Below are 106436 nucleotides of genomic sequence, written 5' to 3'. Positions count from 1 at the left end.
AAATTAAGAGCTTAGTCTAAAGTGCAGGTTTTTTGTGATCTCCTTTTCTTCTTTCATTGATCCCCATTATAGCTGAAATTAAGGCTCAATTTCTGTCCCTGTAGGTTGAATTTGCCAAAATGTCCTCATGAATGTTCTATGAAGAAATCAGGCTAGGAACAACTGTAAAATTCTAATTACAAAGAGTAATGAAATCATTCACCCTTTATATAGTTGTCTTATATGTGGTACAAGTAAATAATCAACAAATGTGCAGTAACATATTATTATCTATTTCCTCCTGATGCATCTTTTGGGAGTTCTGCCATCAATCATTTAATACCGTCTTCTGCTAATCGCTATGCAGTTTTTCTGTTCTTCTCCCTTGATTGACTTGACTGACCTTGATGAAAAGGGTGGACCTGAAGAAGATGACAAAGACAATAAAAATGTACTCATTCAGAAAGAGAGAGTAAGATTGCTAAAACTGAAATGTGAATCAGCTGAGATCTTTCAGATCAGTAATCCATTCTTAGAGTAATCGGACAAGGTCACCGGAGTATTGCAAAATTTGATCTCATGATATAAAATGATATACTGAGCAAAATCTCAGGCCATTATGCAGCCATCTTTTGAATTTTATTTTAAAATTCATCAGCATCTTCAACTACTGCAAAACCAGGTGCTGAAAGGCTGAGATGTAGCATCTCGTCCACCTCTTCTGTCTCTATCAGACACTGAAGTGGCAGTTGACAGTCCTGATGATCCTGCTTCCTCATATGTATTCTCCCTGTCATCCCTGTCATCTTTGAATTCTGGCATGCCAGACTACTATTGATGTTTCACTTAAAAACACAGAAAAAAAAAAAAAACATCATAGAAATTGTTTCCTGCTAAATTTTTTTTTTTATTATATTTTAGGCCTTGATATCAGGATATGAATGAGCAAGATCATATGTTGCAACATACTGTCCTTGGGTAAATTTAGACTGTGTAATTCCTAAGCACACATCCCACTCACTACCCTTAAATTAATTCTTATAGGAAAAGCTGTCTTGCAATCTGTCAAATCACTAACTGTCACACTTTTCAGGAATGCCTACCCAGTGGGTAGTAGGATATGTTTATATCAGGAAATCCCCCTTGGCATATCTAATGCAACAGAAAAATGCATCTTAGTATAATTCTGTTATTTATAGCTATGTAAATGAAAGCCAATGAGGTTTAGATAATTTATAAGCTGCTAATCAAGGAAAAAGACTCTATGCACAAAACCCATGAGCTAAAAAGTTTGTTCAAGTTATTGGAAGACTTTGTATAGCTCATAAGGCCTCTGTTTAAAATATCCATGAAGATACTTACACAATACTGATTGCAGTGGTATTTTAAGCTCTGACTTAGAAAAGACTTAAGCATGTGCTTAACTTTGTTTAAATCAGTAGTTCTACTGAATTCAGTACGGCTAAATGACGTAATTTTAAGTCTTAGAACCCTAAAGGCCTTAGCGGGTAACCATAACTGAAATTCAGGGAAGTGACAATGCCAGAAGTCACATGAAATCTCTCTGCCTGAGTCTTGGGCTCCCTGAACTTCCCACACCTCTGGAGTCGTGGAGCACTGCTGTCATCACAGTAGTTGCTACCCCAAGGAGCAAACAGGCTCTCCTTTGCAACATGTTGCCTGCTTAATACAGAGAATAAAAAGAAAGAGATTCCATCAGACCAGATTTCCCACAATGAATTAACAACAGACTGGCACTGGACTATTCACTGCTTTGTAGACATTGAAAGAGTGACAGGAGTTTCTAAATAAGACAGCCTTCAGCATTCATTGTTAATAGGCATATCAGGGTTTTCAGTAAATATTTATGTAGCGGCCTCCAGGATTAGAAATCAACACTGACGCTTCCCTTTAAAGACTGAAAATCTCAATTGAAGCAAAGTGAAAGATTTTACTATACCATTGTCTCTCCTCTGGACTGTTAGCATTTAGTGGTGTGCATGCTGACAGAGAGGGTATTGATTTTTTTTACTTCAAACATTTCTTCATAGAAGAGAAGCAACAAAAAGGAGTAGAAAAGAAATAATAGTGATTCTTGTTTTCTTCAGCAGCACTTCGATCTTACAAGTATAAGCTGTAAAAGAAAGGAATAGTCTGTTCCATTCCAGTCTGTCCTGCTAGAGAATCCACATTTCTACATCCTTGTTACTACCTCTCTGTCCTGAAACCACAATCAGAATACATGCCTACTGACAGCATAGCTATAAGTTCTGATATCTATTCATGGGTCCCTGAGATCTTTCCAAATTCCTGTTGCACTACAACACACAATATCATGCAAGGAGAGAAAAGTCTACGTGGAAAAGTCTGTTTGAAGTAGCCTAAAACACTTCAGGAAGGACCACAGAAAAGCCAGTCTTGGATCCAGTAGAGAATTTTAGTTTTTCCTAAAAGGGTATTTACAATTGCATGTTTTTTTCCCCTATATGTTATTGTCTAACGATAATTCCATTGTTTGCATTCAGTCAGTGTCTTCTCTGTGAAGAATGTCTTGGCCATTGACATTTGTTTTAGATTTCTCTTCATTTATTTTTAAACCAAAACAGCTTGATCCAAAGCCACTGAAGTGAATGGAAAGTCTACCACTGAGTTCCGTGGCCTTCAGAACAGGCCCATAAGGATCCTTAATCATCAGCTGATACAAATTTGGCTAAAATGGATGGCCACATCTATGCTGCGTTGAAAGAGAAGCCTCTCGAATGCCTGTGAGCCTGGTTTGTTTCCTTTCCTGCCTGCCTGTGTCGATTTACCCCTTGGCCAGCCTGGGAATACAAGGTCCTGTAGATGCTGGCAGTGGTGCTCTGGTTGTACCTCAAGCCATGTCTGGTCGCTCACCCTGTAGCGGATAAATCATTCATCCCCTGGAGCAGTCGTGGGGCCATCCTTTGCAGGCAGTATAGGTATAGTTAATATGAGCGCACCACTTCAGATAACTTGGTCACCTAGATCCATGTGACTACAGGCTAGACTGTAAATTAAATATAATAATTCTGTGTTACATGTGCTAATGAACCAGGAATTTCCCAAACACTGACAAAGCAAGCATTAAGAATTAATCTCCCGTGTGGGCTGTTTATGTTCTTACAATCCCAAACTGGTTTTCCATGCTTTCAGCCGTAGCCACTGTCAAAGACGGGAGCACAACTGAGTATATCCAGCTACTTGATTTCTGATGGAAATTCTTCTCTTGCTGATGTTCTGGAGTTTTGTTTCACAAACATCTTTTTAAAATGTTTTGGTTTGTTAAAATTTGTGAATTGTGCGTTTTTCCTGAGTCACCTAGCAAGCACTGGCTTTTAGACAATATCTTGTAACAGCAGCATCTCAAGGCCCTATCAATACCAGCACTTTGAAATGGATAGGTAGTTTTCATGTGCAGCTTTTACCTCAACCTAATCTGGTGAATTTACGTGAGGACTGCATGCCATACAAGAAAGTAAAATGCAAAGTCCAGAAACTCCTATTTCAGGGGATGTATTCCACTGGTTTGGTTTGCCATTCAAAATATTGGCCTCTTCTGCAGAGTACAGGTGCCAGAAGGCTGGCAGGTAAGTACCACATGAGGGTCTGGCCTTCAGTGCACTGGATTTTTCAGTGCTTCTCTGCCATTTTATCAGGGCACAGCCTTTCTGGCCAGCACAGATGAGCTATGTTAAATGTTTTATGATTTTCTCAACCAAAACAAGCCACGGGGGTTACAGTGAAAACAAATAAAAGGGAACAACAAGATACAGATAAGAGAGTTCTGCATATTCCTGGATATGAATGGAGTATCTTTAGCATTATATCATCCCTTTCCTCCATGTGATCCTAAGGTGGAACCAGAGCTTTTTTTTTTTTACAGCCCCTTCCTTTAAAGTATGGCGTGTCAACTGCAAGAAGAGGCGAAAAAAGCTTAATCAATAGCACTCCAAAACAAGTTGGTGAGACTTTATTTTTTTTCCTCTGTACATAGGCACAGAGTAAACAGGTTAATCAGTTTAAGATTCTTGTGTAAGGTCACAGTGCTTGGTATGATTTACTGGAGATGAAATTTGGCAGGCAATATGTTCATAATATGATCTAATCATGTTTGGTAGTGTGGGGAAAGAAATAAAGAAATTGGCTGAGAGGACTGCTTAAAAATTGGCAACCTTGCAAATACTGTGACTTCTCTATGGAAATCTCATCAGAATGATGAGCCAGCCAGCTTTTCAGAGCCTGTCCAGAATTTTTCCTTTCAAAATATTTGTGCATGAGTGATAATGGATACCTCCTATTACTGGATGGCTCTTGCAGTGCACTTCAGGACTGACCTGAAGTATCCCCTGCCATTTCAGTGTTGGACTCCAAACTGCTCTGCCAAAAAGCCACGCTCCTCAATCTCCCTTTTTCTCTCAGGTCTAGGGTTCATAAATCTGTTGGAATATTGTCACATAAATGCAGTCAGGCCACATGAGATTGTGTAGTGTCCTGCCCCCAGAAATGACCAGGACCATAAATTTCAACAGATACAGACAATAAAATCATTTGGATAATCTGCTCTAGCCCACAGTCCCATCCTGTTCTCCACTGATAAAGACTAATTCAAGTCCTAAAGTGTTTATGGTTTACCAATTGCAATCCTCACCTCTGGCTACCTACCGGTGTGTCTAGTAACCCTTTTACGCTTGCTAAGATCTTGCTGCCAGGGGTATGCTGTGGAAAAGATCCATTATGTCCATCAGAAAAAAAAAAAAAAAAAAAAAAAAACTTTGTTCCTTCTCTTTCTTCCTTTCTCTCAGACAGTTTTGACCTGTACACTTTGTTTCTCAGACATAATAGCTTTAATTTCTTTCTCTCCTTCCATAAGGCACCTCAGAAAGGGCTGCAGGGAAGTCTAGGCCACCAGCTCGTCTCTACCCACTGCTTTGTGCTCATGGAAATTCCCTTGATTTCTGCCCTGCAGTGGTCATTGCTGTTCCAAGCCCAGAGCTCCTCACAGCTCACGCACGGCCACCACTGGCCCCATCTGCCGCAGCCTCAGATGTTCCTGCTGAACTTCTGTCTCCACCTGTGCAATTCCCCATTATTTCCAAGGTGGACCCCACTGTCAAGAAGCCCTGTTTTTGTGTGCAATGGTGCCACAAGCCATTGCCAAATTTTACCATAGGGCTCATGATTTCTTTTCTCCCTTCGTGCACTTTTTTCCCATATGCTCAAAGACTCGGGGATGAGGTCCCATTGCACAATCACTAGAAGATGTCTGAAATTTTTGCACCAAAAAAATTGGTCACGTTAAAAATGAAAAATAGTAGCACCACAGTCACTAAAGAATGATTCATCATTCTGTAAAGTTTTGGCAACGTGACAAGGGGCAAATGTTCAGGAAAAGAGAATATTTTCCCAGTGCTAGTAAAACGTTCAACAAAATAAATACAAACTCCCTGGAGATCACTGGCAATAAACATTTAATTTCAGCCTCCACAGAAATGCATCGTTGTTTCTATTATTTTTGTAGTTCCCCGGGATAAGAAATCTATCTGTGAAAGATTAATCTCTAGATAGTGGGTTTCCCATGAAAGGCATTTACCTTTTCTGTAGTCTCTTTGGACTCTTTGAAAACCACCACAGGGCCATTCTGAGCATTAATTGCCATTAATTGCTTGGTGCGGGGTGCAGCCTTGGGCATGCACTGCTAGAGAGATTCTTTTACCCTTGCAAATTGCCATCGATTTAGCCATCTTACCTGCTGTGTAAAATAACTTTTGATTTATGAAAAGAGAACTAAATAGGTACTGGGACAGTGTAACAGCGAGCTCCGTAACACATTCTGCGAGGACCTTTACTTGAGGTGGAAACCCCAGGTTGGAGCAGCTGTCTCTGTCTCAGGCAGGAGCCCTGGTTCCCAGAACTGCTCCACCGTGGAAAGTGGGCCTGGTGGTGGTTCAGCAAGCGCCGCCCAGAAACATGAGGTGTTGGTCATTAAACCTGACCGATAGCCTGGCTGAGGGAAACACTTTGGGAGGACGGGCTGGCTACAAGTGTTCGTCAGCTCCTCCAGCTCCTTCGCGAGCAGGAGAGGGGAAGTGGAAGATCTCTAACATCAAAGCAAAAGGTTGTGGTCTATAAAACTGAGGAATTCACAAAGGACAGGAAATCCTAGCAGGTGAGAGGATCAAAGAAACATGTTTTCACAGCAGAAGGGATTTTCTTAGTGTGGGGGAATAGCCAAAGTCAAAACAAACTGTTCTGTAGCAGGAAAGAAAAGAGTGAGTGAAAGGAACACTGTGCCTGAAGAACAAAATCCTTTTCACCAGTTTTTCAAGTCAAATATCCTCTCAGAAAAAACTAAGATACGGACATTCTTACAAGCGTGTTCTCTACTTTGTCCACTACTTACTTGTACTTTTGCTTTTATTTAAGTCATTGTATTCTGCAAGACTTTACACCCTGAGTGTTTACCTTCCCTGCCATGGGAATGGCAGTCCCAAGCACCCTCCGGGCAGCAATACCAGGAAGAGATGCTGCTGCCCCTGTGTCCCACGGGATGGCAGCTGCCAGGATGCCGGGGTGACACAGCCACAAGGACCCTTTGGGCACGGTGGTGGCTTGCAAAAGAGGGTGACCCAGTGACAGTGCCCTCTGACACGCAGGAGGAGAGGGCACCTTACGGGGAGCTCCGCAGTCAAAAGAGCTCTTCAAGGGGTGCTTGCCTTCATGTGGCACGATGTTTCCATCTGAGTGGGTCCTTAAATGCCTTCTTGAACATGGATGGACTGAAATAAGTTCATCAGTCATGGCTGCAGTACCCCCAGGGGGAGAATTGTCATACCAAGACCAAGTTTAAATTGATCTATCAAACGTGAGGCTTGCCAAAGCTCCAGAAGTGTAATTACCTTATATTCCTGATAGAAGGGATTAGCAGCTGTTTTGCCTTAACCTTTGCTTTTTCTGTCCCAACTAACTCAGCCTCTTTAAACAATTTATTCTTGTGTAACATAGGGAAAAGTCATGATTAAAATCACATGGCTAATAATACAGCACAGTTCACAGGAGGAGGAAAATTATTGATTAGGCCAAGTGATATAGCTGGAAAAAACAGCCAAGCTTTCAAGCACTCAAGCATGAGCGAGCCCAGAAGGCTGTCAGTTTTTCCCAGCCATACCATTTGGTATAACAAGAGCTATTTCCTCTCTCTGGGAGCTGGCCCGGATGGATCCTCTTGGGGCACAGTCTGGAGAATGCACTGGGAGAAAGGGAGCCCACCAAATGTCCCTAGCACCCCACTTAATAAATTGGCACAGACTTGGAGGAAAAGTGCCTTGTTATTATCCAATTACCTCGAAATCGCTCTTAATTCAAGCCAGTATAGGATCAGCTAGAAATAAAATATTTATTCATCAGGTCCAAAACAGACAATGCTACCAAAACATTTATAAAAGGTAAAGTTAAAGCAATGGAAGAAAAAATATGCTTGAGATTCAGAAGGGAAGCTCTCCCTCTTTTGCTGCCCCTCCCTTTCTCTCTGCCCTTCTCCTGGCGGTTCAGGGCAGCCTTTCCCCATGCTCACCGAGCAGGGACGGTCTCATTAAGCTTCCTTCCGTGTCCTCCCCTGCCATACATGCCTAACTCGGTGCTCGTGACCTTACACTGAACCCCATCCTTCACAGCAATCTGTACCTTAAGATGCATGCTTGATACCAGCATCTCTGTGGGATAACTGTGTACAGCTCCTCACCGGATTTTTGCCTGAAAGCAGACATGAGGGTAATTAAAATCTTTATGAAAGTAGCTAATTTAGGGTTGTTGGCTGCTAGGATCTTTCTTCTAAACATACTAGGAGAAGTTTCTTGCCCTCGTGCCATTTAAGAATTAATGAATGCTTTCTCATAGCTCTGAGCGAGGACTTGATCAGCCTGCATCATTTTTTACTTGAGGGGCTGAAACAGATGGGCTGACAGAGGGATTAAGCTAAGGAGTGTGTTTGTATTCGTGGCCCAAAATGAGATACCCAGGCTGTGGGGGCTTTTGTTTCTGTTTTAAATCCCATTCTTTCTTATAATACTATCAGAGCAAACTCCCATTGGCTTCCACTACCGCTGGCAGTGCCCACCTTCCTACGGTCAAATCTTGGGGTGGCAAGTGGGGAACCTAGATAAGTCAAATGCAAATAGCTGAAGGCTTGGTTGAAGGAGCCCAGGCGAGGTGTTTGGGTGTTCAGTGCCTCTCTGTTAACAGAGTTGTGGATAAAATCTGCAGGATTCTGCTTCCTTAAGGAGGAGACACCCACCTTTTCTTGAATTCCCCAATTTAATTCTCGACATCACTACTAATTTCTGCAGGATGTACAGCAGAGGTCTGACTACTCCCCACCGAGGTAAAACGCTGTAAGGCAGCATGTGGCAAAAGCTTTCCCTTTGTGTCATTGTGTACGAGATAGGCAAAGCAGACCGCAGAAATGGTTGTTGCGACGACGCGCCTTTCCTCGGGACTGTCAGTGCTCCCAGAAGGCCCCGCTGCCCGAGCAATCGCTCTGTTTTGGTTTTATTTTGTTCCTTTAAACATTCTGGGATGCTTCAAGCCCGCGGTCGGTCATACGGCCGGCTTCGCAGGGCTGAGGGGGAGACGCAGCTGGGCCGCTTGCCACTTGGTGACTCTCCAGCCAGAAACTCCTGCCTTGGCCGCGGCTCTTCTGTGACATTTCCTGAGCTGCAAGGAGAGGCAGAAAGGTGAAATGGCAAAAGGAAGTGCAAGAGGAGTCTGTGCTACTCTTGTTCTTTTCTGTGATGGATATAAAAGGCCCGAAAAGTGTTACTTAGTCTTCTGCTCAAAAAGGCTCCATTCTCTCCTTATGTTTTAGCCTTTGAAGCATCAGAAAAGTCAAGACTCATCTTCGCTGCTTTTTCATGTGAAACTGTATGGATATCTCTGATATTGGCTGCACAGAGCAGGCTGAGCTGAATCTTTAGAAAACTGGTATTTTTGTCTACAGCTGTCTATAGGGAGGTTGCATTAAAAACGTACTAACAAAACCCAGCATTTTAAACAGCCTAGATAAAATTTACTCCTTCTCTCAGTTAATCGTGCTGTACCTTTATCATAGATATCATAATCCTTATCGCTCTCAAGCTGTGCATGCAGTCTATCAGGAAAAACAGTAGAGACAAGATCTGAAATTTTTGTGTCCAAAATATCCGCTGAAAAATTCGCTCAGAATATCTCTAAAATGAAAATTCATGCAGGACTGCTTCGTAGCTAGGAAAGGAAAAAATAAAAAGACATGGGCCCATTTGTTCCTCTCCTGAGATCACCTCCAGAAGCCAGGAAAAGAGCTGTTTTTTCCTCGAGTAAGCTCAACTCAGCTCTTACCGTGGTGCCATGGCCCAGGCTGTCCTGAGAGCTGATGGCCTCTGGCTTTGAGCCCCCGCGCCGATGGCAGCCCCTTCACTGCAGCGCAAGAGCTTGCGGATTTCCCTGCTCCGGGCCTGTAGGCTGCTTTCCAGATCTAGGAGGCGCACAGCTGACATACAGTGAAAAACAAAAGTCTTTCAGTTTTCAAAAGACGTTCCTCTGAAGGATAAAGACTCTGATCCCACTGACTGCTATTTCAACGTGCTGTGTTCCTCCTCCGTGCCAAATGTTGTCTTGGGGTTGTATCAGGAGATAGCATCAGAGATTTCCACCTGGAGCAGCGCCCTGACACCGCCTGATGCAGACTGTCGAGCTGTGTGTGTGTGTGTGTGATACAGACAGGCGAGTGAAGCACTGGCACCGTGTTGTCCTGATGGGCTGGCATCAGCCGAGAGCCCTCGTCCCGAGCAGGGCTGTGAGAAATGCTCTCAGCTGACACACAAAATCGCACGGAATGAATGTTACACGCTTGCAACCAGGCAGCTTGGTCAAAAAGGATCCCTTCGGCTGGAATGTACCTGGCCACAGTTCTGAGGAAACTTGGATCAAGTTGTGAAAACCATAAACTGCTTTTTTTTTTTTTCATTTACTTGGAAATTGCTGAAACTCGGGGAACACAAATCCACTGAGACAGAAGCAAAAGAAAAAGGTTGTCATTCTTCTCATTGACCATTGTGCCCACTTCTTCCCGACGCCTTGCCAGGACACACATCAAGAAGCTTAGCAAGTCCCTGAATGAAGGAACACAACTCTCTTTCTGCACAGTGAAAGCCGATATATTTCTGTGTGACACCAGACAGTTATTCATCAAGGATGTTCTTTGTACAAATGAGAGACTTTGTCCAAGAGGACGATGGCTGTGATGCTGATAAAGCTAATAATCTGTAGCTTCTATATGATGTTTTTCCTCCTCGCCTGCCAAAGGACTTTACAAAGGATGACATTCTTATCCTGTCATTATAGAAAAAGGGAACTAATGCAACAGAGAATGAAGAAACTAGTCCAAGATAAGTCAAGGTAAATCAAGGGGAGAGAAATAACCACTGTTCTGGTCCTGTCCCCCACTATCAGCCCACCCACGACGATGCTGAAGGTGAGAGTTGCCTCCTCAGCCTGATCTTCAGAGGGAAGAATTCACAGCCATGAAATTTCATCTTCTCCCTCCCTGCTGCCACTTATCTTTGTCCCTTCTTGCCACCCTGGCACGTGCTTTCTCCAGACCCTGAGCAGCCTGGACACAGAAGCGGTATCAGCAAGAGGGACAGGTTTGATGCGACTTCCTTTGCTTTCTTGCGCCATGGTCAATGCTTTCAGGTGTGCCACAGCCATCGTGTGCCATACACAGGCAGAGACAGTTCGCGGGCAGTACACCTCCTCTTTACGACTCCCCTGCCTGGGACAGGCTCACAGCAAGGGCCTCAGAGTAAGGGCAAGGACAGAGGGGAAAGGCAAATTTTCAGGAGGGGAAAATTGGCCAGTCAGGGGAAGGGATGCTCAGAGCAGCTGAATGAGAAAAAGAAATGGAGTCACTTGCCCGAGATTCAGATGTCATTCCCATCGGGTGCTGAGGAGCAGGGTCTCATGATGTCATTTTCTTAAATTAAAAAACCAGTTCTACACAAGTCGAGAATTGCTCTGTTTTTACAAGGAAATCTGTCTGTTTCACGACGACTTCCAAACCGTTATCCATAGATCATTAGGAAGCAGCAGTTCCAGGGCCCGGAAGCCCAGGCGCTGAGCTTCGCGAGGGAACATCCTGTCAGTACATTACTCAACAGGCTGACCCCGGGGCTTCGTGGCAGTACCTTTGCCAGGTCTCAGCTCGCGTTGAAGCCTCATCACGACAGATAATGTAAGAGAGAGCCCGTGCCCAAATGGGTTACGGTGTCTCTAGCGCAGACACTTCAGAGCTCAGAGGCATGGGGAAAGGGGATGACTCGTGAAAGATCTGAAAGGAAGTTTATGACAGAGGTACACACACATTAAATTCAGATCTGCTGAGCTGAAGCCAGTGTCCTGCCTTCAGCAGCCCCTGCCTTCAGCTGAGTGCTTTCAGACCACGTTACCTCTCTCTCCTCTCCAGACCTTTGCTGGAAACTACTGTGCCATGGTGGCTAGAGGTTGAGATCCACAGAGGAATTAAAAGCCACAAGAAAAGCCTCCTTTGGGCTGCTCTGGATGGACGTCAGAAGGTTTACATATGGAAATTATCTGTTTGCCAGGGACTCAGGGGTTGAAGGGAGACCTGTGAAGCGTTGGCGCCAGGGCCAGCGTAAACTGGGACAAAACCCAGCGTATCCTGAACACATACATCATTTTCAACAGGGAGCTGTCAAATAGCACAGAGCCAGTCAGATGTCACCAGAAAAAAATCTCTGCTCTTCAGGGACGGGAGGAATCTCTCCGTTACTCAAGAGCGGACAGCTTGGCAGCAGCAGCTCGGCCAACTCCTGTCAGTGGATTAACAAATTACACAGATATGCTCTCCGCTTTGTATTTACAGCACATGACTGGAAAGAAGAAGGCGCAGTCGGAAGGGATAATGCGAGAAGAGCTCAGTTTCCACATGTAGTGTCAGCTGGATGGCCAGAAGGGAGTCTGATGAAAGCCAGCAGCCTGAAGCAGGATGCTGCCTGTCTGTCTACCTCGAGTGCCTATACCCTGGTGTTTAAGGGCATATGATCCCGTCTCCTCATCCCAGATAAGACACAGCGTTATAAGCTACTGATATTTCCCTCTAATTCCCAACGCTTAAGTTAATGCTGAGCCTGTGTCTTTAAGCCCTGTTTGTTGCTCCTCTCGTTGCCATAGCATTTAGTGTTTCCATGTTGGAGATTTCCTTTTTTTTTTTTTTTTTTTTTCCAGACATTACCCCATCAGCACAGCTCTAGACCTGGGATTCCAGCCACTTTTTGGCTAAGAGGAAACTAATTCTTGTTGCTATAAAAGTATCAAGCCATGTAAATGCCTGTGGCTCGGATCTGGGTCCTTGTGTCTAGGAATAGCAGCACAGCTCTGAGGGAGCGGGAGAGGAGAGGAGGGAGCAAACAGACCTCTGCGCATCTCATCTCGTTCCTCCGAGTCAACCTGTCCTCCCCAGGCCAGGAAGAGGAATGGGCCTTCGCAATCTTCCAGCACAGTAGCAAACCCTGTTTTTTTTCAGCGTGAAGGACGCTCGCCTCTGGGTTTCACCTGCCGGGGAGGGCCGAGGCCACCAGCCCCACCGGCAGTGCTGGCCCACCGTGAGGCCCTCGGCTGAGCCGCAGCTGACAGAAGATGTCCTCCGCTCGGGAACGCAATGACTCCGAGACAAAAGAAATTGTTTGGGCCAGATCCAAAGTCCAAGGCAGCAGGAGCTCATCCAGCCCTTTCAGAGGTGCCGCTCCCCGGTTAGATGCAGCCTGTCCATACGGACTTGGGGCATGCGGTGGGCACGGGACAAAGCATGGCACCAGAGCCCCCTCCCTTGCGACATCCCACCTTTGCAGCCGCATAAAACTGAGTCAAGTCTGCTCTTTGCACTCAGACATTAACGCGGCCCTGAAATCACCACGCTGGCCAGAGCTTCTGCTTGCCTATCCAGAACACAGAAGTAATGAATGGATATTTAATTGCCATAGTAAAGTGTCTGCTGATACAGGGATGGAAAAATATGAGCTAAGCACAAAGTACCACTAATATTAAGCTATTTCTTACAGCATTGTTAACACCGCTTCGTGCAAATCATCGCTATTGACTCACCCTGGCACACATATTATTTATGCTGCGCAAAGTGTCAATCTGTCACATTGCAGCACAGATTGGAAGAATAAGATAAAATGCTCTGGGGAATACGGCATGAAGCTTTAACTGGCTCTGAGTAACAGCGACCGCTAATTATTAACATTATGCGTTCTATTAAATTACATTAAAATAATAAAGCATTTCAGCTACTGTATTATGTCATTGTAGTACATCAGATGCAGCAGTGCATAGTAGTAACGGATCAGCAAATTACATAAGAAATGCAAATAATTTAAAAAGTGGGGAAAATCAAGTTCGAAGCAATACTGTGACGTAAAACAGAACACTTTCTACAGTGCTTTTTTATAACATCCTATTTCATGTGAAATTCTGAACACTTTTTTCTTTCCAATTCTCTTTGTGAGCCTCATGGACCTCAAGGAGAAACAAATCCAAGATCTTTTCATGAGATTCAAATGGGAAGCGTGGTGCCAAATTCGAACGGTTTTCCTGGTTCCTACCCACTTGTGTTTTCTTGCGGTTTTGGATGAATACTTCCTGTCTTATACTCGTGGGCTATGCTGCTGTACAGGCAAAACCCTTGAAAGAAAGGAATTTCAATAAAGAGCTTGTCGGCCCTACGACCGTGATTTATTTTTATTACTACTAGCACTAGAATCTTTTTTTTTCTTCTTTTTCTTTTCACTTTGCACATGAAAGGAAAAAATGTTTCTGGCAAAGGGGAAACTGATAAAATCCTCAGGGTGAAGGTCTCATATCTGAACTTTCTTGAAAGCCCAGGAGAAAAGAGGGCTGATGGCAGCAAGATTGAGGGAGCTGAATAAATCACGGCCAGGGGGGCAGAAAAGGTTGATGAGCCGTACCGTTCCCAGCGAGCCGGCATCCCCAGGCCCCGCTGCCAGGGCACTGTGTGACCGTGCAGAAACGCGCTGCAGCAGCAGCAAAGAGCAACAGCTCTGAAAAAGCCCAGCCAAGTGCCCTGGCTTCCCCATGGAAACTCTTCAACAGAGGCTGATAAGTCCTGACACAGCCCAAAGCAGGTCTGCAGCAGAGGAAAGGTTACAGGTGCATGTGTAGGGCAGCCATACAAAAGGACAACACAGTCCCTGACCTTCCCAACAGATTCCCAGCCAGGATTTTTATTACCTGAATGGCCCACAGCATTGCATCTCTCCATTTTTGCCAGGATCTGTAATGAAGTCTGCTCAGCTGGCCAACAAGAAGCGCGTCAAGTAACTAGAAAAGAGTGAGTGCTAAGCAAGGCGATCTGGATCTCATCCTGATCCGGGCTCCCCGGCAGCTAGTGAACCTGCCCATTTCCAGGCAAGTCAAATTAGAGCCCGTAGTAAATACCACGGGGATATAAAAGCATTTGGAAAATCAAGATGCGTGTTCAAGCAGTGCCATCTGACTCTGCGCAGCAGAATTGTGGTTGTGAAAATCAAATCACAACTTGGGAAAAACTTAAGCCGCATGTAAAATCCTAGGGTGGATTTTAAAGGATCCTAAAGAGCGTCCTAAATAAGGATCCGTGATGCCTAGAGTTTCACAAAGATTTGAGACATACAACCGTGTGTGGAAGATGCACGTGGGAGATCCCTGGCTCACATTTCCTGTTGGTGCAGGGCTCTGCTGTTACCCCTCAGGTGATGTGGGGTGGGGGCAATGCGGGGTGCCCCTTCTCTTCCCTGAGCTCCCTTCTGTCAACCCCGGGGTGCAGAGGGTTTCTGTTCCTGCCCCCTCACCTGCCCACCTAACTGCCCAGCTAATTGCCCCCTCACCTGCCATGCTAATGGCCAAGCCAAATTCAGTGTTCTGGTTTTCACCGATAGAAACATCTTGGACATTTAATAGCAAAACTCTCCTCCTGCCACGGCTGCCTGAAGGGAAGTGCTGCACGCAGCCAGCTCTCCTGGAGCAAAGATTGATTTCATCTGCTGTTGTTTTATTTTAAAGTCGCAGGCCCCGGGTGATGTCATGCTTTTGCCAATTACACCCCTGTCAGCACGGTCGGCCCCGTCCAAGAAGAGGGGGTGTCAAGGGCTCTGAGCTCCAGGAAACGTCCCAGCTGGCTCCTGGCTCCCCGTGGGTTCTGGACGCGGCGCACGCGTGCACGGGAGGCAGTCGCTGTCCCGTGTCAGAGCTGACATCCCGACCTGCAGAGCTCCCACCACGAGGTCCGGCTTTGATTGCGAGGTTTGGACTTCCCCACACGCCGCAGGGGCCCCGCTTGCATGACCCCCCTGGCCCCTGTTCTGCCTGGATGCGAAGGAACCTCACCTCCCTTGTTTCTGGGGCTCCTTTTAGCTCAACGCCACGTGCATGAAACGCTTCATCTGTCTTTGCGCCCTTGACCTGATTTCATCCAGAGGGGAGAAGAGGGCTGATATGGGCCAGTCGTGAGAGAGCTGAGCTCTTTGCTTCTATGCTGGCATTGTGACCACCGAGCTCTACTAAAAACAATAAATCTTGGAATAGCTTGGATTTTACTAGTGATTCCTAGCTGTACATTGATGACATTTTAACCACTTCCATCCGCTCCAGAGCATTTGACCAGGAGTAGAAACTCTTAGATTCAACCTTGACATTTGAACATAATAAAGCAATTAGGATGGGTGTTGCACATTAAATATTATTTTGCTTCCTGAGCAGAATTCACAAGATGAGCCCACCTGAGCCTGTCTCCGCACAGCCTGAATATCACCCTCCCACCTATCGCGTCTTCCTTGGCTTTGGCAGCAGGAGACGGGAAGCTCCCAAAGACCTCGTGGGAGCTCATGAGGACCTGGAGTGCTGCGGCTCCTGGAGAGAGAACGGTGCTACCGGGGGCTTGATCTGCTGGATGCTCTCTGCTCAGCCCTGGAACAGCCTGAGTCCGGGGAAGGGCCTGCTCACATCCACTGCAAAGCTTAAAAAAGTAAACAGGTGTTATTTTCTCCATGATGCTTTTGCTCGTTGGTGCTGTCTCCTGTTATCTCCTTGCTCTGTTTTTTTGGTTTGTGTGACTCAGTGGAAAGTCAGCTCCTGTGATGACAAAGAGCAGGAGGAAGAGAGAGCTGACTTCAGTAACTCATGACCGTGTTTGTTTTTCTCTTCTTTGGGGGATTTGTTTCATGACTCTCGCTAAAGTGTTTACAGAAAGTTTGACAGCTAGGCAGAAAGTCATTTGCAAGGAAACTGGGATAAATCAAAACAAAAGCGTTGGCCAGTTTCCCAGAGGAAGAAGAGCTCTCTGTAATGTCTGTGCTGCCCTTCCTCTCCACCCACAGGTTGGGGGAGCTCAAATGCAGCAGGAGGGAGCAGAGCTTGGATGAGGGCTGAATGAACCAAGGCTGGGTGGAGGATGGAGGAACTGGGGAAACTCATGTATTCCCCAAACCGGTCTGCTTTTTTCCTCTCTTTAATTTGATGTCAATGAGAAGACTACACGAATCAGGAGTTAATTGCGATGTCAGCGAATAGCGACAACAGAAATAACACAGTTCTGCTGTGCTGATTTCCTCAAGTGCCCCCCAGCTGCTCCCAGCTGTCCAGAAGAACCTGGAGGCTGCGTTAGATGTCACCAGATAACTTATGGTTACAGCATCCCATCCTGCAAGGGCAGAAACCGCGGCACGGGCACGCTGCGTGGCTCTCCTGGTGTGGCAGGGAAACGCAGCAGGGCCAGCTATAGAAACCAGCCCGACACTACCTGTCTGGCAAACTGTGGCGTGCAAGAAAGGCTGAGTAAGAGACTCACTCCTGTGCTTTTCCGTTTCATTGCTCCTGACAAAAGCCACGCGTTGTGCCGCACGTGGTAGGTGCTTCGCCCACTGCTCGCGCCTCAGCCTGCGCCGGCCTGAGGCTTCTGGAGGAGCTGAAATGCATTTTGATGTAAAAAAGTGTTATGGTATTTTTAATAAAGCCTATTGAATAAAAAATGGCGCTTAGATTTTGGGTAGAGTCGGCTCCTGCCTGCAGTCCTTAACCTCTGAAGGGTACTTGCCCACTGCCATTTAAATCCCATGCAGTAGCTCTCTCTTCCTTCTGACTCTTTATTCAGTCCTTAAGAGAATGCTAGTTAAATACCAGATAAGTAAATACGTAATCAATGAGACATTTATTGAATGTTAATGCCGTGTTTAATAAGGCTTAGAAATTTAAATGGGTCACATTAAGATGTAGAGTGCACAGCAGGGAAACTTCTCAATGTCACCAGCCCCGGTCACAGAAGAATCATGAGCTGGGGCCTTCGAAACGCGGACAGCTTTGTGACTCAGCTGCAGGGGGCTTCTTTTGTTTCCTGCCTCTCGCCCCCAGCAGGAGGACATCCATACAGAGATGTCCCCACGGCAGGACCGACCATGCAGGGATCTCTGTGGCTGTGAGACCCAAGCTGATAAGCGCAGTGAGTCTCAGTTTAGGGTGGCCATGCAGCATGGCAGTATCCCAGTGCTAACAACCCAAACGGGGGCTTCTGAGCCCAGGCAGCCGGGTGTTGCAGCCAGACCGCATCCAGGCTCTGCTGGCCCACCTCCAGGTTGGCTGTCCCCCCGTACATCACGGCAGACCCTGCTTATTTTCTGCAGCGAAGACTGAGAGCGTCGGTCAACAACTTAACAGCTGGAATGCGTAGAAAAACTATTACAATAGGAATCGCAGCCGCAGGCAAGGCTGCCAGCGGAGACGTCTGCAAGGTGGAAATCCCATCACCTGAGTCACTCGAAACTGGACAAAAAACGCTGGAGAATGCGGAGCAGGAAGGGCCCCCACAGGGAGGAGAAAGCCCCAGCGTGGCCTGATGTGGTGGAGCGCACAGGCACGGGAGATGGGCCCATACCTTGGGAGACAGGACAGGGACCGGGACGCTGCTCCCTGCTGCCCACCTCCCGGCCTCGCATGGGGGCAGAGGGTCCCTGCACAGACGGGAAAGGCCAGGGGAATTAAAGCAAAGGTCCAGGGAATCCATACATCACTTTCTTCTGTGCCTTCCCCTGTGCTCCTGGCAGCCAGGGGGGCTCCTCTGTCCCTGGAGGGGCTCCTGCTGCCCCGGCAGGCAGCGCAGCAAGAGAGGTTATTAGGGGCCTGGAAAATGGCTCGCTATTTAAGCCGGCCCTGTTCCCTGCACCGCTTGGAGGGAGCTGCACCGCTGGCTTTACGCTGGCGCAGCTGGGGTCGTTACCCTATGGCTAATTAGAGCGCTTTCACCGGCCCTGCGAAAGCTGTGCCTTTTTAGGACTTGCTGAAAAGTTTAAGATGTGTCTTGGGTGTAGTTTTGCTTCAGACGCTACATTTTATGAGCATTTTTTAACTTCCTCTAGCAATAGCAACTCTACCTTTAGGCTGGCCTCATTTCTCCAGGCAAGTCTGGTCCACCCCAGTCTTCAGCTGAGCCCGTCCCGGGGCTATCTAGTGCCTGCAGGGGGCATTAAGGGGAGGAGGACACTGTTAACAGTCAGGGTACTTAACCCCTCAGCCAGCTTGCCAGAAGACGACAGAAAGTCTCTCCTTAAAGGCAATATCCATCTAACGATGCATACTTCTTCGTGGGTCTGCAGGACGGCTCAGGAGGTCTGGGGGCTCTGGTCAGGGCGGTTGGCTCTTCTCTTCCAGAAAGACACTGGTTTGGGGTTTCCCCTCTCTCTTGTTACGCTACATCAGGGCAGGTGCCTGAACCAGCTGTGCCAACAGAGCAGTGTTCTCCGCTCACGTGTTTCGGCAGCCAGAAGGAGAGGAGATTTGCTATCAGTGCATATGGCATGAAAATTGCAGGCAACGGGATCTGACCCTTCAGGATGCCCCATCAGAAAGCAGGGGCATGCACCCGATGCATTATTTATCCTCTCAGGTGGCGATTACCTTTCATCTCCCTGAATTGCCTCAGCAATTTCACTTGAAAGCATTCCTTGAGCCTCTCTACTTCCTGGCCTGGAAAAAAATGCGCTTTGTGCAATGGATGCAGGCGCCCATCCCCAGAAGGGACTGCAGGCTGGGGTCAGCCGCTCCCTGCGGCACGGCTCGGCCAGCTCAAACCAGCCGAGGGCATTCCCCACACCACCAGCGGCGAGGCCACAGCCTGGCGTTGGATGCTCATGTGGAAAATCCTCCCAGCTGAGCCACCTGCCTCTGTCGGGGCTGGGCTGGTGCAAGGGGTGCTGCTGGTAGGGTGTTTTGGTCCAATTCTGTCAGGAGAGCCCGCTCCTGGGCACACTGGGCACCCTGAGAACATGGGGCCGAGCGCAGCACCCATCACTTCCCACCTTGGCAGCTCACCTTTAGCAGGGCTGAGAACAAATCCCCTGCCTGGCTGAGCATCGGCAGGCACCTGACAAGTTTTATGAACGCTTACAAGAGCCAGGCTCAAGAACTCAAGCACTTACTCATTTATTGCCTTGATGTTAAAGGCAGAGTCACAGATATTAAGAACAGGGAGACTCAGGGTCCCGGGGAGATAGGATCTGTGCTGTATACGGAAATTGCTCGGCTTCGTGTTCTACATGGTGCTTCAGATTGCAGAAAAAGACCTCAGGAGCCCCATCTGTCAGGGAGCTTTTCTGAGAAACCAGAAGCGGAGCCCAAGCAATAGAAAAGCTTCCCAAGTCTCCCTGCTCCGGGCTGAGACATGTTTGTAAAATGCTTCCAGAAACTGCCCCCACACCTGAAGGGCAAGGTCTCTAACGCTCATCTCCCTGCTATGAAATGCCTTCTCCAGCCGTGCCTCCCGAAGTAAGAAGGGAACCCTGCCCTTCAGGTGCTGGGGTGCCTCACCACAAGGGATGCTTTTAGGCTGAGACGCACAAATCCACCTTGACCGAGCCACGGCCAGGCACACACGCGGACTGCACCGCTGTTGTGTTTGTGCAGAGTGCTCCTAGGAAGGACGTAACGTATAGTGACACGAAGCACATAACATCTCTGCACACCAAGCGTTTGCCAGCAGAGTTTATTCCAAGAGTCCCACCCTTCCCCAGGAGAACCAAGCCACACTGCCAGCAGCGCTGCTCTGCTGGTAGCCCTGCATCCGTACTCGAAGCTTTTGCAGGCGCAGCTCTTCCCCCTGCCCGGGGCAGCTCCCTTGCCAAGGGCAGAAGCGAGACATGCCAGCAGCATGACCGAGGGCTGTTCCAGGTGGGCAGTGATCCAGTGACACAAACACAAAGGGTGGAAGCACGGGGGGATGGAAACCTGCAGCACTGAGGAAGCAGGAGCATCACTTCCCCACCTGCAGCCCCTTTCACATCACCAGGACTGAGCCCAGCCCCACGGGTGCAGACACGCAGCACAGCCACCTGCACCTCTCCTGAGGGCAGCCTGGGCTGGTGCCTTTAAAGATAAATACAAACGGAGGTACTGCTTCGGGAGCTCATTGGCACCTGCTGACTGCCAGGAGCCAGAGCTACTAAATAGGAGTGAGAAGGAGCTGCCCAGGGAGAGGTGCTGGGGAAGGTGATGGGTAGGGAAGAAGAAGAGGGCAGGCTGATCTGGAGAAGCAATCCCAGTGGGAAGGAGCTGCGCAAAGGGCTGTAGGAGGCTGCAATCTAGAGTCCTGGTGCTGCACTAGGGCAAGATGCCCTAATACCACCTCGGCCAGGATCTGGCACCAGAATTGGAGGCAGAGAAAGGACTTGGTGCGTTGTGCTGCTGGGAGATGCTCACCGTGCTGCCATGTCCAGGGGAGGAGCTCATGGCCCCTCAGAGCCTGGTACAGCACTCTTTGCACTCATGGGCTTGGCATTGAGGTGAGTTAAATGCAGGATCAGGTATCCCCCAAACCAGAGGTGCTAGTTACTCAGAGCCTGGCTTCACATAGCAGCTAAAATGATTTAATTTAAGAAGCAACAGAGGGAAGCCAGAAACTGTTGCCTTTCCACGTACTAGGACGCTGGGTCTGGGCAGGGGCCACCTCCCCCTTCCTCGGCGCAGGCCTGGGGAGCTTGCGGTGCCCACACACCTGGCAGCGGGGCGGCTCGGGGCCCCGGCCCTGCCCCGGGGGCTTGTGGAGGCGGTGCGGCCGCAGCCGGCCGGGGCTCGGCCTGTCGACCGCCTGCCGGGCCCGCGGCTGACACGGGCGGGCGGCGGGGCGCAGGGCCCCGCGGCTTCCCCGGCCGGCGGCGGCTGCAGCTCGGGCCCGGGCCCTGCGGGGGGCGCTGGCGCCTCACGGGGGCGGGCGGGGGGCTCGGCCCGGCCCCACCGCCGCGTCGCCGCTTTTAGGGGCGGTGCCGGGGGCGGCGCGGGGCCCCCCGCTGCCGGGGCTGGGCGCACAGGGCGCGGGGCTGCCGCCGGGCCGGGCCGGGCTCGCAGCGGCTCCGCTCCCCGCCGCCATGGGGCAGCGCCGCGCCGGGGCCGGGGCCGGGGCCGGGGCCGCGCCGCGTCCCGCAGCGTGAGGCGGCGGCGGGCGGCATGGAGCGGGGCGGCCGCGCCGCGCTGGGGCTGCTGGCGCTGGGCGCGCTGCTGGGGCTCTGCGCGCTGCCCCCGCCGGCGCCCGGGCCGGAGCGGGGCGAGCCCCGGCGCGGCGGGCAGAAAACTTTCCGGGCGCTGCTGGCCGTGGGCCGGGAGCAGCAGCAGCAGCAGCAGCAGCAGCAGGAGGAGGAGGAGGCGGCCGGGCGGGCGGCGCCGGTGCGGCGGGGCATCTTCTGGAGCCGGGAGCTGGAGGCGCGGGTGCCGCCGGGCTTCGCGGCCGAGGAGGCGGCGTCGTGGCCGGCGGCCGCCCGCGCCGCCCGGGTGTCGTCGCTGGAGCGCGGCGGCTGCGGGCGCAGCTCGAACCGGCTGGCGCGGCTGTCGGACGGGAGCCGGGCCTGCGTGCGCTACGGGGTGAGCCCGGAGCAGATCCAGGGCGAGGCGCTGTCCTACCACCTGGCCGGCGTGCTGGGCATGCAGCAGCGCCTGCCGCCCATGGCGCTGGCGCTGGTGGAGCCCCGCGGGCGGCAGTGGGAGCCGGTGCGGGAGGAGCTGCGCGGCTCGCTGTGGGCCGAGGGCGCCGTGGTGAGCCTGACGCGCTGGGTGGACAACCTGACGGCCGTGGTGGCCCCCGCGCCCTGGGGCGCCGAGGCGGGCGGCGGGCGGCGGCCGCGGGCGCTGTCGGCGGCGGAGCTGGGCGGGCTGCCCGCGGCGCAGCTGGTGGAGCTGGTGCAGTGGAGCGACCTGATCCTCTTCGACTACCTGACGGCCAACTTCGACCGGCTGGCCAGCAACCTCTTCAGCCTGCAGTGGGACCCGCGCGTCATGCGGCGCGCCACCAGCAACCTGCTGCGCGGCCCCGACGGCGGGCTGGTCTTCATGGACAACGAGGCCGGGCTGGTGCACGGCTACCGCCTGCTCGCCGTCTGGGACCCCTACCACGAGCCGCTGCTGCGCTCCGTCTGCGTCTTCCGCGAGGGCACGGCCAGGCGGGTGGCCGAGCTGCACCGCCGCCGCAGCGCCGCCGCCGAGCTGCGCCGCCGCTACCGGGCCCGGGAGCCCCTCTGGGCCCACCTCGGGTTCCTCTCGGAGCGCCAGGCCGAGCTGCTGCAGGCCCGCGTCGACTTCGTGCACCGCCACATCGCCCACTGCCGCGCGCAGGCCGCCGCGCTCTGACCCCCGCCGCGGGGTGCCCGAAGCCGGGTGCCGGTGGTGGTCCCACGCACCCAGGGACCCCCCTCGGGCGGTTGCTGGATGTCGCCGCTGAGAAGGAAGCGTGTAGAAAGCCCCCGTCCCGGTAGCTGTTAGTCTGTGTCGTGGGCGCTCCTGGTTCGACTGCTCGGATCCCCGGTGTGTGTTCGTGATCGTCGCCATCCTTTGATTTGACCCGTAACGTAACCGGCGCGTGGGGGACGGAAGAGGATCTCCCAGGCTCCAGACGCATCGCTGCGTGCCAAGACTTTGGTGTGATAGTTAAAGCGGAGAACGAAACTGTCCCATGCACTTTACTTTGACTTTTTAATTTTTTATAAAAAAAAGGACCTTTTTATTTTACAAAGTCTGCCTTTTATGTACATTATAAATGTTCATAAGCCTTTCTGTGACATACTAAAGAAACTGATGGTTCAGTAAAGCGTGCCCGATGTTTTGTCTCTTTTGTCCCGACTATGTGCCCAAGCCTGGAAAAAGAAGCGCACACCTCCGCCGGCCCCGGTGAGTGACACGGCCCTGCTGCCTCCCAGCTGCTTCCTGAACCGAGCTCCAGCTAAACAGACTTGCCTGGTGGTTTTTGTTCGTGGGGTCCTGTTGCTGGTTGTTTTTTTTCCAAGCCTGAAATGATCTGCTTGTCCTAACACCAGTTGGTTTCAGTAAACTGATTTAGGTGGTGTGGGCTTAGGGGCTGGCAGCCCCTTTGGGTGCCCAGGCTGTGTCCTGGTGTCGTGATGTGGCTTGCTTCAAGTGTCACCAGACCAACAGCAGGTACCCAAAGCTTCCCCAGAGGTGCCAGGTGCTTTTGGGAGGTGTTTGCACCGATTCTCTGCCCTCTGTTTCCATTTTGTCTATCTTTGCAACTGGAGCTGTGGCCAAACTGAAGAATAGGAGAGCTGTTCAGTCTTGCTAAAAGAGGTGTGGTTTTTTTTTCTCTACAAAAGTTTTGTTCGAGGTACAGCAAAGCAGCACCAGCGGGTGGACAAAACAAAGCATCTGCATCTCTTCTTGCGTTTTTTTTATCATGTGCCAGTATCCACAGAAGAGGCAATTGTGCGGCTCAAAACACAGCCGGAATAGGGACAAAGGACAAGCTAATCCTCTTTGCGCCCCAGATGCCGGTGCCCATCCCGCTGTAACGGAGCAGCAGCGTAACCTCTGGTGCCGAGGCAGCAGCGCGCAGGGGGGATGCAAGGCGGTGGCTGCTGCCTTCCCGCGGTGAGCACCAGCCTCCCTGGACCTCAGCGAGAGCAGCGCCTTCATCCGTGCTGGTGGGGGTACTCGGGCTGTTAATATTCATTTATTTAGATTAAACTTCACACCGAGATGAGTTTCTTTGGCCGTTACCGTGTTTTCCTTTTGTGTGTGTGTTGTGGGTTGGTTGGTTGGCTTGTTCAAACAGGACAAGGGTTTTATAAACAGCTTTAACTTACCCGTTAGTTAGCTGTATTAGATGTTGCAACCTGTGCATATGTGTATTTATCTTAAAATGCTACAGCAGTCTCCAAGACTCGCTTCATTCAAGTGCTTAACTGACAGGGCTCTCTATTGAACTCGTATTTATAGTTCAGTGCATTTATCTCTCTGAACAATGCACAGAACCCCATGTGACGTTCCCTTGCCATTTACATGATAATACACAATTTAGCTGTGTAATTCTTAATTCCTCTTTAGCGCTGTTTGTCAGCCTTACTTTGTAACTCAAAAGCAGCAGCAGCTCTGTTGCATTCACCTAATGAAAATACGTCTAAGTAATAGACTGCTGGCATAAATTGTAAGCCACGGTGAAGAGCAAACTGCTGTGCTGCAAACTTCCCTGGTTCTGTTTCTGTTTGAGTATTTCTACAAGTATCGGCATGACCCCGCTTTTGATGGCTAATGGGAAATAAATCTCCTTTGCAGCGCCTTTAGAGCCAGACCCCAGATAATTACACCCTTCAAGAAGAAACGTGAGGCTCTATTTGTCGATCGGTAACCACCTCGAGCTGTACGTGGGGTGTGCGCTGAAAAGCGGTGTAGTTACGGGTCGGTGAGGGTGGAGGTACCGTGCTGGAGAAGCCGTGTCCCATGGGGAAGAGAGACCAGGGATCGTGATGCTGCACCACAGAGCTCCTGTGTTTTGTTCTGCTGCAGATCGTCTGCTGCTGCGCTGGAGAAAGCTTTCACTCACTGTCACGTTAGGGAAACTACCTTTCTGCCGTGTGACTTCTTTGAGGCAAGCAGAGCTTTGTCAGTTCTTGCCCTGGCGCATTCTTTGCGTGCCTCCAGCTCGATGCGCCGCCTGAGCCCGGGCTGTCTTTGAGCAGAACAAAGGGCTGGGGTCCTGTTGGGCTTCTCCTGTGCTGAAATCACTGGTGCCGCTCTAACGCCACGCTCCTTCTGCGGCTCCCTTCGCAACCAGCAGCAGGGCAGGCGAGGAGGACCTCTCTAGAGAGTGGGAAGACCTGCAGCCCTGGAAGTTGTAAGCTCCGAGTGGTGCTGCGGGCAGGAGCTGGCCACGCATTGCTGGCAGCCCCGCTGCAGCTCGCTGGAGGAACCGTGCTGCTGGGCTTCCTGCAGCATCCAGAGGTTTGCTGCTGGACACCAGGGACGGGTGCGGGCTGGGGGTGGCTGTTGCTCAGGAGCTTGCCCACAAGGCTGGCACTCACAGGGCACGTTCCTCACGCTTTTGTTTGCGGGCGTCTGAAGGAGTTCTGAAGCTCGATGTGCTTCAGGGGTGCTTTTCTCCAGGTGAGGCTCCCCCCACTCACACAGACATTCGCTTGCTGCTGCCACGCTTTGGTGCCCGGCTGGGGCCATGCCAGCCCCCTCACGGGTTCTGGAAATAACTGGAAGAAAGTGAAAAGGGAGCTGGTTACGCTTTGACTTACTGGGCATGCAGCGTGCTCTTACCGTCACCAGCACTGTGGTTGAGGCTTGATTGCCCTTTGAAGTTCAGTGCATTTTTTTAATGGTAATAATTCTGAGAGTTTTCTCACCGGCACACTAGGTGGTCCAGGACTAGCTTGGGTATGAGATCATGTCAGGGCTTAACCCCATATCGCACGTTATTCCTACTTTGCTACCACAACGTAAACCACGAGTGCTCCTCAGAGCCATTCTGCTCAGGCTTGGCCACAACCCAGAAACCTTCTCCCTCGCCCCTCGGGCGCTGGCGTGGCTCTCACCACTGAAGAGAACAGGCGCTGCTGACCTGAGCAATGTGGTGACTCCTGGCTGCAAAGTCTTTTGCCCTGATTCAATTAGCATTTAACAAATATCACCACACCCTTGGCAATGGTTTAATCTAACTCGTTGTGCCTCGCTAATGGATTTCACCCCCTGTGTTGTGTGTGCTCGATAGGCTTTACTGCCCTCAGCGTTTGACACAAACCATTTCATAATTTTGGGTAAATAACGTTGGACATTGGAAATGCTCTTCTTTCCCTAGTCTGGAGCTGTGAGCAGTTCATTAAAAAACTCACTTTCAGTGTCATAAAACACGCATATAAAATTTCATATCTGAGCACGTACCAGCCCAGGGTTTCCCAAGCTGTTGGGAGGAGCGGATGCCATCAGCCTCAGGGCACTCATGACGCTGCACCTGTGGCTGTGTGATGCTGGGGAGTTCGTGGCCGTGCTGTACTGGGTTGGGTTGGGCAGGGGGCTGAGGAGCAGGCTGGGCACCAGGGCACGGTGACTCTGCGAGAGTTCACTTGTTGTTCCTGCTGTGCCCCGAAAGCATCACCGTCTGTGGGGACTGTGGTGATTTCCTCTTGCAGCTGCAATCCAGCGAAAAAGCTTTGTTCCCAAAGACATCTCACAGAAAGCAAAACAGCTGCTAAAGTGCCCCCACACACACCCCGCCACCCCTCCCTGAGTCCCCCTGCTGCCAAAAGCCCCGCGCCGCATGGCTGCATCCCCGGGGACCCACCTGAAGCAGTGGAAACCCCCCTGCAGCACGGGATGCGCTAACCAGCAGCAGGGCTTGTGCCAGGGCCCCATCGCAGCCCAGACAAAGCGGTCTTCTTTCTGCATATCTGTAAATTTCAGATGGAGGAATCATCATTTTTTAATGCGCCTGTCTTGCTAGCTTCCTTTTTGTGTCCTGCCGGGGGGGAAAGTGCATTAATAAACTATGGGTTAAAGCTGCTGGTGTGAATTCTTTTTTCTTGTTCCTGATTTCTTGGAGATGAGCTAGGGACCTGCTCACCTATTTATTTGTTTAAGTGACGGCGGCCAGGCAATTTGCTTTAGTTTAGCTGGGTCACCTTCCTAATCCCCAAAGTTTTCTGTGCCCCTTCATATGTTCAAGCTAAGGAAATGTAACCATTTCCTTTGTTTTGTTAAAAATACACAGGATTTTCTCATATGGCAAAGAGTTATTTTTTTCAGTTTTTAGCAGTGCAGTGCAAACCCAGGTGCCATACATTATGGATGAACCTGGATGCAAAGATCTGGAGGATGTTAATGGTATTACTTCCTTTCACACCAGCTACGCAGCGAGGCGACTGCTCAGCAGAGATATCCCCCATTTTACAGCCACCAGAGATCAAAACCAGGCCCTCTGCTTGCGCTTTGTGAAGAGATCGGCTGCAGAGCCCCTGAGCCCTCCAACTTGCCGAAGGTGGGCGGCTGGAGCCGGTACAGTTAGGTTAAGCGGATGCTCCTGGGTTGCCTCACGTTTTTCCATACGAAAAAAAAAAAATCCTTTCTTTATGTTTCTAATGTTGCTTCTGATGATTAAAACTAAATTAGAAATGTAACTTAGTTGTCAGTGAGCTGTCTAGATGGTTATTTTGCTTGTGTTTTATTCATCTGAGTCAAGGCACGTTCTGTCGATGCTGCAGCTCGGAGCAGTTTCATTTCCCAGACCTCTCCCATGTGAGCGGGACACGGCAAGAGCTGTGCGGTCGGCCCTACACTCAGTGCTTCTTGAAAGGAAGCCATTCCTGTGAAAACACAAACCATTAACATGCTCTCTCTCTATATTTTACAAAAGGGTATTTAGGATATTTTTCCCTGTGCATCCTAACAGCCCCAGCTACCTGCTCTTTCTCTTTCCTTTATGCCGCAGGGAAAGCAGAGCACGGGCTCCCATGCTGGCACCTTGGAGATGCCACGGTCCCAACACAAGGCAGACCCCCAGGAACCTCAGCCAGGCTGATTAGGGACATGCAATGTGATGTCTTGTGATAAAATGCGAACAAACACTTGCTTTCTTGTCATTTTTCAATCTGCCATCAGCGCGATGATCTCTGTCCAATGCTTTCCATCGCGGCTGTGATCAGTGTGCGCATGATCCTCATGATCATCAAGAGAATTACTTTCCAGAAAGCAAAGTGTACTCACTGAACAGCTTTAAAAATTGCCCTGCCTGATAGGAATTACTCACAAAGCTCGTTAACATTTCAGTTCTCAGTTTGCGTAAAGGCTGAAAAATATAGGTGTGCCAGACGGAGTCTTTTGTGCATTAGAAATGACAGAATTCTGACTTGTAACGCTTCAGATGCACGTTTATCTTCCTGAAATTGTTGGGAAAGGGCAAAAGTAAGGAAAGCAGCTTCAGCATCTCCATACCTGGAGCTGGGATACAGCATGGGCAGATAACAAATAATGCTTAATGGCAACGACACGTGCCATCTAGAGGCAGAAGCACAAGCAGTGCTGGGGTAGTGCTGAGGATGTGCCGCCAAAGCCCTGGACTTGTGCAGAGCCTCTCCTGTGGGTTCAGAGCACTTCACAAGGACAAGTCAGGCATCACGGTGCTCTTTCAGCAAGTCTGTTGTTGCCCTCGTGTTACAGACAAGAAAGCAGGAATGGAGAAGCCAAGAGCACGTTGCGTGTCATTAGCAGGGCCACTGCACCTAAATTAGCAGACAAGCGGTCCCCCAGCACTTGGTTCCTCTGTGCACAGGGCAGGGTCTCCACCGCTGCCTTCCCAGGGGCTGCACAGCTCCATCCCTGAGCTATCCGTGCTTCCCCTCATGCCCCAAGGACAGCAGGAGGGCATCAGAGTGAAGAGAAGCTCGCGCAGTCCTAGGGTTACAGCTATGAGCCTCAGATGTACCCGCAGGTGCAGCGGAGCCGTGCACAGTGACAGTCTGCATTTCGTGTGACACTTTGTCATTCCCACGTAAAATTACACCAGACAAGAAATGTAGGGTTTTATGCATTTTACTTGTTCTGTGCTTGGGCAGATAAAACCCATGGGATACAGCAGAAGAAAATCAGGCCACTTTATGCTGTTAACTACCTAATTTAATTAATGTTCAACCCAACTTCAGAATAATTGGGTTTGGGAAAAAAAGAAAGTAAATACACCTTTATTAAGACGTCAGAGTAACAAACTATAAGCCTTAGAAGCAGGTGAGGCTTCTGTAGATCACCAGATATGAAACCCAAAGCTGTCACAGACATCACCCAGTGTTAGTAACCCTTCCAGCATCCAGGGGCACAGCAAGGATTTTCTGCTGATTTGAACCACTGCAGCTTGAAAACTGATTTTCTAGATTTCTGCCCGTAGAAGTCAGATCAGAATTGTGTTTCAAATGTTATTAGTGCAAAGCATAAACGTTTGACCTTTCTCAGTGTTTTTTTGTCTTCTTTTTTTTTTTTTTGAGGAGGAAAGATGATTTTTTTTCTATTATTACTTTTTGAGAATGACTTGTTTGCATATTTGCTGAGGGTTGTTGGTGGCTCTGTTAGTTTGTACTAAGCTGCTAATCGTGGCAGCTGAAACAAGCCTGGCATTCCTATGCTCCTCACAGAGCCTCCAGTTTTGCTCTATCAACACTTTCCTTAAGTGCACTGCATTAAGGATGCTGTACGCCCGGTCTGCATTAAGGATGCCGTACGGCAGGCTTCCACCTGGAGGCAAAGCCTGCTCCTGCCTCCCCCTCCTTACTTGAAACCTGAAGTCTTCTCACATCGAGTATTTAATTTCCCTTTGTTCAGGATAAAATGATATGTAAAGTGTGTGTTGCCATGGATGCAAGGCTGCGTGCCGAGCGATCCTCCCCTTACCCAGGTAGATTTCAACCAGGGTGTTCACCATCAGCCAGCACCGCACAGTGGATGGGCTGGGGTGGGGAGAAACAACTTGCAAACTGAAGTTCCCGTAGCAGGAAAGCCTCTTGTTGAAACAAAGTGAGCCTCGTGCCCCCCCGGGTGCTGCAGGCCTTGGGCTGGGTGCACTCAGCAGCACCTGTTTCTCTCCCTTCCCTCCTCAGCGTGCCTGAAGCAAGCGGCCCAGCCTGCAACCTGCCCCACTCGGCCCTCGGCCCACAGGAGCCAGGGGCACGGCCTGGTAATTAAACTTGGGGGGGGACGGGACACAAAAGGGTTGGACAACGAGGGGGTTTACAGCCTTCCCTAACTTAGTTTCAACCCTATTTTTTGTACCCATTGTACTCGGCACAGCTCCATATCCCTTCCTTGCCTCAGCAGCATACTTGTGTAACAGTGTCAATTTGTCGTTGTAATTACACTGGGCTGTGGCCTCTACAGGCCTGCTCTAAAATCATCTCATTTAATTTTATCTAAAGAGCATAGCCTCGCCTCCCTAAGCTCACACCCAAATCTTCTCCTTTTACTACACGTTCTCTTTTCCCCCGGGAGTGCATGGCTACAGCCTGCCCGTGCTCCTTGCAGCCCAGAGCACAAACTTCAGTCCCGCCCGGACCACGAGCTAAACACCTTTTTGATTTAGTTTTTCTTTTGGTGGGGGGACCTCCTGCACTCCGCTCCCCATCCGAGCGCCTCCACATGTCCCTTGCCGAGGGGGCAGCGTGGTGGTGGCCGTGGCCGCCGCTCCCCCTGCTTCGTGCAGCGGCGCTCTTCTGGGCCCTCCGTCCTTTGTCACTCCTGAGAGCCACCACAGCAGGAAGACGCCTTTTTTTTTTTTTTTTCCCTCACTGGAATGGGCTTTAATAAAGCTATTGTATTTGATCAGCGGCTTAGGAAACAATAATTTAGCATAATAGGGAAAGATCATTAATGTTCAATGAACCTAACACTCCGCTCCAGTTTTTGCTGCCCTAGAGAGACGGAGTAAACTCTTTTTCCTTAATTGAAGACTAAATAGAGTACATTTCATTTTTCATTCCCAGCACTTTTTCCAATAGGCTTGTGATGCTCACTAATGCGTGCAGAAAGGGGTGGGCTGCCTGGCGGCAGGGGAAAAATTGGGTGGGAGGGTTTAGAGCACATAAAAACGCGCTCGCTCTTCGTCAGATGGCTCTCCTGGGCCGTCGGCTTCTTCCGCGACAAGCCTCAATTTGGAGGCCCCCACGGACGGAGCCGAGGAGACGCGATGGTCCCGATGGCCCCTCGCGCTGAGAGGAGGGCGATGCCCAGTCCCCAGGGGCACAAGGGGATATGGGCAGGGGCAGGGGCTAGCACTGGTGTCCGGGTGGCACGGTGACCGCCGCCGTGCCCACCAAGGCCGGCCGGGCACAGCACCACGGGCAGGCCGCGGGCAGGCCGCGGGCAGCGAAGGGCAGCGGGGCTGCGGCCGGAGCTCGCCCCCGCCGGCAGGGGGGCTCCGGGCCGCAGCCAGGGGCGGCCCCCAGCTGTCGCGGCGGGGAAATGTCACGCGTGGGGAGGGCACGGCCCCCCCCGCCTTCCCTGCCGGCTCTGCCGGCCGCGATATCGCCGCTTTAAGCGGCGGGAGGCTCCCGGCGGAGGTGGGGCCGTGCCATGGCTCTGCCCCGCCAGCAGCCTCCCGGCCCCGCCTCGGCCCGGCCACGCTGCGGGAGCGGTCGCGGAGGAGCCGGGGCAGGGCCGAGAACGAAGTCAAGTGGAGCCCGCGCATAAATCTCCCTGATTTTGCCTGCAGTGTCTGCGGCCTCTCCTGGGAGGAAAAAATGGTCTTGTTTTCTGCCTCCATCAGTCACTTCAGGGGTGTGTTAATGGACCGCTGGGATGCTTCCTGGCTCGTTCGAGTCATCCTGCCGTCTGTCTTGAGTATAACTAGTCCCTCGGGACGCTTGCCACTGATGCCGCTTAGGAAAAAAAAAAAAAGTATTTGGGAACAATCCTGCCAGCATACCATATGTTAGAGTTTAGGGTTTCCTTGTTTGGTGACTTGGGGCACCTGTGTGAAAACATTGCTGCTTTTAAATTTTCTCTCGTGCTGCTGTTTATGCTTGTTATGTCACAAGCTGATTGCTCGAGAGATAATTGTGCTGTCCAGAGTGCAGGATGCAGTACCTGGGAAGTCTGGTGATTGGCACTCCACAAGCACCGCCAAACTTAGAGCAAGAAAGGAGGGAAGAAGCAGAGGAAATTCATCAGTGTGCCTGTGCTTATGTAGCTCTCTGAGGCAGGAGGAAAGATAACGCTAGGACCACGAACCAGAAACCAAATATATATGAAATGGGATTTGGCATTGTTTTGAGACTGGCTGGTGAATGGAGCTAGAGGGGCTTTTCTGCAGAGAGACGATTGCTGTGAAGTCAGACAGTCTGGAGGTCGCAGTGTTTGGTGTATGTGAAGTATTTGGTATGGTGAAGGAGCGATCACCTGCATCACAAGATGTGCTGTTAGGGTTGATCGAGATGCATCCAAAAAACCACACGTTGGTGCTGTTGCTGGAAGCCCTCAGTGCCCTTGGGAGCTGATCTCCTTCCCCACCTCCCCTTGTCTCCAGTGATGCACCAAGTGTAGCCTGGTCTTTGCCCCATGCTCACTTCAAAAGGCCTCTATACTAGTCCTGAGCACCCCCATGGGCCCACAGCTAACCTTCACTTGCCAACAAGCAAAAAACGTGGTGTCAGAACAAAGCAAAAATGACCACAGCTCGATGATCAAACCCAGTCATCTCGCTGGGAGGTGGGCTGGCGGCTGGGATGCGCGCAGAGGACCTCCCGTGTTCTTCCTGCTCCTCAGCATGTGAGTAGGAAGGGGTTTGTCACGAGTGGTGTCTGTGAGGGGCAAGGTTTGAGAAAGTTGCCTAGTGTAAGCATTGCTTCTCCCAGCCTCTGAGCCATCGGGCAACTCTAAAGCCAAATATTCCTCTGATGAGGGGCCTGGGTTTCCCCTGTTGTGACTGATAACTATTTGTGCAGAGTGGAGGAGCTTCAGTAGGAGAGAGGCCCCAGGAGGCCCAGCACACCAAGAGCTGGAGCTCTCCCTTCTCTTGAAGGGATCAGGCTTCGGGTGCCCCAAGCGGACAGCCTCGCTGGGCCTGGTGTTGCAGGAGGTGCCGGCTGTGCACGATGAGGGGAGCACTCCTTCGTTCCGGCTTAAACATGGCCTGCCTGTGGCCAGGGCTGAGGAAGGGGGTGGGTTGGATGGGAAACAGCCTGCAAAGCCACTGCCGGACTGCATGGTCACTGAGACTAGGTGGTCTCTGTACCCTCCGTGCCAGAGGGGGGGGCGAGAAAAGGATGTCTAAGGTATTTTGTTGGCAGGTGCTTAAATGCTTTTAGGATTAGGTGAGGGGTTGAGGATTTACTTTTTGGATGCAGGCATTTGAATCGGAGGTTAGTTATCTAAGCCTCCCTCTAGCAAGGTCTCAGCACATTTTTCAGATTCTCTTCTGTTAAATGCTGTAGATAAAATCAGAAAATGCTCTTGGAAAAAGCCTCCCTTAGACTCAGCCCCAGCTCTTTTATTTGTCAGCAAGCTGCTGCCTCTCAAATAAGAGTAACTTTTTTTTTCTTTTTTTTTTCAGGGAGTAGATGAAGCAAAGGAAGCAAATATTTCAGGTATTCCTTAAGTACCTCACACTTCACTTTTTCTCTCCTGAAGCATGCATCTTTGATTGCTTCCTTAATTAGTACTTCTTAAACCTCTCTCTGCTCACATTTATAAATAAATCAAAATATAAATGCAGAGTATTAATTTATCAGGCACTCAATCTGTGTTCCAGAGAGCAAATTTAACACCTGTACATGAAAGGACCGAGTGCCTCCTACAAGCTTCTGAGCCATCGACTTTGGTGGTGTCTGTGGAGCATCCATGAGCATCTCTCAGAGCCCTGCTTCAGTAACAATTATGCAAGGAAGCCTTGAGAAAAATGAATTGCTTGTGCAGTTGCATTTAATTTTCATTCTAGCAGGTCTCCCAGTTCACTTGGCAGCCTTTCTTCCTTTCTTTCTTCTTTTCTTCCTTTCTTTCTTTCTTAATTCATGCTTGCTTGCTTTTTTCATTCTTTCTTGGTCGTTTTGACTGAACAAAAGCAGTCCCACAAGGGCAGGCTAATGTATTCATAGTTTTGCTGCAACTTGGCTGATAGAATAAGCTGAAAAATTGCTGCCTCCCATTGTTTACTGAGAATCTTTGTTGTGCTTTGTACAGTTGAAATAAGTTCTGTCTAGTGACCTCTGCTTTCCTTCCGTACAGAACAGAGCATGTTACACTGAACCTGGTCACTGAACCTGGAGATGGTGGAAAGGCCAAAGTTCAAGTTCACAGACCCCAAAGTAAGTTACTGAAGTGATTGCTTGTTTGAACGTTTGCTTGCTTGCTCTTGCCTTTCATTCTCCTTGATCTAACCGTAGTATATTGTTAATGCCTATTCGAACATTGCATTAAGCTCTAATTAAGCCTGCCAATCAGAAATAAAGAGAAAGCAGGCTTCTAATATGCCTGGTGGTAAGTCACATTTTCCCCCTCAATTTTCTGACTATGAACATGCTACTGGTAATTGTGGGTTTGTTTTTTTTCTCTGAACAGCAGACAAGCGCTTAATGAACTTTTACCATAGTGTTTACCTCAAGGGTCAGCTTCAATTATAAAATTGTTTTGAACAAACATCACGTGGAAGGCCCAGACTTTGCCAGGCTGTAGCTAAGGTCATACTGGAGCAACATAGAGAAGTCAAAGAAGTTGTTTTCAGCTTTTCATATAATGTCAGAAACTGTCTTAGAAATGTCTCGGAAGGAAGTAACGTGATCAGGAGTCAATATGACAAAGATGCCTGGAAGGTCTTTTTGGAAATAGGAGAGAAGGTGCAACATCCAGAGTACCACATCCTGTTTCTCATATTGGAGCAAAACCTACGGATGGTTGCAGCTAGAGTAAATTCTAATTTGTTAACCAGAAACCAATAACGGCAATATCAAATGATGTGGCTGTTGAGCTTCCACTGAGGTCTTGGGATTGAGTGCTATTACTATTTATAAGCAACCGTAATAAAGGGAGGTGGCTTGTACTCCACAGCAGATTTGTGAAATGAAGCGTATTGATAGAATTGAGATTACAGTGTTTTGTACGAGAAGCTTTTCATGATTGTGAGGTGATGGGATCAAACATTACAGAAAATTCCCAAATATCAGTCAGTAATACTCTCCATTTTAGGAGGACACCAGACGTTAGGTGCCTTATTTTGATGCAAAAACCAGGATAGAATAATAGTATAAACCAGGACCAGAGCTTCCAGCTAAGATAACCCAATAGATCTTTCCCTGGTTGTTTATTAACCACGATGATGGTTTCCGCACTTCTCAGCTGCTGCGTGCTGTACTTTAGTGATTGTAAAATTTGCATTGTGTAGAAATCATGTAGCAGGGGTAAGCCGATGCTAGACACCTGAAAGGAAGGGGAACAAAGTTGTGACTGTGATGATATGCCGTCCTGCTTTGTGGACTTTAACAAGAGATCTCGGGCTAATTAAGCTTTAATGCTGTGGGTAGGGAAGGCTGACAGCTCTGCTCTAGCCTGACCCTGTGTCTCAATGTGCTTTTGTGCCTGCCTGCTTTTTTTTTTCTTCCTTCCCCTGCTGTAATCCTTATGGAACATCTGCCTGAGCCAGAAACAAATGGCAGCTTGTTCTTGGGATGCGGCGTCCTTGCCTGTACGCTCGGGTCCTGAAATCCTTCAGCGCTTTGTTCCTGTAGTGCTTTTTCCCCCTCTAGCACCACGAGACTTGATTAATCCAAATGCTGAAATCCCGCAGGCACTGTAGTTATTTTTAGCATTAACATTAGCACTCTGCGAAGGGTGGATGAAGATTTATGATTTTTTCTAATATAAATCTCACAGCCTTTCCTTTCGTTGCTAAAGCTTGGATGGATTCCAACAAACACCCACCCTCCCACCCCCCAATGCCCAAAGTTGCCTTTTATTTCTCTAATGAAAAAGTTACAGCAATTCAGCCTGGTGACCGGGGGTCAGAGTAGGTACCACGCTTTGCAGTTGTGCACATTTAGAATTTGCACTCTCACTTTTGGCTGTTAAAACTTTATAAATCTTCATTCTGGAAAGAACCTTTTGAGAGCTTTGCGTTTCGACAAGGGAATGGAGGTTGGAGGCGAGAGAGAGAAGAAAGGTGGCTTAAACAGAACCTTCCTGGTGGAAACTTGCTTTACTTTCTACTTCACAAGAATTTTTTCAATCTTCTCTTCCACTTCCTCCTGTAGCCAATATTTTTATGCTTGACTTTAGCTGGTACTGGGCTTGCTGTTCCAAGGGCACGGGGAAAGGCTTTTCAGTAAGAAATTTCAAGAATTAATTTGGCCAGACCACGTTCTTCCCTCATCTGTAAAGAGAGTGAGCGGTGGAAGAGAGAGGCTCGGTGCTGGTGGCAGAGAAACAGCAAACTGCTGCGTGGTGGTAGCTATGTGATCGTTTGACCAAATCCTTGTAGCTGCACACGTGATGCACTGGATGCCCCATGCAGTTCTCTGGCAGGCGGACCAAGGCACAAGCAGCAGCGGGTGACCTGTGCTGGAAGAGTAAGTCACCGTGCTGTCTGCTCTGGAGCCTGCTGCTTCTGCCAGCAGTTCCAGAGACTCTCTCTGCTGGCATTTTGCATGCTGTTCTTCCTGGGCTGTGCACATCAAAGCACAACAGGGCAGTTACCGTCTGCCCGTGGCAGTTGTTCCCACTGATTTTTCCAAGTCGGGCATGCCTTACTCCATAGCTGTTTCCTGGCGTACCTAAGCCTGGTTTCCAGTTTACACCCCAAAACCCCACTTAAAATGAATTTAAAGGGTCAGTAAAGGCAGCTGTAATTACCATATATTTTCCAGCATGTGCCTAGGCATGCAAATGTGCCCAGCTTTGCCAGCTGGGATCTGCTGCTTTCACCTTGTGTCTTCCTCCTGCTTGCAGCCGCTGCTACACAAGCTTGCAGCGTAGCTTCCCATACACCGTGAGGGCCGTACCCTGGGTCTGCAGGGGCACAGAATGCTCCCCGCTGACAAAATCAGGTGCTTAAGAAAACTTGTTACTGTCTAAATTATTCTGCTTTTCTGAAAGCTAGATTTCTCTCTTCCGTGCGTTTTCTGAAATCTGCATGATTATCAGCAGTTCCTTGCAGTCTGCCTTTGCAGTGGAGCTGCAGGCTTTGCGAAGCTGTTTTGTGGCTCTGGACGCAGCAGCAGCAGCAGTAGGAGAGCATCCCACCTTTTCCTTTGCGGGAGCAGGGTGGCTTTGCCAGCCACCGGGAGGGTAACCAGCCAGGGTGTCTGTAGCTATACATTTCCCCATACAAACATGAAATCAATATGCTGCAGCAATTAACTAGACTTCATAAACTTCAGCTGGCAAGCTTTCTGGAGTCGATTCAAAAAGGCAGCAACAGTTCCTGGCTTGCCCGAGAGGGAAATAAGCTTGGGTTATTTCTTTTCTTTAACTGGTGAGGAGGACATAGGCCAGCTGAAAGGGGAGAACACTTAATGACCTTGTATCAACCTCAATTTAAGGAAAAAAAAAAAAGAGAGAGAGGAAGAAAAAGGACCTTCTCTATATCTTCTTCTATGCCTCTGTTACAAGTGGAGAAAACAATCTTCAAACATCTGAATAGAATTAAAAAAAAAAAAGCCTTTACTCTCTGCCATCACCACCACCTCTTTTTTGTCGGCTTTAGTTAACAGATTCTAGTAACTTTTTGTTTGGCAAATGGTGATTCATTTGCCCAAAGATCTGAATGAAGCAAATGCTGTTTTGACAAGCAGAGCAAAGCTGTCAGGCTCCGTTTCCCTGCAGGCGACTGTACCTCGTGCTCCTGGTGCCAGATGATATTTGACATTTAATTTAAGACCCTCGGTGCCTGCATATAAAAGTTTACTGTGATAATAGTGATAAAGCAGCTGAGTGTCATATTGTTATATTTGACAGTCTTTTCTTCCGCTCTCCTAGTTCATCCCTGTGCTTGGTTTGGGCCGAAGGATCGGACTTGAATTAGGAGAGGAGACTTAACCCTGAATTTTTATGAATTGCAGAGACCTGACTTGCAGATAATGATCTAATCATGAATCTTACTCTGGCTCTGAGATCTTTCCCTGTCTTACTCCTACGATGCCAAGCAGAATTTATGCAGAGAGAAAGGAACGGGTTAGGGATAATGTCAGCTGAAGAGAAGGACCTTCTGTTCATAATTCATTCAATTACTCATCTTCTCACAAAGTAGCACATCCTCTATTGATCAGTAATGCGTTTCCCGCAGGAAAAATGGCACTAATAGTATCGACAAGGCTGTGTTTGTATGAGGAGAGAGAACTGGATTTAAATTTATTTATTTATTTTTAAATCATCTTGGTCTGCTTTCATGCCGGTGGCACGCTGCGGCTGCACAGGCTGAAGTAGGTCAGGCCAGCTCTGCCTGTGGCCGGATGGCTCCCGTGAGGAGAGGTCAGGACGCTGTGGCAGCTTTTCAAAGCACCTTCCCTCGCCGGTGACACCGGCCGTGTGTCTGTCAGGACTGGGTAGGAGCTGAGGTGGTGGGCCTGGTGCATCAGGTCGGTGGTTTTGTCCTCAGATAAAGAGATGGTTCCTGTAACAGCAGGTATAGGACCACAGTGAACTACTTTTTTTTCCTCTCCTGTTGCCTTCCCCTGTTTGAAATAAACCCTGCTACCGAGATCAACACGAGTGCTCTGTCACTTGTGTTAGCTGAGCGGGGAGTGAACGCCATGGTGAGCTGTGCTTTTCATGTGGCGATTAAAATATTAGCAGTGAGTCTGTGCTGAAGATACTTCTTGCGCTACTGCTGGTAGAAAGCAACTGGGAGGGAAATTCTTAAGGGAAGAAAAAATGTTTTACAGTCTCTGGGATCTAACGTGCTTCCCATGAAGAAGTTACAAATTCAGTCCTACAGCAGAAACTAGAAAGAGGATATGGATGATGTTTGAAGTCTTTCAGTTTAAAGCGAGTGGGCATGGCACAGCATGGGGGGATGGATTTCCTCCGAGCAGAACAAACATATTCCACATCAGCGTTTAAAAATAGTGCCTGCCTGCACGAAAGCCCCCAGCTCCTTGTGTCACTTCCAGCCACCCACTTCCTCCACAATTGTCTGGAGTGCAGTTGTTCCTCTCCAGCTTTTAGCAGCTGATAAGAAATCTCAGGGAAGAAAATAGCTGTTGCTCTTGGGGAGCGCTGGGGCTGCCTTGGGGTGTACGTGTTGGAGAGGATGCGTACTTGTTTAGGACGTGGTTAGAGCCTGGGGAAGGGACGGCCCACATGGGAGGTAAAGGCCCGCTGGCCAGAGGCAGCTCCCCGGCAGCCTCTGCTCCAGCGTGCCCCTGTGCCTCCTCGGCGGGGCTCCGAGGGGGTTGCAGCCATCCTGCTGCTGCTTCTGGAGCAGGAGGCAGAGACCTACCCAAAATGCAGATGGAAAGGGGAGCATGGAAGTCTGCCCTTCTCTCAGGGCAGGATCATTTGCATCTGCCATTCCCTGCAGATGATTTTCCGACCTGTTACAGAAAACCATCAGTGATGGAAATTCCGCAACTTCGTTGTGAAGCCCATGCAAGTCCGTAGCTATCCTGAGCAGCAGAAAGCTTTTCCTGATGTCTGTCTTAAATATTCCTGGCTGTAACTTAAACCTGCTACTGCTAGCTCTTGAATACTGTTACCACTGCAACTTACATTTTTGTTGAATAACTACTGCAAGTACTTACTCCTTATTAACAAGTGGTTTGCTAAGTGTCCACACTTGCAGAGACTCTTCATACGAGATGCTCTGACATGAATGTCAGGTTAACTAAGTAAAATGGAGGAAGGATTGGAGGAACCTGGCCACAGTGATCTAGAATAATCAGCTGTGTTACCAGCATTAGTTAGAAAATATTTTAGGTCGTAGAAAGACTGGATGATAGTGTAATTCACGAAACAGCAAAGCAGAAAGGTGTTTGCCAGTTTTCAGTGTAATCACACAGACCGCTGTAAGATTTTCTTCACTGCCTGAATGAGACATAGAGGATAGTGGCCCAAAAAATGAGTGAAACTTGAGACCTAGCAAAGAGGTCTGGAAGGTGTTTTTTTTACCACTTGATACAGCCATGGGGAGCTGTGACTCACACAGTCAGAGATAGTGCTTAAACATTTGTTTTAGAGCTATGTGACTCTGGTGTGACTGAACTACTAACAGCAGCATCTGCAGAGGGATGCATTTAGCACCCTGTTCCCGTTTTAGTGACTAATAGTTGCAATGAGGAAATACAATACATAGTTATTAAATTTTATTTATCTCTATTTTCCCTTCTGGAATTATCTTGAATTCTGCTTAGTGGGGAGAGTAAGGAAGAAGTGAATAAATGATGGGGATATGTGGTATAGTTTTTGTCTTCACTTGTAGCTAGACCTCGTTAGCAGGATATAATGTACTCTAGCAAACACTGAATGGATTATAATATACAACTCTCTCTTTATTACCATGCACCTGCACTAGCAGGCAGAATGGTGGAGGACCCAGTATTCTGGGCCTGTTCCTAGGTAGGATGGTCAATATGATACCCAAAACACTCACTAGCCTGTTCTTCTGCACTGGTGCAAGCTGAGTTTTCAGCTTCCTGAACTCTGACTCTGCCTTGTTATGCTTTAATCTCATCTGCTACTGTCTCTAGACTTTTCACCCTTTCTCTAATCTGAAACAGTCACCGTCTGTGCTCATAATCTGCTCATTCAGAAAATAAATCCCTTCTCATGCTTGTAAAAGTACCTTATCTCAATCATCAAAGGAAAGGGAAGTCACCAGAGCACTGCCTCTTTGAGAGCTGTGAGGTGGGGATGGATTGTTTTGTTTTTCTAACCAATCCCTTCTGTTAGCCCTAAAGATAAGTAGAAATTCATGTGGGGTTGTAGCTCTCAGGGAGCAGGCTGGCAGAGAGCAACTTGCTTTTCAGCAGAAGTAAGGATGAACTGTACAGGAACTTGGGGAACAAAGGTTAAGTGTCACAGAAGGATGTATGCACTGAAAGCAGGTCCAAGTGAGCAGGGGATGAGGAGGTACTTGTGGGGAAGTGACAAGAGCACACAAGTGTAACAGGGGCTGTGGGAATGATGCTGGAGAGTTTCTCACCGCTGGCCCAAGGACCTGTACTTTGGTGGCATCTGTAGAGCAGAGCAGGAAAGAGTGGCTAATCCCACGCAGACCTCCACACTGTTAAACTGCATGGGTCTGATGTGTGCATTTAAATGTTTCAAGTGCTAATTATAAGGTGGCTGGGCAGCATCACACTGCAAGCCTGCTTGCAGAGTTGCTCTTAAAGCATGTGTTTCTGTAGCATTTCCTTATAGGGGTTTATTACTTCACAGAACAGAAACTAGGACCAGCTCCAGCGTATTAAATAAATGGGTATGCTCTAGCAAGACACAAAATGTTGGCTGAGTATCTATAGAAAATGAAGTATTCTTTAGCTGTGTTGAGCAAGGACAGAAAGGACTGTTATACATTAACCCTCATTTATAGCAGCCAATCTACCTGGTACTCCAAGCCAGTGGCCATCAAAAGGTAAAGTACACATTGTGCTAATGAGATGCTACGTTGGTGTTAGAAACCTTGTTTGTGAGGGTACTAAGCCGCATTTTAAACAGATGATCTTGGATATTTGTGAAGGACTGTTCCTGAAATTGCTGAGAGTGGAGAATGTGTTATTATTTGGCTGCTTTTTACTCTCATGAGTGCCTGGAACAGCAACTGAGAAGTTTGTTTGTCCTACAGTGTCAGCGCCTAAAAGAGCTCGGGGGATTATTCTGCCCTCTGTCAATGACTGCACGAGGTGCAAAGCAACAGAACAAAGTACTCGAGCCTGGAGATCTGAACTCAGCGTCTTGTCATCCGTAAACTTGATCTGACCTGGGGAAGTCACTCAGACTGTGCCTCCATTCCCCTAGGCTGCTCAGCGTTTGTCATTTTACAGCACCACAGTTGGGGCGAAGGCCTCTGTGTTTGTCCTGTCCGGCCTTGCAGTTGCTTACGCAGCTGCTGTGTGCCTCTCTCCCTGTATTACATGATCTGCTGCTTTTAAGTGAGAGTTTTCCTTTCTAGGAAGTGGAGTGATTGCAGTCTTGTGGGGATGCAGCTTCGCGTTGGGTCTAAACCTCCCTTTGCACAGCCAGATTTTAATATATTTTTAGAATCCAATAAAAAAAAATGTTAAAGCACCATTTAAAAAAGGCAAAACTGAAAAAAAAAAAAGAAAAAAGAAAAAAAGAAGCTTGATTGCTAAGTCAGGTATCCCTCTCCATTCCCTTTTGAGCATCCAACAAGTTGTACTGCAAAAGACAGGGACAATTTGAGAGCAAAACAGAATTTGGTGTCATGATCGCTTGCTGGTATATTTTCAGTAGGGCCAAGACCCCTCTCCCTACATTAATTCCCTCATTGACTCAGGGGATTAGACCTTTTGGGGAATTTTACCAGGTACGTGGAGGTGGTAGCTCAAGGTGGCCATGCCATATGGTGGGGAAAGGAAGAAGTACCTCTAGGTGATGAGAGGCAGGGAAAGCACAGCCTCTTGCCTCTCTTTGCTGGAGAGAAGAAGCTGTGCAAGGAGCCAGAAGTACAGTGGGGCTGTGTGGCACTGAGCAGCATTGCATTCAGTCAGAGTCACGCTGTTTTTCCCCGTGTTAATCAAGATAAATGTATCACTCTTAATTGCAGTGGTAGCCCTGTATCAAGTATCAGCAGAGGAATTGTGCCTTGACTCTCCTTCGCTGTCACACAGACTGCTGCCACCTGAGTACTGGATGAAGGCATCTCCAGCCACCAGCCGAAGGCAGGAAGGGGACCCTTGCTACACAGGGAGCACACGTAGCACCCTGTCTGTGGGATCACTTTCCTATCTGGGGATTCCCTCAGTGAGTGAGGCCAGGCACGGATCTGGTGGAGTAAGGCTCAGCAGCATTTCCTCACCTGCCGCTGGCATCTCTCTGCCTTCCTGGTGGTGGAGCAGAGAACTCCAGCAGAGTTCTGGCAGGGTAGATCTGGCTCTTTCCAATTATTATTTTTTGTACAGTCAGTTATTATTTGACAGGCTGCCATTTTTTTCTGAGGAACACAAACAAGGAAAGGAAGTTGCATTATTTTTCTGCTGTTTATAAAGCAATAAAGCTTGGATAGAGCTTCAATGAGTAGGAAAAAGGTGCTTCACTAGCTTGAAGGCTTTTCTGCATGACATTGCAAAGATGGATCCTTTCCAGGGAGGTATCAGTGCCAGACTTTTTCTAACAAAGAAAGGGTTAATCTCTCAGTCTGGAAAGTCCCATGTAGCCAGCATAATGGGGAAGACTGCCTGCTTTTTCTCAGTGAGTGTTGTAGGTATGAGTATCCTCTAGTTTCCCCAAACACTGCTGAATTTAACTATGCAACAGTTGGTGAGTAATGTGGCAGTCAGAGTTGTTGAAAGTCGCAGTAGTCCAGCTGTAGCACTGGATGTGGGGAGCTGTAACGTGAAAGGCATGGTGCTGGCATGTTGCTGCCATTTTCCTGACTTCTCAGGAAACTGCTTTACAGCAGTCTTACTGCTTACAGTATTTCCTGCAAAAGAGAAATTATATTCAAGCCCAGATCAGAAATACATAGTTATTCTGCCATCCTCCCTGTGTGAAGCAAATTTCTAGGTATGTGCCATGTGAGCATCTGAAGTTTCAAAAACAATTAGCTGATGAGCAGATACCAGTAAGTATTACCGAGAAATATCACCATCTGACTGGTCTTCACATTTTTTTCATCCCTCCTAAATGAATGAAGAGAGAAGCTAGACTGAAAATAATGTGAGGATTGCAAATTATCTCAAGGCATGGCCCTTACTTACAGTAATCAGGTTTTATTTTGGGAAGGGTATTTTTGGCATTCGGTTCCAGTCACCTAATTAAACTTCTCAAAACAACAACAACAAAATGCATCACCACAGCTTTGGAAAGCAGCCGGATACATCTACTAAGAACAAATGCAAAAATTCCTGTTCCAGGGTTACAGGCTTCAAAACCTGGCTGTACTAATTCTCCAGCGAGTGCCGCTGCTGCGTGGGCTGGGACAGGGCAGACCCTGGCTGGGAGAGGATGATCTCTTGCTCTTCTCTTTTGCTTACCACCGTCCCCCTTCTTTTCAAAACAGTGACCGCTCAGATGAGCATCCGAGATGATGCTCCCAACTTGATTCTTATTATTAGATCTCTGCCTCGAATTGCACCTTCACTTCAATCCTTACTTAAGATGAGGTGCTGAGTGGCTTCCTTTGTACCCGGCAGGAAGGCTGGTTAATAGGATGAGCGCTTCTGTGGCAAATGTGCCAGTTCGGCTGTCTGCGTGTGCTGCTTCCTGCCCTTGACCCTTGCAAGTTTTTGCTGGAGAACGCCCTGTGAGCAGTTTTCAAGGGAACTTTCCCTGCAGGCTTTTACTGTTATCTAACCCTGTTAATTAAAAGGAAAACTATAGCGTAGAAAGCTACCTGCTGGTACCAGCCTTGCACGTCAATCAGGGTTAACCTGTGCTAGTTCAAAGACTGCCTGTGGATGGTATCTAGCACAAGCTGTAAAGGGTGTATTTCTTCTCTCTCTGTTCTAATTGCAGTAAGACATTTTGGTAGTACATCTATTAAGACCACCTCAGCTCTCTGTCCTAAGCAGTTCTCAACTGATGATAGTGTTACCAAATTGTAAATATTTTGGCTGGAATTTTCTGCCTGGGATATCTATCTCACCATGATATTATTTTTAGGTTTACATTTACATTAAAACAAACAAGTGAATGTGACCTGGCAGCCACCTTCTCTGCAAGCTGCCGTGCCCCAGCTGCTTGGAATATGTTTTGGGGATTTGTTGGTGGGGTGGCCTTTGGGCTCATGTGTAAGCATTGCCCCAGCTGTAAGAAGTCACCAAGTGTTATTTGTATTTGCCATATCATGTGTATGCAGAAATGATTTGAAAGTTTTGTTACTGAACTCCAAGGCCTCCTGTTTGCTGAAAGGCTAAACCTGTGCTTTTGCTTAGACCTGACCAGCCTGCTGGTGAGCAGAGCAAGCAGCTGCAAATGTACTGCATGTACTATTTTAGAGACAGGAGAAAGAGGCAGGTTAGGAGGATTCAAGCACTTAGGAGGAAAGGAGGGCCTGTGCTCAAGAAATCGTGCTCTGTCCTTCCCTCTGGAGAAGAAACCGTCATTTCCATCAGCCAGGATCACACTCCGCTCCCAGAGGTGGCAGCCTGACTCTCCCTTGCTCCAGTGGCATATTTCTAACTAGGAATCCAGGAAAAATAACCCAGGTTTTCTAATGGATCAGCTCCCTAACCTGGCTCCCCATGAGGTGACAAGTATTCATGGCATTTTGAAGGATTCAGAACTGGGGGAACAGGGCAGCACTTCTCTGCAAGCAGATGTCCTGCAGAACCTATTGCCAGAGAGTATGTCTAACAGGCTGCCTCGATCCTTCTCCAGTTGGTCAACACGTAGGCCAATAACTGTTGTTTATGCAAGCTTTTATATTTGCCCAAGAAAGGAGGTCTAAGAGCAGGCTGGCAGACTAAGCATTGCTGCTAGTCAACATGGATAACAATGTGAGGTCACATTATGGTACTTTTTTTTTTCCCCCTAGTTCTTTTTGTAGTTCATTTTGATTTGAACTTACATATGAAACGTGTATTAAAAAGATCACTATTGAGGCTTCATGCTCAAACACTTGAAAGAAAAATAGTTTTGACCATGATGGACTTGCTCTGAGGATGAAAGGGGTTATGGAGGGATGAGAGGTGCTGTGTCCTTTCTTGTTTGTTGCAGAGGCTTCTCCACAAAGAGTGAGTAGAGGGTGCAGGGAAAAAAAAAATCTAAAGGTATGGTTAGAGCAGTTATGTTGATCATTACAGTGATTTCCCTTTCCCCCAAATCTACTGGATGTCTCCTTCTGATTAGTCTTAATTAAAACAATTCTATTATTTAAACATCATAGCCCTCTTTTTACATTTTCAAACAATTCAGCTTTGGTAGTTTCACAGAAGCTCACACAAAGACACTCCTTTTATGTGTGCCTCAGTTCTTTAAGTGAGAAGGGGACCCTGCTGGGAGGTGATGTCCTTTTGTCCAGAACACTGAGTCCTGATATTATTACTCCTTTGTCCTTCTAAGAAGACCCTGAACAGAAGAGATTTTACCTTATATATCCTGCTTGGCTCGAGTACATGTAGGTAAAGGAGGAAATTTAGATCAAAGGTTCTATTTTGCCAAGTCTGATTCTGTTCTTTGTATGTACAAGACAAATAAAGATGGTCTCTGCCCTGAGGAGTAATGAAGACCCCTCTGATGCAAGGTCACAATCCTTTTGTTTGTGATTTTTTTCCTGAGTTCAAATAAGTTCGCAAAATGCATGTAGCACTACAAGACTGCTACGCTATGCTTTTTCTGGGGTGACCCACCCATGAAGATAGCTCAAACTCCATCCAGAGAGAATGGTGGTGCGTGCTTTCCTAGTGTTGTTTTTGTGTGGAATATATACATCTGTTTTGGTACTCTTGCATGCATGTAGAATTAGAGTGGTCATGCTATTTTTCCCTGAAAATTGCCTACTTTTGACCACTGAAAAAGAATTGGTACTGGCAAACCTAGTCCCACCACTTATGTCTGGATACAGCATCTCTGAATTTCAGCTTGTAAAGGACATCTGATGTGACATCTGATCTTTTGAGGGAGAAGTTTGTGTTCACCTGTTCCAGGATAAGTCCTGGTGTCTCTGGAAGCTGTTGCTTTTCTCACAAAGCAGCATCTGAGGCTGCGCGTTTCTAGGACATGTTGCAATGCCTGTGAGAGGAAAGGTGGTCATGGTATATGGGCTCTGGACAGAAACTTCTCTTCAGGCACTTTGTTAAATGAAAAAAAGGTTTCAGAGTGCTCTTCATGTTTTGTGTTGAGCAATTGGATAATCTGTTTGTAGGAGTCATTACATGAACTTCTTGGTTAGAAACAGTTTTACAAATAAGGGACTTACTCAAAGCCATCCTGGGGGTTTTGCATGGCAAGTGATTTACATCAAAACCTCAGCCATGCACAAAACAAAAATGCTTGCTTTGGCTCTCTTAAGACACCTGTAACTTGTCAACAGGAAGATATTCTGGATCATGAGGATGTCTCTTTTCTGACTTCCCTTGGCCCAGGTGGTAACAGTGAAGGCCCACAGGATTCCTCTTTATTTTTGGGGCTCAGTTGTCCCTGACCTTTAGGGGCTTGTTCTGGCTGCCCATTACCAACTGGTAGTTATTTGTTTTTATCTCCCTTAGAACTTGTGTTTTGCCGTCAAATGCTATTAGTTCTGTTATCTCAAGGAAGTGTTTTGTTGCATAAATAATATATGTTAAGGTGAGAATACAAAATACCTTTTACTGATGTGCCAGTGATATGTATATGGCCGTAGTACTGAGACCTCAAATTGAGAACAGTGTGGATTTCTTTGCTATGTATGTATAATTATATACAGGTAACTTTTAATTAACTGGAACACAAAGGACATGCCAAAGTGGAAAAGAAGTTAGAGACTGTTGTATTTTGATGGATTCTGAAAGATGTCCTATTTGGGAGGTGTGAATTTATGCACTGCATTTCAGGCTCCTGCTCAGAAAGTGAATATTCATCAGGATTAGCAGATTCTTCTGTATGAGGTGTTAAAGTGGGCTGTCAGCGTAATGAATGTGTTGTGTTGTTCCCTGTGCTGAGGCTCGTTCTGCCGTCTCCACTCGCCTTTTAAGAAGCGTTGGTTTATGTACGCGAAGCCAGTTACTACCCGCTGCGGCCTATGGAGGCAGGCGGGGGCTGACAAGATGGACGCTCCTTTCCGGGACTGGCGCAGGTGCGGGAGAGGCTTTAGGCCTCGGGGGCGACTGCCAGGGCCGCGTCCCTCTGTCAGTCTAGGGCAGAAGAGGTGTCCTTTGAGTAAATAGAGCTGGAACAATTAGAGATGCTTTCAAACACATAGGAAACGCCTGATTTGGGTTTGTGTGCCTGAGAGCCTCTCTGCATCTCCCAGCTCTACTGCTTGTCCAATCTGAGATGCTCCGTCTGACCACAAACCTCGTGCTGATGAGCCTTCTCCGGTGCCTACAGACCACAGGCACTTTGCTGGGGTGTGCTGGTTAAGATGCACAACCTGCCTCTGCTCGCTTGCATGATTTTTTCTAGGACAAGATGAATAAAATGGATTTTTCAACAAATATATATATTTTTGTAGGCAAGGTAGGAAGCCTTGAACCAATGGAAGAACACTACAGTTTTGGGAAAGTACAGCTACTGTAGCTGTTCATAACTTCTTTTACTAAGAATCTAACTTTTATATTGCTGTTTGAAACCTTCCTGGTTAAAATCAAATTACGTTAATGAAATTTCTTTTTATTGCATTTAGCCTAGTTGTTTGCAATTGAGATAAATTTGGAAGTGGACACTACCTGGTAATTGAACTTGTCAGTTTTGTTAAGCCTGTGTAGGTTTAGCTTATCCCACCTCCATTATCAAGTTGTACATTATTTCTTAGAGAGGATTTTGTTTTCTGGAATCTCTTCTTCACTGATACAGTGTTCATCCAATTCCATTTGTGGTGGTGTTTGACAGGGAACAGAGAATCAGAAATAAAATAGAGTTTAAAATTTTTACAGGTTCTGTCCAGGTAACACGTGTTGGTGTTCCTCTGGGTCTGGTAGCAAATCCGCGCTGTATCCCATGAGCCATATGGGCTGTGTTTCTGGGGATAATCAGGATTCACTCAAGGAAAGGGGAGAATGAGTTTCAGGGTGAAACAGACTCCTTCAAGACACAGTCTGGTATGCACTCTGCTTAGAGGCTATGTCCAGGCGTATAGCAGAAGATCAGTTATCAGTTTCAGGTGTGCTTTGTCTGCATCCCGGCTGTCTTTTGAGGAGGAACAGTGTAGACTTCATTAAAAAAAAAATAAAAAATAAAACTAAGAAATGGATTGCTCTCTCCCAAAATCCGTGGGTAATGTGGAGAGGCAAGGAACTGTATTCTGCAGAAATTAGAGCATGGCAGCTGGTCTGTCAGGAGGAACAGAGAGTTCTCCACCTTGATTTCAGCTAGCACTTCAGTGATACAAGCAGCAGCCACTGCTTCCTGCAGGTCCTCAATGTCCACCTGGCAACTTTGATCACTGGGATGGCAGATATCTAAAGGCAATCAAACGCCCACCTTCAATGATCTGATGTGCTCAAAACTGAGGTAAAAAACAAGAACTTGTAAAGTGGATTACAGAAGGAGTCAGCAAAGCATTTATTTGGATGTCAAAGATGTGGAGTCTTCTATTGCTTGTATCATTGAATATGTTCATAAATACCACTAAGTATCCAGGGTGATAAGCCATGATGTGAGTAATAAGGCAGGATAAGTTATGTGGTTACCTTTAGATGGCCACATATTTCTAGTGGTTATGAGGGGCAAAAAGCCAAATGTCTTCAGACACTTAATACAGGATTTCTGGTGTATCATACATAAAATTCTTGAGGGATGCTGTTGCTTCATAAAAACTGAAAGAGTGCTTTATCATTTTTTATAACTCAGTTGACAAATAGGGACTCCCAGCTACTCAGAGTTCTCCCGATAGTCCAATCACTTCTCTGTAATAACGCTTTCTGAAAGCAAGAGCTATTGTAGATGCAATATTGCATGTGTGTCCCTTGAAAAAGAAACAATCTAGTTGTTATTATTACAGCCACCATTCTTAAATCATCTAGATCCCCCAAGGCCTGCGTATCTGTAAGCTTTCTCCTCATTGCCTGGATCCTGGATAGTTGGTAGGTTGATAAATGAGGAATTTTCCTTCTTGCCTGATAGAGTATCCTACTACAAGCCACAATTTGCATATAGATATGATCAATTATAATTTGAAGACTTCATATGCAGAATTCTGCTTAGGCCCATTGCAGATAAGAACAATAAGGTATAGGTCTGAGCAGTCCATATTCTTATTTGCACAAGGCAGCCTTGATATTTAATTCCCTTAATATTACAGCTCTTCACATGGAGGCTATAAGTCATTTTGAGTAATTGCATGTCTAGAAACTCGATTTCTGGCACAGATACACATATGGAGAAATTCAAAAAAAAAAAAAACTAACAAAAAGAAAATGAGACCCTTAGAAAACAGAGCTAAACAAATGAGAGGGAGATAGTAAGGCTGATCATCCTGATTGTGTGGAGATAGGAGCTGCTCCTGATTTTTGAGAGCTCTGAGGCTGAGTACTACCTTTTTGGACTTGCTGCAGTAAATGATGCTGGGATGTGCTAGAGAGTGGTGGGTGAAGAATAGTTGAATTTTCTCTTCAAATCTGTTCCACACAGGAGGGCTGGCAGAGATGTATTAAATTTTCACTCAAAATAATTTTTCAGGGAGCTGAACCAACTGGGTTTCTTGTTATTCTGCAAATAGGCCTATCTATTAATCAGCTTCCATTAATAAATTTGCCCTTAGAGCTAGCACTCTATACAAACAGAAACCTTTCATGTCCCAATGTTATCCTTAGTTATGTTAAGGTTTGCACTTGTATCCTAGAATGTATTTGTGTTTGTGTTTTTTTTTTTTTAATGTTTCCCAAAAGGGAAATGTTATTCTTTTATTGTCTTTTTTAGTGCCTGCCCGTTTCAGTGCTAAGCATTGGGTATCCAAGGTTTGGGTCGGATAAACTGCCATCCGAAATTCACTTACAGCTAGACTTCAGGCCCCTGGAATAAGTCTCATATGACACCTCTGGTTCTATAGTCCTGGTCTGAATCCAAAACACAAAGATATTCAGGAGAAACTACGATTGTGACAAGGAGAAGAGAAACTTATCCAAACTTTTGGAAAATGTACAGATTTGTATTTTTCTTGTTAACTTCTGAAAACCCTGTGATGTGGCTTCTGTGTTTTTTCCCCTGACAGCTTTGACTTTTCCACGTTAATCATTTTACTCCTCAATTTGTTTTCCCTTTTCCTTCACTCAGTGAAAGCTTCATGAAACCCTTGCTGGTTTTAGTTTTGGTATGTGTTGAAAGGTGAGGAAAATTGCCCTGCTTAGGATCATAAAACAGTACAATTGCTGGATACGCACATATCAGGCAGGGCTTCAGCATTCCATGCCAGAGCTTTCAAGTCTGTTCTTCACACGGGGCTCCTAAATAGATGTTTAAATTAGTGCTAAACCCATAAAGTGGCTGTTCGCATGCACGAATATCTGTGGTCTCAGTATGGAATTTTAATTTTTTTTCATGCAGTCAGTCAGAGCTCCATAACCAAAATGAGTACCTCATGTGCTTGGCATTGCACAGATGCTTGGTAAGAATCCAAGAGAATTTACTCTTCAGTACTGGTATTTCCTGAAGGTTTATATTTTTCAACTAGACACCTATCATCTCAGCATACACACTGTTAATTCACATAATTCTTTTAACTCTGTCCTCCAAAACTCAGCTCTGCTGAAATTGAGTTCATTGGACATTGAGTTCATCGGTGTTACAGCAGGGATGAACTCAGAAACTCAGATTTGAAAGAGCCCAGCCAAGTCTGACTGAAACATTTTTTAATGCTCCAGGGAGAAATTAATTCTGCTCAATCACTTTTGATTCACCTGAAACATAAAGGGAATTGCAGACACTTTAATAGCTGAATTGAAAGACTGTTGAGTCACCATTATATCTCTGTAGTCTTTGTTCACTTGCTATTTTGCAGCTGCTTTTACTGTTATTCACTGAGTTGCACAGAAATCTCTGATAGTGGTACTATGAGATTTTTATTTCCCTGGCAGTAGGAGAATCACAGTGCTAATCCAAATCATTACGGCTAGCACCAGGGGGCTTTGCATTTAAAAAGAAGGTTGTACGCTAGAATCTGTAACAGCAAGTGACTGTCTCCAAGTGGTAAACAAGGTGTCCTGGTTTTGTGTATGAAGCTCTGGATACTTTTGAACTGGCCTTTAGAGGACTTGCATGAAATGTGCTGCATCTGGAACTTGAAACCTTAGGTACTTCCATAATATAAGTAATTAATAACTTAGTAAGTAGGTGGTTTTGTTTCCACATTTTGGCCATATGAATTGATCTGGATTGCCTCTTATGCGCAGGCTGTGATTTGTGAATAGCACCGTGAACGAAGCTGCCTTGTCCTTCGCGTTTCTCAGAGGTTGTGCTGGCAGAAGACTTCACACATCCTGCAGTGCCTTCTGCACTCCAGAGTGGTACACAGCCCAGCGTACCAGAACGGGTACTTAACTACCTTTACCTTACTACATCTGGCTAGAAACTCTAAAGGTGTTTGGGTCATGAATGGTTTTGCCATGCAGGCCACAAGCTCTCCAGTATGTAGGCATGGGCCATGTGTTAGCAGGTAGTGTGTGCTAAGGCCCTTGTAATTTTCCATGCCACAAAGAAACAACTGAAAGAAAATTCAGAGGGGAGTTTTCTGTCTGACCGAAACAATAAAGAAAAGCTGATCCTTCTTTCTGCTCTTCTTTCCAGTGGCTATAAAGAGTGGAGCAAATTAGAGCAACTGCGCGCTACACAAGGTCTCCCAATTACCCTCATGGCTACAGAGAACCATAACAGCTGTGTTATACAGTAAGTTCAAAAGACAGTTTAAGCAATTTGTTGCTGATCACTTGCATAAAAGTGGATAAAAAAGCCACCATTCTGATCTAGGAATTTGATAATTAGCGTATTTCATCGTTACATTTCATAATCAGTTTGTGCAGCTGTGAGAGTTTAAAGCATCTTGCATCAAGTCAGGTGGACGTAGTGCAGCTTTCTGACAAAGCTAACTGGTAGGCTTATGCAGGAGCCTGCCTGCTCTTTCCAAAACCAAAGGAGCAAATCATTACATGCCTCGGCACCTCGGAGTAGCTATACCAGTGTCTCACTAGCTGCCCCCTGATGTGTTAGCAATTGATGTTTGGATTCTCTTATGCTACATGTAGCCTTTGGTAAGGTACTAAATATATTTGTGTCTGGGGTCTCCTTTCCTGACTGTGCAATTGAGGATGCAGAGGTTGTTTTTATTATTATTATTATTATTTTTATTGTTTTAGAGGAAAGAAAAAAAAAAGAGGGAATTTGTGGGGGTGGGGGTAGAAGCAGCAAATCTCTTGTATTTTCTCCTCTTCATTCAAATAAGTCTCTGTGTGTGACTCTTGCAATGATGCCTGCAACCCAGACTTGAGAGTCTTTTAGTACAGGCGAGACAAAGAAATGGATTGCATGCCTAGATCTCACTTGTGCTCCCCTCTGAGGTCAGAATTAGAATGAATTGTAAACAAAAGTTACAGTGTTTCCCTTACCCATTTCTCCTTGGAGAAAGGATATTAAGTAAGAGACTGCATAATAATGAGAAGAAAACCAGATTTTACAATTCTCTTTCTTATAGCCAGCAGTCTGGTGAATAGTCTCAGAGAAGGGATTTGCTTTTTAAGGGCCTAACTAGTTCCTAGCTTGACCACAGCCTTTGTGTTTTACTCTGTATCTCAGGTCCTTTGCAATGTCAGCCTACCACTGGTTGCTGACATCATATAGACAAAGGTAAAAAAAATCGTGGGATGTGTGAACATATCCAGCCAGATTTCTGTCCTGGCCCTGATGGATGGCGAAAAGCTAGCAATGAGAAGAGAGAGCAATCTACCTTATCCTAGTTCATGTAAATGCAAAAATAATAATAAGAAGAAAATTCTCTCTAAGCAAATGTGTCTTAATGGCTTTCAAACTGCTGTCCATAAGGCTTCAGTTAACCTATAAGGTAAATACTTGAAGTGATCTGAGGTATGCTGTGTGTGTTTAGTTGGTTAATTTTGTGAAACATGTTGAATTGCATGATGGCTTTGGTTTATATAATATAATTCCCTTCCAGATTGTTTAAGCGATTATAAATCAAAGCTTGCCTAGTGCAGTTCTGTTGCTCTGCTTTTCTCTGGGTGAAAGTAGTGGGGAGCAGAGGAAAGGGTGGTTTTTGTGTGTGCCTATTGTTTAAAAAAAAAAAAAATCAGAAAAGATCATGCAAGATCATGTAATTCATGCAGTTACGATGTCCTCTACTGTGTAAACACCTGGTGTAAGTAATCTTGATGTCTTCTGAAACATGTATGACTTTTAAGAATGACGATTCTCTTCTGATACGTGTTTGACACCTCTGTACTTTTGTTGACTTGATTGGAGTTCTTTCTTATTACAGTGTTCTGTAAGAAGAAAGAATCTGTCCTTGTGTTCTGCAAAATTTAAACTCTGCTATGAGAAAGAAATGGGATCTCTGAAATGCTAGGTATCGTTAGGCTCTTGTGTATTTACACACCATCTGCTTCAGTACACGATGGATAGCTGATCAGCTCTTTTCTGTAGCAGGCAGTACCATGGTGCTACTGGGAGTGGATTATATCGATCCCAGTTCTCTACTACTGTAAAAGGGGAGAAAACAGGGCTTGAAGAGGGTGTACATGTATTTAAATTCTTTGTAAACTGCTGTGATTGTATATTGTTGTGCTATTTAAATGCAGTAATAAAAGCATTTGGCCCATTTTTAGGGACGTGGTTTAGTGGGTAATACTGGTGGTTGGGGAATGGTTGCACCAGGTGACCTCGGAGGTCTTTTCCAGCCTTAATGATTCTACAATTAACTCCTTCTTGATCCAGTCATATGCGAGTATGATGCCCTCAGCTATAAGAATGTAAGGTCTTGTCTCTCCTAGTGACAGCAGGTGGTACATACTCCTACTGCTGAAGTGCTTGGTTCAGAAAGGATGGTTTTCTGAAGTGCTGAACCTAACAGCCTCGTCCTTCTCTTTTTTCCCCTGGCAGGGCCAAGCTGAGGAAGGCAGGCAAGAACACTTAATTTGTTCTGCCTTTCTCATCCTACCTCCTTTGATACCAGAAGCTCAGTTTTGAGAGCAGATGCTTTTAGAAAGTTGAGTGGGCCAGCGGGGACTGGTCACAGAATTAATGCTGAGAAACCAGATCGTTCTAATTCATTTTGTGCCAAGAGGTGCTTGTGGTTAAAATGCTCAAATGTTTGTATCTAAAAGCATGTTTAATTTCTTTTTTTTCCTTAGCCCATGCTATGCTTTCAGAGCTCCCATTAGCTTTGGCTGGACCTATGCTTTGATTTGTGTTTATTTAGGATCCAGCTTTAATTTTCTTGTGCTCAATATACACACTGGCTTTATTTAGGCAGGATAGGAAAAGAAAATTTATAACCTCAGATGAAGTAGGTTCTTAAGCAAAAGAAGTAAGAAGACAAGATACCAAAGAGTTCTAGCATTGTTATGTTTATTAAAGGAATTATGTGCTTGAATCAAGATGGAGCTTGGGCTGCTGGCAGAGGGAAATGTGAGCAGTCGTGCAGCTGGTGGCCATGCAGTGTTTGAGATAGCCATGGTACAAAGGCAGAATTTAGCAGATAAGTTTCTTGAAATCTTACATGTTTGTGGGTATGGGCTCTCTCATGTATAGTCATAGAGTTAAAAATAATACTGTAAGCCTGAAGCAATGGAAACTATAGATGCCGACCCATTGGTTACTAGAATTATCTATAATTTGTACTTAATCTGAAATTCTTTCATCTAAAATTAGGAAATCAGTGAGTACATGAATGTGAGAAACAAGCGTTGGATATGCTTTGTACTGCTTTGTTTTATCCTATTGTTTTCAGCATCTCCAGCCTCTTATTTGTCTGGTTACAAAATTACTTGTGTACCAGTCCATCTGCTAGGTTGCATCTGGGAAAAATGGGAATTCATCTGGACAACATCTGATGCAACACTTGGAAAGCATTTGTTTACTTGACTAATGTCAGTTAGGCAGCAATATTTAAGCTGTAAGCTCGCAAGCTGGCATACTGAATGGTTCATTCAAGTCCTTTTCCCACATTTCCGCCAAACTTCTACAACCCTTTCTGTTCCGCTCCGAAGCCGTCTGTTTTAATTCTGCGTTGATGCCCAGTGGTCTTAAATTCCCTGAGGAAACTGGTAGCAGCTACAGACTGCGAGCCCAGCCGAGGCTCAACAGGATGCCTCCCTTTCTGGGGACCCACAGTCCCCTATGTCAGAGAAATTTTGAAGGTCTGTGATTTTGTGGATGCTGCGGTAGGAATGTGTTGATGAGGGTAACTGAGTGATGGAGAAAAAGCAGATCTTCCTTTTGATTGTGGGGCTCTTGGTCTGATAACATATGTTTTCATGTCATCTTGAGACTGAAGCCCGGAAATAGGCAGGAGTGCTAACTTCTTAGAAGCCAGTGATGGAGTGCTGCCTCCACAGAGCTGCCCTGCTATGCTCGTTGGTGCTAATTAGTTTGTGTCTGTTGAGCTTCCTTCTGACTCGGTCTGTTCTAATTAACACTTCCCTGTAGATTGCTGCTGAACTCCAGAAATCTCATTCATTTGTGACACACATTTCACCATCCCGAGGAGACAAGTATATTTTGTTGACAAAGGTGCCGATAACACTATCGGACTGCGGTTTAATGCGTGCTCTGAGATGGAGAGAGGCGACAAGACAGCCTGAGTGGGGAAATGGTGTTAAAAATAACACTGAGAACTGCAGCTGCAGTTCGTCTACCAGTTTGAATTGTTTGAGCCCCAGACTGTGCAAGACTATCTGCTACAGGCAATTATATGAAGTGTTTATTCCTCTGTCCCTGCCTCTTCACCCTATGTACCAACATTAAAGATGCATTTGTTAGAATGTGAAACTTGAGAATTATATTTAGAAATATATACACGATGTGTATGTTTATATAAACATAATATACTGGTATAGACGCTCTCTCTGTAGTCTGTATTTGGAGTCTATATTTATATTTTGCTTTTTAAAAAATCATCAGGAGTTACCGTATTAGTTAAATATAAGCCTTGAAAATAGAATACGCCTGAAATTTTTTCAAAGTCTGCATCAGAGGCTACCTTGCAATGGATTTAGAAATAATTTGCAACTGAGCGTGAGACCTTTTACACGTCGGCTGTGGCAGCTGTCAGTGGGGCTGTCTGCTGCGGCAGAGCAAGGAGTAATTGCAAAAGGCAGTCTGGCTCCACAGGTACTGCTCAAATGGCATCGGGTGAGGAGGTCAGGTAGACAGAAGCCTATCTGAAGGTGGGAAGCGCTGGCCCAAGAGCCAGGGCATTTGGTCTCTTCTTACCTTTCATGTGGGCACCTTTTGTTCTGATGTCCCAGTGGAGAATGGGCTACAGCCCCAGCCTTCTGGTCTACGTGACCTACTTTGTGTAAAAGTGCACGTCTCATAGGTAAAACCTTTAAAGTCAGTTTGTGAGATGGGTGCTTCCTTGATGTCCTTGGTTTTCCGCCTTCCCCGCACCTTGTATTATTGCCTTCTACGTGGGCGTTGTGTTTTACTGCTGTTCTGTAGCATGACGAAAGCTCCTCTGGAAATGCGAAAGGCAATTTTCTCTGCCTTAATGGCTAACTCAGAATGCCTTCGCTTTTGCCATTTATCTTCAATCCTCCCTGCAACATAACGAATGGCTTTTCTCATAGCGTTGTTTTCGTCAACCATTTCTATGTTGTTAATGCTAATACACTGCAGTGTGCCAGGAAACAATATTTTCCTTCCACGTTGCTTATTTTCCAGGATCCAGCAGTAGTTATTCTAAGCATCTGACACGTGCCTCTAAGAAAGCTGAAGAGGCCAGTCTAAATTAGACAAGGACAAAATGAACCTTGAGCACTGGTAGAGCACGTGCTGTACGGAACCTGCACGGAGCCATCTGAGGTTTAGTGATATTGGACTCTAATGCTGGTTTTTACAGCCATGGGCTGCTTTTGCGGCCTCATTTACAAAGACCCTTCAATTTTATGTATCAAGGACGATCCCTGTTGTTAAAATGCCTTCCAAAAGTGACTTTGGGCACCCATTCAACCCTGGACTGCCTTTGGGGAATACAAGCTGAGCTAAAGCTGTCTCCATTACAGTAAAGAGATGTTAACAGGATCCTAGCAGAAGAATAAATTACAAACCAGAACAATCTGCTCACCTTACACAGACCAATACTGCGCTAATAGCTTAGCTGGCCACTGGGGAGTAGTTGTCCATTGTCTTTCCATCTGCCCTTCTTCTGTCTCAGTTTGATTAGAAATGGCTTGAGTGGGGGCATATTGATGTGGCTGGAAATGGGGATTTAACTAGTGCTTAATCGTTTTTAAAAGGGTTTTGCAAATAATAGGTTTTAAGAGTGGATGTTTAAACAGGAAGCTTCCTGTTTTGAAGAAACATTTTATTTTCTTTCTATTCTTCCCGAGTTTTCTTTCTGTTCAGCTGGGCTTTATCTTTTCCTTACCTTGTATGAGGGGAAAATGTTAAACTGTGGGAAATGTCACGGAAAAGCCTACCAGTCCAAATACCCAATCTTCTTGTGGTGATGAAAAAAGCAAGTGGTTTGCTTGATTTGAAGGCAAGTAAAGTATTTACCCTATCTTTTATATATCGAGAAGTAATATTACAGCTCACAGGCTCCCTATAATGCTCATGTCACTTTTCCTGTTCCCAGTAGAAGCCACACTTTACTTTAGTAATGCAATGTATACAAAAAAGGCACAAAATAGTTGGAAACTCAAATGATAACATCTTAGCAGTTCACAGTAGCAAATGCGGAGAACTTCAACATTTCCTGTGCTGGAACTCCTCGTGGGGGGTAATAGCTTAGTTTTAAAAATACTGCTGCTGTTCTTTCAGAGCCGATAGTCTTTCTCATACTGGGAACAAAGTTCTGATTCCTCTCATGCTGTGGTGAGAATAGTGTAATTTTGAAATTAAACAAGATAATTCCCAATTTCCCTAAGCATACCTAATGGGAGATTTTGGCTTCTTTTCACTTCACTGTTAGCATTTTCATTAGAGATAGCTGACATTGAGTAAAGCATTCGTACTGGTGACCTGAGCAACATCTATTTTGAAGCATGTATTTCATTAATTCTTGTCTACTGCTGCACAGTGGACACACGGAGTGCTTCTCCAGTCACTTCATGGCACAAAGAACAGCTGCAATGCTTCAGCTGTTTCTTTCTTCTTTACAGTTTACGGATTCATTGCTCTGTAGTTGTGTTATCTTAAATTCACTACACTTATGAAGAAACACAGGCATGTGGCGTGGGGCTAGGGAGGCACGGGATGTGAGGGCATATAGCCACTCAGGCATTGCTCAGGCATTCACGTAGGACTGACATGTGAAGTCCTCCTGCAGTGCAGATAAACCAAGTCCTTTCTTTGCCTCTTCTCCCCTTATGTAAGACAAAAGAGTTTTGTATAAGTTTAGGCAGTTCTTCTGGCTTCGTTTTTAATAAAGCAAAGTAGTAACTGATTTTCAGAATAAATAGCTCAGTAATCACAGCTCTCACTCTGTAAGCTTCAGCATGTTTCTGACAGACTCTTGTTCAAAGCAGAACATGTGAAGTGATCTGTTAATAATTGCTTATTGTGTTTATTTTGTGAGGCTAAATTAATTTATTATAGCTTGGATTTAACAGCAGTCTTCTCCGTATATCCTCACGCTTTCATTTTTTTCTAGCATCTTTAGTGGTAGCCTACATGCCACATACTTTTTTAGCATACCTTCTGCATGTTATTTAAAGAAGGGAAGGGAGGTCAGTTCAGAACAGGCAGGCAGAAATAAAAACCCAGATAACCACACTTTGGTCTGTGTTGTATGACTGAAGTCACTTCCTGAAAGACAAATCTCATCTGCCTGAGAGAGAGACAGGTTTGGGAATGGTTTTTTGGGGTGTCTGAGCGCTGCTCTGGAGGCAAAGCTGGCTAATCCTGCAGGCCATGCTCTGTGAAAACGGAGGGGCTGCTGTAGCTTGTGTCCCTCGTGGGAGCTTTCAGACATGCCTTTGTGGACGTGGCTGTCGGTGGTGATCCCACAATGGCTGGGTAGGGAAGAGGTTGGGCACAGGAGGAAAAACTACATGGTAAACCTCTGTCTCTGGGTATTCACGGTGGTTTTTTTCAAGGAGGTTGGCTTATGTCAGAGAGCATCTGATAATTATTTATGAAATCCTTATTAGTAAGGATGGCTCCGTGCCCTGAAACAATATCTCTCTAGAGCTGCTGAACTCAGTATGAGAATTGACCACCCTACAGTCCCTTTAAGAGCTGCGGTGAGTGCCTTGTGGTACTGCTGGCATTAACATCTGTTGGCTCGTGATAGGAAAGCAGCAGGAATCAGTGAGCTACTTGCTCAGCCTGATTTAAAGGTAGGATTTGACTGGGGAGTCAGGATATGATGCTCCTTTCTCACCAAGCAGCCGGTTAGCTGACTGAAGCGCTTTGCTCTGACCTAGCTTTCTGTTCAATATATTTTCATTTTAATAGTCGAGCAGAGTTTTAGCTATAAATGATCCAGCATTTCATCCAAAAATAGTCAATACATCACCTGGGAAATTAAAGCCGGCAAGTTCATGTGGACGAAATGAAAATCCTTGCAGAGTGTCATGTTTTTGTTGTTAATTTTATTTTTGCCATAGATGTGATTGACTCTTCAAATGCCCAGGCAATTTTTTATGACCACATCATTTCCAGTCTTCGAATGTTGTTCAGTCCACTTTGCCCATAATTAACAAACGCTATTTTGCAACGGCTCTTTCACTTGATGACCTGTCAGTAAGGATGGGACAAACATCTCTAATGAGGATCTGACCCATTTTAATTATCAGTGGACTCTTTTGATTTGCATGAATTTGGTTGTGAGGCTGTTCCTGTTAATAGGCGTTATTGAAGCAATTGTCAGGATAGGCAGGCTGAGGGAGGTCTGGGTTTTACAAAAGCCCAAGAAAATAAATAATAGAGAAGGGGAGAGTGTTTTACTTCAGTGCCCAGTATTAAACATTCATGCTGTTTTCAACTTTCTCTACTCCTGCTGGTATCATATGGTTTGTAATAAAATTTCATATTCGTTTTACGATGGAGCCCAGATGGTAGACTTTGTGCTGACCAAAAAAAAAAATGAAAAACCAGATAAAATCACTTAAGTTTATCTGGGCACTTACACTGTGGCATCTTCGTCAAAATACTGTTGTTCTGTGTTGTATGAGGTGAAGGCCTAAGTGAGGTCTTAAAAACATGCATTTTTTCTCAGTAACACAAAGTAATCTGAATTAGCCTGAAATACTGTGTTTTTCCCTCTGATATAGTGTGGTATTTAAAAGCTGGGGAAATGGGTTTAAAAAAAAAAACAACACAGATGTATCTTTCAGTAACGAGTTAGTGAGTCAGATGCAGAGAAGAAGGCCCGTTCAAATACCTTGATACAGCTGGGGTGATTCAAAGCTTCTGCAAGACCCCCCAAGGATTCTCCCTGTACTGGGGGGATGTGATTTCCCCAAACAAAGGGTCTCAGGGGGTACAGGGAGCTGGAGAACTCTTAGAGGAAGGCTGTCATTTCTCCAATCTAAACCAAATGCTGCCAAAAACCCAAACTGGTGGCCTACGTCCTTTGTTTTTGTTCTCATGTCCTGCCCCAGGCCTTGTATTTGCTGAACTGGGGTCTCTGGTCATGGCATGCTTTTGTTATCAGGCAAAGCATTTATGCACTTACTGCAGATTGACGTAGGGAGAAATGGCCATATTTTGCACATGCGAGGTGTCAGTTTTGGCTTCCCATTTCACATCACCATGTTTATTTCCTCAAAGAGATCTTCAGACGGATAGGTGGGAGCCAACCACCGTGGATTTTTTTTTTTTATTTGAAGACAAATGTGCAACACCCGAAGTTTAAGGAAGGAGGCGAGCGCCCTTACTGACTGCAGGTGAGTCAGTGACAGTGCTGTGGGTGCAGGGTCACCCTGCCGTCCTTCAGCCACGAGCCCTCTGTCCTCTGTAGCCTGCTCTGTCTGACCGGCTCACCGGGGGCTGCGGGAGCCTGGGGAGCGCGGGCACCGCTCTCCTCGCGCCTCTGCCCAGCAGCATCCCCTCCTGCCAGGCTGTGCCCGGGCACCAGCTCCGCTGCAGTGCCCCCGGGATGCCAGCAGCTCCCGCTTCTAACACAACGGGCTCCATCCAGGCACAGCCTCCCCCACGCGCCGTAGGTTTGATTTCATAAGATAAACTTCCCGTGTTTCTTTCCCCCCCCGCCCTCCTCCTCCCGGAGTTGTGCCGCTTGACAAGAAGCTGTTGGAATCTGGAGAAAAGCAATTAATGATGGAGTTGGGGTTTTTGACTGACATAGTAATTACGCTGGAAAATGTAATTTTCCCTGCATATTAGAGATGGGATTATTTCAAGGAGATCTCATTAATGTGCTGTTCACCAACAAAGAGCCCAGTAACCTCTCTCTTAATAAGATTAGCGTGGGGGTCATAATGCAGCAGGCTGCTAGGGCGATATATCCAAGCTTTTGTTCTAAAGAAATAAATTACCTTCTGCTGTCTGGTAAGGGCGTGCGAGGAGTAGATCTCATTTTAAAAGATGGAGACGTGACATTTACTCATTCCATGGTAGCAAGCTGATAAACCTGTGCCCACTTCCTTTGCCCAGGCGCCGTGCATCAGCAGTGAAAACTTGGGATTGAGGGAGTCCGGTGCAGCAGTCGGAGCAGCGAGGGCAGGCAGGCAGGTAGCTCCCCCGGGAGCCCTCCTTACACGAGCAGCTTTCCCCCTGGAAGCATAGCCCTCAATGCCTGCCTCTCTTTGTCTGTAACGTGGACAATAACTGTCCAGAGCTCGTCAGAGATGAATGGCTGTTTGAACAGCTCTCCAGCTCCCCTGGTGAGAATACTGCTCCCCTCATCAGGGAGCACGGGTGCTGCTGTCGTGTGTGACCTCTTGTGCTCAAAAAGGTGACGCAAAGGAACAGGAAAGGGTGCTTGGTTTTAGTTTGATCAACGTGTGAAAATTCAGGCCTCTTTGGGACACCCTGTAGGCAATGTAAATCCTTTTTCTGGTAGCGTAAGTCTTCCTCCTCTCTCTGCTGATGCTTGTGGGGTGGTTTGGGGTGAGCCAGAGAGTGGCACTGCTAAAAACATTTCCAGGCAGCTTTCCCCTTGCTGACTCCGCTCACATCTGTCTACCATCTGTTTTCATTTCATCTCTGCTGTGCTGCTTGTAAACATCCTCTTGCAACGTCCAGGGCACTGACAGCCTGGGAGCTTCCCCCTTCCAGCATGGGAGAGGTGCTGACCAGCGCTGAGCAGGAAAACCAGCTGGTATTTATTATTGGCACTGCTGGCCTGCAGAGGCATCTCAGTTATGGGTCAGGAATCCTTCTCATTTTGCTAAATGTGCAGACAAGAGTCCCATCCCACCAGTGTCCTATGATAACCCTTCCACAGCAAACTCTTACTGCCATTTAGAAATATTTTTAAAGTTAAAAATACAAGCCAGCTCTACCCCAAAAAGGAAGATGTGCCAGGTGGTGGAATCTTGAATGTCGCTGTTGGTTTTACTTGAAAGGTACTGATTTATTGTAGTGGAGTGCAGTGGTGTAAAACCCCTCGAGAGTTTGCCAAGGGGATTCAGAACCTCTCTTGCATACAAGTTGTGTGTTTAACTGCTTTAGTACAAAAATAAATAAATAAAACTTTGTTTATCCTCTCGGTTTCTTGATATCTCATTTACCTTTCAGATAATATGCAGAAAAAGAAGTAAGGAAACAGTACTTCAGATTTCTGGAGGTTGTAACTCTTTCAGCACAGCGGTAATGAGCTGCGGTTAAGTATATTTTGATGCAATTTACTTATGAGCCACATAGCACCAAGTTGTAATGTTTTTATGCACGTGCATCCATAGATAGGACTGGTGCAACAAACTGCCGAGTTGTCGCTGCTGCCGTGTAATGTACTTTGGGATTTGTGTAAGATATTTTGTGTTAAATGTTATTAATGTATGTTTTGAGCCAGGGAAAGGGGAAATGCCTGAGAACATCATTTTGGTTGACTTCATGAACTTAAGAGCACGAGATTGTCTGTGTGCCCAAGAAATGCTTCTTGAAGGGTGTTTTAATGCCTGAAATACCAATAAATTGCTTATCTGTTTAGATGGTAAGATAATTAAGTTAACAACAGAGAAAAAGAGCCCTGAAGTGAGCAGAGGAGGGCTTGCAGTCATCCTTTTAGTGCCACAGTTACATTTCCTGGACAGGAGAGAATAGTTTTTCTCTTCTCCCCAAATACCTTTCTCAAAGGCCATGATGAGTTACCAGCTCAGAGTGGAATAGCTGCTTATTCATTTTGGAGGTTTTCAATATATTCGTGTGTCTCAGTTGAGTGGCAAATAGGATTTTCATACTTCTGGAAAGGGAAATCATGGAAGGAGGTCTTGTGGCCTCACGATATTTTATTGCTTTATTTTAGCCAGCTGCAGGCATAGTGGAATTCCAGTTATGCTGTCGTATCTGCTCATCCCGTCTGTGCTAACAGCACTAAGGACTGAAGACTGATGATCACGGATTCCTTGGTGAACCTGGAAGGAATTCATAGCCAGTATAACTTTTCACCACTCAGAAATCTCAATTCCAGATTTCAGAGGCTCTTGGTTTCTTCTTACCTAATGTATCATACTTAAGTCTAATTAAAAAAAAAAAAAAAAGACTCTTGCCAAACAGTAAGTAATGCAATTGCATTTTCTGTGTAGATAAACCAGGTCAGAATCTGTGTCAGCAGAGATAGCAGTGAGTTTACTCCACTTCAGTGAGTAAACAAAACCACCAATCATGTTTCTTTAGTTTGAAAGCTGTAAATATTGCTTCATCGTCTGCTAAAAAACTGGAGCGTCTGTGGTTTAACCTAGGGTTTCGCTGTTAAGGCCAATTAATTCTGCTGCCGTTTGTTGGGCAATGCTTGCCTGGAGTAAAGCGTGTGTCAACGCTCTGCTGGACAGCCACAAGAAGAAGTGAGGAGGGGAGAGGCATGATTTCGGTGAGCTATCGGACGTTAAGGTTAGAAGGTAACACCAGGCCATCTCTTCTGGTGTCCCAAGAAGTCAGTCAGTTTCATCCAGTGCTCCTGCGCTGGACCCTGCTGCGTTTGCTCAGCTGAAGGCTGTCTGTCCAGAAAGACCTCAGCGTGGGGCCTGAGGGTTTGGGATGCCTGCTCCCCTCCGCTCCAGGCTAGTCGAGACCAGAAGTTGCTTACCCTTTTTCTCTCACTTTCATGGAATCACTTTTTTTTTCCCATCAGGCTCTTTGGAAACAACTTTTTTTTTTTAATGTCTGGGTGTTCTGTCATCCCTGAACCAAAGTAAGAGCGGTGTTTTACTGTGCGCCTGTACAAAATAAACCAGAGGGAAGGCTATTACAGGGAAGAGGGATTCTTAGTGTTTAGATTTTTTCACTGGCTTGGTTTACTGTCAAAGTGAGATAGATACGAGGGAAAATGTGCAAAATGGGTCCTCGTCCACTGTCGTGGTAGGGTTGTGATAAGACTGTAAAAGGTTTTTGTATTTGGAAGATGGAACTTTTCAGCTGATTGTAATTCAGCATCCAGCCTGAGTACGGGATTGTCAAACAGACTTCTTAAAAGTTTGTTGTTGTTGTTGTTGTGGTTTTTTTTTCAATTTGCCTCTGCAATCTCCACAGTTTTACTGCGACATGCTGCCCATGGTGCCCACCTGCTTTAAAGTCTGGCACAGCGCATTTTTTGTTGCACTTGGGAAGGAGCAGCTCTTGTCTTCTCTTCACGTGCCAGAGTCATGGAGCCGTCCTCTGACAGAGGGAGAACTGTGTCCTGCCAATGCAGAACCAGAACTGTCAGATTCTCCCTCTGCATCAAAAACCAGGCGCAAACAAAAGGGGAAATACATCCCAGGATGGAGCAGGGCAGCTTCGTGGCTGCGTTTGGAAACACGGTGGGAGGCCTGTGTGGTGGTACCTTGTTTTATTCCATACTGGGTTTGGAAGCCAGCAAAAAATCACAAAGGAGGGTACCCTGCTGCTGATGAATTCTCTGTAGCAGTAATTTTGGATATTATCGAGCAATAGCAGCCGTGGCACAGCTTGTGAGTGAGTTTCTATTACGGGCTGCTTTCTGGCTGCCTTTTCAGAAATCCACAAGAGCATCTCTTTGGGCTTGAGTGTAGTGTGATTTTTTTCTACAAAAACATTGATGTTGAAGCAAAGTGAATTTACAAGCATGAAAGCAGAGCTGCTGAATGAAAGTCTCTTGTGTGTTAGCACCCTGTAGCAAATACGAGAGGGAGATGTTTTCAAGTTAGTTTACCAAGCTCCTGTGAAATTACTTGTGGATGGAGTCGCGTTTTATAAGCACACAGGAACACCTGAATCACCTATTTCTGAAAGCAGCTTACAGCATAAAGACCACTAACTTCTACAGAAATTTCAAGGCACTTGTACACAGAGATTGCTGCTGTGTATGAGAGCTCAAACGTACGTGTTCCCGGCATCTGAGCTTTTAATTTTTTTAAATAAAATTGCCAAGGTCATAAATGCTGTTGCTGTCAAAGCATTCCCAGGAACATCAACTTAAGAAAGCGCCAGAAAATGGTTGTTCCCTTTTCAAGGACAAAAAAGTAAAGAGTTTTGAGCTCTTTTTCAATTTATAGAGAAAGCTTAAAATGTAGCTCCATCACCCTGTTCTGGCCTGTCAGTGTTAAAAATGAAGCTTTTCATCATCAGAACAGTAGGAAAATACATTTATGGTGGCCGCTGTGTTTCTCACAAGCCTGGGGAGGCTCACGGGAGCTCTGACTTCTTGCTCTCCGTGGTGAGGGCCACAGGGTTTGCAACGTCCATAAAACGCTGGGGGCGCTGAGCCAAAATCAACACTGGTGGTACCGAGCAGCACAACCACCCAGCCTGCAGCGGCAGGGAGGCAGCGCGGACACGGGGCAGCTCTTCCCTGCCTGTCTCTGGCTCTTTCGGAGTGGGAAGCCCCAGAGGGTGAGCCTGGGTGCCCACAGGAGCCACACACCCTGAAGAAGGGAAGAGGAGGAGCAGAAAGCCGCGGCAGTGGTTCCTCTTCCCCGCCGTCTCTTTTGAAGGCAGTTTGTGCTGTTGAGGGGGGTGCTGTGAGTTTCGTGTGCTCTGTGCTCTGCTGACGCGCTCTTCCTGAAGAGATGTCCTTTAAACTCTTCCCAAAACCTGCCTTAAGGGTTGCGGGGTGTGAAGCTGGGATTGCCCCAGATTTGGCATTTCCAGGGGAGGCTTTGGATGCCTGACACAGGGAGTGTTTCTGGCTAGCTAGTCTGTGCTTGTAGGCTCATAAACTTCCCTCGCATATTTTTGCACTTAGGTGAGCTTGTTAGCAGCCAGGGCTTTGCCTTCGGGAAGATGACTTTGCCCTTTGCTGGCTGATTCGTTGTAACAGTGGGAATGAAGCTTGCATGCCTCAGACGTCCTCCAGACCTAATCCCGTCTGTAGATGAACACATGAAGAGAAGAGATTTGGGTTGAATTACAGGCCCTCATTCCTGCCCTTAACATCTCAGAGATTGTGTAAAATTTCCCAGGGGGTTGTTGGAAAGCATCTCTGTTCAGATGTCTGAAAACGAGATTGGGTAAGGCAGTACCAAGTATCCTACAGGGAATGCTTCTGCTCTGGAAGTGGTCTACATGACGTACCTGGCTCAGGTTCAGAGGTGGAGAAAGATCCATTGTCGTACAGAGCAACTATAATTGCACAGCTGAGGTGCTAAAAACCACATGCGCTTGTATTTCTCTTTGGAGCCTCTGAAGCAGCAGCTTGCCAGCGCGTGAGTTTCTCTTCAATTTATGTGGTGCACCCATTGCCTTGTTATTGCTTTTATAGACAAGGGATCCAGCAACACATTACTTTTTAAATGTCCTGCCATTATGAATCCATTTGCTATTCATTGTAATAGCACCAATCATAACGAATTCATTTTGCATTCATGTGTATGTCATCAGCACTTGGGATTGTTGGTTTTTTTTTTGTAATTTACATCAGTCAATGGACATTAAAAGCATTATCCGTAAGCACATCGCTCCGCCAAGGGAGCAAGGGGGAAGCGTGCGAGTAGATTCAGGCTTGCACAATCCCCCGTGTAGCTGGGAGGCTTCTCCTGGCTAGAGATCAGCAACCAGCCCTTCAGGATTGATTGCCTGCTCCCAGTGACAGCACGGGCCTTAATCGATGTGTGCGTACACAAGGGGCACATCTGGGTTCGTGCCGTGGGCGTTCCTCTCTCGTGTAGCGGCTGACTCAATTTAACGGGCCGCTTACTGTATCTGATATCTGCTTTGAGTTTCTGTGAGCAGGGAGGAGAAGGAGCTCCTAATTCATCAGAGGAACCGTCCCCTTCCTTTTTTGCAGCGTGCTCTGGGTGCTTCCCCTCCCATCAGCACGCTGGAGCCGCGCGGGGTTGGCGGCGCCGCGATAAGCCTCTTGTCACTGGCTGAGCCCCGCAGCTCGCTGATGCAGAATCTCCGCTCGATGAACCGGGAGAGAAATAATTTGGTGGCAGATGCTCGGAGTTCAGACAGCACCGAACATCCAAACGCTGTTGTGAGTCGGAGAGAGTGCGGGGAGGGAACAGAAGGGAAGAGGCGTGGGGGGACCAGAGTGCTCCTGTAGACCCAAGTACAGAGCAAAGTGCCAAAGGGAGGCATTTAAATGTCTCTGCAGCTCTCCTGCTCGAACCGAGTCACCCTGCCTATGTCACACCAGAGCAAAAGCAGGATTTTGTACACTGTGTGCTCACGTTGCTTCTTTGTGCTTCTTAAGTGTTGAAGACCTGAGTGCACTCCCAATGCCTCCAGATATGTGGGAGTCTCTGGAACCTCACCGGAGGTATTTTGTGTGTTGCTGGGACCACAGGGTGCCCAAGATTCATAACGCTCCGGTGAGTCGGCTGAGGAGAGAGCAGCACTGAGAAACTACATGATCAGCTCAGGGTCGTAGATGAGGTTAGCTGCAGGAAGGGCTGGAATGTGGAAGCCCCCGTTCCCTGTTTCTTAGCCCTCTTCAGGATCCTCTGTTCTTTCCCCACATCTCGGTAGATGGATCTGAAAGCAGGAGTCCTTGGTGCCGCTTGACCGTATCAGAACCAAGCTGTCTGTGACTTCACACCACGACCATGTGGTTCTGGGGGATGTCCTGAGCGCTGAGTCGCCAAACGGAGCGGGCAGCTCTCAGGCTGGCGGGCGTTGATTTCAGAGGTTGGAAGAGGGAAAAGCTGAAAGGCTGGAAAGCCAACGAGAGACCTGGTTTGAACCGAGGCAGCAAAATTAGGGAATGCTGAGCTGAGACCTGTAGACTCTTTTGATAATGCAGTCACGATCTCATCATGAATAAAACAATGCGTTTCACCTGACCAATTCGTCTAATAAGGACTCGCCTCCACTGGATTCCATCATTTTTGAAGTAATGAAATCTCCGCATCACCTTGAAAGAGATAATTTGACCCCAGTGTTTATATGCACGTACATGAGAGCGATTTCTAGGGGGCAGCTGGCAGGTCTGTTGCTGCTTGTTTTTTTTGATGCAGGAGAAAGGCTCCTCCTAAGGTTTATTGGCTCAGACAGCTAGCTGGGAATCACGGTCTTGAAATGACTCTTCTGCCCCCTCCGTGTTAGGCACTTTTTCCACACCACAGATACTGCTCTGTGGTTTGGGCATAATCACTTCAGAAGCTCAACAGCAAAGAGGAATCCTTAATTTGCAAGGGGAGCATGCAGATGAGGGGTGAAAGCAAAACAGCTGCTGCGCCTCAAATGTAGATTCTTAGGTTATTCTGGAAGAGCTTGGAAATATTTCTTCGTGGACAAGCTCTTAGAGGCACTATCCTTTATTGCTTTTCAGGTGGAAATTTGTAATGGCTGATAGTCTGCTGCTTCGTGTCTATTCTGGAAGAGGCTGGGGAGCAACAAGCTGCCCAGCTGCTACGTCCACTTGTTTGCCTAGTCTTAACATGTTAAACCAAATCAATTTTTGGTGCAAAGACTTCCACGCACCTCATTTCATAGCTGCATCTGATCGTTGTGATTTCTGGGCACTTTCATCCTTGGTTTAGTAGAAGTGAGGGGCACAGACTTAGTCCAGTCCTCTTGGCACGAGCCCCCACACCTTCCGCCTCGTAGTAACGCTATGGGAAGTGCCAGAGTTGTGGAACTCGATCCACCAAACTGCCCTGTCTTTCTGTCCTGACTCATTTTTGAGTCATTCCTGCAAAACGCCAAATACTTCTGGCATAAATCAAGCACCGAAGGTCCATTCTCCTTCCTGTCTCGTGTTTCGCTAATTACGTCAGGTGAGTTTCAAGCAAATTGCATCTTCAGGTGGAGATTTTATACACCTTCATGGTTTATTTTCATGAATAGTTTTTACGATCTGTTTTGGAAGTGTCCAAGAATCAGCTCCAAATCAAATCTGGGAGCGGAGGCAGGCAGTGCAAGCACATGTGAGGTTAGAGTGGGAAGCAGGCTGCCATGAAAGCTTACTTCTGACATCTCCGCTTTGCAGGCGGCGGCGTGGCAGCAGTGACACAGAGCCTCAGGAGGCTGCTGCCAGGATTGGTCTGACCCCGAGGCTCTGCTGTTGCTGACTTGCTCGTGCTCACAGGAGCGCTGCCTGGGTGGCACAGAGCTCCTCGCCCGCACGGTGCTCCTCTGCGAGGGACAAAGGAGCTCAGCCAGTGGGCCAGTTTGCAGCCCACGTCTTTTTGTTCAGCAAGTCCTTTGGTGTCAGCCCTCATAGACACGGGATCCGAGCGCTGCTTGGAAGTGCTGCGGGAGATTACTGGTGGGAGGTGAAGAAGAGGCCAGTGATGTGCAGAGGAAGGAAAATATCAGTGCTGTGGTGACAGCAGCATAAGTGTTGGTGCTAATTCCAGCAGGAACTGTGAGTTGCCTTAAGGTCAAAACTGTTAACACCAATCAGGTTGTGCAAAATACCTGGGTGACCTGGTAGCACCGGACTGCAAAGCCTGCCGAGAAGAACGTGTACCATAATTCATCCCACCTGTCCCCAGGCACCGAGGTGGTGGAGCGTGGCGTGGCGTTTGTCCAGCCACCCTCAGAGGTGGGTCGGGTAGGGGGTGAAAAACAAGAACGGAAATCCCATGGTGGATTGGAGTGCTGGTTGACTCCTTTTGTTGCGTGCTATTTTGTTTGTTTTCTTTTGTTTGCTTTCTTTTAATTCCCACTCTGTCTTTGCTCAGATGAGCCAAACTAGCTTCAGGAAACCTCCCTGCAAGAGGCCCGGGGAGTTGCTGTTTCGCTGCTGGAGATGGGCCTGCTTTGGTTGACGGTCCCACCAGGGGAGTGAGCTACGGGAAACGTGAGCCGTCGGGTCCTCCCCAAAGATGAGAAATGGACAGGGAAGATGGCATTATCCCAAAACACTGCACGTAACTTCTAGGGAGGCATTTTTCTAAACAACTTCTAAGTGATTCTCACTGTTTAAAGAAAGGTATATTTTGCAGACGTGTAGTCCTCACTCTGTGTAAAAACCATAAGGCACTGCCTCTCATGAAATGATACACATTGGTATAGCAGAGAATCTTTTCCATTTGAAAGCTGCATTTCCCTCTTGCTTTCTTTGGCCTAAAACCTTTGCCCTAGTGACTGGTGCCCTGGTGACTCACTAAAGGTGTGCTCCTGCTTCTTCTTGCCTTTGTTATACAGAAAAGGGCACCCGTGGTTGTTAGCTCCGCTCTGTTTCATTAGTAGTATTTGTAGAAGCGCTTCCAGAAATGGACCAGAGATCTAAGGGGAGAATAGTTGCTGCCTGGAAAGTCTTGGTTAGCAAGAATCTGCTTACTTCAGCAGGAGGTTTGGTTTGTTTTGGTTTGGTTTTTGAAAAATGCGAGGATTTGGCCAGTGTAACAGAAGTCTCTTGCCAGAGCAGCTAGCTGAGAAATCGGTCAGGCTAAGTTTCACTGTCAGCTGCTTTGTCCAGCTATATCTGAGTGCATATCTCTCCTGAGCAGCGTAGCTGGTTCCTGGAAGCAGCAGTGCTAACCGGCTGTCCCCTGGAGCACCCAGGCTGAGGACTCTGATGGACACACAGGCAGCAGGATCAGGCCTGGGCTAGCTCATTGCATCTCAGCTTTGTGCCTGCAAACGTGTCAGTACTTCAGGTTGGATTTGCCATCTGTAATTGTTGCAGACTGTTGTGGTTTTTGGCTGATTTGCAGGCAAGCGCTAGCAATTTTCTCCTAGCTACCATTGTGCATAAACGCAGTTCAGTTTTGATCAATAGTTATTAAAAATGAAGATGTGAACAGTTGGCTATTTTAGTCAGATACCTTGTTTCCATTCTGGCATCTAATGGCTGTGGGGAGGTAATTTTGTTGTCTGGTCTAGAAATGGAAAATTCTTGCAGGCTGCTTTTTTATTTATGGTCCCAGATGGGAAGCACTCAGGTCCTGAAATCCCTCCAGATGTCTCCGTGGCACATTTTCCCTGACTCTCCTGAGGGCATATGAAAGAGGGAAATCTACATCCTGCATTTTTATCTACACGCTACCCCCTACCCACTTTCCTCATTTCCTTAACCACATCTCTTGGATACTTAATGGTGAAAAAAGTACTACATTTCTTGTTCAATTTTTCTGCCCTGCTTGCTCTGTGATGTGAGTTGTCAAAAGAGACGTTTGCTGTTGCAAAATAATCTCCTATGAATTCACGGGTCCGGAGGAGGCTGCAGAAGAGCAGGCTGAGTTTTGGGGCACTACAGAGAGCAAGGCAGTTTAGCTCTGGCCTTGGAGCCATCTCCCACTGTAAGTGACGAAGAACTGGAAACAGGAGCTCAGCTTTGCATGGGTCCCCCAGGGATGAAGGCCACAGGCTTTGGCCCCAGCTCGCTGGTGAAGTGGTAAGGAATTCACTTTGACTTAAAAACCTATTTGCTCATTTTGACCAGTGTATCTGGAAGGAGAATTGTGAGCAAGTCGTGGTAACAGCTGTGAGCTCACAACCATTTAAACAGAGCTAATGAGCAGGCAGTGACTGTAATCTTTCCTCATCTGTCCTTCCCACCTTTTCTGATGTGTATTTAACAGTAAAGAAAACATTCCTGGGCCTGGTTATCTTCTGTTACTGTTGTCCCTTCTGTGGGATCCCAGGGAGCCGTTCCTGTCTTTGCTGCGAGGCACGGTGCTACCTGCCTAGTAGATAAACACGGAGCTCACACCTGGCCACAGGGAGACATGGAAGAGTTGGTTATGGAGAGAATCAGCTGGCCGACTTCTAAAACCTGAACAATGTCAGATTGCAATGCTAAAGAAAAGCGAAGCAACCTGGGTGGGTTTTGTGTTGGGGGGTTTACTTCTCACTGTCTCCTGCTCTCAGTGTTTTGGGCAATTACAGGGGAGCAGTCCTACTGACAGATGACTGAACTGTGGTGAATGCGACAAATGGAGAATCTCAGCCTTAGGGTTTCTCTTACTCCGTACGGTGATTCCCTCTTTTGACATTAAAAAATTCTATTTTAAAAAGCAGAAATAGAATTAGAAAGTGGTACGAGCAGCTGTGTAACAGGGAGATGGCAGCAAGTAATACTGTAAAGAGAAGAAAGGTTGGAGGAGACTTTAATAAAATCTTTATCAGGGCTCCCTCTTGGAACCAACCATGCTTAATATTTTTATTAGTGACTGGCTCAGAAACTGGAGAGAGCTAAAAGAGGGAGCTTGCTGCTGCTGACACAAAGTTGTGAGGCACATCAGTACAAGGAAGATCAAGATATGGCACAAGGAGAATTGGATGACCTTGAAGATTAAGCAGTAGAAATGTTGCAAAATTGAATGAGACAAAGCACAAGGTTATTCACCTAAGGATTAAACATAATTCACTTTGATGTAAACCAGATTCATGAATTAGAGAGGAGTGAGGCAGAGGGAGATGCGAGTAGCTTGGTGCAGGTAACACTTGCTGCATTTCCTTTGTCTGACAATTCAGTTATCTTATTGCAGGAAAGGATTGGGTTAATCTTAGGCAATATATTCTTTTGAAAACCTGGACTTTGCAGCATGGGATGCCAATGTGACGCAGCTGGGGAAAAGGCCAAAGCAGTTGTAGGTGTAGAGAGAGAGGTGTCGACAGAGAGAGGCGTTAAAGCTGTTGTATGTTTGGAACCGCGAGCACAGGTCTGGTCACTCACGTTCCAGAAAAATGAGCTTAGAAATATGTTCAGTGCTGGTTTACGATAATGAAAAGGTAATACAAAGGGGAAGATGATTTGTGTAGCTTAGTACAATGATGGCAGAGAGGCAATGTGATTGCTGTCTGTAAAACCAACAGGGGGTTGCCCTGTGTGTGGGAAAGGAATAATTTAAGCTAACAGACAGTGTTGGCACAGGAACAAATGGGCACGGACTGGTGATGAATATATTTAGGCTAGAAATTGGAATAAACTTTTTGGCCGTAGGAAGAGTGAGTTTCTGAAGCAGACCTCCAGTTTGAGAGTTTGGAACAGCATAATTTTGTTCCTATAAAAAACCAGAGGCAAAATATGGCTAGTTTGAGATGGAGCTTAATTTGGACAGCGTGTGTTTACCTGTGGTAGGAGAAAACAAGGCTTGGGTGGCTCTGGAGGAGCCTCTGAGCCCAGGGTTCGGGGACTTGTGTCTTTTATCCCGGGATGAGTGAAGAGTGAATGAAGTTGCCCTGTGTTCCTGGAGATCTCAGTGTAACATATATAAAGCAGCAGTCGCTCCGCATTTGTGCTCAAGAGCATGGTTTGGCTTCACTTGGTGCTGCGCTCCGGGAGCCTGAGCAGCGAGGTGGCGTTGGGCCGGGTGCTGGTGGAAGGCGCGGGTGAGGGCAGCGCTGCAGCGGCTGGGCTTCCAGCAGACGTGGTAAAGGAGGCCTCCGCACCTCGTGGAAGCTCGGTACTACGTGGTAAGTCACCATGGTAAGGCTCTAGAGAAGTGCATCTGTGTCAAGCCAGCGCATCAAGGTGCGTGGTGTGTTTCCGGGGAGGAATGGCTGGGAGTGCTAGAGGGGTGCACTTCGCTGGCTTAAGGATGTGGGCTTTTGTTTCAATCTTCCTTGTCCCTCTTTCGGTAGTTTCCTGTCTGTCTAGCTTTCAGATCACATCAGGAAATTTCACAGCTCCCCGTTTCCTAACGAGTATAAGTATAATTGCTGGAATACAGTTTGTAGGTGTTCAGTTTTATAAAAGAAGAAAGTATCTGAGCATGAGCCAAGGGCAGCCTGAGTACTCGTCTGATCTGGAGAAGTCAGGTGATTGTTCCTGGGAAGAAGACAAAACACTTATGATTTAGCAAACAATTTATTTTCCAGGCAAAGTAAAAAAATAATATTAAAAAATCCTATTTATTCACGAACAGTTTTGAGATAAAAATGAGGAACGTGTAGAAATAATGATCACAAATCACTCTTCTGTTAAAGGTTCTCAATAAAGCCTTGCTTAGTCTGCCTTTGTCTAACTCAAACTGATTTCTAACACTGCAGGCACAGCTCGTACACTGTCATTTCCACCATTTTGAGGAATCAAATAGGCTGACATTTGATGCAGAAGCACAGCTTGGTCACGTCTGTGTGCTGGAAATCTATCAGGGTCCTGAATATTGTAGAAAATGCACTTTCAGGCAGTCATCTGGTTGAGTCCCTGCGTTTTTCCCTTAATACTGTAGAAATAGACAAAGACGCCGTCTTTGTGCAATAATTCATTTTTCTTCCAGCCTTGTGTCGGCAGAGGCAGCTTTCCAAAATGCTGAACTCAAAATTTCGAAGAGCACATTCTTGTTCCAGCAGAAAACCAGACGGGAGCGGCGCGGAATAGGGCCGTCTTTCACGAGGCGATGAAATGACTGCTTGTCAGCCACTTCTCGCGGGTCACTTCTGTCGGGCAGCGGGAGTGAATCCCAGCCAGCCTGACATCCCCAGCGCGGGGAAATGTTTCGCTGTGCTGCGAGGTGGGCAGCTCTGCAGGGGTAGCAGTGTCCCCGAGGGCATGCCAGGGCCTTCGTGGTCCTGCTTGTCTCCTTGGATCTCCTCGACATGTCTCTGGTGCAGACAGTCGTGGCCATCTCGGTCTTTCCTCCTCACTTTTGGATTTTTTACGCACGCCTGTGATACAAACTAAAAGCTTTCATCCCTGTGCTGGAAGCTGGCTTGGTTTAAGAAAGGTGTCTTTACACAAACATTTGGTGGTCGTGAGTGGTGCAGAAGGTGTTTCCCATCCCTGAATGTGGCAGCTGCCCTTGTCCTACCGCAGCTCCGATGCAGAACAGCTAAAATGGTCTCCCACGTATTGCAGTGGGGGAGTGATGGCTTTCACGGGCTTTGGAGTCCTGTTGCTTGTAAGAAGCTGAGACAGTATAGAAACAATACAGGTGGTATAGGTGTTATTTAGTATGGTTTGCATTATAATGTATGTAGTGGTTCATAGAATACAAATAGGAAAGGGACAAGGCATTTGTCTTTTTAATTAGTGCTTTGAAAAGATGGTTGCCAGGCTTTGTTGGTATACAAAAGACCCTAGCACCCATACTGTCTAAAAAGCTTTACCTATTTAATTTGCAGAAACAATAATAAAAAGATGACCCAGTGTTTAAAACAGAAATGTGGGTTTTAAATTACTTTTATCCACTCTGGTCCCCTTGAATAATGAACACCAGCAGTGGAAGTCCGGGAAGTCTTTTCCCACATACTTGTATATTCCCCTGTAATGTGTCTTCCAAAAACTTCTGTTGACTCCTTAGCAAGCCCACCTGAGGCTACTTTCTGTTTACGGAGCAGTGTAACATCACATCCCTTCTGTCAGTACTCGGACACTGCATTACGTAGTGATGCTCTGTAATGCTGTCAGGATTCCCACTCCGGCAGTGGTTGTTCTTCATATCAGTAAAGAGGTGGGTGAATAGCGCCGCACGCTGCTGACGTGTGACCTGTTGGAGTTGGTTTCCACAGCTTGGATGACAGCGCCTGAGGAGCCCCTGAAGTTGTGCTGAGGACCAGGGCCTGGGTTCCTAGGTCCTGTTTTTTAGGAATCATTCATCATAACATTGGATGACCCAGCAGAGCTACAAATGTACTGAAGCTGTAGAAGTCAGACTGAACAGGTGAATAAAAGCAAGCGACCATGTACCTCCCTGCCAGAGCCCCTGCATGTGCAGCTTGCCGTGATAAAGCAGCACGTGGGTGTGTTCTCAACACTGACTCCACTGGGAGGAGACCAGAGTCTCATTAAAGAATTGCAAAGGCTTCATGAGGCTTAAATGTCTCCTGTAAATCCATTAGTGTCCATATATAATTTACTCTTCACGTTGCTCTTTCAGAGCTGTCAAATATCTTCGACGGTATTCCGCTTTCTTTAAAAACTTAAACGTGACCCGATATAACTACTTACTCTTAGAACAGTGAAACTGCTCTTTCATGAATTTATAAAACGTTTTTAATTATAAATCAAACAGTGAGTAATTACTTTGTCTTGGCAATCCAAGAGAAGAACCATTCAATTGACCTCATCTGCTTGGCAAAGCAGCATCTGAAGGAGAAGCGGTATCCTCAGCTGAGACAGCACCTCTGAGCACGTGTGCCCTTTTCCTGCCTGCCGAGCTACCAGCCCCTTGATCAAGGGCCTGATTTTATTTCTGAAGTTATGGTGTCACGAAGGCAATGAGCTCTTATACTATGTTTTGTCTGCCTAAAAGTCCCCCGAAAGGAAAAGCTTTATGTGATAACCACAGTGGGAATTTTGGTAGGGACTGGTATATGGGCCAACCGGCCAAATTTGGGTCTCAGCTACTCTGGCTTTCTCTCCGTACTTCTCCACTGGGCAGCTCCTCCTCCTCAGCACACCAAAACACAGAACTAACCCAGCAAACCTGACAGGAGCAAGCAGTCAGTCTAACACAAACAGCGCAGGGGATAACCAGAGCCTAAAGGAATGGGGCGTTGTAGATCCCAGCAAACCTTGGGGCAAGGAACAACATGTTGGTTGCCTAAGACGATGGCAACTTAAAGTGAGAAATGAGAGTTACCTCTGTATCTCCTGTCTGCTGCTGGGAGAGAGCCTGCTAGCAGTGACTTCTTCCTGTGATTCATCTGAAAGGAGTTTGCGGCATCCCTTTGGCCATCAGTGAGATGTGGATCTGGCTTGTAAGAAGAAACTTGTTCTAGCAGACACGGTGTGAGGAAAAGGGCAAAGGCTCTGTATCACAGGGAAAATTCCTCCGGGCCAAGTCAGAGGTATGTTATCTGGGGAGTGCAAGCATGATTGCTGAATCTGTGAAATTAATCATTTGGGATTTTGCCCTTCTTCCTCCCCTTCCTTCTCATTGTCCAGTCCTGATTCATTTCAGGGTATCTGCATGCACGTCGCAGTCTCATCCCAAGAACTTGCTGTCAGGCTGTGAAGAGCCTCTAACGTTGTCTGTCTTTGTGAGGAGGTGGTCAGATTGTGTGCACACTCAAATGAGCACCGCCACATGCCACGTTTGTGCTGCGGCAGCTCGTAATAAGGTAGACCTTAGTCATCCATCTGCCTTTCATAGGGGATCTTGCATATCTATTCTCCTATTTTCCAAAAGAAACTGCAGGCAATTAAAATCATCCTGAGGTCTCCCTGGCTTCCTGATTCTAATCTACATTCTCAAGAGTGAATGAAAAGTGAGAAAAAATTGTGTTTGGCCCCATACTTTTCAGAGATCTGGAGATGAAGAGCAGAGGAGAAAAAGAAATGAGATATATTTATAAAGTGAGAATTCAGAATATATTCGTCTGACATTTCAAGGTCTTACTTGGGCAGACACTGATGTAAAGAATAGGTATGTGCCTGCTGTCCCTCATTCCTCTTTCCAGCCCCTTAATAAGAGGCTACAGCGCTGCAACTGCTATTCCAAGTGGCTTTAATATATTTTTTACCTATTTTATCTTATTCTTTTGCTGCAGATTTTTTTTATGGGGTTGTTTTTATGTTGAGCCATATATTTTTATAGTATTTCCAAGAGGAAAAATGCAATGACATAGGTTGCTAGTTTAGGCTAACGAAGGTGGGTTTGGTTGGCACTCACCATCCCTGCGGCTGGGGCTGAGCAGGCTCTTACCTCTGGAGGTAAGTGAATGTTCTCTAAACCTGGTGTAGGACTGCCTACGGCTGGAGATTGTCCCTCAAAAGGGAAGGAAGCTCTGGGAGTCAGGTTGTGATGTTGGGCACTGCTGCACAGCCAACAACTAAAAGCTAAGGAGGAAATGTTCAGCGACGGGGCTTTGGATATGGAGCCTGCTCCCCGGACCCCAGCTAACCACTGCTCTCTGTTTTAGCTGCCGAGGCTGAAATGCTGCTGCCTCAACCCTCCTGCCAGAGCTTCGTGCTAAGACAACTGCCGAACGGGGCACGTTCCTAGTCCAGAGCCATCTGTTTCAACGCAGGCAGAAAGGAAACCACACAAGCCAAAAATAAACTGCAGCAGCCGAGGAGCGTGTACGCGTCCTCGGCCACCCCTGCTCTGTGGCATGAGACAGCCAGCAGGAGCTGGGCACCGTGTCAGCCGACAGGCAACCTGGCCACAAGTGCTGTGGATTGGAAACGTCCCTTCTGATTATTCCCCTTTCAAACGTCTGCCACAGGCTGTTCGCTGGAAGTTAAGTCGCCGCATGAGAGGCTGCTGTGTGCAGTGCCTTCATAAAGCCGAGCCCTGAGCTCCCTGAGGGCCTTCGGCACAACTGTTGAACCAGCAGTCCCGTTTAAAAATGCTTGCAGCAGGCTTATGGGTGCAAAAATAGCATTTGTGTACTTTTATGTGACGTGACCATTTGTTTCTAGGGAGCGTGCTCGTGTGTCTATTATTCACAGCTACACAGAGGTGTGTAACTGAGGCGTGAAACCAGGGCCGCGTTTCATTTGCTGAGTGAGGAGAAACTTTGCTGCCTGTGTGCGTTGGTTTCCTTCTGATACTGACTGGACACTAAGCTGAGAAGGAATACAAAGGTAATTGAGCTGGCTTCCGTGGTAAATTGACCCTGATATGTGACCAGGAAAGGTGGCACGATCTGAATTTTCCCAAGCAAGTGTGAAACCTCTGGCAAAGGAAGAGGCAGATAGAAACACCAGTTCTGGGAGCTGCAGAGAGCGATTTTATTATCGTCTCGTCCCTGAAGATACCTTTCCCAGTGACAGCCCGATGACAGGCACATGTGCTGTCACTCCAGCCACTTCCCCACCTGTGTGCGAGGTGCGGGATGGCTCCGAGAGTCCCTGCCCTGTGGGCGCAGGGCTGGAGCTGCCGCCTCCGCTTCAGACAGCTGTGTGGCTGCTGCCGCCAACAGGGCCGAGCGGGGAACGGCCCCGGTTACCTCACACAAAGGGAGACGGAGCTCACGAGCCTCCGGCTGCTTTCTTTCCTACAGGCTGTCGGTGCTGCCTGCTTTCTCCACGAGACACGTAATATATTCTCTTCTATGAATATTTCACCTCTTCTTTTTGCTGTTTTCTGGCGTGGAGTCGTACTGTGCCAGCCGTCACGGTTCAAGCCAGAGCTAGGAAATGAAGTGCGTTCAGCAGTACTATGCAGATATAAAGCTGAGCCAGCACACGGGGCAGGTTTCTGTTAACCCTCTTGTCTCCAGTCAAAGGTTTTCTTCTGAACGGGTGGGAGGGAGGCAGAGAGGTGGTCTCTTTGCCACACAGAAAGCAAAAATTGGAGCTATTGGAAGAATTTACTGAAACTCCTTCCTTGAAGCTACGCACACATCCATCTGGGAAAGGGCAGCGTGTCTGACAGAAGTGAAAAGATTAGTCCCAGATGAGATTTAGCACAAAGCAGTTGGGTAGATTTATTAGGTGTACTCTCAAATGTGAAACTCGTGTGTGAGCTGTGGAAGCGCATGGCTGGCTAGCCCTGGGGCTCTTGGTACTGTCTGTTGCTTCTGCTTCAGGGCTGCCCGTCAATTGGACGTACACATAAAGTGGCTGAAATAAGGCTTGCAGCTAAAGAGATGCGGTGAATTTCTACCCCAGCTGCCTTGAAAGTGTTGCCCCCCAAGAGGCTCTTCCCAGTGTGGCTTGGAACGGGGCCTCCATCTTCCCCTTACCACCACCCGACCCGCGTGTACCTGGGCACTGGCACAACCATTAAAGGACATGGCCAACAGTAAAAACCTCTGTGTTAAAGGAGTGGGAAAGGCAACTGAGATGGTAGCATTGTTATAAAATGGGGATTCCACACACCTACAGATGGTAATTAAAATGCAGTAGGTTCCTGGAAGCGGCTCTGTTTTCTAAACATGAATTGCTTTGTACTGAGTGCACTTTCTACAGCAGCAGAGACTATAACTGCTGAATGGAAAAGTAATTAGCACCATTTCTATGCACGCATTTAATGGCTACACAGTAGTATTGAATACAATAGGCACTTTTTTGCAGCAGTAGCATGCTGTAGAGATACCAGTGTGTACATACACACGTGCAGTCAAGGGCTGCTGCGCGCGGCATGGCGGTCGCTCAGCCCAAGCTTCGTGTGGCACAGCCCCGTGTGCTCACTCGCAGTGGACTGGGGCATCCCTTGGGTTTGAGCTGAGCTCGGTGGTTTGCTGAGGAAAGGTGAGCTGGTCAGCAGCATCTGAGCTGTGCTATCAAGATTGCAAATCATCCGGGGAAAGACCCAGCAGAACAGCAGGGGCAGAGCTACCTGCCTTCCACCAGCACTCAGGGTGATGCTCACCAGCTCTCGGTAGCCACCCCAGCAGAGTCAGAGGCCTGAAAGTCCCTGAGTACCAGACCTGGCTGTCGCTGATGGGACTTTCTGCAGCAGGGTGGGGGTTGGTGCCTGTTTTGTGGCTAAATGTGGGGGCATCAGCCTCCAGGCTGTGTCAGCAGCATGTTTCAGTGACTCTAAAGTCAGGCATCAAACCAAGCAAATGAATTTGTCATTGTGGGTTAGAAATTGATTTCAAGGGTACAAAATGCAACTAGACTCATAGCACGAACGACACGGGCTAGTGCTCTCTTCACGTGCTAATTGGGACTCTCTCCTCACTGGCGCTTTGCTTGCTCCTGCTAGTTTCCATTTTCTTTTCCCTGCGTGCCCCAATGAGGAGTGTGGATGTGCCTGTGGCCGTACGGCTCAGCTCCATGTCCACCTGCTGCAGGAGCCCTGGCGGTGCTGCCGTCCACCAGGGCTGCTGAAGCTGGGAAGGGGGCTCCGGGAAGCTTCTGCTGATGTATGGTGTGTCTGCCTCTGCATCTGCCTGCGTGTCAACTTGGTTTCCCCTGCTGGATTCTCCCTAGCTGTAATGCCGCGTTCTTTCCTAGCAGCCCGTCACCCACTTGTGTTGCTCGTTCTGCTCGTTGGTGGAAGCAGATTTCCCTGTTTAACCTCCTCGGTACTAGGGAGGCCCAGTTGTTCTTTACTTCAGTTTACAATATGTTACCTACAACAGCAATTCAGTAGTCCCTTCTCAGTGCCCCATTCCTAAGGATGTGTTTGAGAAAGAGCAAACCCAGCTCTCATTTTACCTGCCTCTTGGAGAAATCAGTGGACAGCCACGGCTGTGTCTTTGAAAGCAAAAGGGCTGCCCAGGTTATGAAATTCTCAAACATTAGCTCAGCATGGCTGAGCCGGGGCACAGGATGATGTGTGAACCCATTCATCATCGCGGGGCAGCTGCCAGCTCGCTGACTTTAATTGGGGCCTTCTAACATTTACGCTGTTTGGAGGTTTTTTCAGTGCTGCTGATAAAGGATTTCGTTCATCTCTCATGAGGCCGTGGAGAGACAGCGGAGGTGTGAGCTTAATTCAAGGTTGCTGAATGACTTGCAGCTACAGGGGGAAATTACGTTACTCTGTATTGTTTTCCTCCTGAAACTGCTGCCTTGGCTGCATCTCTAGTATTTTTGCATATTTATCTCCTCAAATTTCCTGTTCCTGAGACCGCTCCGTCCGCACGGTCTCTAGTTGTGGCATTTTTATTGCAGGTCCCGTGGAAGTGAGCGGTCTCAGCAGGCACGTCTTTCCCACCAGCCTCTCTTGAGAGGCAGAGTGGGGTGGAAGCGTTTCTTATTGGGGGGGGGGGGGGGTGGAAAGCGTGGTATTGCCAATGTAATGGGTTGAAAAATTAGTTGTCCGAACTTAGATTACAGCTCCAGTGATAGCCTTTAAGAGCTCATTATACTTAAAAGAGCTCCTTTCGCTCACTGTGATGCGTCTGTCTGGGGACACGCTTCGGTGCTCGCTGGGCCAAGCCAAGCACGGAGGTGGGAGCTTCCACACCCACGTGCAAAAGGTCCCCTTCACCCCTTCCCAGCCCGTGGGGCAGCTCCGAGGCCTTTACCTGCCGCCTGCTTCCAGCAGGGCAAAGCAGGGATGTTTGTGGGAGGAGAAGGAGCAAAACATCCCCCGGTGCTTACAAGGCAGCAGTGGCCTACTTAGGCTGTGTCTCCCCATGGGGTGGCAGGTGAGCTGGATTTCTGTCCTTCTTGGGGAGGGCTTGTGTCCAGCTCCACCCAGCTGTGTAACTGCAAACAGGGCAAGAAATATTCTGGCAGCCGCCTCCCCCATTTGCACTTGCTGTGCTGCAAACACATACTGGTGAGCACAGGTGAGACAGTGGGGCTGAATCAGGTCTCTGAGTGTTTATGCCAGCGTACCTGCTCTGGTTTCTGTGCCATTAATCATATCTTTATAGCAGAGTTAATGTGAGGGTAATCTGCCCCCCTTAACACAGCTTGAGGTTGCATTGCTTTTGCATCTGGTTGCTCTATCAGTTCAATTTGCAGCCCTTTGTCTGCGCTGGATATCCTTTGTAGGTCAGCTGCCATGCAGGGAGCCTACATTTGTGCAGTGCTTAATTGGTCTCTCAGCTCTTTCCCATTCTCTACTTTGTTTTGCTTACAGAGCTCAGCCTTTCCCTCCCATTTCTCCCTCCCAGGAGGGAAGGCAAGATGATGATGACAACGCATCCTCAGCTGATGGATGAGATAGATGCTGAGACAGTGATTTTGGCTGCAAAGGAGACTTTGCAGGTATCTTGCACTTCACTCACCAGCCTCCCTCCGTGAAAGGAAGGACCAAAAGCTTCCAGTGATATGACCTTTTTCCCTGGGACCTGTGCTGAAGCGATGGCTGGGAAGTCCCCCTCTTCCTGCCCTCACCAGGTCTGTAAATCAGCCTGGGTTTGGTTCTTTGCTGTGTCCTTCACCACACATCCTCTCCCCCCATGCGTAAAACAGCACGATTGGGCTGTGTTGACTTCTCAGAGTTTCAGAGGGAAGAAAGTAAACATGAGGGTGCTTAGCGGGGGATTTTGTCAGAGGTTATGTTAGCTAGATTTCCAAATCCTCCAGAGTTGGAAGGGATTTTTGGAAGGGGCTTAATTCCTTCTAAAAATCCCATCCTTACCTAATAAGTGCTAGTTAGTAAACACTACTATAGACTTGATAATACTTTATGTGATGAATGATCAGGGGCTTATTATTAGAGTCTAGGACTAATCTCTTCACCATGTTTATGCACCTTAGCTCCTCTTACATTCTGGGGTACTCTTCTTGCCGTAACAATGCTAACAGATTTTTTTAACGATAATAAAGTTGATTCATATCCTGGGAAAAATGCAGCTCATTCCTAGTTGATTAGTCAGATATTTTTAAATCTTTTTGGATTTCAAGTAGCAAAAGGAAAGGCAAACAATAAGATCTCACTTTAGGTTTAATACCAGTGGAGGCTGTGGATGCAGTTCAAACTCTGTAAGGCTTCTGGTGGGAGAGTTTGACAAAAGACACTTTGTCTCCTTTGGAACAAATGCCACCGAATGGTGGAATTTATTTCTTAATTATTTTTCCAGGGCCCCTCTGTTTCCAGCATGCTCACAAACACTTCACATAGAGATTTGCTTCTTTGGAATGGCATGAGGGGGGACTAGCAGTGGGGATTTTCTTTCTATGCATGGCATGGTTTGCCTCGTCTGCATGAGCTCTTTCTTGTTCCTAGGATACACTTGCTTGACTTAATTTATGGGCTTGCTTTATTATTTTTTCCCTTTGGCTGAGATCTGTTTTGACTTTCCCACTAAGCTCCTTTCTGAGCAGGGGCAAAACCAACAACACTGAATTTATTTAAGTGGAATTAAAGGGCAGTCCTTGTGCTGAGGCTGGGTCTGGGCTGCTAAAGCATGCTCAGCCTCCTGAGGTGCTAAAGAACCTCATGTTTCATTCAAAAGCCAATTGCACTGAATAGCAGAGAACCACTTCTAAAGACTGCAGTGGGGCTCTAAAACCAGCAGCACAGAATGAAAGAGGAGGCTTTAGAAAGCCATGGGATGTAAAATAAAAAGAGAAAAGAGTTGATCAACCAGGTTAGATTAAGGGCCCAGTTAGTTTTGTTGCCCCAGAAGCAAAGTTTGGAAGATGACATAGTCCCTCTGCTCCTATGGTTCAATAGTGACTGTTAAAAATGGGGGGATAGTTAATGCATGTATAAACATTAAGAGCCTTTTTTTATTAATAAAAATGAAATTCACCTTCTTGAGTAGTATTATGAATTGCAAAAAGGAATTTTTCTATATTGAATTATAAGTTGATGGCCCTTGAAAATTCAGCTGCAGTTTGGGTCTTTGCAGACATTTTTCTTGTTCATATGCTTGCTGTGTTTTTATTTTCCTTGTTCCTGTTTAAAATGAGAAGCAAGCTGACGTTTCCATCAGAACTATGTAGAAAAGCAGAGACTGAAGAAGAGAGCAGAGCATAAAAGCACATGGCTGTAGTGAGCACAAGGGTACCAGACGTGTAGGAGGCACATCTGCCCCAGCCACAGACGGTGTTTCTGCGGGTATTCAGAGCTGGCTCTGCAGCGTGATGCTGATGTCAAACCTCATGCAGACTGGCAGTCTCCTGGTGTAGTGTCGTTGTATGGGTGGGCACAGGGAACTCTCTGTGTAGGTGGGACAAGATCCCTTTCTTTTCTCCATGTTCTTTTCCCCCAAAGAGAAGAGCCAGAAGCAGATCTCAAGAATTTACATTTTCTCCCTCTTGACTGTAGGCTAGAATTACTCTGGGAAACACTTCAGGGAAAGATGATTATGTCTGTTTATCAAAATTCAGTCTCTAAATGAACAAGGCAACAGGTAAGGCGAGTTAATGAAACATCCAGTCCTGCCCTTGAAGGGCATAGATGGCTGCGGAGATCCAGTAACTCCAGACAGTCAAAGGTTTAAAATCTGTGCTCATGCCTGCAGGTGGTGGGTCCTAGGTCAAAACTGAAGCTCGTTGGTGGGGAGTGGCACAACAGAAAGTTGTATTTCCCACCCTGTGCTACGCCTGCTCTGTAGATAGAAGCTCAGCCTCCGGAGTGGTTACTCCTGCCTTTCCAGCTGGCACTAGATTAACTTGAAAAACTACCAGGACCTTCATATAAATTATCTCCAGAGGATCCATCTGATGGTAAAGGTCCCAGAAAACTACTTCTCATAGCACCTTTACTACAACCACATATGCTGTGGGTTAAAAGTTTTTGACCTTGTCAGATGTTGGTTGTGTGCAGCTGGGCTTGTGTTTGTCTCTTCTTATTAAGAAGGTTGGAAGGGGAATGAGAGGTATAATGTAATACATTATTTATCTTGTAAGGAAAAAATCCAGTGTGGTCTCCTGAGCCTTCCCTTGCATTTTCTACTTTATCTCTGCTTGCTGAAGTCGTCGCTGGTCCCGGTATTTTTACAAGTAGTGAAACTGAAAGCACACAAATAAGAAAGGAACTATACAGAAGAAAGAATGACTCTTGTTCTACTCGGTGCAGGTGAATTTAAAGAGATGATGACTGGATACATCGGTGTTCCCAGAGGAAGAAAGCCCATTTACTGCATTTGACTCTAGGAAATGTACTGGGCATTACATACACAGTCCAACTGACGCCTGGAGATCCTTACTCTTGATCACTGGCTGGCAGGAATTACATTAGAGAACCCAAAGCCAGCTCTCCTGTGAGGCGATGCCCATATCACAAACCGAGGAGGTGTCACAGCTGGCACGCAGGTGTGTCCACACAGCAAGGCAGAGGAGTGATTTTGATGCAGGTAGCTGGCCTAGGTAGCCAAAATGAAAGTGTGGCATTAAAGGCTTCAGCGTGAGCTAACAACCAGGGTAAAGACTGCAGTCCTGCAGTTCGCACACGCCACTGTTTTGTTGGGCCCTTCCTTAGAGTGTACAAGTGGGTCTTCGTTTCAAGTGTCTCTGCTGGTCAGAGAAAAGCTACCACAGCTGGCACCCCCATGGCACAACCAGCCCTTTGCTCCCTAAGGAGACCCTCCTATCTGCCCCGAGCCGCTGGCAGCTCAGTAGGGTGCTCAGAGAGGGGTTCATGCAGATGAAACTCTTTTATCATTCCCGAGTCAGTTCCTCTAGGGGGAGGTGTACAAGTGCGGAGGAGTCCACGTGGTGGGCCTCCACCAAGTAGATCATGAGCTGGCCTGGGGGATGGGAATTTCGTGATATTCTTAAATCAAGAAAAGGCAATGGCAGTCAGAGGATTGTGGTACTTCACTGGTAGGTGCCATCGGCCAGAGGAGGCTTACTTTGGGCTAGGGTTGTTGTTTATGCATTTTATAGGTTTGATAAGAAACGTTCTTAATTTCTTCATTTAAGAGTACTACCTGGGGAGCCCTTCTTATCTTTGTAGGCAAAAAACTTATCCTGTAAATCTCTTCTTGTTTCCCTGCTCGACTTTTACTTACAAAAAAATTATTTTCCCTCTGTGGAAAGATCTCTATTAAGTCGCTGTCTGGTGATGAGTACAAGAAGTGTCTTGAGCCACACACACCTGCGGCGGCAGACACAGCTGATGTTTCCTCCTGTTCCTTTGCTTTGACATGTCTTTGGTTTGCCTAGATAATGTGATTTTTTTCCACATCCTTCTCCTTCAGGACTTCACTGCTTGTCACACCTAATGACTTACTCACTCGTCACCCTTTTTTTGGGTTGACAAATATCCTGCAAAGATAAGACACTGGCCTTTGGAAATGTGGTGCCAGTAATTAAAATGAAGAATGCATTACAGTAAAAAGTAGAAATGTGGGTCTAAAAGCCACACTGGTATTTTTAGTGATGGGAGTAATTGAGAATTTCAGTTTAATAATTCAGTGCAGCTGAGATTAATAAATGATATGAGGTAGAAACGGTCTTTCAAGAAGACGAATTTCGGAGGTACAGTTAACGGTTTAATTTAGTACATCCTGAAAGATGCTGCCGGAATTACTGCATAATAACTCAGCGGAGTCCTAAGACTTCTGAGCCTCTTTTGTAAAGGGAGGAATATGGATCCTAAGTGAGGACTGTGCGAAGTGAGGGAAGCCATCTCGGAAGAAGCCAAAAAGCCTGGAAACCGCAGCCTGGACGCTGGTTCCTGCTGCAGCCTGCAGCAAGTCACTTTGTATCGCTATCAACCCCTGCACAGGCAGCAGCGGTGGGGGGACAGCAGGCTGCACTGAGGACCAGAGGTGTGCTGAGACCTGCTCTCACAACCAAGTGCTTGTGCATGACACGAGCCCTCCTGAATGGGCCGGGAGGAGATCCTCTCCCTGAGTCTCAAGGGTAAGTCAGTACAGAGGGTGCAGGAGGAAACCACCACCATCTCGGTGAAACGTGGCAGGTCAGAGGGCAGTCCTGCGTACTGCCTCGCACAGCAGAGGGCTGCTGGAGGAAGCTTTTCCCAGAGGCAGAGCATCGCCCCGGGTAGCTGCAGTGTTCAGGATCACATCTATCCTTGCTCCATCTCAAGAGCCTCAGGGGGTGCCAGGCCAGCTTCCCTGCTTAACAAATGTCAGGGCACCAGAACAGCTTTGAAGTTAAAAGGTTGCATGCATTGCTGGAGTCCAGTCCTGCAAATCCTACAAACACTATAAACATTCTTCTTCCTACGTGTAGTCCCCCACAGGGTTCATGGCCTTGCTGTCTTTGCAAGTGCTGTGCCGGAGAGCGTTCACAGGTTAAATCCCTTAGTTTGCATTGAGTCCTGCTCACACAGGAGGTCTCCTGGTGTTGAGGCTGTGAGCTTCATCTGTTTACATTCCTTGGCTTAACAAAATTTTTTGAAACTAAATAAACTTTAGACTTTCTGGCAGTGACTCTGATGCTCTGAGTCTGGAGCTTTCTACAGGCTCAGGATTAGCTCTGTGTAGCCCGCGGAGCTGGTTGTCAGGACAGCTTGTTGTGTATTCCTTTAAGCATCATGGATATGTTTCATGAGAATTTTTCTGTCAAAAGACTATCTGTTGTCAAAAGACTAAAGCTGATCACATTCTCCATTCGAGATGTGAGGCCAAGCAGCCCTGAGGTATGGCTGTGAGGCAGGCTTAAAATCTTCTGTTCTGCTACAGAATAGCCGTGTTTTGATGTTGTCCTCTGGAAAAGAGAAAGATGCTACTGCCCTGTTCCCCTGTAAGGATGCATATGGTCATGGTTGTAAAGCAAACTGGAAATCCTAAGTGCTTGCTGAGTGACAAGGACTTAGGAAATTGACATCAACTTCTTTTTCATGGCTTCCAGGAACATGGTGTGTCATGCTACCAGGTGTAAGGTCTGTAGCATTCCCTCAATACCCTTCTTTACAGAGCTTTTCCTTGTGAATGGGAAACTGGGCTGTAGTTTCAGCTCCAGGTGCCTGCCTAGGTGCCCACACCACCCGAGCTGCTTCCCTCTTTGTGGCCAAAACGTCAAGGCGAGTTTCCTCAGGCAGGCCTGGCCATTGTGATTCTCGTGTTTCCGGCCTGTTGGGCTCCATTTTTTGTTAATTTTCACTAGAATAGTCTCCAAAGAGCTGCGTGCGGTATGCAGCGGCAGCGTGCAGCAGCCCAGACAGCTCCTCCGTGCCCTCAGCTGGCTCCAGGCGGGGGAGTCCGTTCACAGCTGCGTGTGGGCTGATCCCGAAATACTCCTTCCTTCCATGTTCGTGCCTTCCCTCCAGAGCTGCCGTCCCTGGTAACAATGAGGCTGTCATCCTGTTTGAACATAACAGCCGTGCCACGATCAGAGGCTGGCCCCAGACCAGCAATTTTACTCCCCTGCCAGAAGATAAAAACACCGCCCATCAGCAAGATTCACTCCAGCTCCTGATTCAGCGAGATGCCTTAAGCATGTGAACGGCCCTCTGGGCTTCCTCCCGCCATGGTGTCGGTGTAGGTAGGGTTAAGCTCAGCTGCTTTATCTTGTTACACTCAGACACTGGAAAAACCTTATTTCCTGTCTGTATTTCAGGTGGGTGAGCTACACTGCAAACGCACATTACAGCTGGAATGCACATGTTATATGAAGTGTATAGCGCTGACTTCAGAGTGGTGATTATACATACGGAAATTATTCATGCTTTCTCCCACTTGCTCCGCAAGGTTCACTGTGTACCTTGTTTGTATCCCCAATTTTCTGTCAAGCACAATGGAGGAGGGGAGCCAAGCTCATAGGCCACCCCAGTCCCTTTGAAGACTTGGAGGGGTGAATTAGTCTGCATATAATGCAGAATTTACCAAATTTCTATACATCTGTTTCTCGCTTTAATTTCTAGAATAACTTGAAATTATATGGGAAGGTTGAGGGAGACAGTGGTTTTTATTATAGCCACTCAGGTAGTAAGATCAATGAAACTGGTGGTGGGAAGGAGGGAGGAAAACCAGGTCCTGAATCTTTTAGATTGAATCTTCCCCTCTCTCCTTACAGGGTCACATTCAGTCATCGTTAGTTGGGTGTACTGCAGCATTTGGTGGGTTCGGTTGCTTCTTAATTATCTGCCTGTGATTTTTTTCTCTAAGCCTAAGTCTTTAGCTTGAAATATGATAAATTTCAAAGAAAATAATGTTTTGAATCCAGAATCAATCATCTCAACTTCTTCTAAATTAAAATTTGCCTAACATAAAAGACCACAATCTAGAAACTGCGTATAAAAACCTGTAATTTGGACAAAGAGGCACCACAGTAGTCTTAGGGAGAGTTCCAATCTTTTTTACAGCTTTTTACAGTCTAGGACACCTGATAAAGCTGGAAGCAGCAAGTACATTAAATACAGCACAATGGCTTATACAGAAAAGCCCAGGGCTTCTGGTTTATTCATTTTATCAGTTTACGTCGTATGATATTTCCTGTGATTGCTACAGCAGGTACCTACAAACTCCACGGTGCCACGTTAGTCCTTCACCATGAAAATCACACTGTTTCCATTTTGTTCTTAGACCGTGCTGTTTAAGCAGTGATGTATTGCTCAGATTTGGACTGAGTTATGAGTTTGTCGTGGCCTGCATTGCACCGCTCGCAGAAATAGCGAACGGGGCTTTATCGGGGAAGCAGGTAACAGCCTCTGGAATGAATCACGAGCAGAGTAAAGCTGATGGGTCGCTAACCCAAGAGCAGAAACAGCTTCCTTTGGGCATGGCTCGTTTAGGTGGTGGTGTCCCCAGGTGAGTAACAGGAGCAGGAGGAGAGGGGCCTGTTGTTCCTAGGACATGGGTATAACCGGACTGAGCAGGAAGGGTCACACGGATCCTTTTGCTTTTGGTCTTTGGATTCTCTGTTTCAACAGCTGTCCCTAACTGCAGTTGCATACCTCAAGCAAGGCAAGGCACTGAGGGATGGTCTCCCCTCTACTGGCTCTGTGGCACGAGTGATAACATGAGGAGAAACTGAGGCACAAAACCTCTGCGATGGTCACAGGACCCCAGCTGGCAGCGAGGAGTAAAAAGTTGGGCTTTTGACTTGTTGGGTTGGTCCCTCCCTTCTCTGCACAAAGATGGCTTCAGTGATCTGCTCCCTTGTTTTCAGCATCAACACACGAGTGTATCGTTAATGTTATTGCTCTTACCATAGGAGCGTGGAAACCCACTCATTATCTGGAGCTGCACAAGGACACAACAGAAAGACGACCGCTGCCTTGCGGAGCCCTCAGCCGGAGCTTTCCCAATGTCACGGTGCGCTCAGCAGCCACCACACAAGTCTTGTCCAGGCTGCCTTGCTGTTGCTTCAGGCTCACCGTTTACACAATACCAGAGAGGAGAGTTTGGAAGGAAAAAGCTTTTAAAATGGAACTGTTTATACCCTCTGATTCAAACTTGGCAATATTCAGCTTGGCCACTGTTCACTTCCAGTACTTCTGGCCTACAGGTGATGTTGCCCAACTTTTTTTAGGCATACAGATCTTAAATATCCCATTGTGCTACTGAGGTCTTCAGCACAGGTACACGTATTTTTGCCTTCCTTCCGAAAAGAGCATTTCCCATTAATATTGCCACTAAAAAACAAACAAACAAACAAACAAAAACACCTTCAACTTGCAAACTGGCATGAAACAGAAATGCTGTAGTGGAGATTTTTGCCACATCTTTGTAGATATTATGAACTTAGCTTCTGAGACTGTTGATTTGAACTCCAATTAATTTCTGTAAAGACCACAAATCAAGTCCTGTCATAACCAGAGAGCATGGTGTGCTATCATTATTGCTGGAGTCTGAATGAACCTGAAAAGGGAGGTGATCAATCCCAGCATAATTGTCAGTGTCACCAATTAATTGTTCCTGAGCGGCCGAGGGCCTTTTACACTGGCAGTCTGTCAGTCTCAGAAATTGCAAGGCGATGCGGCAGCCCTCCGGTGGGATGAAAACACCTTTTCGAGCAAACGTAAATTGTTGGCAGCGGGCTTTGCTTTCAACGTGTTGCTGAACCGCTGTGGTTTTGCCACGCAGGCAGAGGTTCCCTGCTCAGCCTGAACCTTCCCAGCACGGCCAGGATCAGCCTGCACCAAGCCCCACTTCAGCTACCTGTTTAAGCAGGTACTTAGAGCTAAGCAGGTGCTTAACTCCTGGTGAATTCAAAATTAGTCGGATACTTAAGGGCTTAATTTAGAAATTACCCCAGTAAAACCCATCCTTGCTCAGGCCTTAATCACACATGTTGCAGGGGAAGGCAATCATGCAGGAGCAGCACCTGAGCTGCTAGAAGATTATCACAGTCTGTACTCTCCAATCAAAGAAAACACGGCATATTATTTATAGAAGGTTTTAAAAATATTTTTATCACTTTTTAGAACGAGGGCTGGCCTGAGCACGTTAGTAACTGTGAAGTTAATTCCAGCTAATTGGAGTTAATTCCAGCACTGATCTCTGTGGGCCTCTGTGTCTCCACCTGTACAATGGAGCCACATAAGGGGCCGTCTGTGGAAGCAGTTTCACTGTAACCTGTTACTCTCTGTAAGCTCTTGGTTTGATTTGCATTTAACCTTTTTCCTTCCTTCTATCTGCTGAACACAAATCATTCGTGCCCCAGGCTTACGGAGCCAAGGTCACTTTTTCATAACATGACTGTTTAAAAAAACTCAAATCATGTCATGTGGCATCAATTTAAACGCAGTTCCCAGCTAATTAGTCCGGTAAAGTATCTATATTTGCAAACAAAGAATAACTATGATATTATCCCAGAGGAGATCTGCAAAGGAATTTGGGGAATGCAAATGTTGATAATGGTAGTTCCTGTGCTATAGTTAGCCTGAGCGGCCAGACGGCTGCCCTGAAGCAGACCCCTCCGGGTGCCAAGAGCTGCACACAGGACAAAAGACGCAGATCCCATTGCAGGGGGAGAGGCCGGATTCTGATGTCCCCATCCTTTCTCAGTCAAAGTTATCACAGGGTATTTCCCAAAGAAAGACCAGGAAGAATCCCAAGAATCTTAAATAGATGAAGACTGGTATGTTTAATTTCTTTTTCTGAGAAAAGGCTGTAACTCTTCCCCCCCGCCCCTTTTTTAACCTGTGCCTGAGTTGCTAACTAACCAAATTTAGTTTGGCCTGGTTGTGCAGATATAATCCCAGTGGCATTCCTTACAACACAGATGCTTTGGGGTATCTTGAAGAACTGTCTGTTTTTAACACTTGCCATTCCTCTGTCTTGGAAGGGAAAAACAACCTCATTTCTCTTTAAAAACAAGCAAACCAAAACCCACCACTACTATGCCAACCCCGATATCTACTGTTTTGGCTTTGTTTGCATGGAGCTTTTACTTCATAACGCAGATTTTTAAAAGCACAGAATAAGCTGCCTGTCCCAAATGACCAACAGTACGGTGTCACTTTGGTTAGGCTGTGTTTCAGGAAGCATGCAAACAGCCCGTCAGATTGAAGTATTATCAACATCAGCACTATTTTTAGTGGACTTGGAGACTCTTGAGGGTGAAACAAGCTTTGTCATAGAAATGACTTTTAAAAAGGCAAATTGTGAAGTGGTTTTGGTTCTTTTTGCTTTTTCTGGAGCCCGTGTCCTACAGAGCTCAGAGGCACTGGCTTTCAGCTCTGCTTGCTCTCTGAGCCCACCCAGCAGTTACTGGAAAGTCAAAGGTCTGGGATGGCTATGAATGAAGCGAGCGAGTGGCCCATCTTAATGACAAGGGTAGAAATGGGAAGAAGTATTGCTTGAAAGAGACCCGGTAGCAAGCTTTCAGTATGGCTTAAACACTGCTGCTGCCATCGTGGCTGTACTCACTTGGCTTCTGCTCTTGTGGGCTGAATGTAGACATGAGCCTCTGCAAAAGGTTTGTTTCCAGCTGCAGGCAGCCTAAGAGTCTCAGCCTGGTGCTCCTTAATCATCTGTTGTGTTGGAATGAGAAAAAACACTGTGCCCTTGCAGGATGCTCTGGGTCCTGAACTTGAAGTCCTGCGGCACTCTCCATCCTGCACTGGTGCTCCCAGGCATCTCCTTGCCTCCTGTCCCGGCTCTGTAGATGGCCCCAATAGGAGCTGACACCCTCCCGACGGCCACATCACTTCTGTTTAAGGCACTGGAAGCTGAGCGCTGGCTGGCAGTGCTCCCCCTGTTCCCTCACGAAGCCTTCAGTAAGGAAGTCTCCAGGCGAAACAAAGCAGTTCCAAGAGGCTCAGGATTCACCGTGTCCGGTTTCCTTACAGACATTGCATCAGACAGCTTTCTGGAGACTTGGTTTAATTATACAAATCTAAGGTGCTACTAATCGCTTGACACCTCTCTGGTCTTTATACATGAAATGGGACTCAAAGCAGGGAAATTGTTGGCATGCATGAGAGCACATTTAGTATCTAATTTCCTCTGCTGGCTAGAAAGCACGACAAGATGGTGCTCCTCAGCGTGAGCTGGAGCGAAGGTGCCACAGATACATGCTACCATTGCTTCCTTCCCCTAGGGCAGTGTGATTTCTGGTAGAGCTTTCCACTGTGAAGTGCTTTGCACAGAGAGGTGAACATGGGCTGAGGAAGAAATGGAGTGCTGTGAAAAGATGCCCGGAGTGGCCAAGGCACCTCCTTACCCCAGACTAGCAGAGCAGCGCTACAGCCGAGTCCTGTTTGTGCCCTGGCATGTAGGAGCATAGAGAGGAGACGAGAGCTGATGAACCTTTTAATTTTATTTTTAATAATAAATTTTATCTTACCTGGTAGAGCTGCAGACGTTAGTCTGAACCTTCCAAATGACAGATCTTTGTTTAAAACTCACCTGCTTGCTTTACGTCCCTAACAGCTGATGGCTCTCATAGGTCACAGAAATCATCTGCTGTGGTGGTGATCAGCCTGTGCCTCTAGTGTGCCTCATGCAGGCTGGCAGTAGTGTCCTCACATCTGCTGTCAGTGAGGCAGAGCCCGTCACAGGAGGCTGCAGAGGAGAGCAGTGCCAGGCAGAGGAGTCACGTTCGCCTCCGCTTCTGCTACAGCCAAAAAGGAAGAGAAACGTGCTCCTTCCCCTCAGGCAGCTGGAGGGGAAAAGAAACCACAGAGGACCACAAAACCATCGCAGGACAACATCTGCCAAGGCTGTGTACTGCCTCTAGCAGGCAGGGACACAAGCAGATGAAGATAACGCTGTGTGGCAAATTCACATCAGTTGTTCTGCGGTTTGCTTTCATATGCAAGGAATTAGGTGGAATCCAGTGCAAGGTCAGAGCTGACAATTATGTTTAAAAAAGAAGAAGAAGAAAAAAAAAAAGCCCACAGAATGTCTTAGGGACAACCCCTGCTCATCCTGCTCCCAGCCCTTACAGTGCTCTCCCCCCACCAAACAGGAATGAGTGCCTGAAAGCCACCTTTATGCAGCTGGGGCAGCTTTTCCCATCAGGCAAAGCTTTATTAAGCAGACCTCTTTCTCTTAGGCTGTGGTTTTGAGGGCCTTTTTTTCTAGTTACATTTTATGCAAAAAATACAATAAAATCCTGAGTTTTTATTTCTTCTTCTGAGACTTCTCAGTTTGTAATAAGCCTTCAGCCTGATCCTAGCCAGAAGCAGGCCCAACTAACAGCTGGGGCAGAAAACCTGAGGAACACACTTTGTAAGCCCCTACCCGTTGCAGGTATGTGGTTGTTTCTCTTGGAGGGGTCTGTGAGCCAAGCCCTAGACAAGGTTTTCTAAGAGCTGGTAGATGATGTAGCTCTGTAGCTTGCAAAGCTGGCAAAGGTAAGTGAGGCTTGTTCATTTCAACAAGGGAGAAGCATAGAAGTGGTATAAGCAAGTATACCTTCGTGCAGGAAGCTTTTGCCTTCTGTAGCTATAGCTGCTTACTGGGGAAAGAAGGAGAAGGTAGTAGAGAAAGCTGACCACTTTTCTTGTAGCAGCCTTATATTTACAAGTCAACAGCAAGAAAACTAGCATAGACACCTGCCTTCAATTACTGGCTCTCAAATATTTGAGCTAGCCCTGCAGGCTTGTGCTCATCTGTCTGAATTAGCAGCCAAGGGAAGGAGATGCACCTCCTCATGTGTCCTTTGTGTCCTGTCATCATATGCATGAGCACTTTTGTGATATGGGAGTTTATTTTTGAATGTGATGCTCCTTTCATCTGCGGTGTTGTGCCTGTGTGAGGGCAGCTTCTCAGCATGGCTAAATGAGCTCTGCTCTCAAATTCTTCATTAACTGTAACCTCATCTGCCGTTAGAGGGGTTTAATTGTAACATGGTTTAGTGACAGTGTAACTAGTGGTAGAGAGAAGAGGGGGACCCTGACTGGGCACCCACTTTTGCTCAGTATCCACTTTCCAGGGTGTGCTCAAGCTGTGCCTGGAGGATGCCAGGCGCCTCTGGAAGCTCTCCAAAGGCAGGCGGCAGCCTGTGGCACAGCTGCAGTTCAGCAAAGGCCAGGGCGCATGGTGTGTGTGTCTCCTTGGTGAATAAATTCACTGCCTTTAGCTTTCCCCAAGATTAAATGAATGTTTAATAATTACTTCTTGCAAAGCTGACAGAGAGGAGTGTTGAGAGGGGGCAGATTAAGGCGATGTTAAATAGCAGGTCCTGCCTTTGGAAAGTTGAAATGTGATTTAGCCCAACAACAGAGAGGAAACCACCCACCTGTAGGAGGGATACAGCAAGCTGTGGAGAATTCCAGCGCAGTTGCTGAAGCTCCTCTGCTTTGTGCTCATCGGTTTGGGCCAGGCTGTGTGTTTCTGGAGGCAGGAATATGGTTTCTGGAGGCAGCAAGAGCTGCTGCCCTTTCTGTGGTTGTAGACCAAGGTGTGGTTTGGGGGTTAGCTTTTTGTTTTCCCTCCTGCAAAGCTGCCCGCCAGTGAACAGCTTTCTCTGGGTGCAGAAATGGACCCAAGGGGCAAGACCCAGCTGGGGCAGGGGCTGTGGCCTCCCAGAGCTGCTGAGGATTTCCTCCTTTGTGGGCTCGGGCCTGCTGAGATTGCTCATAACCCCTTCTGAATGGGAAATGTGTGTGACGGGGCAAGATGGAAAAAAAATCAAGTCCAAAGAGACACAGAAATGTGGCTTGTGGACTCATGATTGGACCAGGCGGGTTTGTAGGGCTGCATCCTGCCCTGCTGCTCCATCGTCACGCATGGTGCTGAGGGGCAAGGAGCGCCGGGCCCTGGCCACCACCTCACCCTTCCACGTGCTGCCGGCCGTGCGTGCGTGGGCCCCGCAGCCCGGTGGAGGAGACCTCTGCCTCCACAGGCCGCACCCTGCAGGGTCTCAGTGCGTGTGTCACTGCTTCAAAACTTTAAATTCCTTAGACTTTGGGAAAGCCCAGATTCACATGCTAATCTCTGGGCCCCTGATGATGCCAGAGTGGTCTATGAGGGAGCTTTTTTTTTTTTTTTAAAAAAAAAAAGAAAACCAAACAGGTTTAAAAGAGCAGCAGTAATGAGCAGACCTTGTTCGCAGTGGGTGGCTTTGTCTTTCCTGTGTAGGCAAATGTCAGAACCACAGGCAGAAAGATTTATTGCTGTACAGTACAGGAGAAGGCCGCAGGGAGCCATGGCTCCTCCTTGCTGCTGCCAGCCACGTGGGGAGGGTGCCCCAGCACCGAGTCTCCCCTCTGAATAATGCAGACTTGCATTGCTAAGCGATAACAGCTGAGGTCTTTCCACAGGGAAGTAAATAAATAAGGAACTCCCCCCTTCCCTCCACCCTGCTTGTTGCAGAAGAACCACCCATGGTGTGTTTGGGGGGTGGGAACAAGGTCTCTGTGCAAGTCCAAAGAAATTAAAAATGATTAATTCCTCCCTGTCGAGGTGCGTGGCAAACCGCCTTGTCTTCAAGCGCCAGAAAAGGCGGCATCCCTCTTGAGAGTGTGCCCGGCTCCTGGTGCATGCAGTGAGGGGCTGGGGCTGTGTCCGCCATGCCTGGCCTTGCCCTGCTGCTGCTGTGGATTTATGGTCTGAGCAGGGCCCAGAGCACTGCTTCATGTCAGCAGCTGGCTCCCGCGGGGCAGCGTCCGTGTGTGTGGCTCCGGGTAGGGGCACGGGCAGATGGCTCCTGTCCCTGATGAACTGTGCTGCAAAGAGGCAGAGTGTCCCAGAGCAGGCACAGATGTCTTCTTTGGTGCTTGTAGGGGGAAAACGGAGGCACAGAGCGTTGGCTGCTGCAGCAGTGTCAGAAGCAAATCCTTGCCTGCCTCCAGTGGGAAGGACAAGGGGAGCGTGGCCGTGGGGCAGCAGCATCGCCCTGTGCCTGGCTCTTGCTGCAGGCAGCTTTGGCTGAGCCTGGGTTTGTTTCCTCGTGCCTCAGCACGGCCGCGGCCCCGCAGTGCCCCCGGCCCCCTGCACCTCCCGGCTCCTGAGCGGGGCAGCTCGGAGGGTGTGCTGGGACGGATGTCAGCTCCCTCTGAGCCGTGGGGCTCCTTTCATCACCCAGAGGCAGTCATTAGCCGCCAGACCTGAGGGCATCTCATCTCCCACACCGATTCCTCTCCTGGCTGCTGATCCAGGTCATAATTGCTTCATTTTTTTTTTCCCAGGGCCAGGCATGAAGTAGATTGAAAATGAGTAGAAAGCTGGGGTCAAGGGAGGAAGAAGTACAAACCCCCAAGGAAAAACATTTCTTGGTTAATGAAGTGTGAATCCAAACGCGAGGGAGGGGATGAGGGCCAGCGAGCTACCAGGCAGTGTTCATTAAACCTGTGAGTACTCGGAGATGTAACGAGGGCCCTGGGCCACAAAGGGGCCAGCCAAGAGGGAGATAGTCAGCTGCATTGGGGTCACTCGCCTCTTGGCTTCTCTCCTCTTTCTCTCCAGCTTGAAAAGGAGGAGAGGAGCTGTGACGGGGTCGGCCTGTGGTGTGGCTCACAGGTTGAGGGCACCACGTGGTGCCTGTGAGAGCAGGGTGAGCCGTGGGGGCTGTGAGGATATCACAGCTACCAAGGGGCAGCACAAGCGCGTCCCTGCTGGGTGGGGGTGACGTGGGGGAGCAAGGAGAGCCCTGCCAAGCAAGGCTGCCTCTCGTGGGCAGAAGGGCTGCGCAGCGCAGCCCGTCGCACAGCTGGCTGCCCCCCTACAGGGCAGGAGAGGTGCCACTGGCAACCCGAAGGGATGCAGAATAAACCTTTCCCATCCCTCTCTGTTCTGAATCTTGTGGGGATATCAGCAGAGAAAAACAACCAATACCTAAGGGATAGGAAGGGAGTGAGAGCTCCCACTAAAAGGCAATAGATTTCCAAGTGAAAAGTATTATTTCCATGGCTTCCTCCCCATCTGCAGAGCAGACAAGACAAATATGGCCTCACGTTCACAGGTGCTGGGCACCCATAAATCCCTCCCACTTTAGCGGGTGCTGCAGATGCTCGGTTCCTCTGCAGAACAGAAACCAGGTCATAAATCTCTCCTTCTACCTGCGTCTTTTTCAAACTTTTTAATTAAAACTCTGCTGTCTCTTGTATCTGGGGTCTGGAAATTAATTGTCATTATTACGGTTTAAGGCACTGTTGCTCGGATCCTTTTGTCCTTCAGGTGTGTGGTGCGATCAGAAATCTGGAGCAGACCTCATCCCTGCTGCCTTAAGGGAAAAAATAATCCATTTTTAGAGTTCACCTTGCAATGGTCATGAGCCTCGTTAAGCTCAGTGCTGCTGCAGCTCCCCTATGATGGCTGGTGGTATTTCTGTCAAGATCCCTGTGTAACTGTATTAGACCTGCCCTGCTACTGCTGGTAAAGCCAGGCCTGTGGATAAGTGAGAACAGAACTGGGCAAGTGACATGAGACTGGTTTTCAGTTTGTGAACCTGGATGGATATTTTCCCAATATTTTATGTCCATATTCATCTTCCACCCTGACTTTTCTGCTCACTGCTAGGTGGCCATGGCCTCGGCTCGCTCTGCCCAGCACTCAGCTGCGTGGTCTATCTGGTGCGTAGCCCTCCCAGTCTCTTGCGTTTGCCCAGAAGCAGCTGGTGAGCAGAGCACACCAACACACCCTGGGCCACTGTGGCTGTATCTTAGTTTCTTGCCCGCTTTTCTGTGCGTCGTGGGAGGATTTCTCATTTGTGTGCTGTGTATTTCCAGGCATGCTACGTGTTCACAGGCACACATTCAGATGAAAGACAGTTGTGTTTAATGCATTTTCTGCATCCCCATCCAAAATCCAGCAAAAATAAACAAATCTCAAGAGTAAATGATCCCTTGGTGTATGTTAATTGCAGCTCTTCCAGATGCTGCTTTTCTTCGCCAGCTTTTCCCTGTCACTTTGCTGTGCCACCTTATGTCACTGCTGGGCTGCTCCGTGCCCTTGCAAACGGACACTGAGCTCAGGATGGAGCTACTGTTATTCCTTAATATCCAATCTTTCTTGACGTTGGTGATACCTGCGACGTGGCAAGGCTTCTCTGGAGTGAAGGTCCAAACCACGCCAATGTTGGAAGCCCTGTGTTCGCAGGGGACGTGTTAGCATTTCCTCAGGCACAGCTCCCACAGGTAGTGAGGGCAAACGTGGCACTGAAGCTCTGTAGCTCTGCCCATCTCTATCTGATGTTGAGGCTGTTGAAGAAAGCATCTAGATCTGAGCAGCAGCAAACAGGTTTCTTCTGTTCATGTAAATTTTATGAAGTGCTTACAGGAGAACAAGCAACAGCTGTCATTTACCCTGTTGTTTATATGTAACAGCGCATAACCCCCAGGAGGAGGGAATGCCATCACTTTGGAAAGCTCCGTGTTAGTAAATTTACATAGGAAGTATATGAAGGAAGATAATATTCTTATCTGTAGTTGCAGGAAACTAGGCTTGGTGGCCCATCAAGTCCCTTCTCTGTACTCTTCAAAACCTTCAAAATATTTGCCTTGTAGCCTGGAAGTGTCCCAGCAGCTTGTGGAAGAGAGGAGCAGAACGCCATGGCTGCCTGTGCCTGCGCCTCCACCCGGCGGGCGGCTCTGTAGGGACACAAATCATTTAAAATACCTCTAACGCAGGCTGCTTACTTTTTTCTTTTTTTCTTAGTAACTAAAATGACTGAAAATGAGCAAAATGCGATCCTTGATTTGGGGTTGCAACTCAAATCTAATCAGCCAAGTCATGAATTGGCAGCAGTATGAAATGAAGTCAACAGCTGATCAAATCATCAAACAAGCACATACAAGATTTGAGTAATGAAGCCACACAACATATGGCAAATTTCTTGAAACAATGAGCACTGCTCTTCCTTACTCCAGCTACGCTTGTCACTTGCCCACGCATACTTTCTTTCTCTTCTCCTTCCTTATATCCTTTTTTCCTAGGAAGTAACTGGAGAAGTGAAGGTAGGTTTCTTTGCTCTGATCCAGTAAAGACCAGCTGTTGATGAGGGATGTGTTTGGTGTAAAACCAGCTGAGGAAATACTAAGCTTGCAAAAAGGGGACAGTTGGAGTTTATTCTTGTTATTATGTACATTGTAATAGCTTTATTAGATGAGACTATTCCATAAGATAGTGGGTCAGGGTTATTTGGAGAAGCAGGATGGGGAATAACAGAAACTGTCCGCTTTTCTTGAGAGCTTAGAAAAGGTCCTGATGCACTGCACCCCAGCCGGCTGCTGCAACTTTTACCTGGGTTTACTTTTTACCAGAGCTGCCGCCTGAGAATAGCTCTGATGCAGCCAGGGCTATGTGGGCTGTGCTGGGGGGCAAAGAGCAGCAGCGCAAGTTGGGCTGAAAACCTGATGGCCATCTGTGCTGTAGTTTGGATTGAGGTGTTTGGTGCGGGGATATAACGAGATACCTTGTGGCGATTAAGCTAAGGAAAGTAGGTGTGTGTTGAGAGGAGACATGAATGTATATATAAAAAAAAAAAAAAGTAATTTGTACTCAGCCACCCTCAAACTCTTACTGACCTAAACAGCAGTTAGCTGTCACAATATCTACTTTTCTCATTGAAAATTATGTCAGCTGTCTGTGCATAACGCTTCCTCTCTCATCCAGATGAACAGAAGTGTCACGCGTGCACGCGTGTGTGATCTCAAGGATTTAAGATTCCTGGGGAAATTCAGAGACAGAGCATTTAGATGCTCTGTGCCTGCCTTTGTACTACTGGTGTAGTTTACAGGCTCTTACTGTCACAGTGAAACACAGCTTAGCAAAGGCCCCTCGGCAGTACTAGCTCCTGGACCTGCGGGTTGTGTGCTCGCGTGTTGAGCTGGGTCCTGTCCTCCTGTCTCACACTGGCTGGATCCTGGGGTCGCATCTAGTGATGGTTCCCAGCTTGCCACATATCCTTTGCGGGTAAGAAAGCACAAAGACCCCCTGACAGGTGGCTCCTTATGGCTGTGGGCCCAACCAACTCATCAGTGAGCAGTCGTGGGTGGCTGATGAGGTGGGTGGGAAGCTGCTCAGCCCAGGTGCTGCTGATGACCTGGGTGAGCTCCCTGCCCAGGGCGCTCTTGTGGTCCAGCATTTCAGGCAATCTGAACATGGAATCAAGCAGCAATTAAGCTGGGTGAATGTTTTGGTGGTGAGCCCATTGGTGTCCAGGGTATCCGTGTCCTTGGTTGTCAGCTGGGAGCTCTCCAAACCCCTGTTCAGCTGTGGGGATTTGAATTTGTATTAAGAAGGATGGAAAGCCAAAGACTCAAGGCGAGTTCCAAAAAATGCCAGATGCTCAGTGGGTTGATCCATCATTTATTTCTAGCATTTGTCATCCTGGAGTGACTCTGCTGTGAAAACATGAAAAAGCCAGGTCCCCGCTGACTGCAGGGCAGCAAACTCAAGGTTCAAAGGCATGGCAGTGAAACTAAATAAAATAAACAGAAAGAAGGCAATAGTGTACCAAAGGCATCGATCGCAGCAAGAAAGTTTCAGGAAGTTGTTGTTATGAAGGAGGTCAGGAATGTGCTGGAAACTTGGGTCACTGTCTCAAAAACAACTGCAAACAAGTAGAGCCAAAGTCATTGCTACTGCAGGACAGCTGGCTACAGGGAATAAATTGGATGTAGCCCTGGTTCCTGTTGCTTGGGTCCCCCTTGCCACCGACTGCCAGGGGGAGGACAGTGATTTTTGAGCGCTCCCACCTCCCCGACCACCACTGCTGAGGCCGGGCAGGGGATGCTCTCGGTGCAGAGCGGTGGCTTGCGGCATCCCTCAGTGTTTCCACTTCTCTCTAGCACCACAGCCTGGCCCTAGGCTCCTATTCTGCATCGAGACCTTTGCTACTTCAAAATTGTAAGACCATAAATTGCTCCCCATCGTGTTTGCAGAGGGCGTGTAACCAGAGCTCTGCAGCTCTTGGAGATGGCTAGTCTTGGTAATAAGAGGGGTGAGGTGATGGTGTGCTAGAAAGATCCCCAGGGATGCATTTGCCGCTCTTGGCACTTGAAACATGATGAGCTGCTAGATCAATCTCCCAAAAATATCACTTACGCCGAAGTGGGTTGGTCAAAGGTGGTCAAAAGAGTTTGCAAAACGCTCCTTCAGGCTTACATGTGGACAGATGGAAAATATAAGGTAGAAAAGAGTGGGAGCAGAGATTTTAAAAGCCATGAAGGGGCAGCCACATCAGCATGCCCAGCCACCGCATGCCTGCCCAACTGTTATGCTGTCTTCCTCAATGTCTCCTTCTACCTGAAAAAAGAGGCTTTGCTTGTGGGGAACAAAGGTCTGAATGCAATTTGGATAATTGTGGGATGGAGGGATAGTACTTAGATCAGGTAAGAATGGTAATTCAGGTAAGAGGGGAAGAAACAAAGCACTGCATTTTGTGGTCAGGCATTAGGGCTCAGCAGCTTCTTTCTCTAGCCGTGCATGACCACTGTATTGACATTTCTTGCCTGAAGACACGGCCAGTTCAGAACATGTTTATGAGCTGAGGATGCCTGCCACTCTCCAAGGTGGGCGCAGACATTTCCTCTGCTGCAAGACATCCGACAGCTCCTCCAGCAGCACGGGGCTTCGCCAGGATCCGGCTGCCATCTGCGGGAAAGAAGAGCATCTCCCATCTGTGCATGCTGGTATGAATTGTTCTCCCTTCCTACCACTCTGGTCTTTGCTACATAGGTGTCTCATGCTTAGGCTGCAAAGGAAAAAAAACCCTTTTTATCTTCTTGCTTTACTTATGCTTTGTGAGTGTGTGCAGCTGAAGGGCAACGTGCACCTGCTTGCACAAAGTTCAGACAGGCCCATTTGCTCTCGCTGTTGAAGTGGGAGATCCAAGCAATGTCACATTTGGGCAGCTGTTGCCCGGAGGAAACAGTGGTGTCAACTTGTCACGCTTTGCTCCTGCAGCCTGGGTAGCGGAGGAGCAACCCACGCACAGCTGGAATTCCTGCCAACAAAAAGCAGTGGTCAGTGGGTGAAATCCGCACAGTGCATCATCTGGGGCTTTGAAATCAGGCTCTTAGGCAACTCGAGTGCTGTGTGACCCTTTCTGCTAGGCTGCCAGACAGAGGTGCATTTTTCTTTTTGTGTGAACACAAACGAAAAATCATCTGCTTTCAAAGGATTCATTGTCAAAATGCTTTCCATCTGTGCAGCATTCTGTTTGTTATTTGCTTTTGTCTTCTGTTCCTGAGGGGTTAATGAAGACGTGTATCTTTCCTGGACTATTTCTTGTCTGCAGAGGGGCTGAAAATGCAGATTTGTTTTTATCTATGACAATGTAGTCTGATGTCCTGATCGCTGCCGGCAGAGCTGGAAGCAGCTTACCAGACCAGCCGATATATCTCCCTCCTGATGCGAGGTTCATCCTTGAAGGGCAGTCCTCGTGTTTTAATCAATATGATATATAGGAGCTTCGATTACTTCCCTTGCTACCTCCCGTTTCTCTGCTGTTCGCAAATCCTAGAGCTAGCTGGAAACCCTGAGAAATTTGTTCTGTGTTTATAGTTTTGGCAGCGTGGGGAGGTCTGATTCTAGTTGCAGTTAATGCATATTAAGACACATGCACACATTTGTTTGGAGGTTTGCTTTTAGACTCTGGCCAGGCTGGGCTGCTCCGCCACAGCGTGGCAGCTGATGAACAAAGGAATATGTCCTTCGAGTTTTGCCTCAAACAGTGAAGTTCAACGGTTCCTGATTCCATGGAAGCCCATATCAAAGTGTTACCTTGCTGCTTATGGAGGTGCTGGGCCAGCATCGAAACCACCCCAGTGCAAGGGCACATGGTTGGTGCAAGGTGTTGTGTTCACTCGTGGAGCCTCTCTCTTTACACCAATAACAAAAAGGTATTTTTCTTAAAAAGAGAGCAAGGTTGGGCTGTCATCAAGGAGAGCCCCGTCCGTACTGCAGTGCTGGCCACCAGAAAGACTACGTTTGTGTGACAATTTCTGCACCTCCAGCTCATGAAGACCACAGGCCCTGCTTCCTGGCTCCGTGAGCAGCACGGACGATAAGGGCGTTTTATCTCCATGAAAAGATTAATGTCAAGCACAAGGATTAGTTCTCTGCAGCGCAGGAGATTAAGTTTGGATTTTGCAAGCTTTCCCATTATCGGCTTTCTCCCAGGATGATCCCCACGTGAGTGGCTCGCCTCGCTATTTCCCACAGCAGTTAGGCTGGTGCTGGTCAGTGGGGACGTTTTCGGAACTGGCCTGTGTCTCTCCTCAAATCGCATCGCTCTCCTTGCAGGCTTGGTTTGCAGGACCCCACAGACGTGTAACCCAACCAGCAGCCGCACCAGCATTGTGCAGCCCGTGCCCTGTCCCCATTGAGCCGGCACCAAAGCAGTGAAATCTGAGAGCTGTAAAAACTGCGTTTTGAGTTGAATAATCAAGGAAGTGTCAAAGGAAAGGCCCTGTTTTATTATGAGCTATAAAATACAAGGAAAAGGCCTCATTCATTTTCGCCGGTTTTATTTTTAATAGATTTACTTAATGGGTTGCTGCTGAGGTAAATATATGTGTGCATAAAGAGAGCTTCAAAATGATGGTGCCCATACTAATGACCCCTCACAATGCTAATAAAAACAGAGCGTGTGAAAATGCAGCTAGCTCTCGATCTGTCAGGCCAGTTTTTATTTTGCACCCTAGCAAAGCCCCAGTCAGTCTCCAGCCATAACTCCTTCCCCTGCCTCCCGAGGCTTG

General features: G+C 47.4%; 1 protein-coding gene and 1 long non-coding RNA gene across 7 annotated transcripts; both read left to right on the top strand.

Moving 5' to 3' along the window:
- The first annotated feature begins 21463 nt into the window (after positions 1–21463).
- On the top strand, positions 21464–24075 carry FJX1 (four-jointed box kinase 1). Its single transcript, XM_083838086.1, has one exon. The coding sequence runs from the start codon at positions 21535–21537 to the stop codon at positions 22705–22707; it is 1173 nt and encodes a 390-aa protein (XP_083694212.1). The 5' UTR covers positions 21464–21534; the 3' UTR covers positions 22708–24075.
- Positions 24076–32627: 8552 nt separating this feature from the next.
- LOC310900073 lies at positions 32628–99886 on the top strand. 6 transcript variants are annotated; one of them, XR_014584803.1, is made up of 7 exons: positions 32628–32923; positions 33398–33431; positions 34069–34148; positions 51978–52117; positions 52372–52470; positions 83613–96039; positions 98922–99886. It is a non-coding gene; the product is annotated as an uncharacterized lncRNA (long non-coding RNA). The 6 variants fall into 6 exon arrangements; XR_014584804.1 differs by lacking the exons at positions 83613–96039; positions 98922–99886 and adding exons at positions 63460–63544; positions 64187–66571; XR_014584806.1 differs by lacking the exons at positions 83613–96039; positions 98922–99886 and adding an exon at positions 53374–55123 and having other exon boundaries at positions 32630–32923.
- Positions 99887–106436: the final 6550 nt, after the last annotated feature.

The sequence above is a fragment of the Anser anser genome (genome assembly GCF_964211835.1).
Source record: "Anser anser genome assembly, chromosome: 5".
In the NCBI taxonomy this organism is placed as follows: domain Eukaryota; kingdom Metazoa; phylum Chordata; class Aves; order Anseriformes; family Anatidae; genus Anser; species Anser anser.
Note: the sequence above shows the minus strand (reverse complement) of the source record. Positions and strands in the feature narration are given on the sequence as shown.

Coding starts and splice junctions, on each gene's coding strand:
- FJX1 (XM_083838086.1), top strand. CDS start 21,535: ATGGAGCGGGGCGGCCGCGCCGCGCTGGGGCTGCTGGCGCTGGGCGCG.